Here is a 108,104-nt window from a genome sequence, read left to right on the forward strand (position 1 = left end):
CAGAATCATGGAGGTATGTTAACACAGACCTGAACCCCGCCGACGACATCACACGTGGGAAGACCCTCCTCGAGCTATCCCAGCCTAACCGTTGGAGTCAAGGGCCTGCGTTCCTGTACCAGTCCTCAGATCAATGACCAGTGAACCATTCAGCGAGTAATGAAGGTCATGACGAGTTAAAATCTCAAGCTTTCTGTGGTCACATTTCTATCACCAGCACAGAGGCACCTGATCCTGTTCAATATAATACATGGGATGAACTGCTACAAGCAACCCATCGGTCCTTACATGGGGCGGCGGGTCCTTCCATGTCAGCTGCCGATCGTATTGAAATGGAGACTACGCAGCTGAGAAGGATACAAGCTGACAGCTTCCCCGAGGAATTGAAGGCACTCAAGCGTAGCAACGTGTACATTCGAACAGCCGTTTAAGTGCTCTTAGCCCTGAATACGATCAAATGTTGGGTCTCATTCGAGTTGGTGGTAGACTACGCAGATTGGAGGACATTCCAGAAGACAGTCTTCATCCTGTTGTCCTTAGCCCAGATCACCCGATCACACAGCTCTTGGTGAAGGACTACGACCAGCGTCTACACCATGCTGGCACAGAGAGGGTTTTCGCTGAGATCCGGAGAAATTTCTGGATATTACGTGGGCGACAGGTAATCAGGAAACATCAGAAACATTGTGCTGAGTGTCGTAAATGGCGTAGCACCCCTGTTGCACCAATGATGGCAGACCTGCCGGCTGCTCGGCTCCGGATCAACAAACCTCCGTTCTGGTCCACCGGAGTTGACTGTTTTGGTCCCTATACAGTGAAAGTCGGAAGAAGACATGAGAAACGGCGGGGCATCATATTTAAGTGTCTTACTTCCAGATGTGTTCACCTTGATCTGCTGCCACACATGGAAACAGACTCATTCTTGATGGCTTTGTGTCGATTTATTTCACGACGGGGCAAGCCATATGAGATTCTATGTGACAGAGGGACAAACTTCCGAGGTGGGGAGCGTGAGCTCAAGGAATCTTTGGAAGATCTCGAGCCATCACTGAGACAACAGCTGGTAAGCCAAACTATCACTTTCAAGTTCAATCCTCCTCTCGCTCCTCATTTTGGTGGTGCGTGGGAGAGGGAAGTAAGATCAGTCAAAGCCTCCCTTCAAGTTATTCTGCGGGAGCAAGTTGTATCGGAGGAGGTGTTGTCAAATGTCCTGGTTGAAGTGGAGGGTATACTTAACTCAAAACCACTAGGATACTCCTCTTCTGACTTGGCTGACCCTGATCCTGTAACACCTAACTTGCTGTTGATGGGGCGGCACGACGCATCGCTTCCTCAAGCAGCATACGGCTCAAGTGAACTTCTGGGGCGCCGACATTGGAGGCACAGCCAGGTCTTGGCGGACCAGTTCTGGAGCCAATTCACCCGCAAGTACCTTCCTGACCTTCTGTGACGCCAGAAGTGGAAAACACCAACCGTGGATCTTGCTACGGATCAAGTGGCCATGGTAGTAGATTCTCAGCTTCCTAGAGCATTCTGGCCTATCGGGAAGGTCGTCAAAGTTCACTCCAGTCACGATGGGACAGTTCGTACAGCAGACATTGACATTAAGGGAACAGTCTACACTCGTCCAGTTACCAAGCTGGTACTGCTTCCGGAGATGCCGAATCACCCGGACATCGGAGTCCCCTAACCACAGCAAGGACTTGTACCTTTTTACACATTCAGGAATGAATGTGGGGGCGGCTGTTGTGAATTCCCTGCTGTGAGGGCTGGACAGCGAGCTGCCTCGCTTTGGGACAACTGTGTTGCTGCGCATAAGCAGAGTATTCTTAAAAAGACCGCGGTTGAGGGAAGAAAGTTCGTCCTCGGCCGAGTATTAATGTGCCAGCATTCGCATAAATAACCATACACAAACCACACACTCACATTAATGTCCAGATGCAATCAAAGGCACAACGGATGCAAACAACTGTAAATAAAGTTCATCAAACCAATATAAGTTGCTGTTGTTCGCAGTTATTTTGTCTAAAGGTTGTGCTACCAAGTATTAGGCTGAGGATGCCAATACTTTTATCTGGCCCATTTTTGGAGTTTTGTGTAAAATGATAATGGTTTCTTTTTTTTTTTGCGCTCTCTTGTGTATTTTTTTTTTTTTTTTTTTTTTCATTTCAAGCAAAATAAAAGATATTGCTACCAAAGCATTTGCAATTGTCATTTTCTGGGAGAAATTGAGCATCATCTGACAGGATTACAAGGGTGCCGATACTTTTGGCCAGCACTTTAGCAAGTGACCCAAAATCAAGAGGAAGTGACCCAATACAAATCAGAAGGGACCCAAAATCAGGAGGAAGCAAATTGGGAATGCCTCATGCCATAATTAATACTAATAAACCCAGAAAACCCTACATTCAATAGGAAATGATCCAAAACCAATGGAAAGTAACTCAGAATTGCCCCCAAATCAACCGAAAGTGACCCAGAAATGTCTAAATGTCTTTTGCCCAGAAATGCCTTCAAATTAACTGGAAGTGACCTGAAATGAAAAGGGAGTGACCCAGAATTTCCCAAAATCAATAGAGGGCTAGCCTGTATCAAAAGGAAGTGACCCAAAATCAACAGGAATTTACCCAGTGTCAACAGAAAGTGAGCCAAAATCAAAACGAAGTGACCCCAAATCGAGAGGAAGCGTCTCTGACATACCTCAGAATCAATGAGAAGTGACCTGGAAATGCCCCAAAATCGACAGAAATGGATGCAATGTGAATCGGAAGGGACACAAAATCAAGAGGAAGTGACTCAGAAATGCATCAAAATCAATTGGAAGTGACCTGGAAATGCCATAAAATTAAGGAGATCCCCTCGCAATCTTCATTGATTGACCTTCTCTTGTTTCTAGTTGAACAACACATTACTAAAGTTATGTCTATTGGGTGCCGTTTGTAAAGCAGCACATGCTGAAATTTATAGTGCTGCAGATATCGAGTATTTTAGTAGTCGATTAATCGATGAACTAGTTAGTTTGAATAATCGAATAATCAGATAAGGAACATGAAAAATTAAAATACCTTAGCTGAGCCTTAAATGGTATAAAAATAATTATAAATGAGGACCTATGTATAACAAATGAACAATAGGCTAACTTACATAGCAAAATTCCACTTGCTCAAATGCTATAAAATGCTAAGGGTTTTTTTTTTTTTTTTTTTTTTGCAATGCTCTTAAAAAATGGTTCAGACACATATTCCCACAACAATGGCTAAATATACCAATAAACTAAATTATGAATGCATTAAAAAAAGATAAGCTCAAACAAAAACTTAGCTTATGTTGGTCTTAACAGGGAGCAGCTGGATTCAGCCATGTGAATTGAGGCAGACTAGAAGGCAGTGTATCCATACAAATCAATATAACTAGACGCAAACACTTTCAAAATAAACCATTACAATGCCGTTTTAATTAAACGAATGCTCGAAGCAGGAACATTTAATTAGAATCTTTTCTCTGGTCAAATACTCGAGTTAATCGATTAATCGTTGCGGCACTTGAAAATTACCATATTTGCTCACATTTAGCACCACAAAATGTTTAAAATGTGGTGTGAAAATTTTAGACTTTTTTTTTTTTTGCACATTGCGTATTTATACTTATCACTGGGTTCTGATTCAACTGAGCTGCAAAGCACAAAGCTGAAAATCCATTTTAAAGCAATAAAACTGGCTACTGGAGGGCAGTAGCGCATTTGGTAAGCCAATTCAACGGCAACGAACGGCCGGGCAGCACGGTCGGAGCGCCGGCGGAAGGATGCCAGGCGGCGGAAGACCGAGCAGAACAACCGGGACCACCAGTGCAGCGGAAGATGCCGTTGAGTCCGTGCTGCTCGCCGAGCAGACCCCGAAGAGACTCAAAAAATCCATCTTTATGAGACAGACGGCGATTAGGGAAAAGTTTACCCGGCTGTCGCGGTGACAACCGCATCATCTCTCAGTTAGTTATGTGTAAATAAATTGTTACTTTGCTATCAAAAGCTCTATTTGTCTTGTTGTTTATGTTATTTTGTAAGAGGAAAACATTCAGATGTTTGGGATGTGACTAAAGAAAAAAATAGCTGTGTTAAAGTCAAAGTTATGTTTGAAATGTATGCTTTCACAAAAAGCTCAATTTCTCTGTTTTTTTCATCAGAAATTGGAAAAATGCTCAAACTAGGCTATTTTCTAATGCTGATTTCTGAAGAATGGAAAAAGACTTACTTACTTACTTACTTACTTTTTTCCTGCTGAAAGAAGAGAGTCTAATCTTTCTTTTGGTGGGTTCCATATTTATATAGCAATAGAACAGAATTTTTTGTGGGCCTTGCAAAATGAGTCAAAATCCAGGAAGACGGCCAGGAGCGAAGGGCCTTGCTCTGGTGAAATTGGCTGGGAGTGAATGAGTTAATAAAAAGTATTAGACCTGAATGTTTAAATCCAGAACTAAATATTTAATTTAAGTCTTACATGTAAATCTTCTATATTTAAGATTTACAAATGAGATATATATTTATCTTATTTGTAAATCTTACATTTATATCCTAAAGAAATATCTTAACTCTGCATCTTAAATTTAAATCTTAAATCTAAATCTAAATCTTAAATCTTAAATCTTAAATCTTAAATCTTAAATCTTAAATCTTAAATCTTAAATCTAAATCTAAATCTTAAATACACGATGGTATGAAGAAGTATCTGAACGTTTTGGAATTTCTCACATTTCTGCATAAATCACCATCAAATGTGATCTGATCTTTGTCAAAATCACACGGATGAAAAAAACTGTCTGCTTTAACTAAAACCACCCAAATATTTACAGGTTTTCATATTTTAATGAGGATAGTATGGTGCTAAACGTGAGAAAATGTTGTCTTAATTTTCAGCATGTGCTGATTTACAAACGGCGCCCTATATACATATACAGTACGTCTTCCTGATAAATCGGTTGTCCATGATTCATGAATTTATATGACTCACAGAGTGTTGTGTCCTGTCACGGCAAAGTTGAATCCCGTCTGGTTGATGGTGACCGGCCGTCCGTGAAAAGTAGCCATCGGCGACGGACCCAAAATGTTCTTGTTGAATAATTTAAAAATATCTTAAAGGGAAAAATCGGCAAAAAAGATGAAGTTAGCAAATATTGATGGTGATGGAATCACATTCCATTTCACCCTCAATGTGATAAAAGTGACATCATACTTGCCAGCGTGATGACATTTTGGTAAGTTCCATATCCTCCAATGCTGCAGTGACCGCAACGATAACAAGTTATTTATTAACGAGTTATTAGTCAGGAAAGTGCCACGTCCGCACCTTTTGAGGGCACGTGCACCTAATAACGAAGTGTTCGCTTACCTCCAGGAAACTTGTCGGAATTCAAAAGGAATGGACAGTATGCTGGAGCCATTAGCCCCGATAGCCGTCTAAGATCTCAAATGTTACGTTTTAAAAGAAAATAATAATTTCAAAAAACGAGCTGTCATTGAACTCACCGTTAATGAGTCTCCCAAAGCGGCGATAACTTTGACGTCTGCAGCTTTTACCAGCTCCACTAGCATGCAAGTTTGCCATTGGTTAGTGACCAACAATTGACTAATTTATAAATGAATGGTTTTTGATCATTGATCAATCTCAAAATTGTCTAAATGCTCTTTTTTGTGCGTCTTAATATTTAAGGTTTATTTACTTATTATTCGTTTGTTTTTATTTTTATTCTTTTTTTGTATCAAATTATAAAAATTGCACAAAAAGAAGGGAAACTGTAAATATTCGCATTTATACTTTTTTTTTTATAAAAGAAACAACTATACACAGTATATTTTTATTGATGGCTGATCATAATTTTTAAAATACTAAATATATAAAAATGAAATTATAATGTAATAATTATTTACATATAAAAATTGTATTTAAAAAAAAAAAATATATATATATATATATATATATATAAGGAAAATGCACAAAAAGGGAAAAAACAATATACTGTACCCTTTTTTTTTTGGACAATATGTTTTACTTGATTCTTTCTTCATGTACAAAAAAAAAAAAAAAAAAAAAAAAAAAAATTATTCTATATTTTCCCATATGTTCTCATTTTTATTCATTTTGGAAAAGATGTATAACTTGATCCATTTTTTTTTAATTACATAAAAAGGATTTTTACAAAATACTTATTTAAAAACAAAATTGATTTTATTTTGTTTTATCATTATTTTTAGGATTTTATTAATTTATTTTGTGTTAATATCGAATATGTTGAATAAAATGTTGAGTTTTTTTTTTTTTCGAATTAAAAAAAAACACAAAAGGAAAAAACAAGACTATATTCTAAATTTTATGCATTAAAAAAAAGAAACTTAATTTGATTCACATTCACAAAATAGCGATGTAAAAAAAAACTACATTTTTAAATGATCTATTACTATATACTGTATACATTATAATTCATAAAATTACTATTATTAATAATATTCTATGATTAAAACTTGAGTTGACTTAGTTATATAATAATAAATTATTATACTTATATATACTTATTATAAACTTTTCTCGGCGTTTCTAGTGCACATTTAGAGCCAAAATGCATCCCTCAAAGTTGTAAAGATTTTTTTTTACTCTTTGTAATTTTTTTTACATATGGTTTAAATATTAAGAAAAAAAATAACATAAAAGAAAAAATGAAAAAGTTTTTTTTGAAATATTTAAGTACGTAATATATATAGAATATAAAAATATTTTAATTTTTTTCTAATGAATTGTTTTTGATCAGTTTCAAAAATATATACTTAAATGAAACTTTTTTTTTTCAAATATTCTTTGTAATACTAAATATTCTTTGTAATACTAGTTTTTAATTTTAATTTCTTTAACTACTTAGATACATTTTTTCAATGAGAGAAAACAAAAGAGTATTAAATAGTAGTAAATATCTTTGCAATGAATCCAAGTGAGATATTAGCTAACCTCTGCTTTATGGTGGGAAATTTAGATCATTATCACTTGACATAATTACAAAATCAACTGTTCTCAGTGGTTCCAGTGCACATTTATAGCTAAAATGTTTGCCTAGCGTAATAAAACAGGAAATAACGTGATCATATAATTATGACTGATAACTTGCCGATTAATCCACTCTGAAAATCATTATTTGTGGAAGCTGTGGTCTGACCTGAGGTGGGAACGCTGTCAGAAGGACTTGTGTCTGGACACCCGAAAGGAGGATGGAGACGCGTCGGCAGGAAATCATCCTGTGGCCAAAAACACATCAAAGGAAACCTCTTGCTAGGAATCCCCAATATGGTTTTGAAAGCAAATTTTCAAACCCTTATTATGATAATGAACAGAGGTGGGTCGAGTAGCCCAAAAATTTTACACTAGTGAGAGTAGCATTACTTCAAAATAATATCACTCAAGTAGAAGTACAGATACTCACAGGGTTACGATGTACTCGACTTATGTGATTTCCACTTTGCGACGCCAGAGTCTAGTCCGTCATTTGTCTCTAGTCATTTTTTGTTTGTTTGAGTCGTCTAAACAGTACCTTACTTATACTTTTTTACTAGTACTTGAACATTTTTTTTTTGGACTACTACAGGTAGTCCCCAGGTTACGAACGAGTTCCGTTCCTACGCTGGCGAAGTAACCCAAATTTCCACGTAAGTCGGCACTCAGCATTAACCCTTTAAGTGCCCCTAAATCTCAAAATAACTATCCAAAAGTATTGTATTTTATTTAATGATGGAGGATACACTAACCTCTGGTGGTAATGTTGGGTCTGGCTGGACGGTCTCCTTGTATGACTGAGGAGCAGACACTTCTGACATGGATATAGGAAAGCTGTGCGCTGATTTGGCCCACGTTAGGCTGTAGGTTGTTTCAGCTAATATGTTTGTGTATGCTTGTGTATGCTTTTGTCATTAAGTTCATAGCTACAATTTGTGGAGTTAAGTGTGAGCGATTCGGTATGAGAATTGTAAATACTTTAGCATTCATAGCATTTAAGGTACTTAGGCTAATCTAATCGACTAAATTTACATAATGATTAAACAAGATGGAAGTTTGAACACCTATTGTTTTGTTTCAAGTGTTTTAATGTTAAAACTTGTGTCGTTTTGAACATATGTGTTTAACAGCTTTACAAATTGTCAAAAGTGAAGGGAGTAAAAAGCTTCAAAAACCACAATTGACTTTTATGCGGTCTGTCAAGCTGAACAACTTCTGGTTTAGTCAGGAGAGAACACGTCATATTAATAAAGTAAAATAAGTAGGGGTTAATTTGTGCCGGATCCTGCCGGAACAAGATCCGGCACTTCTTGATTTTGGCCTCCCTGTGTTCCGGGACTTATTTGGGCAGATCTGGCACCTCTCGTGTATAGAAAATAATAATAATATAAAAAGCATTTTTTTAAAAAAGGAGAGGAGTCATTGATGGATTTCTCCACTTTATTGTGGAAACAAAACAAAAAAAACCAATAAACAAAATAACAGCGGACTGCCACCACATTCAACCACTAACTTTTGCTTTTCTTCCGTCTTTCCCTCGCTTCCTAGTACCTCACACCTCTCCAGTGCCAGTGTCTCTTAAACGGACTGTGCATAGTTACGGACATTACAGTATATAATAAAATAATAATATACATAAATTCATCTACTGAACAAATCCCAAGAATTGCATGTGGCTTATAAAACTTTTACGTCATTTGAAAGAGTCAGATATTTGTTGATGCACTGAAAAGCTGGACCAACATATCACACCCAGACATTAAAAAAAAAAAAAACTTTGGAAATTTGCGGCATCTGGGGCGCATCCAGCCAGGATTAAACGGTATTTCAACATGCCAAAAAGACAGTTGCTGTTAGGTTTTGTGTTTGTTTTCTCCTAGTGTGACTTGTCCCTTGATTGCCCATTGATTTCACCTGTTGTACCTGCTCCTAGTGTATCCTCCAACCTGCATCCTCCTGTGCTCACCTGTTCCTCGTTGTGTCGTTACCCCTTGTCTGTGTGTGTATATAAGCTCCCGGTTTCTTTTCACTCCTTGTTGCGTCATTTTTAATGTGCATGTCCACGTTGATGACAGCGTTTTCCCCAGTTCCTCGTCCTGCTTCTAAAGTAAGTAGATTTGTTAGCCTGACTTTTGTTTGTTAAGACTTATTGGATTCCCCGGTCATTTTATTGGTACTTTGTTTTTTGTTGGCATTAATTAAAACATTATTGCGCCGCCTTTTTTGCCTCGCTCCCCTTTTCCTGCGTTTGGGTCCACACACCACCTGCCTGCCCGTTTCCTGACAGTTGCATTTACTGTCTTTTTTTCAAAAAGAAGGGAGATTGTTCAAAACGAGTCAGAAAAGCAACAATCGGTGAAGAAGGCAGCTGCAGCGATTACGCTAACGGGCAGGATCGGGTGCAGCAGGAGGCTAGTGCCGCAGCAGCTAGCCAGGTTCACAGACAGCAAGCCAAGCCGGGGCAGGAGGCCGCTACCATGGCAGCAGCTGGTCAGGTTCAGCGCCACCTGAATTGGAGGCCAGCTACAGCGCCAGCAGTCAGCCAGGTAGACCACCAAAGGCCGGAGCAACAAGCCATTACTCTTATAGGAAATTCGGGTTTGGGCTGCACAATTTGTAAGGTGGTGGGAACTTTGGGGCCAGAGAAGACAGGGGTGATGAAACTCTCAAAAGAATGGGTTTGCGTTATTTATTGTAATCTCAGATTTTTTTGTTTTGTTTTTGTTTTACAAGTTAGACTGTACGTTACTGTAAGGCTAGGTTCATACTAAAGGTCTTAATGCACAAATCCGATTTTTTGTCATATCCGTTTTTTTGGCGTGCCCGTTCAGACTGCCTTTGTCCATTGAGACCATTCAAGTATTACGCATGCGCACTAATTAGCAGTCCGACATGCGCTGAGCAAGAAGACTCGCATGCGCAGAAGCGTCAAAACAAATGACCACACATGCTGGCTGTCATCCGTCATTCCAGGGATATCATATTTTGCTTTTCAAAAAGAGGACACAAATAACAGACATAAAGTAAATAATCCCCGTTTAGGCTTATATTCAAAGTTTATATGGATCGATAGCATGCACGTACTGTTCGTGAATGTCACACACATACGGGCAGTTTGCACCGACTCTCGGTCGTGTAAGCAATGTTGAAATATTGCTCATATAGAGCAGAGAGAAAACCGATCATTCTCAGGCTTATCCTCAACCAATTTGTATTTTTTTATGACTGTTGTCAGGCCAGGCCCTTCCCCAAAAGCCGTGCTCCATGCAAGCTAGGCGCTAATAACGCACAGCTGCACCGCAACTGTAGCGACTCTCTCTTTGAGGACGTAATTGCTGCATGAATTCCAATTTGGGAGACTTGACAGTACATGCCACCGCGCCATTCTAGAAAAATGTGGCCCAGATCGGATTTGAACCACATACGAAAGTGACCTAGATCGGATTTGAAATGGTCCAGTTCTATGCGACTTGTCACGTTCAGACTGTCAAGTTAATGCCTCACTCAAGTTGGTAAAAAACACGAAAAAATCAGATTCATGCATTAGGAATAGTGTGTAGTATGAACGTAGCCCAAGTCTCACCTGTGGTTATGTGGGCAATTGCCCGTGCTGTGTAGAGTATAGCCTAAATAATTGTAAATTGTTGCCATAAGTTTTATACCATGCATATTATCTGAAATTTAGGCTTGTAAGTCCCACAGCATGGCAAGTGGGCATTTGCGTGTTGTTTTCAGCACCATTTTCTACGTATGTTCCAGGACTTGTCCCTGCGCTGTCATATGTACTGTGCGTTCCGGCACCTTCATGATTTACAAATTAAGCACTGCTATTACATGATGTATTAGGCCAAAAAAACACACAAAATTCATGTCATTCAGACTAGAAAAATAAAATGTCTCCTGTCCAAAGAGCATGAATGCCCTCTAGTGGAGAAAACATATTCCTTACCATGAAATTAAAACGATCATATTTCCGATTGTCCGAGGTTGAAATCCGCGCTTGACGGTAGCGCGTTTTGTCAAATAGTTTAATTTATACAGTGCTTTAAAGACGCCACGTGATTGAACAGGCCGGCTTGATCATAGGACTTCTGACTGCAAGTTTGTGTGTGGTCATGTATTGTTACGTCCGGTTGGTATAATGGGTTTCGTGGTTATTGTTGCTGACGTCTCATTGGTGAAATTGGTAGAGACGCTGTTGGCATCTCGGGTAAAAAAAAAAAAAACATTCAAATCTAATATGCACAATCGAGGAAAAATTTAATGATTCTATTGTCTGCCAAAATGGTGAAGTAAAAGTAGCATTTCTTCGCAGATGTATTCAAGTAAAAAGTATGGCGTGTTAAAATTACTCTTAGTTAAGTAGTTACTCATGTAAATGTAAAGGAGTAAGTGTAACGTGTTTCTGCCCACCTCTGATTATAAATCCAAATTTGAAACCCAAACACTCTTAAAAACCTGAGTGAAGCCATCGTGCTCCCAAAACAACAGTTTATTGAGAACTAAAAGTGAATGCCAAATAAAAGGTTTACTTAACCTGGTGAATGTCTTCCTCCTTTGCTGTAAAGCCTGCAAAAGAAACAAAAACAAACATACACTTACGACACTTGTGGGGATTTGATGAATATCATTGTCATGAAATCCGTGAAAACTTGTAGTAATACTAGCACCAACCGTGTACTCCACACCCCATCCAAATTAAGTAAAAAATCCAGACGTCGTAGAACCACATGCTGCTTGTCGAATCAAAAAATATCCAAGTGAAAATTAGCTCCAAAGGTTGATCAGTCAAGAGGTGACCCTTGACTTCCTGAGTGATGAATAGGACAGTTTTACTGTACAGCAGTACTTTTCAAATAGTGGGGCAGAGCCATGCCAGGGGTGGCGTATGTAATTTCGGGGAAACATACTTTTTTTGCTTCACTAGATTGAAGTATACTTGCACACCCACTCTGGGTGGCAGTGAACCAAACAAGAGCACACAGCAAAGACTACAGTAGTAGTGACGGGATAAACAGTTCACTTGAGGGATCAAATCCATTCCAGTTCGTTCAGTATAAGGACTCGTTCAAACAAATCGTTCAACGAATTGTTTGCCCCCCTCATCCCCCCACCCACTTTGGCCCAAATGAATCGTTCGGTTAGTGAATGGGAAGTGACGTTGCCAAACAAATCACCAAACGCTCCTTAGCAATATGGACAAGTTTCCTGAGCGAAACATGGGGGTGCCATCTTGGAAAATGTCTGCTCCGAACAACATGAATTGTTGTTGAAGTAAGCATTGTGATGACAAAGTTAAAACTGCAAAATTAAACCAGAGGAACCCATGGAATCTCAAAGAATGGATTTAACACGACGTAGATGAGACTCCGAGACTTTGTGTGACTTGCTGTGTGTGAACTCCTGGAATAGTCTCCTCGCCATACACCTTAAATGGAAACCAGCTGCAGACAAGAAGTTTAGGATGTGATTTAAACCTAAGGATATACCTAAAGCATGTATGCTTGTTCTTACCACTTCATTGATCATCCGTGGACAAAATTATAACAACCTGTGAGCCTGTGTTGATGTGAGGTGTAGATTGACTTGAGTGACCAAAATGAGGTGAAATTACAAAATAACATTACATTTGCCTATTGCAGAAGAGCTGACACGGATTTTGTTGTTACAAGGAAATACTGCAAGGTATGTACATATAAACAATAATAGTATGTCATTAATTTTTATTGCAGATATTGATTGCAATAAAACATTTGGACAACATGAATCCATTTGTTTTTTTATTTACAACGATTGGTGCATGTGCCAAACAGGTCAATAAATCACAATTTATAACATTATTAGAAAAATATTAACGAAGGTGTTGCATACTAGACTGTTATCAGACAGCAGAGTTCCGGAGCGGCTTAAGGGAGCCTCGCCAAACTTTCACCCGACATTACGGAGATCCTCGGTGGCCTACAGACTTGGTTTCTCCCGCTGTCCTCGGTATTTTCAGCTCCAATAAAGTTGCTCCTTTTAAAAACTCGTTGTTGAATCTCGGGATCGAGCTGACGGTCCGCCGCGAGGAAAGCCACTGTCTCCCAGTCCAGCCTCTCGGCCGCCGCCGGGTAGAATGCACGTAGTCTCGATATATGTCCATCAATGTACAGTAAGTGTTGTTGTGAGGCACATCAAATTGTCATCCCTTGCCTAAGAGCGTTTTCCACCTATTAACAAACGAACAAAAAATTTGTAACGCTTGCATGTATGCGTTGCATAATTGTGCCATCCTACATGTACTGATTAGCAACAGGCTAGAAGCAGATAGCATGTGTTGCAGCCACAGCAGTACCCTAGTTGTAGTTAATAATATTCAATATCAACATAATTACAATCATTATTGTACTAACAATATCAAGGGCAACAAGTCGTTTCATGCGTAGGATTTTAGGTTACATTTTTTTAGCAGTGGACACATAAAAATGCAGGGAGAGGAAGAACATACCATCCATAACACAGCGGCAACATGGCTACAAAACATCCGGTCTTTTTTTTTATCCAGCTCCACTGTTGTTTTGGATGGAGAAAATGTAAAACGTAAGTCGCTAGCAGAAATGCGGAAGTAAAGTGGAAGTACCTTGGAAACTTGTCGATATTAAGACAGAAGGTACTGGACTCATGAAAGAGTAAAAAATTTTAACAACCAACTCCGTTCTCCGCTACACTCCAAATATATATGGCGGAAAACACTTGAAGTTCCACTCTGAGACCCCCAATTTGACCAAATTTCAAAATTGTCCGATATGCATGTGTGATACATCATTGGAAAGCTTAAAATATCAATTTTCTGGGAGAAGAAAAATTTTGAACAGGAGGGCATTAAAAAAAAAAACAAAAAAACAGCAAAACCCTATCTCGAGGTGAGAGCACGCGAGAGCAGAATTACAGACGCCATGACTTTAACGAGATATTATCGCGTACTTACCTTGTTTTGATCCAAAAACTCCATGTAGCATGTCTCACCAAGTGTCAAGACACAGCTGTGAATGGCCACAGCAGGATTTGGGGGGGATTTTATGTGTGAAACATGGTAATATAACAAGAGTCACGATGCAGAAATCGCAGACATCAAGGAGTGGTCGAGATTTTTCTTTTTCATATATTTACCCTTTTAAACTTTTTCTTCAATTTTTCTTTGTTTGGATCGATTATTTATCATCTAACATATCGGAGAAAATGCGACAGTAACAAAAAATATCCAATTAAGCGATAGTTATGAGGTGGATATCCGTGACTTTTTTACAGACACCATTTTTTTTACTGTGACGTCATATGTTTAAAAGTTTAAAATATGCGAGTAAAAAATATTATTTAAGTTTTTTTTTTTTTAACCAAATATTAGACCTCAATTAAGGATTCTAAGCTAAAAATTACAGACATTTTGAATAATAAATATAATTAATTACCTTCTTTTAATGGCTAGGTTGAAAGAAAAGTGGTTGCGCAACATCTGTAAACGGGGCTTTGCACGGTAAAACGGACAAACTAAAAATAGTTTGGGGGCTTTATGCGCCATGAATCTGCTATGGCAGCATATAGACATATTGTTCTATCAAACACAACAGTTGTTTTGGCTTAAAATACAGCAGTTTCTTTTAAAGAAGAGTGAAACTGCTTTCACCATCCCAGTCCTAGATCTTGTCTGTGTTTCCCGCCATATTGACCAGATTTTATTATTTTTGGGGGGCGGGGGGGGGGGGTGTTCAATGTAATTTAACTCCAATCCAGGGATGGCGCTAGTTTATTTTTGCTCTTTAGTTACTGACTGTCACTCACCCACAAAGAAGCGCACGCAACACGACAGGTTTTCCTGTGGTAGCAATTTCTGTGCTAAACACAGTGGACACTTAATTTATTGTTTACGTTTTACTTGGCAAATTTGCTAAATCTATATTGATCTCATCCAACGTGCAGACTGAGCGTCTCTATCTGAAGTCAGAAAGGTCAAGACATGGCAGAAAACACAGGTAAAGGAGCTTGGGAAATAATAGCTTGCTAGCAAGTAAAAGGACTTGCACTAGAATTTAAATTTGGATGTAGTCCTTTAAAAGATGGACTTCGATTCTGTTTGTCAGTGCTACGCTTCGTAAGATATCGTGTATGTGACCAACAGTGTTGATGATTTTTTTATATATCAGAGTTTGATTGTAGTCCTGTGCATCGTTAACCTTTAGCCCGGACGATGCGCCTTCTGACCCTGGCAACGAAATAGAATGTGTTTGACTTCTTGATAAACTATATATCAGGGATCAGTAGAGTCATTTGCACTTTTTTCCCAAAAGAAAAAACTATATTAATGGTCCACCAAATTCTGTTGACATAGACCGTAAGGATCATCGATACTGAGTCCGCTACCCAGCTGTGTGGTATCGCTCGATACCGGTACTGTACAGATACATTTTTTGAAAACGTATACAAAATGTTTTTCCCCTTTTAGCATTATATAACTGCATACTCAATTGAATGTCAAACAATTGCTATCATTGCTTGGGCAAACACTGCTTAAATATATAGTTGCCAAAATTAAAAATGAATAAATAAAAATAAAAGTGAAAATAAAAACGACTATAAATCGAAAAATAAACAAGATTAGAATATTAAAAATAAATGTGGAAATAAATACAAATAAATGTGGAAATAAATGAGTTGGAATCTTTCATTTATTGGTCAATTGACATACAAGTGCAGCAATCGACTGTACACAACCAAGTAAATTAAAAAGTACACAACGGGTAACAAGCTAGTCATAACAAAACCCAATGAGCAGCCACTGCAAGCAAATGCTGATGACAATTAGAGTTTGAGGTTAACATTTGCAGTTAATGCTAGTGATACTAACAACCGGGGCGCTGCCAGGGATTTTGGGCCCAATGAAAAGATATCAGTTTGGGCCCCACCAAAAGTGCTGGGACACACACACACGTTTAGAGTACCAACTACGTAATTTCCTGCATTCTGGTGAATCTTTACACACTAATTTGTGCATTTTCTGCATTAATTTAAGATGAAAATATATTTATGTAAACATACAGCGTATAGAGCAATAATTAATAGACTGATACCATCTATAAGAAATATACTGAAGGTCATCTTTTACAATCTAAATATATTCTTATTAGAAATATTCTCAAAGCAAGTACCATAATGAATGACTTAGAATAAATGTTTTGTTTGAACTTAACTATACTAGAGTCAAGGGCGTAGGTTTGCATAGGGACGGTTGGGACAAAACACTACCAACTTTTAAGCAACCTTATTTATGTTATGTAATGACTTCACTTATATAAGTTATTTACCATTGTCTTCCCATATGTTTTAGTCGTTGTAATTGACCCCACCATTATTAAGTGAATTATTTTTATTATGTTTGGATTTACATGTACATCTTTTCACTTACTCAAATTGCCGGTCCATTTTTTCCTCCTAAACGCACATTTGATTGGCTGATGATTTAACCCTCACACACACCCACATTAGATATTACAGATGTGAGTTTTTTTTTTTTTTTCAGCCAGCAGCAGCCACTGTTAGAAATGAAAAAAGTCATTATTGTTTTGGAAGTGGGGAACACACCATTTAATTACTGTAGGTCCAACCTGCATCAGTGTTAGCATAACATTAAACTGTGTGAACTTGCTAACCTGCAAAACTCAAGTAGGAAGCTGCTTTGAGAGAAGTGTCCTTCTCTTTGTGTTTTCTACTGTTAACCTTAAATAAACTGTGAGAAATGTAGTAACCTCTGCTGGCAACTATGAAACTAGAAAAACGTTAGCAAGAAGCTGCTTAGAGGGAGAGAGGTGCTGCATAAACTCGTACGTAGCTCACACAACACAACATCCACACAACAATCATAATTATGTACATTAAAAAAAAAAGTATTGGTTAAAAAAAAAAGTATTGGGGGGGCGCGAGCTACCCTCACTAGCTTAGTGATTGACTGGTCGATCGTGATCAACGTCATGAGTAGGAGTGGGAACCTCAGGGCACCTAACGATACGATACGATTTGCGATACAAGGCTCAAGACAACGATTATCTCATGATATCACGATACAGTGATTATCAATATATTGGTCAGAAATTTGATACATGATATTCTAAGATACAACTGTTGAAACGAAAAAAAAAAAATTCAAAATAGAAAAAAATAGTCATTTTTTAAAACAGTGTCACCTTTTCAGTGCATCATTGCTGTAAAATATAAATCTACTGCAAATTGTGTACCTGCACATATAGAGGAAACAAACCACAACCACTGATATTTCTTGGAGAGATCATGATGAATGGCACCATTAATTTAAGTTTTACATCTTTTGAAAACATTTTAACAGTGCTGTAGGTGTCAGTCAAAAGTTGAGTTTGGACTGGGGCAATGATAAAATTGGTGGGTCTTCGTAAATGACTTTTGTTGCCAAAAGCGTTGGTTTGAGCACTTCCACCATCTGCTTCAGCATTTGAGATGTCGGACTCAGTCAGTCAGTCACATTCTTCCTCACCTTAAAAACAAAACAAAACAAAAAAATGTTAGCTACTTAATAGCTTTTAAGTTGAAAACACATTTTTTGTGTTGGAAGTATTGAGTGAATTAAAAAAAATATGAATCGAATGTATAGAAATTAAAAATGCAATAATTACCTATTTTTAATATGTAGGCTACATTATTATCATGCACATCACCTTATATATCTTGGAAGCTATTCAAACCATTTTTATAGCTTATTGTATCAAAATGGTAGTAATAGTTTGTGTAGTAAACTAGATGGAAAGTAGTTCTCAAATAATATCAAATCAGTAAATTCATGTAGGCTTGCTCGGTATTCATTTTCATCCAGTTTAGGGTCCTGGTTTATTTTTAAATCATTCTACACCAAATGTCATCAAAATAATACATGTAAATTCAAAAATCAATTATTAGTACGTTGCTAAACTTTCTTACCTCAAGTGATAAAAGCAAAGCAGTGAAGAAATCCGGTGACCACTTCATTCATTCATTATTAATGTCCCATTCTGAGCAAAAAGTGTACATGCAGGTTATGCTGTAATATCATCCCTACCTATGTTCTAGACATGTGCCGGTTACCGGTTTCACGGTTTACCGTGGTGTGAAAACGTCGCGGTTTCAAAACCACTAACATTTTCCGTCATACCTTAGTACGGTATTCGCTATTTTTCATGTGCCAAAATGCAGCCGAAGTGGCTTGGTGCGGCACCGCTCACCCCTTCCCGTTTGTTGCCGTGAGTGTCACTAAACAGCCAGCAAACCCAAAAACAAATCCTCCAAACTAGGCCTGAACGATATTGGAAAAAACTATTGTTGCAATTTTTTTGAGGTTTGCAATATATTGCGATATTATATTGCGATATTATATATATATATTTTTATCTTTTTTAAAGAAATTTTCACTAGATGACTTGAATAGCTGTTTGGAAATACTTTACTTGACACACCGTGACCACAGTGTATTCATATAATACCGTTTCATTTGTGAATGATGAAGATTGCTTTATGAAGGGATCCAGGAAGCCATGTCTGCACAAAATAGATCATTTATTGAACACAATATTTTACACTTCAACAGCAGCAAATACATTAAATGATAAATAAAAGAGCAGGTGCATTAGTCCCCTAAGTTTTTGACAAAATATAACAATAAATAAAAACTTCTGTAAAATAACAACAAAGTTGTAAACATTTGAACAAAAATATTAAATATGACAAATAAAAGAGTTGTTCACAAACTATAACAATAAATAAAAACCTCAGTAAAACAACAAAGTTGTCAACATATTTGAACTTAAATATTAAATCTGACCAATAAAAGTGCAAGTGCATTAGTCCCCTGAGCTGTTTACACAAAATATTACAATATAAAACTGCAAAACGGCAACAAAGTTGTAAAAATATTTAAACAAAAATATTAAGTGTCAAAACTTTATGTGCAGCAGTACTATATATAGTTATTTGAAAAATACGATTTACAATAAATTTAAATATAAAAGAAACAGAAACTCAATTGAACTTGTAAATAATTGACCTGAATAACTGCAAATAACTGATGAATAACAGAACCAAATTTCCTGCCTTCCTGATAGCTGTCACATGAATAAAAAGAAGAAAAGACATTCCTCCAGCTGTGTTATGTATTTGTCTGCATATCGTCCACCTTTCTTGCTCAGCAATTCTCAACTGGGTCTCATAGGTTTTTGGCCAAGACTACTAGTTTATCCACTATTGCAGGCTTGAGACAAGAACGTTGGCACGTAACAATGTTCCCACCTGTACTAAAAAGCCTCTGATGGGAAGGTCTTAGCAGGAATGCATAGATACCTGCGTTTTAAATGGTCCCACATGTTCGACAGATTACTTCTTGTTGATGCAACCATGGCGAGGCATTGTCGACAGGGCTGTTTTTTGTCCCTTATAGTCCTTTTTCTTGCCAAACTACTTCCAAAACTCCTTTTGGAGACGGTCTTGCCTCGTTTCCTTGCTTCAACGTGTTGCTTTCTTGCTTTCACTTTGAGAACGGCCCCTCCTCCCGCCGCTCTGCTGTTCGGCCCCTCCTCTCTCCACTCCGCTGCCGCGGGGGGAGGTGGAGGAGCCGATGACTTGCTGGAGGGAAAGAGAAGCTGTGCGCTCTCCTTCCCTCTCCTTCCTCAAAACAAACGTTTGTGGATTAAAAAAAATGAAATGAAAAAACTATCGCACGTCCTTGCGATGGGACTATTGCGCATGCGCACATCGCGATGGCGATGTTTAAACGATATATCGTTCAGGCCTACTCCAAACACAAGGCGTACTTTTCTTCAATTTATTGAGCTCTCAAATCGTGGTGAAATATACAAATAAATACATTTAAAACGCTGTACAATTGTATTTTTCCACGTGTGATTAGGTTCAACAGGATAGCAGTAGCTCCATTAAAAAGTTCGCCAAAAACAAAACACACATTTTCCTTTCAAATTCAATATACAAACTAACTAAAACTTACAGACGAATGTTAGCCTAGGCGAAACTCGGAGAGCAGCTTCTTTTATGTCTCACAGCCGCTGAGTGAGAGAAAAGCTTGATTGCAGGGGGGAAAGAAAAAGAATCGCGTCAAAGATCGCTAATTGAGAGAGGAGGTCTCACTCCTCACTTTTTTTATTATTATTTTTTTTAGATGAAACCTTTCCTCAACAATATTTACATTTTAACTAATTTATAAAACTAACTTATACATTTTTAACTAACTTATTAACTTATGAATTCTTTGTTCTTTTTAACACAAAGGCATGGCATCATGTAGACTAGAGTTGACACAGTGGCTGAAAATGGCGAAACTTCACTTGAGCTTCCCCCCTCAAAAAAAAGTCATACAGTATATATTTTTAATTTTATTTAGAAGTGTTTTTACTTTTTATAGCAATTATTTTGTTCTTACTCTAATATTGAGCAACTTGAGCTGTGGCTGTGGGTATAGTCTAGGTTCTATTTATTTTAAATTTATATAATATTTGTCATTTTTTGTTTATTTATTTTCACATTATATTCATGTTCCAATTTGCAAATATGTTTTGAAAAAATCCTGTTCAATGGATTTTTTTTTTTTTTTTTTTTAAACCCATACATCTCAAAATTTTGGAGCTATAATTGCAATACCGTGATACCGTGAAACCGCGGTATTTTTGCTCACAGTTATCGTACCGTGAAAATCTCATACCGGCACATGCCTAGTTGAGACCAAACCTACGCCCTTGACTACAGTATACATTACAGTATACAGTATACAACAATTTTAGTATGAAGAGATTGCTAAGATTTGCCTGCTGTACTGATTAAATGTAAGCTAAAAGTGGAGCAAACACTAGCTAGCAAACAATTACAGTATTTCATTATGGAGTAGGCTTAGTAGCCTCCTCTAGAAACTCATGATCTATAGGCTACAGCTCCGAAGCGAGGTCCCTTGTTAACAAACTAAATTCAATTGATGACAAACTAAATTCAATAAATTCTTGACAAACTGGATTCAAGCCAATTTTAAAAAAGAACATTTCCACACCAACTTTCAACATCTGTAGGATACCAAAAAATGCCGTCATGATTTGGAATTCATATTTTTTAATTGGTGCATGTCGCTCATTGAGGCTGGGAAAATCCCGTATTTCTTACGGAGTGAGCTGGGACCTCGCTGCAAAACTAAAGTAACAGGTTAATTTTCAGCACTACACTGACACAAGACCCCACTGTCCTTTGTGAAGTACTTTGTCACATCCTGGTGGCCTTTTCTACCCATCTCCTGTTTTGCTTTCTTTTCTTTCCTCTTTTGAAAATCCGATTTTTGTTTTGAAAACATTTCTGCACTACCGTGCTCTACGCGCTTCGAGTCATTGACTGATATAAATGCGCATAGCTGCTCCCGTTTTGATCGAAGGAAGGGTGGACCAAACCATTTAATGAAAATACAGGGGTTTGGGGCGGGGGGGGGGAGGGGGTGACAATACATATGCTGTCTGGGTGTTTACTTTTTGCGAAAACAAAACAAAACGAAACCCTTCGTTTTATTCCTATTAAAATTATAATGATAAATATTTAAATTTGCAAATGATTTACTAATCTTCTAATTTTCTTTGTGGGCCCCCATCAGGGCATGGGCCCTGAGAATCAGTCTCACTTTTCCCCCCTATACGGCGCCCCTTCTAACCACCATAAGCAAATAGCGTCCAGGTTAGCGTAGTGCTAGCCGGTAGCATTTACTTAGCATTAGCATCCACATAACCAACCAATAGTTGAACATTTCAACACAAGGCACACATAGGATCGCCCCCTAATTTGAAGAACATTTTCTTCTGCATGTTCAGCCAGGCACTTTTATTTATTGATTGATATTTAATTCAATGTACAGTAAAGAAAAAAGGTATTTGGACACCCTGCTATTTTGCAAGTTCTCCCCCTTACAAATTATGGACAAGTCTGAAATTTTCTTCTTAGGTGCATGTCCACTGTGAGAGAGATAATCTAAAAAGAAAATCCGGACATCGCAATCAATGATATTTTTTTTAACAATTTACAACTGACATGATGATACAGCTGCAAATAAGCATTTGAACACCTGTCTATCAGTTACTTTTGACCCTGAAAGACCTGTTAGTCTTCCACTCCATGTATTATACTGAATCAGAGGCACTTGTTTGAGGTCGATAGCTTCATAAAGCCACCTGTCCACCCCATACAATCAGTAAGACTCAAACGTGTAACATAGCCACGACAAAAGAGCTGTCCAAAGACAACAGAGACAAAATTGTACACCGCCACAAGGCTGGAAAGGGCTACAGAGCAATTGCCAAGCAGCTTGGTGAAAAAAGGTCCACTGTTGGAGCAATCATTAGAAAATGGAAGAAGGTAAAGTCAGTCTCAATTGGATTGTAGCCCCATATAAGATATCACCTCGTCGGGTCTCAAGGATCCTAAGGAAGGTGAGGAATCAGCCCAGAACTACACAACAGGAGTTGATAGATGACCTGAAAATAGCTGGGACCACCGTTTCCAAGGTTACTGTTGTTAATACACTAAGACGTCATGGTTTGAAATCATGCATGGCATGGAACGTTCCTCAGCTTTAACCAGCACTCGAATGATGCAGAGCAGTCATGGGAGCAAGTTTTGTGGTCAGCTCCACTAACCGTGTTTGGAGGAAGAAGAATGATGAGTACTATCCCAAGAACACCATCCCTACCGTGAAACATGGGCGTGGTAGCATCATGCTTTGAAGGTGTTTTTCTGCGCATGGGACAGGACGAGTGCACAGTATGAAAGAGAGGATGACTGGGGTCTTGTACTGTGAGATATTGGGGAACCTCCTTCCCTAAGTCAGAGCATTGAAGATGAGTTGTGGCTGGGTCTTCCAACATGACGTTGACCCGAAGCACACAGCCAGGATAACCAAGGAGTGGCTTTGTTAGAAGCCCCTCCCCCGTCCGTCATCCCGCCTTGGGCTGGCTGGGTGGGAGCCTTGGCCCTGGGTTGGCGCCTGCGCACGAGGTGTCTCCGCTCGTCTGCGGGGTTGTCATGTGTTTGGTGGGGCTCGCGTGCGGTTGGATGTGATTGGGCGCGCTCAGGTGGGGGGGGGGGGGGGGGGGGTCCTTGTGCCGGGACTGGCGGTGGGGCGGCGTAGGGTTGGTTGCCAACGGGCTTACACTCATAAGGGATTCACATGATTACTGGGTTCTTGATCACAGAGCTGATTTGTGTACACTCTACCCCTCCCAATCACTTAGCTTATAGACTTCCCCTTCCCCCTTCCCTTCTTTCCCTGGTCAACAGGCCCCCCACATGGTGTCAACCGGAAATACATCTAGCTGATAATAACACCAACATATTAATACTTAGTGTAGGCGTTCAATCAATTTCTTGCTGTTGTTTGGGTTTCTTTTCTTTCTTCTCGTGTTTCTTTTCTTTTGTTCCCCCATAACCCTTTCCTGTTCGCTGCTTTGTCATAATAAACGAGATATGTTGAATGATAACAATGGGAGTAAGTCATACTCTCAATGTGAAACATTAAAACTGTTCAGACCAACCGGGCACTTAGACTCCCATCCTCCGTGTCAAACAGCTGAACAGGACAGGGTTTTAAAAAAAAAAAAAAAAAAAAAAAAAAAAAAAAAAAAAGAATATCAAGTTTCTCGTGTGGCCTTGCCAGTTTCCAGACCTAAACCCAATAGAAAACCTTTGGAGGGACCTCAAACTCCGTGTTTCTTAGCGACAGCCCAGAAATCTCCACACAGATGGAGTGGGCCAAGATCCCTCCTGCAGTGTGTGCAAACCTGGTGGAAAAACTACAGGAAATGTTGGACCCCTTTGATTAAACATTTATCAGGTGTTCTAATACTTATTTGCAACTGTATCACTTTAAGACTGGGAAAATACCATGAAAAGACTGCAAAGACTTCCATTTCACACTTAGAGTGGGATGAAAAAGTATCTGAACCTTTTGGAATTTCTCAAATTTCTGCATAAAATCACCATCAAATTGGATCTGGTCTTTGTCAAAATCACACAGATGAAAAAAAAAAACTTTAACTTTAGCTTTAACTCAAACCACCCAATAGGTTTTCATATTCTAATGAGGATAGTATGCAAACAATGACAGAAGGTGGAAAAATAAGTAAGTGAACCATCAAATTTAATATTTTGTGGGCCCCCTTTTGGCAGCAATAACTTCAACCAGACGCTTCCTGTAGCTGCAGATCAGTCTGGCACATCGATCAGGACTAACCTTGGCCCATTCCTCTCTACAAAACTGCTGTAGTTAAGTCAGATTCCTGTAATGTCTGGCATGAATGGCTGTCTTAAGGTCATGCCACATCATCTCAACGGGTTTCAAGTCTGGACTTCGACTTGGCCACTCCAGAACGTGTATTTTGTTCTTCTGAAACCATTCTGAAGTTGATTTACTTATGTGTTTTGGATCATTGTTTTGTTACAGCATCCATCCTCTTTTTAGCTTCAACTGTCTGACAGACGGCCTCAGGTTTTTTCCTGTGAAACATCTTGATAAGCTTTTGAATTCATTCTTCCATTAATGATTGCAAGTTGTCCAGGCCCTAAGGAAGCAAAACGGCCCCAAATCATGATGCTCCCTACGCCATGTTTTAGGGTGGAGATGAGGTGTTGATGTTGATTTGCCTGGTACACCAGACTCACCGCTGTTCCAGCTATTGAGTCTGGCCATCATTCACGCGGATACAATTTCCAGGGCGGAGCAAGCCACAGCAAACAGACAGCGGAGTGGACCAATCAGCGACGGGCAGACGTGACGTTAGTAAAATGACGAGGGAAGGACGGCGGACTTGCGCGCGGAAGTAAACATACGAAGAGAGCGGAGTTTATTCAACATGGCTAGCACGAGACAAGACTGTTGTCAGTGACTCGTGTCGGTGTTTTTGGTAAATTAAAACTGATTTTACCGTGGATTGGAACATATTCTCGGCTGTCCCGTTCACCATCTGTGTTGTTGTGGCGCGCAAGAGTGACGTTGCTCTTTAAGAACACGTCACGCAAATAAACGAATCTGATTTGTCGATTGATTTTGTACCTGCTCGAGAGGCCGTTAATGGGCTGGTTCCCAGACTATACTCTCAGTGTTTGAAAAATACAGGGAGAACAGTCTGGCAGAGCCAGGCAAGATGTTGATGAGCTGTTCCATGTTTTCTCCAGATATGATGTTGTGTGTTACTCCCAAAAAATCAACTTTGGTTTCATCAGTATACAAAATATTTTGCCAAAACATCTGTGGCGTGTCCAAGTGCCTTTTTGCGAACATTAAACGAGCAACAATGTTTTTTTTAGACAGCAGTGGCTTTCTCCGTGGAGTCCTCCCATGAACACCATTCTTGGCCATTGATTTACATATAGTTGATGTGTGCACAGAAATATTGGACTGTGCCAATGATTTCTGTAAGTCTTAAGCAGTCACTCCAAGGTTCTTTTTGAACCTCTCTGAGTATTCTGCGCTGAACTCGTGGCTTCATCTTTGGTGGACGGCCACTCCTTGAGAGAGACGCAACAGTGCCAAACTCTCTCCATTTCTAGACAACCTCTCTGACTGTCGATTGATGAACATCCAAACGTTTGGAGATGGTCTTTACACAAATCAACAATCCTTGATCGCAGGTCCTCAGACAGCTCGTTTGACCGAGCCATGATGCACAAAAGACAGTGCTTCTCATCAAGAAAATTCTTACCTGGTGTGTGTTTTATAGTGGGCAGGGCAGCTTTAAACTACTCATCAGCGATTGGGCACACACCTGACTTAAAATGTTTGGTAAAAGTTTGTTTTAATGGCTCTTTAAGTCTCCTTATGCAGAGGGTTCACTTACTTATTTTTCCCCCTTCTGTCATTGTTTGCATGCTATCATTAAAATATGAAAACGTATAAATGTTTGGGTGGGTTTAGTTAGAGCAGACACTTTATTTTCATCTGTGTGATTTTGACAAAGATCAGATCACATTTGATGGCGATTTTATGCAGAAATGTGAGAAATTCGAAAAGGTTCAGATACTTTTTCATACCACTGTAACAATCAAATGTGTTGAAGTACACCATACCTCCAATAAGACTTCACAAACACTCTAAAAAACCCTTTCTTGCAGTCTTTAGTCTGAGATGGAGAAAATCCTTACCTGTGAGCCCAGCATCAGTCAAATGCTTTGTGATGCGGGTAAACAAAGCAATATTGATGTCAATTTTTTAATTTATTTATTTATTTGGAGCATATGAATGGATAAAAGACAGTCCAATGATGTATTTGTGTGACTCCTAATGTGAATGTAATCAACATTCATGTAGGTCAAACTGCACTTTTTTTTTTGCACATTTTCATGAACTAATATTCTTTCCCATCAGAACAAAACGAGGCAAAACATGACAACTCATCGTCACCTGCAATGACAGACCAAGAGAAAGAAATGGCAGCCAATGCATATGAGTCCTTTGTGGTGAGTGCTCACTTTCAAATCTTGACAGTAGGGGGGGAACGTCTGGGTACCTCACGATACGATACGATTTGCAATACAAGGCTCACGATAACGATGATCTCACAATAGGGCGATATAACATTTATCAATACATGGGTCAGGAAATAATTCTACAATATTTTACCATAAGTAGTAAAATAAAGAACAAGCTCTTTTCATCCTTTTGCTGTGAATTGAATTGATCACTAGTAGACGTCCAATTCACTGCCATACCTCCCAGTTCAAATGAATTGGACATCTATGGTGGTCAATTAAAACCAATGAATTTGATTTTGGAGCATTTCAGGTCATTTGCTGATGATTTTCAGTACTTTCGCGGGCATTTATTGGTCACTTTCTGTTGATTTTGTGTTGCTGAACCAGTGACACGGGAATGAATAAGCAGTGACTCAATGTCCATTTTTACAAAATAATTGTGTATATATTTTTTCTCAGCTCAACTTGATGTATTTGAGCTGTTATTATTATACTGTACTATATACTATTGCGTGACCATATTAGGCACAAAAAGATGACACAATAACCATTGAATTCATACCAGGACACTTGAAATGTCACCCGTCCAAAGAGCATTCGCATCCCCTAGTGGAGAAAAACATTGATACCTCTGATTGGTATAATTGTGGTTATTGTTGCAGCGTCTCATTGGTGAAACAGACAGCCACAGGTGGGTAGTAACACGTTACATGTTCTCCGTTATATTTACTTGAGTATCGTTTTGAGAAAAATGTATTTCTAAGAGCAGTTTTACTAAACTATACTTTTTACTTGTACTTGAGTAGATTTGTAAAGAAAAAAACGCTACTCTTACTCTGCTACTTTGGGCTACACAAGAGTCGTCACATTTTTCCTCTTTATTCTACATACCTTACCATACCTGAGTATTAGTCGCACCAGCCCAAAAATGCGCAATGAAGAGGAAGAAAAAAAACCATACAAGTCGCATTTTGGGGGGAAATTTAGTTGATAAAATCCAACGCATAAAACAGATATGTCATCTTGAAAGGCAACTTAAAAATAAAATGGAGAACAACATGCTGAGTAAGTGTACAGTATGATAATTTGACATGATGAATGAACAACGAAATGCGAACGTGGCCAGTATGTTAATGTAACATAGCTATTAAGAGTTATTCTGATAACTATAGCATAAAGAACATGCTGAAAAGTTTAACAGTGTCACTCCAAAACACCAAAATAACATATGCAATGATATAATAATGTGTTAATAATTTCACACATAAGTCGCCCCAGAGTATGTCTCACCCCCAGCCAAACTATGAAAAAAAAACTGCGACTTATAGTCCGAAAAATATGGTATAAGATTTATTATGTTTTTTGCCAGCAATGTTAAAGAGTAGCTCTACCAATGTCAACAATGAGACATTGCAACAAGTCTCCCAGTTTTTATTTGGCACTGATTGACCACGGAAAACCGGAGATATGATCCTTTTAATTTTATAATAGTAACTATGAAAGAACTACAGTATTCACTACTCAAACTAGAAACTATTTTCCCCACTAGATGGCAAGGCACTCATGCTCTTTGGACGAATAATGCTTCATTTCCGTCATTTTTTTCATTCAATTATTCTTTTGGTTTTGTTTTGTATTTTTTTGGCTTAATGTGGTCATGTAATGGCTTATTGTACAGTATCATTATAACAACAGTTCATATATACAACTTTGTGCTGAGAAAAAAATACCATCGTTAAAATACAAAATCAAACAAAAATGTAAGCATTTACTCATTACATCTGTATTCTTTTCACCAAATATTTTTTATTTGTAGTTGAGTACATTTTTTGGATGACTGCTTTTACTTCTACTTGAGTAATATTATTTTGAAATAACGCTACTCTTACTTGAGTAAAATTTTTGGCTACTCCACCCACCTCTGCAGATAGCCACTGTCGGAATCTCTGGCAAAAATGAAGTCAGTATCTAGAATAAAGAGGAAATATCTAACAAATTTAGTGTAGCCCAAAGTAGTGGAGTAAGAGTAGCGTTTCTCCACAAATTTACTCAAAGTATTGCATGGTAAAACTACTTTAAGAAGTTATTTTTCTCAAAAGTTACTCAAGTAAAGCAAGTAACGGATTAAATGTAACGCATTACTACGCACCTCTGATGATAACCATAATGTACAAATGAAAATGATAAGTTGCTCCAGTTGCTAGGCATTCATACAATCATGTAAAAAAATAAGACACCCCATTAAACATTGTTCTTTATGAAAAAATATTGACATATCAATGTCTTATCTTTTCATTATCTCTGGAAAAAAATCGATTTAATTGCTGGTAAACAACACAAATTAACATTGTTTTACTCATTAAACCAAATATATCAACAAAAATGCAAATTCTAACTGAGGAAAAAATTAGGACACCCTACCACCTAATAGCTAGTATTACCCTATTTGGCGGGAATAACTTCAGTGAGATGCTTTTTGTAGCCATCTACCAGTCTTTGACATGGGTCTGAAGAAAGTTTGCCCCACTCCTCAACGCAGAATACTTTCAACAGTGAGTGACTGTTGAAGTGAGCGAAAATACCATGGTGAGATCAAAGGAGCTGTCTGAGGCAAATGGTAAATGGTGTTATACTTGTATAGTGCTTTTCCACCTTAAGGCCTTCAGAAAGAAGATTGTAGACCCTTATGAGTCTGGTAAGGGGTTTCAAAAGATCTCAAAAGAATATAAAATCAGCCATTCCACTGTCTGGAAAATAGTCTACAAGTGGACGACATTCAAAACAACTGCCAACATGCCCAGATCTGGCCTTCCACACAAGTTCACCCCGATAGCAGACCGCAAGATGCTAAAAGAAGTCTCCAGAAACCCCAGAATATCATCACGGGACCTACAGCAGGCTCTTGCTACTGTTGATGTGAAAGTGCATGCCTCTACAATCAGAAAGAGACTTCACAAGTTTAAACTTCGTGGGAGGTGTGCAAGGAGGAAACCTTTGCTCTCCAAGAAGAAAATGAAGGCCAGACTGAAGTTTGCCAGAATGTAGACAAAGACCAGGACTTCTGGAAAAATGTTCTTTGGACGGTTGAATCTAAAATTGAATTATTTGGACATGAGAACAGAGGACATGTTTGGAGTACTAGTAAACCCAATACAGAATTCCAGAAAATCAACCTCATACCAACTGTGAAGCATGGAGGTGGAAGTGTCATGGTTTGGGGATGCTTTGCTGCAGCAGGACCTGTTCAGCTCACCATCATAGAATCCACCGTGAATTCTATCGTGTATCAGAGAGTTTTCCAGGAACATGTGAGATCATCTGTGAAAAAAATTTAAGCTAAAGTGAAACCCAGCAAAATGACGATGACCCAAAACATTCCAGTAAATCCACCAAGGACTGGCTGAAAAGGATGAAAGTCCAGGAATGGCCGAGTCAAAGCCCAGATCTTAATCCCACTGAGATTCTGTAGGGCGCTGAACATGCAAGAAAACCCTCAAACATCTCACAGCTGAAAGTATTTTGCGTTGAGGAGTGGGGCAAAAGTTCTTCAGACCGATATCAAAGACTGGTAGATGGTTACAAAAAGCATCTCACTGAAGTTATTTCGGCCAAAAGGGGTGAAATTAGCTATTAGTGGGTAGGGTGTCTTAACTTTTTCCTCAGTTAGAATATGCATTTTTGTTGATATATTTGGTTTAATGAGTAAAACAATGTTATTTTTTGTTTACCTGCAATTAAATCACCCCCAGAGATAAAGAAAATAAAAAAACAAGATCAGACATTGATATGTGAACATTTCTTTATAAAGAACTGAACATTTAATGGGGTGTCCTAATTTTTTTACATGACTGTATTATTCCATGAACCACCAGCCCTATTTGTTCATTGCTTATAAATTAAAAGAAAGAGATACAACAATAATATTTTCATATTGTATGAACAATGGAGGTGATAGTGCCTTTTTTTTATTCACAGGCCGGGAAGTACGACGAGTCTTTGAGACACCTTGAAGCCCTACAAGAGTTGAATAAAGAAGACTACAAGATTGCCTTGAATAAAGCGGTTGTAGAGTTTTACAAAAGTGGTCAGACCACAACAGGAAACCTTAAGCAAAGCTTAATGGCAATGAAAAGTCAGGTAAATGAATGTGGGACACATTTGTTCTTAATTTGTAGCAAAATGTAAAGACTAAAAATCCGTCCATGACAATTATCCAGGTTCACACAGCCACAGAGGATGTTGATGGGCTGGATGATGTTGAAAATAGTTTGTTGTACTACAATCAAGCCATTATCCACTATCATATGCGTCAATATTCAGAAGCCATTTCCATTGGAGAGAAGCTCTATCAATTTTTGGAACCGTTTGGTATGTTGTTGTGATTGATACTTTATCATCTTTGATACTAATAATGTATCTATGAGACTATTTTTGAACACTTCCAGTTTGGCATGGAATCATGCTGTTATTTGTCCTAGAAGAGAAGTTTGCTCAGGCTGTTTGTTTCCTGCTGGTGGATCTGTACCTGCTCACGTACCAACCAGAGAAGGCCCTCCACCTGTTGGCTGTGCTGGATAAGCTATCTGTGCAAGGAAGCAACAAGAACAGCAAAGGAGAGGTAACCAATTTAAAACTGAAAGTCCTACATTTCCGTCTGGTACTTTTCGATTATTACCAATCTTTTCAGCCCAATCACCTTCCATTGGACTGATCAATTGTTCTACCTATTCGCCTTGTCACTAGCATTAACGTTACTAGTTAACTCTAATATTAATGAGCATATTTTAGTTAAATCTGAGAACTGTCAAAAGTATACTATTAGTGTTGAATCCTAGTTTTTGTTTGTTTGTTTTCAGAACAACAAAGACGGCGGGAACCAGAAGGCAGAGTTCTCAGCCATGATTGAAGCAGCTAAATCCAAGATGCACCAGGTACAGTACCTTGCAAAAGTATTCGGCCCCCTTGAATCTTGCAACCTTTCGCCACATTTCAGGCTTCAAACATAAAGATATGAAATTTAATTTTTTTCTCAAGAATCAACAACAAGTGGGACACAATCGTGAAGTGGAACAACATTTATTGGATAATTTAAACTTTTTTAACAAATAAAAAACTGAAAAGTGGGGCGTGCAATATTATTCGGCCCCTTTACTTTCAGTGCAGCAAACTCACTCCAGAAGTTCAGCGAGGATCTCTGAATGATCCAATGTTGTCCTAAATGACCGATGATGATAAATAGAATCCACCTGTGTGTAATCAAGTCTCCGTATAAATGCACCTGCTCTGTGATAGCCTCAGGGTTCTGTTTAAAGTGCAGAGAGCATTATGAAAACCAAGGAACACACCAGGCAGGTCTGAGATACTGTTGTGGAGAAGTTTAAAGCCGGATTTGGATACAAAAAGATTTCCCAAGCTTTAAACATCTCAAGGAGCACTGTGCAAGCCATCATATTGAAATGGAAGGAGCATCAGACCACTGCAAATCTACCAAGACCCGGCCATCCTTCCAAACTTTCTTCTCAAACAAGGAGAAAACTGATCAGAGATGCAGCCAAGAGGCCCGTGATCACTCTGGATGAACTGCAGAGATCTACAGCTGAGGTGGGAGAGTCTGTCCATAGGACAACAATCAGTCGTACACTGCACAAATCTGGCCTTTATGGAAGAGTGGCAAGAAGAAAGCCATTTCTCAAAGATATCCATAAAAAGTCTCGTTTAAAGTTTGCCACAAACCACCTGGGAGACACACCAAACATGTGGAAGAAGGTGCTCTGGTCAGATGAAACCAAAATTGAACTTTTTGGCCACAATGCAAAACGATATGTTTGGCGTAAAAGCAACACAGCTCATCACCCTGAACACACCATCCCCACTGTCAAACATGGTGGTGGCAGCATCATGGTTTGGGCCTGCTTTTCTTCAGCAGGGACAGGGAAAATGGTTAAAATTGACGGGAAGATGGATGCAGCCAAATACAGGAACATTCTGGAAGAAAACCTGTTGGTATCTGCACAAGACCTGAGACTAGGATGGAGATTTATCTTCCAACAGGACAATGATCCAAAACATAAAGCCAAATCTACAATGGAATGGTTCAAAAATAAACGTATCCAGGTGTTAGAATGGCCAAGTCAAAGTCCAATCGAGAATCTGTGGAAAGAGCTGAAGACTGCTGTTCACAAACACTCTCCATCCAACCTCACTGAGTTCGAGCTGTTTTGCAAGGAAGAATGGGCAAGAATGTCAGTCTCTCGATGTGCAAAACTGATAGAAACATACCCCAAGCGACTTGCAGCTGTAATTGGAGCAAAAGGTGGCGCTACAAAGTATTAACGCAAGGGGGCCGAATAATATTGCACGCCCCACTTTTCAGTTTTTTATTTGTTAAAAAAGTTTAAATTATCCAATAAATGTTGTTCCACTTCATGATTGTGTCCCACTTGTTGTTGATTCTTGACAAAAAAATTAAATTTCATATCTTTATGTTTGAAGCCTGAAATGTGGCGAAAGGTTGCAAGATTCAAGGGGGCCGAATACTTTTGCAAGGAACTGTATACCAGAGGAGATTTCACTTGATTGCAGTGTTGTTTTGGCAGCGCTTTTAAATTTCGTTTTAGTCTTACTTCTATGAATGAAAATAGTTATTAGTCTTAGTTATATTTTAGTCATTTCAAAATGTGTTCAACAATTATCGTATTTTCCGCACTACAAGGTGCATCGGAGTATAAGGCCTTTCAATGAATGGCTTATTTTAAAACTGTTTTCATATATAAGGCGCACCTCATTATAAGGCGCAGTAATAGAAGTACTTGTTGTGATTGGGGCTGCGTTATGCATCCACTAGATAAAGCTGTGCTAAAGGGAATGTCCTGACATGATTAACCAATATTTATCCATATATAAGGAGCATCGGATTATAAGGTGCACTGTCGGCTTTTGAGAAAATGGAATGCTTTTAGGTGCGCCTTATCGTGCTGAAAGTACAGTATTGAAAATGTGTTCGTCTGTAAACTTCAAAAGTTTTAGTCCAGGAATAAATACCTAAATAAAAGGTTTCCAACAATTTTGAACGAACATTGACAGACGAGCGCATACTGTAATTGTAGTCTTTACAAGGACTTCAACATCTTTGTGATGATAATAGACACTCAGCAGGATAACAGTACATTATTTTCAAGTAATTAAACTTACCTGGATGCTATGAACTATATGTAAAAAGTTTTCCAAGAGTTTAAGATGACACAATGCTAATGCGAACACTATGCTAACGCCACAAGTGACATTTAGTGTAAAGTATGTAGCTGCTTATATAGGCAAGTCTACTGCTTTAAGATGGTGGCTGTTTACTAACGCCGGCGAGTCTGTCATTTCGCAACTAATTCTCTATACATGTGTTAATGCCGCCAAGTCTGTCATTTCGCATCTACGGTAGTTCTATACACATGTGATGTCTACTGAAGCCCGACGTAATAATACGACTTATTCTCGTATTCCGTCCGTCCGTCCGTCCATCCACCCACCCACTGGGATAAAAGAAAATTTCGACTAAATGTTGCACTAAGCTGACTGATTTTTTTTTTTTTTTTTTAATTTTAGTAAAGTTGAGCCAAACTTTTGAGCGCCACCGCACCGTGTCCATAGTAATTGTAATCAAGTTGCAATGCGCAAACACACGCTTCTTGTGGCTTCTACTGCGTGGTTTTCAGCAGTAATTTTTTTGTGCTCGGCGGTCAGGGCATCGAAACATGGAATCGAAATTTTAAAATTTGGAACGGTTCCGGGAGCATCGTGGTGTTAGAACTGGATCTCATCGATGCGCGATGCCCAAACCTACCCAAAACACATTTTTAGCTTGTCATTGTTGTGAAAAAATTGGTCGTCGACGAAATATTTTCATTATCGTCATCAATCACTAAAACAACACTGCTTGAATGTTTCTATTATCACCACCCTAATGACTCCTATGCTTCCTTTACAGTACAAAGTGAGAGCCTACATTCAGATGAAATCCTCCAAAGCATGTAAAAGGGAAATTAAGTCCGTGATGAACACTGCAGGGAATGTGAGTCTTTTTTTTTTTTTTTTTTTTGGGCACCTCTTTAAATTAACTAGACACTGTATTTATGATGTCACAGGAGTGGTTACTTGGCTATACACCGCTTGTAGCCAAAGGTTTTGGCAATGCCACACATATTCATTTTCACTAAGTCTACTGCCTCGTTTTTTTAATTATGGCTATTTGCGTTTTCTCTAGAATGGTATGAAGAGTGATCAGATGAATTGCAATTAATTGGCAAGGTCCGTCTTTGCCATGGAAATCCCCCTAAAGACATTTCCATTACATTTCAGTCCTGCCACAGAAGGACCAGCTGACATCATGTCAGTGATTCTCTCGTTAACACAGGTGTAAGTGTTAAAGAAGACAAGGTTGGAGATCACTCTGTCATGCTGATTGAGTTAGAATAACAGACTGGAACCTTTAAAAGTAAAGTGGTACTTGAAATCATTGTTCTTCCTTTATTAGCCATGCAAAGAAAAACGTGCCGTAGACTTCATAATGTATTGATGGGACACGAGACAGATAAATAGGGGGCCTGCATTGTTGGCGAGGCCGTCAAAGCTGACAGAGTGGAATCACAGACAAAGAGCTTTTTTTCAAAATTCTTGTGAATAAATGCTTTAATCCCTGAATTCTTTATAGATATGGACGTAAAACATTCTCGATTCTTGGTTAAAAGCACAAAAAAAGTGAAGTTAGCATTTATTTTATGTAAATATGTCGAAGTACAATGCTAGTCTGTTAGTGAATGTAACTGCCTTATGTAAACAGCTTTTCCGGTTTAAATTCTTGTGAATAAATGCTTTAATCCCCGAATTCTTTATACATATGGACGTAAAACAGTCTCGATTCGTGTTTAAAAGCAAAAAAACCGTGCAGTTAGCATTTATTTTACGTAACTATGTCGGAGAATGATGCTAGTCTCTTAGCTCTTTGTTGTGATGGGGGCTGCCACAATGGGTTTTTCCTTTGAAAATTCTTGTGAATAAATGCTTAAATCCTTGAATTCTATATAGATGTGGACGTAAAACAGTCTCAGTTCTTTGTTAATAGCAAAAAAACCTGCAGGTAGCATTTATTTTACGTAAATATTGCGAACTATGATGCTAGTCTGTAAGGAAATTAGCAGCAGCCATATGTAAACAAAGAGCTTTTTCCGTTGAAAATTCTTGTGAATAAAGGCTTAAATCCCTGAATTCTTTATAGATATGGACGTCTCGATTCTTGGTTAAAAGCAAAAAAACGGGCAGTTTGCATTTACTTCATGTAAATATGTCAAAGAATGATGCTAGTCCTTAGCGGTTAAATTTTCCCATTGATTTTTCTCCCATTGATTCAAAATACATGCATGGTACAAAAAATATAATAATTACCTTGAATCCTCGAGCAAATCACTCCTGAGGCATCGAATTTCGACATTTGGGGTAGAGATATCATAAAGATTGTAATATCCAATCGCCCAGCACTTAAACTTTAAACCTGTTCTTGTTGCCGTTTCAGTCTGCACCTTCCTTATTCCTCAAGAGTAACTTTGAATACCTGAGAGGAAACTACCGGAAAGCAGTGAAGCTCCTCAACAGCTCCAACATAGCAGAACACCCCGGGCCAATCAAGACAGGTGAGTCGAATTTGTATTCATCATTCACAATTTAAAAAATAGTTTTTACATGCTATCCATTTGTAACTGTTGGGATGCAAGTTGTGGCATGAATCTGGTGTCTTTTGAATTGTGTCATGTCCCAAAAACAGGTGAATGTGTTCGATGTATGTTCTGGAACAATCTTGGCTGCATTCACTTTGCAATGGGGAAACATAACCTGGGCATTTTCTACTTCAAGAAGGCATTACAAGAAAATGACAACACTTGTGCCCAACTCGGGGATGGTGGTAATGGGCAAGGTGAGTTAAAAAAAATGTTAGTTCAATTTTTATATGTCCTCCCACATTTACTAATAAAATAGTTCATTTTCATTTTAAAATATTTATAATTAGAATTAATGAGCCGTTTATTTGATATAAAAAGGTGTATAACCAGTGGCGGTTCTAGGATTTTCTGAAATGGGGGCAGGAAGGGGCCACAGATAGATTTTCACTTCAATGATTCATGAAATGGCCATAATATCACAATAGTCATTAAAGAAACAATTTTCCTGGAAATACTTCTGAAAAAGGATTTCAATGGTCAAGCAGAGATTTTCCCCTTTTTCAAAGACTACACGTCGCAAATTTCTTTCTATTTTGCTTCCGTGTTGTCATCAGCCAATCACGAGACCAGTCTTTACCCCGTAAACTAAGGCTGTGTCAACTTTGACAAACAGCCTGAATTATGTGTACCATTCAAGCAAAAAAAAAAAATCGTTAACAATCTCGAAGGATTGAAGACAACCACAGAAGCAAAAAAAGGATATGCGTTCTTTTGGCGTTGTTGTGCTACGTTACTTTGCATGTGGATCCATTGACACGTATTTAGTCGGTAAATGAAATTAAAATGGATGGAGCAATTTAATAGTCTTTGTGGATGCTTCTCACTTTGGTCATGGTGCATAAACTAACTTGGACCTTGTATCACGGCTTTTTTAATGGTCATTACTAAATGTTGGCATTATTACATTGAAAACATCTTGAATGAAAATTAAAAATAAGGTATACCTTCTGCAGAGGACTGGTCGCTTGCCACTTAGTTGTTTTCCTGCAGGTTTTCGAATGTGAAGCGGTATTCCGGTAACCAGAAGGGGAGGGCATTTCGTGCTGGTCAGTATTTTGATTTAGTTGCAGTACCATTTTTGGCCATGAATCCTACATTGGGCAGCTGAACAGCTTTTGAGATGCGCATTTTACTCAGTTAAATTGGCCTAAATGCATAATTCGCTGTCTCAAAACTCATATTACCCAATAGAGTTTTGAATTGACCGCATAGTTTTTGGGTTCCTACCATAGCAACACCTTAGCAACTAGAGCTGGGAATCTTTGGGCACCTAACGATTCGATTACGATTCAGAGGCTCCGATTCGATTAAAAAAACGATTATTGATGCACCTCACTCTTTTTTTTTTTTTTTTTTTTTTTTAATGTTTTTTACATTAGTTCCAAAATTGTTCAAAAATACTCAGGCTAAACCAAACTACTATTTCAGTATCAAGTTAACATATAGCAGTAAAAAAATATACAAAAATAACAGAAAAACTCTAGTCCCCATTCTCTATCAGCAGCTTTAAACTACATTCAATTATTTTAATGTTGTGACTCAACCGTTAAAGTTGTTAAAATTGCTCCCGTCATTCCATAATTTCCCTTTTGTCTACTTTCGACATGTGAAAGTTTTAAAACTATTTTAAAGATAGATTCAAATCAATATTTTACCGATTTAGAAGTATTTTAGATAAAAAGTTAATTAGGTTTGCTTGGAAGGTTCGCTACAACAGCCATGCAGGGAAGTGTACTGCTTTAAGATGGCGGCCGTTTACTACGCCCGCATCTAGCTTTTCGTAGCGGTGCTGCTAACGCTACGGAATCTATATTGCATCCAGTCCTATATAAATGATATCTACCGTAACATTATGTGGATGTACTTTGTAGCAGCTTTTCGGCAGCAGTCAGGTATGTTGTTGTGTTTTTTTATCTCGTGGCATGAGTTGAGCTAGAGCCGTGAGTTGAGCATTGGCATTACCTGAGGGGCCGGTTAATGAGAAGCATGATGTTTAGCTACTGTCGCTCCGTTCCGCATTGTCTCGAAGACCGCGCGGCGCGCTGAGTGTGTTGTACTTCTGCTTTACTTGCCATATTTCAATAATTGGAATTTTGATGTTTGTGAATCGTTCTCGAATCTTCCACGGCCGAATCGCGAATAATCTAAGAATCGGAAATTTTGCACACCTCTATTAGCAACGAGGTACGCGCCTCGCTGCCAGATGACGTCATTTCCCCAAGACCCCGCCAACACTCCATACGAATACCACGCTATCCCCGCCATATATTGCAAACATTTTCTGGGTTTTACTCGCGAGATTCGTCATGCCATCTCGATGTCTAGCGATGAATTGCTCACACGAAGGCACAAGATTCTACGAGTGGCCAAAAACAATCCTACTTGAAGTATTTGGACATCTTTTTTGAGTCAAGCGGAAGAACTTCTCCCCGGGTCCTCGATTGCATCTTTGTTTACAACATTTCAGCGACGATGTTAGGATGCACTGGGAAATGGACCCTAAAGCAGACAAAGAGAATAACTGTGCTAGTCTGCAACGTTAATTTAATTTCGCACTAGGCTCGGAGCAGCGCGCGTGCACGCCGGGACGTAGCTGTCAAAAGTTGACGGGTGGTCAATCAGGCGACTGTACAGCTCGGGATCAGGCCCGGGGAATTCTGGGATGGAACAAGAAGTCAAATTAGCCAGGTGTGATACAATATGAGAAATACCTGAATGCTGGACGTTACTGACGGGTATGCCGAAAGTGTTGGTCTGGCAACATGCAGCAACGATTAGCAGACTTATGAAGGCGACTGATTGTGATGAGTCACAGCTGTCATCGTTCCCCTGTCTGGCCTCCAGCCTGCAATCGGGGAGACTAGTCTAGGAGGATACAACGTAAGTAGACCGTTACTGACAATTTGATACATTTATTACTTGATCGCGACCTGTTTTTTTTGTCGTTATTGTCGCTTGCCTGTCAAGACAGCTGACAGGTTGTAAATCATGTCAATTTGATATAATTATTACTAGATCGATATAACTACTAGTCTTTTTTTTGCAATTACTGATAATTATATCACACAACTGAATAATGTTCAGAAAGAAATCACGCTACTACTGTAGATGCCTACCACTCTTTCGTAATGAGCGTTGAGCTCCCAATCGGGGTCATCTGACGCCTCAGGTTGAAACATGCAGGGATAAATTGTAGATCATCTTTCCTGGGAGCCTTTGCCATCGTTAACGTCACGAAAGAGTGATACTGAATGGTTACTTTTGGTGGAAATATCATTGATATCGTTGTTGCTGCTATGCTCGCTGTGGATAGTCTTCTGTTGCGTTGAGGAATTTACGTCACACTTCCGGGTTTGGGAAGGGACTATTAATAGAGTGCACAAAACGAAAAAAAAAAAAAAAAAAGCAAATTATCCTCGCAGTTACGTGTTAAAAATGACATGGTTGTTTTGACGAATTCATCCAAAGTTTATATTGGTAAAATTACACCAAAATCCGAAAAGCTCTTCAGCTGCTCTTTAACATACTCTGCAAACATTATCTCATTCTTTCTCACTTCAGAAAAGAAGAAATTGCTGATTTCCATCCTTTGTGCTAAAATGGGAACAGGGGCACTTCAGGGGCCGTGTAAATTAGAGGTGGGGCCAGTGCCCTTATGGCCCCACCCCTAAAACCGCCACTGCGTATAACAGTATTAAACTAGTATTAAACTAATTATTACTGAAAAGGAAATTTTGTGGAAAGCACAGCTGGAGATGACTTCTTGACAGGTTTTTTTATTCTCTCAAATGAACAAACGATGGTGACACACAATCCTGAAACAATAAAGAAAATGATAAACACGAAGCAAATTTATTAAAAAATAAACAATTAAAATGTAGGCTCCAAGATCCCTTCGAGATGATTCAGTCCCCTTATCCCACAATCATACACTTCTATTATGCATATGTGAGACTAGCCACGTTTACATGCTGACTTTTATTCATACCGATTCAAATCATTCCCAATGGAAATTTCACATCAGCTTCATGTCACTTCATCTATTCCGATCCAGCGTTTACATGTGACTGCCTTTATTCCGAAAGGACGTTTGACAACTGCCGTCTGACATGCGCAGATTAATCAAAACAAAGCGTCACGTTGCAAAACATGGAGATCGATCGTCAGATCAGCTGCTGTTTTAACTTTTCGAGTGGAAACAAAACTTCAGAATGATACGCCGTTCATTTAAAAAGTTGTGTGGGTGCGCTGTGCGTGTGCTTGGAAGCCATGTTGCAAGTGACGTTACTTACGTCACCAAGTGACGTCACCACGTCAGTACGGAGCATGCGCAGAAAGAACGCAACCAGACACCATTCCGCGTCCCTGTTTACATGATATAATTTTACTTCTAATCGGTTTGGGAAAAGGAATATTCCACCCCTGTGAATCGGAATGAAATTCCATTCGGTTTGGGCCTGTTCATTCCGAATGAGGTGTTTATATGGAACACATTTATTCGGTTTGATCAAATATTCCGATTGTAATTGGAATATTTGGCTCCATGTAAACGTGGCAAATGATGCAAGCTCGCAAGTTAACCCTATAAGGCAGGGGTGGGTAAGCCTGTCCTCGAGGGCCGCAGTGGGTCTTAGTTTTTGTTCCAATTGATTCAGAACAAACAGTTTAACCAATATAAGGTTTCAGCGGAACAAGCACCTGACGCCAACCAACTGATTGCACTTGTAAGAAACCAGATAGGTGAAAGGCTGTCCTCATGATGGGTTTGATCAAAACCCGCACCCACTGTTCTGGTGGAAAAGTTTCCTAGCAACCTGCTGCCTCAACAGTTGCCACGTTTACATGGAGCCAAATATTCCAATTACAATCGGAATATTTGTTCAAACCGAATAAATGTGTTCCATATAAACACCTCATTCGGAATGAACAGGCCCAAACCGAATGGAATTTCATTCCGCTTCACAGGGGTGGAATATTCCTTTTCCCAAACCGATTAGAAGTAAAATTATATCATGTAAACAGGGAAGCGGAATGGTGTCTGGTTGCGTTCTTTCTGCACATGCTCCGTACTGACGTGGTGACGTCACTTGGTGACGTAAGTAACGCCACTTGCAACATGGCTTCCAAGCACACGCACAGCGCACCCACACAACTTTTTAAATGAACGGCGTATCATTCTGAAGTTTTGTTTCCACTCGAAAAGTTAAAACAGCAGCTGATCTGACGATCGATCTCCATGTTTTGCAACGTGACGCTTTGTTTTGATTAATCTGCGCATGTCAGACGGCAGTTGTCAAACGTCCTTTCGGAATAAAGGCAGACGCATGTAAACGCTGGATCGGAATAGATGAAGTGACATGTAAACAGCTGATGTGAAATTTCCATTCGGAATGATTTGAATCGGTATGAATAAAAGTCAGCATGTAAACGTGGCTAGTGACACCTTTTAAAAACGAAATTTTGATTCTTGGCGGAAACATATCGATTACCTTTTGGGATTTAAAAAAAAAAAAAGTATCGCGATATTTCACCATTTCGATGTATTGTCAGTTTGTCAATCCCTAAGTATGAATGCTGGACAAAGAGCATGTAAAATTTAATTGGAAAAAATGTAAAATATGACTGATTTGTGTTTTTCAGTAGTGTAAATATATCTTAAACACATTTCTTTTTTTTCTCCTACTTTGTAGCCAAGAAATTCACCGGTATCCCCATGTGTGCTCTACTAGCCAATAAACGTTATGAGCTTCTGTATAACTGCGGTATCCAGCTGCTGCATATCGGCCGACCTCTGGCAGCCTTTGAGTGTCTAATTGAGGCGGTGCAGGTTTACCATTCGAACCCTCGACTGTGGTTGCGGCTTGCAGAATGTTGCATCTCTGCTAATAAAGGGGTATGCCAATTATGTTTCCATAAATTAGCATTGACTTTCCATTTGTTGCCTATATCGGCCGGTGTATTGGTTTTATAATCGGGCTTTTGTTACTGTTTGCTTGCAGGGTTCAGAACAGGAGAGCAAAGGTTTACCTTGTAAAAAAGGTATTGTTCAGTCAATTGTCGGACAGGGATACCATCGCAAGATTGTATTGGCATCCCAGTCCATGCAGAACACTATTTATAGGTCAGTACTCTAGCTTACTATCTCATCTTCCATCATCTAATACAATACGCATTGTTCATTTTACACTTTTCTAAATTGCTCTTTTGTTTGTGTCTGGCAGTGAAGGCCAATCAGCTGCCATCCCGGTAGCCAGTATGGAATTTGCTGCCATTTGCCTAAGGAATTCTTTACTGCTGCTGCCTGAACACCAACAGCTGGATGGCAAGACAGATAACGGCTGCAAGAGCTCATGTCAGTCAGGAAGCACTGAAAGTGGCAGTGAAAATAGTGATGCCTGCAGGTCAGACATGCACACACTTCTTTTTGCAAACTGCAGAATATACAGGATCTGCCATAAGGGTGGGTACCTCACGATACGATACGATTTATGATACAAGGATTCAGATCTTATTTTTCATTGTCAGGATAACACCAAAAGGCTCACGATAACGATCTCCCGATAAGGCGATATAACAACGATTGATACGAGTCAGGAAATCATTCTACAGTATTTTATTATACAAATAATAAACAGAAAAAGCTCTTGACATCCTCATGCTGTAAATTGAATTATCACTGGAGATGTCCAATTCATTTGAAATGGGAGGGATGGCAGCGAACGAGCGAATGCTATTTTCATCCTACTGCTGTTAATTGGAATGAGTTTATCACTAATAGACATCCAATTGTTTCGAACTGGGTGCCATGCCTCTAACTTCAAACGAATTGGGTGTCTGGCAACTAATGTGTTTAATTTTGGGGCATTTCAGGTCATTTACCATTGATTTTCAGTCACTTGCTGTTGATTTTGGAGCATTTATGGGTCACTTTCCTGTTGATTTTGGGTTGCAGAACAGGAATTAACCTAGGAATCTTCTTAAATGAATAGGCAGTGACTCAAAGGCAACAGGAATTGACCTGTAAATGCCCGAAAATCAGAAAGGAAGTGACGCAGAAATGTCCCGAAATTGGAAAGACTGGCTGCGAATGCTCTGGTTTCGAATGAACAAACGTTCATTGCTTCTTCCAGGATTCGCTTCCCGTGGGCGTTATTTTATTTTGACTAAATTCGTGTGATTTCGTATGGGTTTTCCTTGAAGTGTGATAACTAAGTCATTAATGAATATTTTTTCACTTTCAACCACTCAAAAATATATACAGGTATTGGCATCAGACCTATCTACACATATATAGGTTTTATTTTATTTATTTATTTTTAATGCCCCCTATGGACGTTAATAACAGTATTATTCTAATAGCAAAACTATCTATGCCGTATATATATATATATATATTTGTCTAATTTGAATATTTCATATGACATAGTTAGAGGCCCAAATAAGTCCATAGGTCATAGCATCAAGCTTTATTTGCAAGCAAATTCACGTATTGGCCTTTGGCGCCCCCTAGTGACTTTTGGGTGTTAAGCCTCTCAACACACAAATTCCTCTATTTCCATGTTTTTGACTCGCCAAAGAAGTGATTGCATGAGTAGTCATGGAAAATGCATTATAACACATCAGGTTTAGAGCATATCAAAAATTATGAATTATAATGGGAGTCAATGAGCCAGAACATGGCATTATTACAAGAATTTAGTGTGAATCTCCCCAACCTGTTTGCAATAAGTTAGAAATTGCTGCATGGTGCCATTTTGATCTTTACATGTTTTTTACTATCCTGGGGAAATATTAGCTCCCTAGTGTAATTTTTCTAATGCTTTGTCTTTGATGAAACACAGAAAAAAAAAAAAAAAAGCCAGAAAATGGACAAATATCACAGACGAGTTATTAATCAGGATCGTTATCAAGCTCCTGCAGAGATTGCTGATGAACTGATCATTTGATTCAGGTGATTAAAGAAGGAGACATGGAAAATATGCTGGATGGGGGCTCTCGGGGGCTAGACTTGGACACCCCTGAATTAGAGTGACGTTGTAATGGTTTGTTTTCAAAATGTTGAATTTAGTTTTATTGATTTGGGTTGATACACTACCCTCTAGTGGCAACAGTCAATTTGACAAAACTCATCTAACATGGTTGAATCCAGCTGCTCAACATAAGGTATGTTTTTGTTTGAGTTTAATATATTTGTTTATACATCCGTTGTTTAGTTTAGAAGTATATTTAGCAGTTTTTTGTGGGAATATGTGTTTGAACGATTTGTTTAGAGCACAGGTGTCAAACTGATTCCAGAAAGGGCCAAGTGGGTGCAGGTTTGCTTTCCAACTGATGAAGAGGACACCTTTTCACCAATTAGATCTTTTACATGTGTAATCAGTTAAACTTTGTCAGGTGCTGCTTGTTTCAGCAGGAAGTTCATTGGTTAAACTCTGCGCGTTATCGGTTGGAACAAAATCCAGCACCCACTTGGCCCTTTCTGGAGGCGGTTTGACACCTGTGGTTTAGAGCTTTAAAAAAAGAAAAAGGAAAAAAAAGCATTTTATAGCATTTAAGCTAGCGGACTTTTCCTATTCAAGTTAGCCAATTGTTAGTTGTTGTACTTAGATCCTCATTTATTACTTTTTTTATACTATTTGAGCTCAGGTATTTTCAATGTGGTTTTAAATGCATTTATTGCTCTTTCACTATGAAAGTGGAAGAAGAAACACTCAGGAATTTTATTTTTGTGTTACATGTAATGCTGTTTTGAAAGTGCAATGTTAGCAAGCCAAAATAAATGTTATTGCAGGCATAAACACTTGTTTCTTCGTTGTACATCTCCTAAAATTTATTCTGCAACGCATTAAATGTTCGTAATCCGATTACTCGATTATTGGAACTAACTAATCGATGGATTAATCAATTACCTAAATAATCGATAGCTGTAGCCCTAGTTGTATTGATGAATATTGTAGATTTCTTTCTTTATTATTTATTATTTATTTATGTAGTGATCATTGTTGTATCACCATATCGTGAGATAACTGTTATCGTGAGTCTTGTTTCACGCATTGTATCGTGAGCAACCCAGAGGTTCCCACCCCTATTCAGTAGTGCTGCAATAATAGCAGCGATGATTGGTGATTGTGTTTTGACTACAACGGCATGCTTGCTTATGTCCATTGAAAATCGTCATCATTCAAGTGTATTTCCTAGGTTCTAATGAACTTACCTTTTTTTGCAGCGGGAAGGGTCAGGAAGCAGACCGGTTACTCTCTGCAGCGCCATCATCTCCTCTCAGAAAACAGGAAGTGGAAAACCTCAGGTAATTTTACTGACACATCCGTACTTTTCAACTGCTGTACAACCAAACACTAATGTCATGCCATGTTGAATATGTAGGTGCTCCATCTTGGCGTGTAGTGCCTATGTGGCGTTAGCACTAGGAGACAACCTCATGGCTTTAAACCATGCTGAGAAACTGCTTCATCAAAGCAAGGTGTCCGGATCGCTCAAGTGAGTTCTGTTGATTTCTCAACCAACCACTTTGAATCATTTGACCGTCAGCGTGTATCTCTGTTAGGTAGGGGTGGTAACTAGCGCTTAGGCTATCGATTAGTTAGGCAATTGATTATCGAGTACTTAGTTCGAATAATTGAATAATCGGATGACAAACATTTTAGCATCGCCTAAAATGTATTCATTTTAGGCAATGTAAAACAAAGGAAAAAGTGTTTATGCGTGCAATGCCTTATATTTTAACTTGCCAAGGTTGAACTTTCAAAGGAGCATTCAATGCGAAAATAAAATACCTGCACTTAGCCTAAAATTGTATTTAAAAAAAAAATAACAAAATGTGGATCGGAGTGCAACAAAAGAACAATTGGCTAACTGGCATAGCAAAAGCCCGCTAGCTTAAATGCTATAAAATGCTAACATTTTTGTTGACAAAGCTCTTAAATATTTCAAACACATATTCCACAAAAAACTGCTAAATATATTTCTAAACTAAATAACGAATGCATAACAAACATATTAGCTCATAAAAATTTTTACCTTATGTTGGTTTTAACGGGGAACAGCTGGAGTTAGCCATGTTAGATGAGTTATTTATTCTCGTGGGCAGTATATCTATCCAAATCAATAAAACAAAGAACAAACACTTTCAAAACAAACCATTACAACAGCACCCTATTTTAACAAATCCTTGAAGCATCAAAATTCGATTCAAAGCTACAGTATTTTCTAATGGAATTACTCGAGTTTATCGGATAATCATTTCAACACTAAGGGTAACCTGTAGGTGCCTCGAGATAAGAAACAATTAGCAATACAAGGCTCATGAAAACGACGATCTCACGATATGATACAACAATTATCTTTCTAGGATATTCTAATAAACAGAAAAACAAGCTATTGTGATCTTTCTGCTCTGAATTGGAATGAGTTTATCACTAGTAGACTCCCACTCCGTCAGTGGCAGCCAATGTCAGGCACTGAGTTAATTTTAGGGCATTTCACATCATTTCCTGTTGATTTTCGGTCATTTGTTTTTCATTTTGGGGCATTTACGGGTGACTTCCTGTTGATTTTGGGTTAATGAAAAGTGACTCAAGGGCTGCGTTTCAATCGTGGTTTAAATGAGCCCTCGCTCACTTGCCCTAGCCACCGCCCCCCGGGGGAATCCCTGCCGCCATATTAAGGGCCGTTCCAATTCCCAAAACAGCGAGGTGAACTTGGTGAGATGGACCATCAGAGGGCTCAGTGATCGAGTGAAAAACGATGGTCACTCCGGAGCTCCCTGTATCCCACAATGCATTGCAATGGTGCATGGAAAATATCTCCATGCGGTGGTGATAATGAAGCTCAAACACCGTTGGCTGCTGTATATACCAACAAAGAAGAAGAAAATGAATTAAGCTGCCAGCACTGTGTTTGAGTGCCGTACCAAACTGCTTTTCGAATTGTAAAATTCATCATTGCTGTTAAAAAATAAAAATAAAAAAATTAGACTGTATGTGGCAGTTATGGCAGAATGTATGGAATCACAATAGTGCCAAAATTAAAAAAACATGAATGATAAATATAAAGAGAAATAAATGAATAAATAATAATAAAGTAACTTTTTTATTGACTTTCACTTTTGCCATGAAAAAAGGGGATTATTATTATTTTTTTTTCATTTGCCACGTTTACATGGAGCCAAATATTCCATTTACAATCGGAATATTTGTTCAAACCGAATAAATGTGTTCCATATAAACACCTCATTCGGAATGAACAGGCCCAAACCGAATGGAATTTCATTCCGATTCACAGGGGTGGAATATTCCTTTTCCCAAACCGATTAGAAGTAAAATTATATCATGTAAACAGGGAAGCGGAATGGTGTCTGGTTGCGTTCTTTCTGCACATGCTCCGTACTGACGTGGTGACGTCACTTGGTGACGTAAGTAACGTCACTTGCAACATGGCTTCCAAGCACACGCACAGCGCACCCACACAACTTTTTAAATGAACGGCGTATCATTCTGAAGTTTTGTTTCCACTCGAAAAGTTAAAACAGCAGCTGATCTGACGATCGATCTCCATGTTTAGCAACGTGACGCTTTGTTTTGATTAATCTGCGCATGTCAGACGGCAGTTGTCAAACGTCCTTTCGGAATAAAGGCAGACACATGTAAACGCTGGATCGGAATAGATGAAGTGACATGTAAACAGCTGATGTGAAATTTCCATTTGGAATGATTTGAATCGGTATGAATAAAAGTCAGCATGTAAACGTGGCTAGTGTTTCTATTTCGCTTATCTTTTCTATTTTGCTTTTAATGAAAGGAATGGTCTGTCAATCAAATGGCATTGGGAGGGACTTAAACTAAGCTTCAAATAGGTTTAAATGCATTTAAACAACAAATTTGTCTACAAATTATAAGGTATCGACAAATACCGTAAATAAAGAATTGCCCAAATAAAATTTGATACAAAACTAATAATTTGATAATCCCCAGGTACTGACGTATTGCCATCAAGCGCGGAATACGTCTCTGGCTTATTGAAATGAGTTGCCGTGCATTTTGTGCGATGTGGAATAATGGTGCCACCATGGGGTGGCCAGGCCTGGCCACAGCTCCCCCCAATGAATTTGTTGGCCACCCCACGCGCTAGTGTAATGTTAGATTGTAGTAGCTGCAGAACTCAAAAATGTTGACTAGACTATTATGGACTATGCACATTAACACAATATAATAGTGTACAAAATACAATATAACACGATCAACAAAAGTATATCAGTAAGTGTGTCCTTAAGTCAATCTGACAGTTTTCTACTGGCCTGTTTATTACATACATACAACATTGTAAAAACCTGAAATTATGGCTTTTATTTTTTGGTGTGCCACCTCAAGGTTTTAAGTGGCCCCATTTGGCCACCCCGATGAAGAATTTCTGGAGGTGCCACTGATTTGGAATTGGCAGTATAGCGCTACTCCAAAACCTTGTGGTTGTTTCATGATTTTCTTGCCTGTGAGTGAACAAGGGCAGGTGTGTTCATTTACGTCTTTCGCTCCCCCTCCGCCCACTTTCCCTCCGCCCTCCAAGTGGCCTCCGTGTGACGTCATAGCAAGTGCTTAAGGCAAGTGAGCGAGGGCAAATCAAACCGTGATTGGAACGCAGCCCAGAATGTCCCCCCATGAATAGGAAGTGACTCACAATCAACAGGAAGTAAGATGTAAATCCCCTAAAATGAATAGGAATTGAAGTGTAATTGCCCACAAAAGACAGGCTCTGAATGCTCTGGTTTCAGTACCATTGATGGCGCTAGACGTCCATTCCAGTCAAAATGAACTGCAATGGCAGGCTTTTTTTTTTTTTTTTTTTTTTTTTAATTGTGACACCTTTTTAAAATGATATATTGCTTCTAGGTGGTAGCATGTAAATAAATGTTTGGTCTACAGACTATTGCACTATATCAACTTTTCGAGATAGTGTCACACCCCTAATCTCTGCTGTCTGTAGGTTCCTTGGTCACCTCTATGCGGCTGAAGCCCTCATTTCAATGGACAGGATCTCTGATGCTATCACACACCTCAACCCGGAGAACGTCATCGATGTGTCAATCGGGGTGCTGAGCAGTGAGCAAGACCCAGGTGTGTAGTTTTTTTCATTATAAGAGGAAAAAATGTTTTGTTTCTAGTGAGAGTGTTTTTTTTTTCAGCATGAACACTAAAGAACACATTACCTAGTGGTTTTGGTAAATGTGTACAGGTATATTGCTATTACATTAATGTTGGAAAAAGTTTTGAAATCGAATACCTTTCAGACTGGACCTTCAGACCGTAATTTTCAGACTATAAGCCGCTACTTCTACTTTTGAAATGGAGCAGCTTATTTATGGATTTTTTTAGGGCCAAACGAGCTTCATGTTCCACTTCAAAAATTTTTAAAATTACATTTTCTTTTTTTTTTTAAGGTAAATGTTTATGGTTTCTGACTGAGAAACATGAGTGGGAATTGTGGTGTGTGTGGCTCCCTCTGCAGGCCGCTGCATATGATTGCGAACTTAACTGCATGTTAATGCGTGTTTATTTGGTTGATAAATATACACTGCCGGCCAAAAGTATTGGCATACCTGCAATTCTGTCAGATAATAATCAGTTTCTCGCAGAAAATGATTGCAATTAAAAATGCTTTGGTAGTAATATCTTCATTTATTTTGCTTGCAATGAAAAAACACAAAAGAGAATGGGGTAAAAATTAAATCATTATCATTTTACACAAAACTACAAAAATGGACACCCTTTGAAAAATCATGTGATGCTTCTCTAATTTGTGTAAATAACAGCACCTGTTACTTATCTGTGGCATGTAACAGGTGGTGGCAGTAATCAAAACGCACTTGCAGCCAGTTAAAATGGCTTAAAGTTGACTCAACCTCTCTCCTGTTTCCTTGTGTGTACCACATTGAGCATAGAGAAAAGAAAGAAGACCAATGAACTGTCTGAGGACTTGAAAAGCAAAATTGTGAGGAAGCATGGGCAATCTCAAGGCTACAAGTCCATCTCCAAAGACCTGAATGTTCCTGTGTCTACCGTGCGCAGTGTCATCAATAAGTGTAAAGCTCATGGCTCTGTGGCCAACCTTCCTAGATGTGGACGAAAAAAAAAAATTGACGAGAGATTTCAAAGAAAGATTGTGCGGATGGTGGATAAAGAAACTCGACTAATGTCCAAACAACTTCAAGCTTTCCTGCAGTCCGAGGGTACAACAGTGTCAACCCGTACTATCCGTCGGCTCGGCGTCTGAATGAAAAGGGACTCTATGGTAGGATACCCAGGAAGACCCCACTTCTGACCCAGAAACATAAAAAAAGCCAGGTTTAGTTTGCCGAAACTGAGAAATCCAAAAACGTTTTGGAAGAATGTTCTCTGGTCAGATGAGACAAAAGTAGAGCTTTTTGGGAAAATGCATTAACATAGTTTACAGAAAAATAAACGAGCCCTTCAAAGAAAAGAACACTGTCCCCACAGTCAAACATGGCGGAGGTTCACTGACATTTTGGGGTTGCTTTACTACCTCTGGCACTGGACTGCTTGACCGTGTGCATGGCATTATGAAGTCTGAAGACTACCAACAAATTTCGCAGCATAATGTTGGGCTCAGTGTGAGAAAGCTGGGTCTCGCACACTTCAAAAAGCACTGGAAAATGGTTTGAGAAAAAGCACTGGAGGCTTTTAAAGTGGCCAGCAATGAGTCCAGACCTAAATCCAATACAACACCTGTGGAGAGATCTGAAAATGGCAGTTTGGAGAAGGCACCCTTCAAATCTCAGAGATTTAGAGCAGTTGGCCAAAGAAGAATGGTCTAAAATTCCAGCAGAGCATTCTAAGAAAGTCATTGATGGATACCGGAAGCGGTTGTTTGCAGTTATTTCGTCGAAAGGTTGTGCTACCAAGTATTAGGCTGAGGGTGCCAATACTTTTGTCTGGCCCATTTTCAGAGTTTTGTGTAAAATGATTTTTTAATTTTTTTATTTATTTATTTATTTATTTATTTTTGCATTCTCGTCTTTTTTCATGGCAAGCAAAATAAATTAGGATTTAACTACCAAAGCATTTGTAGTTGCAATCATTTTCTGGGAGAAATTGAGCATTATCTGACAGAATTGCAGGGGTGCCAATACTTTCGGCCAGCAGTGTATTTTTGGTTTTTGTAACATCTCTGTATGTAAATATCCCAGATTAAGACATGGGCAAATGTGGCTAATAGTGAGCTGTGGCATACATACAGATTATTTCTTAAATTCTAAGAAATTTGGGCTGTGCGGTTTATAGCCAGGTGCGATCTATGGTGCAGGAGTTAAGGTATATACACAGGGTTTATGCGGGTCATTAAAAGCCATTAAATGGATTTTGTAAAAATTCAGGTCCTAAAAAGCATTAAATATTTCTCATAATACCAAATTTCAATTGCATCTTTTTTCTCTTAGCAGGTTCTGAAAAAGGAGAGGAACCTGTTGAATCTTGTAAGTACATTTTATATGAACCTCTACAATAAAAAATAGGAAAAAATTGAATTGTCGTAGTTTTAAGATTGATAATAAATGGCAAGTTTCGCTGTCATGAGGTGGAAACATTGCATCTTTTGTATAGTCATTTGTTCATTGATCAATAGTATATATATACTAGGGGTGGGAACCTCTGGGTAACCTTCGATACAAATTGTGATACAAGGCACAAGATAACCATGATCACATAAGATGCTGATAAAACAAATATCGATACACGGGTCAGGAAATGATATTTTACAATACAACTAATAAACAGAAAACGATGGAATGGGTTTATCACTAGTAGACGTCAAATCCATTTGAACTGGGAGGGTGGCAGCGTATTCGCGATGCCATCTCTCCCACTTCAAACAGATTGGACCTCTATTGCCGTCTGTGGCAGCAGGCAATGAGTTAATTTTGTGGCATTTCAAGTCATTTCCTGTTAATTTTGGCTCACTTCCTTTTCCGTCTGGGGCATTTATGGGTCACTTCCTGTTGATTTTGAGGCATTTACTAGTCACTTCCTTTTGATTTTGGATTACTGAACATGAAATGACTCGATAATGTCCCAAAATAAATAGGAAGTGACTCAAAATCAACAGGAAGTAAACTGTAAAGGCCCTTAAGTGAACAGGAAATGACCTGTAAATGCCAACAAAAGACTGGCTGTAAGTCCTCGGATTTCTGTGCCATTAACCCCTAATATGTATTCGGGGCTTTTTTATTTTTATTTATTTATTTATTTTTGCCAGCACGATGTGAAGTCGGTCTTAAATTTGATTCATTACGGTCTTAAAAAGGTCTTAAATTTGGCTTGTTGAACCCTGCGGCAACGCTGGGAGTCCAGCTCACGAAAAATGGAGGCAAAAACAAGATTTAAGGTTTTGTTATGTATATTTTGGGGGGGGGGGGGGGGGGGGGGGGGGATAACCAAAATTTGATAGGGGAGGATTCCAGCCGGACACCCGTGATTTGATGCAAATGTACTGTGCAAATATCAAGTGAGAGAGAGATGTTGTCATTGTTATTTATTTGCTGTCTTTTCAGCGAGCAAGCAGGCCCCTCTTTGTTATCCAAGTAGTGTGACTTCAGCTCGAGCCATGATGCTCTTCAACCTGGGAAGCGCGTACTGCTTACGAAGCGAATACGACAAAGCCCGCAAGTGCCTTCAACAGGTAACCAGTCAAGTGACAGATAAAATGTCACTAATTGTATTTTTGAGACATACATAACTCAAGAGCTGTAACTGTTTTTAGTAATCAATGAATATTTTTTGTAATTATTTGATGAGTTGGATTTTTTTTTTTTTTTTTTTTTTAAAGCATTTGTCAATTTCCATTCCTTTATTCGAAAACATGTCGTCTTTCCAAGTTAACCCCTCAAAGCACTGAGCAGAAATTTAAAGAGGGGCTCTAACTCTCCATAGATAGCAATACATTAGAGCTAATATTCCAGTAGATTTGCTAGCTTTGCTTGGTTCTTTTTTTTTCATACAGTGATATGTCTTTAAATCGATATTTCGATTCTTGGCAGAAACCTATCGATAACCTATTGGGATAGGTAAGAAGTATCACGATATCACCATTTCGATATATTGTCACACACTTACTGTAGGTTGTTTAACTCACTCATGTGTAATATACTTTGTTCCAATAAATTAAATTTAAAGTACTTAGACTTTTGTTCTGATTATTTTGTTCAGGCTGCGTCGATGGTGAACACTAAAGAGATTCCACCAGAAGCCATCCTGTTAGCAGTGTACCTAGAACTACAGAATGGTGAGTGAGTGGCCACCTCGAATTTTAAACTATGTTTGCACAGCTTTGGGTGTTTATAGGTCAAAAGGGTCCTCGCAGCTGACTATCTACCGCAAATTTCTCGTTAATCCATGTTGGTATGTTTGTAGGAGATAAAAAAAAAAAGACCCAGAAACGTGTTGTTTTGCATCTTGGAACAAGCTTCACATAATTGACTGTTCAATTGTTCCATATTCTTCATAGTCATTATTAAAGGTGCTGTGAAATACTGCGGCAAGTGACTTTAAAATGACAGCAGACCATATTTTGGACATAAATCCATCCAAAACAGTGACAGAACATGCTTAATTATCAAAATTGGATCTGAAGTAGTGTTCTTTTCTCAGCTGCCTTGGACCCGCCCACTAAAAAAATCTCAAAAAAGAAGATATCACACCCAGCTAGCATGCTATGCAAAGGCTTTCTATTCTTTTTGCCCCTGTGACCGATCTGTCATTCTGTTAGCATGAACTAGCTAGCACTAGAAAGCTAGACATGATCATCAGGTCTGCTTGTGGTGTTACATCCAAAATACAGTGCCTTGCAAAAGTATTCGGCCCCCTTGAACTTGCAACCTTTCGCCACATTTCGGGCTTCAAACATAAAGATATAAAATTTTAATTTTTTGTCAAGAATCAACAACAAGTGGGACACAATCGTGAAGTGGAACAAAATTTATTGGATAATTTAAACTTTTTTAGCAAATAAAAAACTGAAGAGTGGAGCGTGCAATATTATTCGGCCCCCTTGCGTTAATACTTTGTAAGCGCCACCTTTTGCTCCAATTACAGCTGCAAGTCGCTTGGGGTATGTTTCTATCAGTTTTGCACATCGAGAGACTGACATTCTTGCCCATTCTTCCTTGCAAAACAGCTCGAGCTCAGTGAGGTTGGATGGAGAGTGTTTGTGAACAGCAGTCTTCAGCTCTTTCCACAGATTCTCGATTGGATTCAGGTCTGGACTTTGACTTGGCCATTCTAACACCTGGATACGTTTATTTTTGAACCATTCCATTGTAGATTTGGCTTTATGTTTTGGATCATTGTCCTGTTGGAAGATAAATCTCCGTCCCAGTCTCAGGTCTTGTGCAGATACCAACAGGTTTTCTTCCAGAATGTTCCTGTATTTGGCTGCATCCATCTTCCCGTCAATTTTAACCATCTTCCCTGTCCCTGCTGAAGAAACCATGATGCTGCCACCACCATGTTTGACAGTGGGGATGGTGTGTTCAGGGTGATGAGCTGTGTTGCTTTTACGCCAAACATATCGTTTTGCATTGTGGCCAAAAAGTTCAATTTTGGTTTCATCTGACCAGAGCACCTTCTTCCTTATGTTTGGTGTGTCTCCCAGTTGGCTTGTGGCAAACTTTAAACAAGACTTTTTATGGATATCTTTGAGAAATTGCTTTCTTCTTGCCACTCTTCCATAAAGGCCAGATTTGTGCAGTGTACGACTGATTGTTGTCCTATGGACAGACTCTCCCACCTCAGCTGTAGATCTCTGCAGTTCATCCAGAGTGATGATGGGCCTCTTGGCTGCATCTCTGATCAGTTTTCTCCTTGTTTGAGAAGAAAGTTTGGAAGGACGGCCGGGTCTTGGTAGATTTGCAGTGGTCTGATGCTCCTTCCATTTCAATATGATGGCTTGCACAGTGCTCCTTGAGATGTTTAAAGCTTGGGAAGTCTTTTTGTATCCAAATCCGGCTTTAAACTTCTCCACAATAGTATCCCGGACCTGCCTGGTGTGTTCCTTGGGTTTTCATAATGCTCTCTGCACTTTAAACAGAACCCTGAGACTATCACAGAGCAGGTGCATTTATACGGAGACTTGATTACACACAGGTGGATTCTATTTAGCATCATCGGTCCTTTAGGACAACATTGGATCATTCAGAGATCCTCACTGAACTTCTGGAGTGAGTTTGCTGCACTGAAAGTAAAGGGGCCGAATAATATTGCACGCCCCACTTTTCAGTTTTTTATTTGTTAAAAAAGTTGAAATTATCCAATAAATGTTGTTCCACTTCACGATTGTGTCCCACTTGTTGTTGATTCTTGACAAAAAAATTACATTTCATATCTTTATGTTTGAAGCCTGAAATGTGGCAAAGGTTGCAAGATTCAAGGGGGCCGAATACTTTTGCAAGGCACTGTAGCTAAAAATAAGTGGGCGTTGCCTCATGCATTTTATGTGTGGAATAGCTATGAAGTTTTTTTTAGTTTCTGCTGCTATCGTTTTTGAAATATTGAGATATTTAAATTGTGAAAGTGATGACATCATGCAGCCCCCCCATTTAATGCAAATAATTGTGATATCTTAAAAACGATAGCACAAACAAGCGACATGGCTTTTATACACAGTGGTATGAAAAAGTATCTGAACCTTTTGGAATTCGTCACATTTCTGCATAAAATCACCATCAAATGTGATCTGATCTTTGTCAAAATAACACTGATATAAAAACGGTGCTCTAAAACCACCCAAACATTTATAGGTTTTCATATTTTAATGAGGATAGCACGCAAACAATGGCAAAAGGGGGAAAAATAAGTAGGGCTGTCAAACGATTAAAAATTTTAATCGAGTTAATTACAGCTTAAAAATTAATTAATCGTAATTAATCGCAATTAATCGCAATTCAAACCATCTATATGCCATATTTTTCTGTAAATTATATATATATATATTCTGTAAAATAAATTGTTGGAATGGAAAGATAAAACACAAGATGGATATATACATTCAACATACGGTACATAAGGACTGTAGTGGGCATTTCACTCTACTGTCATTTAAATCTGTCTATGCTGTCCTCACTCCGAAGCGTCTACTTTTTCCAAAGCTAGACAGCTAGTGAATGACGCCTTAATAAAGACTTCTTCCTTTTTCATCTGATTTATTAATAAAATGGCCTCAAACCATTGTCCTCTTTAGACCGTCGTAAAACAAAATAAAAGTACACAAGCATTGCATTAGCAACAACGTTAGCTTAGCACGCTATACAGGTTCACTAAACATAAACAAAAAGCGTCTCATACAAAAAATATAACATTTCGCTTACTAACATAATATGTACATTCTTTACAACAACCATACTTACGGACAAATCTTGTCCAAGGATCATATAAGCACAACATTATCAGCCCGAGACGTCGTGCAGCCATCATGAACTGGCAAGAAAATAATAAACCATGTCGCAAAGCGACCACAAGAGTTCGCTGTTGGACAGCAAAAAAAGCTTTGTTGTAAAACTTACCAAAAGGCAGAATACTTTCTGAGCGGGACATGTGCGTTAATTGCGTCAAATATTTTAACGTGATTAATTTAAAAAATGAATTACCGCGCGTTAACGCGATAATTTTGACAGCCCTAAAAATAAGTAAGTGAACTCTCTGCCTAAGGAAAGAGCAATTGAAACCAAAATTTACCAAACAATTTGTCAGGTGTGTGTCCAATCTCTGATGAGTGGTTTAAAGCTGCCCTGCCCACAATAAAACACACACCTGGTAAGAATTGTCTCAATGAGAAACATCGTCTGATGTGCATCATGGCTCGGTCAAGAGAGCTGTCTGAAGACCTGCGATCAAGGATTGTTGATTTGTATAAATCTGGGAAAGGATACAAAACCATCTCTAAAAGTCTGTTCATCAATCGACAGTCAGAGAAACTCTACGAATGGTTAGAGTTTGGCACTGTTGCTTCTCTCCCAAAGGGTGGCCACCTGGAGTGGCCAAGTCAAAGTCCAGACTTGAACCCCAGTGAGATGCTGTGGCATGACCTAAAGACAGCCATTCATGCCAGACATCCCAGGAATCTGACTGAACTACAGTAGTTTTGTAGAGAAGAATAGGCCGAGATTAGTCCCAATCGATGTGTCGGACTGATCTGCAGCTACAGGAAGCGTCTGGTTGAAGTTATTCCTGCCAAAGGGGAGCCACAAAATATTAAATGTGATGGTTCACTTACTTTTTCCCCTTTTGTCATTGTTTGCATACTATCCTCATTAAAATATGAAAACCTATAAATGTTTGGGTGGTTTTAGTTAAAGCATTTTTTTTTTCATCAGTATGATTTTGACAAAGCTCGGATCACATTTGAGAGAAATTCCAAAAGGTTCAGATATTTTTTCATAGCAATTTTTTTCCCTAAGCGGGAGACTCCGTGATCCTAACAAATACAATCTGCATGCTGTGCACAGAGATGGTGAGACCTGCAGCTTTTAGGAGCAGCAGCAGAGTAGATGAATTAATGTCACATCACTCACGTGTCATTGGAGTTAAGTTCATGAAAAAAAAACTTAATTATACAGGTTGATTCGATGCACATATATGCAACTTCAAAAATAAAAGTCGTTAGTTATATGGACTATATGAATCCGCCGGCTTGTTGTATGTCGTCTTCCAAAATTACACTTGGGTGACGGCACTTCAAGTGTTCATTCATGGCCAACGTGCTGCCATTCAAGCTCAGATTTGCAGAGACCCAGATGACAGTCGCATCTTCCTTATTTTCGTTGAAATAAGTCCATGATTTGGAAACTCTGGTCCGCTTTTTTGACTTTGTCGTTTTCCCGCTTGCATCACGAGTGTCCGCCATTCTCAACAATATCCGCATATATATTTTTTTTAACCCGTCATTAACCGCCGACGGGATATTGTGCTCGTTGACGCATTTACGTCATCATTGACGTCGACTAGTTGGGACAGCTCTTGTTTGCTCTATTTCGATTTGAATAAAAAATATAGTGGTACAATATAGACACTTTTCCATAACTTCAGTTAAAGTTTTTTTTTTTTTTTCCCACAGAAAGCTTATTGGAAAACCTTGAAGTTGTTATTTATCATTTTTGAAGTATCCAGTGGGGCCCCACAATACAATCAGCCATTACATGTTAAGTCCACGACCACATATATCGGTACCTGTTTGATATGGGTATTGGATTTTTGGAGTTGGACAATATCGGGATATCGGTTAAAAAGTAATTATCGGACAACTCTACATACAGTATGTGTGTGTGAAACTATCAGAAGTCGGGCATGGGCTTTAAATTAGTTTAAAGTGGCATTAAAAAGCATTCACAGATACCTGTAGAAACCCTGTCATAGATTAACTGCATGCGTTTTTCCAGTGCAGTTCTGAATAAAAATTTCTTTTAAAAATGAGTCACCCATTTTCCATTATTTTCCGCATGTGTTGAGTCTATTGGGGAATAGAAAGAGAATATTGGAAAGTCCAGATGCTGTTGTAGTGTCCAGGTCTATCGAAGACCTCAAAGCTGATCAACTGCATCCATGTCTTTAGGGAATACTCAGCTGGCCTTGCAGATCATCAAACGCAACCAACTGCTACCCACGGCGGTCCAGAGGGTGTCGCCGGATTCCCGAAAGAAAGCCGTCCACCCCATCCAGCCTCCCTCGTCGTTCACACAAGTCCAACGTCCGGCTGTATAACATGCTATCTTTACAAAGATAATATGTGCTGTGTAGTTTTATGTACAACTGAACTGCGTTGCTGTTACTAATTTGTTTGACCTGTATGAAGTTAACCAATATTGTAGACACAACTCTGATTATGATGCAGTACAGTAGCGTGAACTACAACCACAAAATAAATGTATTTTTAAATTAATACCTGGCTGAATAATTGTTTATATTAGGTAAAATGTCATCAAACATATCAGAATACATAATCATGTGCCGTATACTGAAATGATCTCTTCACAATTGCAGGATTCTCAACTCGTATGTATTGTTTTTCACACATTTCAGGCCATGCTTGTACCCCAAAAAATACAACTAGACCATTGTCATAGTGTAAAAATATATATTTTTCCGCAGCCGTCATTTTGAACTAGCGGACATTTGTGTGCGGCCTGGATATGACCCTGTATATCCAACTATTCTGAACAATGTAATTCAAAATTGTTGCTTTTATTTTGATAAGCCAAAGGGATATGCACATGTTCACGTGGGAATCCCTCGCAGGGCGCAGTTGAAACCTAAGTCTGTGTTTTCAACAAGGCTGCTAAATATGATCAAAATCAGGGGTGTCCAAATTATTCCACAAAGGGTCGCAGTGGGTGCTGGATTTCATTCCAACAAAACAAGACTACAGCTTTTCACCAATCTGGTGTCTTACAAGTGTAATCAATGGATTGTAGTCAGGTGCTGCTTGGGCGATTGGAAGGAACAAAACCCAGGAACCACAGCGACTGGAGAAAACCCACGCAGGCCTGGGAAGAACATGCAAACTCAACACAGGAAGGGCGGACCCGGGATTGAATCCACAATCCCAGAGGTGGACGTATCAATCACTGTGCCACCTTCATAATGTGAACGATTTTTAAACAACGTAGAAAAATGCTTTATTAATACTTCATTGTGAATGAGTCCACTCAAATTCACTCACGCTGCCGAGAACCGCCTCTCACTTCCACAATGAGTTGCCACAGCACACTATCGCTAGTGTGTAACGAGCTGAACGATGATGAACACATTTGTGCCTTTGATCGTAGAGCTACCAAGCCTCATCTGCCAGATTAAAGCTACAACCCTTGTCAATCATCCTTACCTTTAAGTACCAAACGCCAGCTGCACTGGTGAGTAGTGCAGCAGTGTGAGAGGCTGTGTTTCTGTACTAGGATGAAGCAGAAAAACGAGTGCGTGTTCAAAAAATAAAAAAGATCCCACGTCCTTGCATCCGCACATCGCAATGGTGATGTTCAAATGATACAGTGGTATGAAAGAGTATTTGAACTTTTTGGAATTTCTCACATTTCTGCATAAAATTGCCATCAAATGTGATCTGATCTTTGTCAGAATCACACAGACGAAAAAACAAGTGTCCGCTTTAACTAAAACCACCCAAACATTTATAGGTTTTCATATTTTAATTTTCTTTTTCTGATGGATGGGCCATGTTTTAAAACCTCGTAGATGTCTACATCACGAAAACATGGAAATTAAGCAAATCAGTGCAGCGCAGTGGCTCCGCCCAGGGGATATGATTTTTGACGGGGGTGACTACATTGGCACGACACCGGCGGGCGTACCTTTATTCAATGGATGACGATCTTGGCGAAAAGCATAGCTGTCCTAAGCAGCCTGATTTAGAATTCTAAAGAATGATAGGAAACAAATAACTCATTTTCAACTTATTATAAATATTCTTGCAAGTTAATTTTATTGCTGGCACTTGTGTTTCGGGGTCATCAACATGTTGTGCCCCCCCCCCCCCCCCCCGCCCCAAAAGTTAAACTCCGCCCATGCTTTGCTTCAGCCGGGGAGCGACAAGCCAAAACTTGCTCGGCATCAGGGGCTGGCCAATCGGTGAAGGCTATCACCCCCGCCGCTGTGTGTAACATGAGTCGGGGTAGTTTTGTGTGTTTTTTTTTTTTTTGTAAAGGAGAGGAAGAGACTTGGAAGAGACTCTCAGTTTGGGTTAGCATGTAGCATAGCTCTCACCCTTCTCTTTTGTTAACACTCGTACCTTGTTTCCGAGTCCCTGCTGGGAAATGACAAGAGCCTGACTAACTCCGGTGACATAAAATACCGTTCAGGAGGTTTAAGAAGTCAGCAGTTTTGACAATTATGCAGTAATTTAGCCCTGTCGTACTGAATAAATGCATTTTAATATTTGATATTCCATTTAGCACAAGACGTATTTCTCGTGACCATACAATTTATTTAGCAATCAGGGAAAAATACTTAGATACAAAGAATATGCTGTAAAAATATTGGGAGTAGAGAGATAAAAACGACATTTTACAGAATGCTCTAGTCATCAGCCTTGTGTTTGTTGTTGTTCTAAATCTTCTTCCTCCTCCTCCAGATACACTCAAACATATATGGCTATATGCCACAGGCTTCCTCTGGATCGACAATATAACTTGAAAGATCCACACTTGAACCAGAATCACTGAAAAACGCTTCCTCCTCCATTGGGCCGAATTCTGAAATCACTGCTCCGCCGGCGTCATCACCCAAAAGACTCATTTCTCGTCATCTGCGCTTTGCAAAATTGTTGTATATATAGTCGAATCGTCTCAAAATATGACTTTCAGTCCAACAATAATGCTATTTAAGATTGTTTTCATGGTGTCACAGGCACTTTAATTTAGCATTTTCTGGTCACTTTCTCATTGACTGCCGTTGACGGCGCTAGACGTCCAATCAATTTTGACTGGGAGGGGCAAATTATTCAGCCCCCCCAGTCAAAATGGAGCGGACGTCTAGCGCTGTCATTGGCACTGGAAGGTGGAACATTCACAGCCAGTGAATCCAAATGAATTGGATTGTCTATCATCATTTTGGGTCTTACACTTATACACTGCTGGCCAAAAGTATTGGCACCCTTGCAATTCTGTCAGATAATGCTCAATTTCTCCCAAAAAATGATTGCAATTACAAATACTTTGGCAATAATATGTTCATTTATTTTGCTTGCAATGAAAAAAGACAATGCAAAAAAAATTATCATTTTACACAAAACTATGGAAATGGGCTGGACAAAAGTATTGGCACCCCCAGTCTAATACTTGGTAGCAAAACTTTTAGACAAAATAACTGCGAACAACCGCTTCCGGTATCCATCAATGAGTTTCTTAAAATGCTCTGCTGGAATTTTAGACCATTCTTCTTTAGCCAAGTGCTTCAGGTCTCTAAGATTTGAAGGGTGCCATTTTCAGATCTCTCCACAGGTGTTCTATGGGATTCAGGTCTGGACTCATTCCTGGCCACTTTACAAGTCTCCAATGCTTTCTCTCAAACCATTTTCTAGTGCTTTTTGAAGTGTGTTTTGGGTCATTGTCCTGCTGGAAGACCCATGACCTCTGAGGGAGACCCAGCTTTCTCATACTGGGCCCAACATTATGCTACAAAATTTGTTGGTAGTCTTCAGACTATATAATGCCATGCACGCGGTCAAGCAGTCCAGTGCCAGAGGAAGCAAAACAACCTCAAAACATCAGTGAACCTCCACCATATTTGACTGTAAACTCTATGTTGATGCCTTTTCCCAAAAAGCTCTACGTTTGTCTCACTGACAAGAGTACATTATAACCAAACATTTTTGGCTTTCTCAGGTAAGTTTTGGCAAACTCCAGAATGGCTTTTTTATGTCCCTGGGTCAGAATTGGGGTCTTCCTGGGTATCCTACCATAGAGTCCCTTTTCATTCAGACGCCGACGGATAGTACGGGTTGACCCTGTTGTACCCTCGGACTGCGGGACAGCTTGAACTTGTTTGGATGTTAGTCGAGTTTTTTTTTTTTTTTTAATCAACCATCCGCACAATCTTTGTTGAAATCCCTTGTCAATTTTTCTTTATTTTCTTTTCTAGAGAGGTTGGCCACAGTGCCATGGGCTTTACACTTATTGCTGACACTGTGCAGGGTAGACACAGTCTTTGGAGATGGACTTGTAGCCTTGAGATTGACCATGTTTCCTCACAATTTTGCTTCTCAAGTCCTCAGACAGTTCTTCTTTCTTCATGCTCAATGTGGTACATGCAAGGACACAGGACAGAGGTTGAGTCAACTTTAATCCATTTTAACTGGCTTCAAGTGTGATTTAGTTATTGCCACCACCTGCTATGTGCCACAGGTAAGTAACAAGTGCTGTTAATTACACAAATTAGAGATACATCACGTGATTTTTCAAAGGGTGCCAGTCCGACCCATTTTTGGAGTTTTGTGTAAAAATGATAATTTCATTTTTTTAAATTCTTTTTTGTCTGTTTTCATTGCAAGCAAAATAAATGAAGATGTTACTACAAATTGAGCATTATCTGACAGAATTGCAGGGGTGCCAATACTTTCGGCCAGCGTTGTAGGTCACTTTCTGTGCATTTTGTGGCACTCTGAGGTCACAACAAATATTATTTACGGGGAGGTTTGTAAAGGACTGAACCGTGTCTATGGGAGCAAATAATAGAAGTGAATCTGATAAGTAGAGTTGACACTAACTAGACAGATGTTACCGGAACACAACCCTTATTACACTACTGGCAAAGTCGTGACTTTTCTGTACTCAAGTAATTCACAATATTCACAGTTAGAATACTGTTATGGTTCCTCTATTTGGTTCCAGTCAGGATAAAATAAAGTGCTTCTTATTGAGTGATTCATCAAATATCAGTACTAACCGATTAATCATTCAAGTTGTTGCGAACTGACTGACCATTCAATGCTAACATGATTGTGTCTTCACAAAGGCTTGTTAAAAACCATGAACAAACTGCTACAAAATATTTGTTGCCTATTCAAAATTGAAATGTGAGCGGTACCAGGTGGATTGACTGAACCTCTTCCAGTTCAACTTTTCCAGTCCCAGGGGATGCAAAGGTCTCCGTCCTGCGTAACCGAGTAGAAATGGGAAACGAAAACATGGAGGCCCAACATGAGGGGTGAACGCAGGTCCAACAACTTTTTACAGCAAAGAATCATCTGGCTACAGGTGACGCTGGGCTCCTTGGAAAGACTCCGAAGAGAAAGACTATGGAGACACAACTTCACCAAGGCGTCCTCTTCTGCCTGCAGCCTGTACACGTAGAAAGAATTAGGGGTCGAGATAGCATAACACTGGACGTCGATGGCAGTTGGGTGTATGCGACTCACAATTTTTTGTGTTGAGTGCGTTGCCTGGCAATGGATGCGTGGCTCTGAAGGAAGGCCTGTAGTTTAGCTGGGTCACAATTGGCGGGGATGATGTATTGCCCCGTCTCATGAAGACTGGGACTAGACCAGCCTCTGTCAATAACACAAAAGACAGATCAGAATGATTCTACTATAGGAAGGAGGCCAGATACAGCGCTAAAATGCTTGGATTGGTATCAGCAAGTACTAACAAATAAAATGCAGTGCAATTTTTCTGACTAAATTTCTAGTCGTACAGGCATTCTGTTAATCGTGGAGAACTGGCTCCACTCATCCATTTTGGACATGGCTATCGATCTAGCAGGCTACTCACACGCGAGAGTAGCTCCCACTCAGTCTACGCAAACAATAGCTAGTGTACAATTCCCAAAGTGGTCAAAAGCAGACCATAAGAGTTTATCAGAGTTGGCCTGCGTACATTCCAGCCAATGCTAACCCTTCCCCTCTTAGGTAATATTCTCAGCCGATAACTGCACTACAATTATACTCGGGTTGCCAACTGTCGCTTGAAAAACGGGATTGTACGCTATTCTGAAACAAAAGTACGCATTCTTTTGAGGGACGCGCTTTGTCCCTTATTATCAAACTCGAAAATAGAGTTTTATTTTTAGAAGGAATGAATACTGGTATAAGGGTTGCAAAGTGTCCCTTTAAAAAGAATTAGGGGTGCACGATATCCATTTTTTGACACCGATACCGATATCAATAACTTCCTGCTCCTCAAGGCCGATACCGATACGATAACCGATTATATATAATTTTTCAATGTACCTGAGTTTTTGAACACCTGTCGGTCAAAAATACTAGTGGTTGATTTAGCATAGATTTGCCTTTGACCAAACCAGAATTTTCATGATGACATGAACATTATTATAATGAACAAAACAAAGACAAAAGAGTTTTGACTTCAAAAAAGTGCCCATATGAATTTTTTTCAAATAAATATAATTTGAGTCAATCAAAATCAATCAGTCAATATCATTGACGATGCGTTCCCCTGAACAATGAGCACTGATCTAAAACAAACATAAACCCAACATGTATTGTGCTTTGTCAGCAGATAAAACATTTGGTGCAACAGGAGAGGAGATTTTTGTCGTCTTGGTCCATGAAACAACTTTCTTAACCTGGCAATTATAGAACAACAAGCCTATCACTAACCAAAAGGCCTCTCATGAACTTGTAAACATAACACTGTAAAATGCAAACATTTGCTAATTGCCATAGTAAGGTTTATAACTCATTGAAGGAAAAATACAGCCTCTAGAACACTAACAAAACTTTGCATACTGGCGAAACAGGAGTGGAAACAAACGCTCACATCCCAATCCGACACCGTGCCAAAAATATTATTAATAGGCCCGATAATATATAATGTTATTGGAGTTATTGGGATGACATCATAATTCCCATTATCGGACCGATAATTATCAGTTTGAAAATTATCGGTGCACCTCTAAAAAGAATCGTTCCGAATTGGGAATTAAAAGTTGCGTTCGATATTGAACCAATACGGAAAATACAGTGCTGGCCAAAAGTATTGGCACCCCTGCAATTCTGTCAGATAATGCTCAATTTCTCCCAGAAAATGAAATTGAATCTTTATCATTTTACACAAAACTCTAAAAATGGTCCAGACAAAAGTATTGGCACCCTTTGAAAAATCATGTGATGCTTCTCTAATTTGTGTAATTAGCAGCGACTGTTACTTACCTCTGGCACATAACAGGTGGTGGCAATAACTAAATCAAACTTGCAGGCAGTTAAAATGGATTAAAGTTGACTGTCCTGTTTCCTTGTGTGTACCACATTGAGCATGGGGAAAAGAAAGAAGACCAAAGAACTGTCTGAGGACTTGAGAAGCAAAATTATGAGGAAGCATGGGCACTCTCAAGATTACAAGTCCATCTCCAAAGACATGAATGTTCCTGTATCTACCATGCGCAGTGTCATCAATAAGTGTAAAGCCCATGGCACTGTGGCTAACCTCCATAGGTGTGGACGGAAAAAAAAAATTGACGAGAGATTTCAACGAAAGATTGTGCGGATGGTGGATAAAGAATCTTGACTAACATCCAAACCAAGTTCAAGCTGTTCTGCAGTCCGATGGTACAACAGTGTCAACCCGTACTATCCGTCGGCACCTGAATAAAAAGGCCTCTATGGTAGGATATTCAGGAAGATCCCACTTCTGACCCAGAGACATTTAAAAGTCAGGCTGGAGTTTGCCAAAACCTACCTGAGAAAGCCAAAAACGTTTTTGAAGAATGTTCTCTTGTCAGATGAGAGAAAAGTAGAGCTTTTTGGGAAAAGGCATCAACATAGAGTTTACAGGACAAAAAACTGGGCCTTCAAAGAAAAGAACACGGTCCCCACAGTCAAACATGGCGGAGGTTCCCTGATGTTTTGGGGTTGCTTTGCTTCCTCTGGCTCTGGACTGCTTGACCATGTGCATGGCATTATGATGTCTGAAGACTACCAACAAATTTTGCATCATAATGTAGGGCGTAGTGTGAGAAAGCTGGGTCTCCCTCAGAGGTCATGGGTCTTCCAGCAGGACAATGACCCAAACAGACTCCAAAAAGCACTACAAAATGGTTTGAGAGAAAGCACTGGAGACTTCTAAAGTGGCCAGCAATGAGTCCAGACCTGAATCCCATAGAACACCTGTGAGAGATCTGAAAATGGCAGTTTGGAGAAGGCACCTTTTAAATCTCAGAGACCTGGAGCAGTTGGCCAAAAAAGAATGGTCTAAAATTCCAGCAGAGCATTGTAAGAAACTCACTGATGGATGTGCTACAAAGTATTAGGTAGAGAGTGCCAATACTTTTGTCCGGCCCATTTTTGGAGTTTTTTTGTGAAATGATAATAATTTTTTTTTCATTTTCTTTCATGTTTTTTCATTGCAATCAAAATACACGAAGATATTACTACCAAAGCATTTGTAATTGCAATCATTTTCTAGGAGAAATTGAGCATTATCTGACAGAATTGCAGGGGTGCCAATACTTTTGGCCAACACTGTATATAAATAGATACATTTCTATGCATTTTAGGAGTTTTGGGGATGTCCCTTTTTTCAGCCTGTATGGCTTTGGGCATGAGGGGGGCATCCCTTATTAGTATTTCTGACAGGTGGCAACCCTAACTGGTATAGTGCTTTATAAGAATATGCAAAGAAATGCATTCCCTCGCCTATGCGGCTTTTTGACCAGTGAGCTGACAGAACAATGACTATATGAAGTCACAATCGGTCACAATGGATTAGACGTCTCACGCTGTCAATGGCAGCCAGTGAGCAAACACATGCACTATTCTACTGGAAGATTTTGGTAGCAACCTTTTAGTTCCTTTTTTTCCGAACAGTGACAGCTTTTTAAAACGATAAATCGAATCTTGATAGTAGCGATCAATAACCTTTCGGGATACAAAGTATCGCAACACATCACCATTTCGAAACATTGACACACCGCTAATATCATGAGAGTCCTTCAAGGTATTGCCCCGAAGTGCAAAACCGAGAATCGGTATCAGGTGCCAACAAAGGTATTAGAACTAGGGGTGTGACAAAATATCGAAATGGTGATATATCGTGATATTTGTATCCCAAAAGGTTATCGATATGCTCCTGCCATGAATCGAGATATCGTTTTAAAGAGGTGTCAATGTCTAAAAAAATAAATAAAAATTAACCAACAAGTTGCTGCCAATATCTTCCACCATAATAGTGTCTCAGTTAACTCTAAGGTAGGCCTGTCGCGATAACAAATTTTAGTGTGCGATAATTATTCTCATAAATTATTGCGATATTATTGCGCCCCCCCAATTTTTTTAAACCAATTTACAATAACACAGTGCGAATACAGTATATATTAATAGATCAAGTACACCCATTTAAACACGATAAATATTTACTCTTAAATTCAAATATACTTTTTAAGAAATCACAACTAAAAACAATAGACCCTGCCTCTTAAGTAAAAAACAACAATATTGATACCGCACAGAAACACAGAATAAATAAAATGTGTTTAAGAAAAAATAAAAATTACACTTAATAACTTAAGCATTTAGGAAAATGAAAACATTTCCCGTCATAGCTTCTGCAATGGTGTTCCATAGGGATGCAACGATACAGTTAAGTCATGGTTCAGTACGAATTTTGATACGGGGGACACGATTTTCGACCCGATTCAATACATTTAATGATCTGTAAAAAAAAGAATAACAATTGTATTTTTTGTTTCTTTTTTTTTTTTTTTGCTAATGAGCAAAAATTAAATTGCCATCATATAAACATGCATTTTAGTGCATAATATTTACGTGCTTACTTCTTACTGATATGAAAAAAATTTGTATAAAAGTGCTGAGAACAATCTTTATTGTTTGTAAAGTGAGGCAGGGCACACCGTTGATTGCTACAGCTCTCTTAACAGCTAGGTTTACTACATGAGCAAGACATCCTATTTATGGTCCGAATCCATCTGTGTCACGTACTGAATTAACAACATTTGCAACATTATCTATAGTCAGTGGTATGGATTGATTTGGCCTTCTTAACCTCATGTGACAAATGACAGTTTAGAATTCATCGATGTAGTATATGGACTACATGTCCCATAATCACTCTGGGCTCACGTAGCCAATGGCATGTACCGTAGCACATCTAGTTTGCCATTTCATGATATCTAGTGTGTGCGCGCAACCGCGCATTAAAAAAGTTAGCAAGCGCCGCTGAAGTCACATCTGCTCATTACTACACAACACCAGCATATGACGGCTTTCATAAACAGGACGAGTTTGAAGCACAGCGCTCTTAATTTCATTCAGCTGTTCGTTGTCAAAGTGAGGTTATTCGTACCAGCCAAGTCGGTAACAATGTTTTGGCGGACTTCGTTGTAAATATCCAGCGTTGTGCCGAAAAATAGCCGCCCCGCGTGAAATGTCACTCTTGACGGGAGCGCCCACACGTCAACAACACCGGCGCGCCATAGATGGTCCACAGTCACTCCGGAGCACTGACGCGGCTGGTATACGTCGAACAATAGGATATAATGAGAACGATTGGCTCTGGCGCTAGTTTTTGCCGGACCTGGAACGAAGATGCATTTTGCGCAGTTGGTAACGAACTTTTAACAGCACGTCCGCCGCACGCGCGCACACACGTGCACACACGTGCACGCGAGGCGATAAATCGCAGCGGAAAAATTACCGCCTTCATTTTTATGTATCGCGCGATAAATGGAATTATTGCACATTGCGACAGGCTTACTCTAAGGCTACACTGATGGTGCTCGACGCCCAATCCATTTAGACTGAGAACGTTTGTTCAAACCAGAGCATTCACAGTCGTTGTGTTCGATTTTCAGGTCATTTACAGGTCACTTATTGTTCATTTTAGGGCATTTACAAGTCATTTCCTGTTGAGTTTGAGTCACTGCCTATTCATTTGGGTGATTCCCAGGTCGCTTCCAGTTCTGCTACTCAAAACAAACAGGAAGTGACCCATAAAATACCCCAAAATCAACAGGAAGTAACTGAAAATCAACAGATAAATGACCTTAAATGGCCCAAAATTACCTCATTACCTGGCATTGGCTGCCACTACCGGCCATAACATGAACATTCGTTCATTCGCTGCCATCCCTCCCACTTCCAACGGATTGAACGTCTACTAGTGATAAACTCAAATTCACAGCAGAAGCTTGTTTTTTTCTGTTTCTTAGTTGTTTGTAGATTATCGTAGAATTATTTTCTGACCAATGTATCGATAATCGTTGTATCACCATATCGTCAGATCATCGTTATCGTGAGCTTTGTATCGCAAATCATACCGTATCGTGAGGTACCAAGAGGTTCCCACTCCTAATTAGAACTTCACTACAAAAAACGAGACCGTATGTTTTTCCATTTCCATAATGAGACCTTCAAAGCATCGGCGAATGCTGTATCGGAATTAATCGGGTGCCAAAAAAATTTGCATCGGATGAATACTACAAAATATGACATTGCTTACTTTTCCAATATCATGCTGAGCCCCTCAAGGCTCCGGGGGTGTAGACAAAGCCTCTGAGATATGAGATTGTTATGGAAGGTGCAAAGTGCGCTGTAGAACTCGGTAATAGGCTCAACCGGTCCCAGCCTCTCGGCGTGAACGACCCGCATCCCGCCCAGGAGTTGACTGATCCTGTCCTCGAGCCACTCCGTCTGCTGCCGCAGGACACGGAAGCTGGGAAGCTGCTCAAACAGCTGGAAGGAACACAAACAGAGCAGCTGAGGAAAGATCTGTATTGAATAAGATGGGAGCACATGCCTTACTTTGGTCCACTGATGATGAACATCTGTAGTTCCCAACATAACGTCCCCGGAGGCGTTCATCCCCGACTGGTCAGCAAACACGACTGTGTGGCCTGGAGTATACAGGGAGACCAGCTTACGAGCGTCCAGTGGGAAATTCTTTTGGATATAGACAAACTTTTTAAAAACAGTCTCAACAAACCGGCCTCAACAAGAATGATGGTACAATTTATAAGTGTTGTTGTCGTCAACGATGACGATAACGAAACTACTATCAACAACAATTTTTTCGTTACGATAATGAGTCCTGGCAGACTGAAACATAATGAGAAGGATGCCAGTTTTCCTCGGACGAGACAAGAACGAGATGTAAATTGGCCATAGTTTTCGTCATAAGTTCACAATGTGTGACATTTTCTTATCCTATGTTTAGTTAGCACGCATCATAGCAGTGTTTGGTCGTGTTACTCATGCGACGTGCTGTGCCCCCGCCCGACACACGCCGTTACTCACTGGCCGGTAAATAAACGTGTGTCTTCTCCAGACTCCAGACTTTTGTGAAACACATGTCAGGTGCTGCTTGGTAAGTTTTGTTTTCTTATCTTGGCAAGATATGCCATGTTGCTTTAACCTTTTTCAAGGTATGTGTTGAGTGATCATCACACACTAAATGTAACTTGTAGCATTAGCATAGTGTTCGCGTTAGCATTTAGCATGATGAGTGTCGTCTTAAAACTCTTGGAAAACTTTTGACATACAGTTCGTGGCATCCAGGTGAGTTTAATTAATTGAAAATAATGTACCGTTTTTCTGCTGAGTGTGTACAGCAGACATGTCCAAAGTGCGTCCCAGGGACCAAATGCGGTCCGTGGTCAAATTTAATCCGGCCCCCAGCCTCTGTCATAAGATCAAAAACGTCTGGCCCGCACACAGACTTAATAAATTGGTCAGCAGTACTGCTACCAGCATATGAAGTAGCTTACACATTAAATGCTGCTTCTCATTTACCCATTAAAGGCAGCAGCACTCTAAGCAACGTTACAGCATGTGACGTTTGACTTCCAATTTTCTAAAATGGCAACAATAAACAACAACAAAAAGTTGACTGCGACAGCCGACGCTTGAAGGATAGGTGGAAATTGGACTAGTTCTTCACTAAAATGCACAACAACTGTGTCCGCCTCATTTGCAAAGAGACAGTCACTGTTTTTAAAGAGTTCAATGTGAGGCGATATTACCAATCAAGACACGCTGACATGTACGACAAGATTACAGGAAAGATACGCCGCGAGAAACTGAAGCAACTTGAAGCTAGTTTAATTTCACAGCAGCAATATCCCGAGAGTCGAACGCCACAAAGGCTAGTTGCGAGATTCTTGAAATTATTAAATAAAAATAATAATAATAAAGCAAATGTGACACACAGAATGGCTTGCCTAAATATATTGTTCTACGTAAAGGACGTCAGCCAAGGTCGGCCCCCCCACATTCTTACCACCCCAAATCTGGCCCTTTATGCAAAAAGTTTGGACACCCCTGGTGTACAGCATTATCATCACGAAAATGGTGATGTCGTAGACTCTACAATTATTTGCTCGTCTGTCAATGTTCATTCCATATTGTTGGAAACCTTTAATTTATTCATTTATTCATGGACTAAAACTTTTAAAGTTCATAGACGAAAACATTTTGAGTAACTGTCGACTAAAACAAGACGAAGACATACACTTTTCAAATGATAAAGTCGAAAATGAAAAGGGCTGCCAAAAACAACACAGATTTACAACTATCTTAGGGATACTACTACAACATTACACAATGTAACCTTCGTGTAGTTTTTACCTTGCAGGTTGAGCATGGCTTCCGGATTCTGCATGGACAATCGATTGAGACTCTGAAGCTGAGCACATCTGTGAGCCACTCCCCAACTGCGCTGCCACCTGACGTTAAAAGCTCATGTTGCATGGGGAACCACACTTAAAGAAGCAATATGTAATATGTGCACTTCAATGACTCATTCAATAGCCCTAATATTTTCATAGACATTAAAGAAACAAGTTTTCAGGAAATACGGTTATCAATAGCGAGTAGGCCTGTCGCGATAACAAATTTTAGTAGGTGAAATATTGTCTCATAAATTATTGCCGATATGCGATATTGTCTTTTTTTTTTTGTAGTGACAGTACATCCTAACAAATCACACATTCAAATGCAATAAATTGTTATTCTTAAATAAAACACTTACTAAATTTAAATTAATATTTTAAAAAAACACATTGCATCACGAATTATTTGAAAGCTAGCTAAGCGCAGAATTTGAAATAGGTGAGAAACCCAATGACGTTTTTGTTCTCTGCCAATTGGAGCCAATGATAAGGGTTTACTAGATTCAAAATGACTGTCCTCTTTTACTGCAAGCGCACGTTAGCAAAATTGATGCCAAATTGAAATGAACGAAAATAATAATAAAAATTATTCATTGCCAATCAGATTTTGTCATTTTAAAGCTATTATTGGTGTAGAATCTAAAAAATGTAACATTAACCCAAAAAATATTTATTTTGAATTGTTTAACGGAAGTAAATTCTCTCAGCCGCACACACGGTATTTTTCACTATTTTAGTCATTCATGTAGTGTCAGTAATAGATTTTTTTTTTTTTTTTTTTTCCGCATCATTTGCAAATGCTGTGAACCAGGGAGTTTTCATATTTAAAGTGTCATCTTTTAACCCTAAGTTTGTGTTTTGGAGATGACTGTCTTTAAAGCAGGCTAAAATGGCTGGATAAAAAGACTCGGGCGTCTAAAGTCGAAATCACGTAAATCGGGTTAGTCGTAACCCAAGGACTACCTGCATTAACAGTTAGATTAAGTATATGGCATGATTCAAATGTCTGCTGTTGTTTTAATATGGTCGGGTTCTGACACTACTTCCAGAACCAACTAATGTTGTAAGTAGAGGTACCACTGTACTGTTTTTTTTTTTAAATCATCTCAATCTGTAAAAGTAATAACGAGTACCTTATGTCAGCCAGGTTAAATTTGTGGCACAGTTTCTCCTTTAGCCGTTTGAGTTCTTCTCTGCGGGGAAGACTATCATTGAGTTTTTTTGTTGCCTCGGACTCATTATTGTGAAGCCACATGCTGGTAAAGAAAGAAAGAAAAAAAAAGACAATTATAATACGTTCATATGAATTGAAGTTTGTGTTAAAATACTGATTGCAAGCAGTCACCATGGGCGCTGGAAGTCACTTACAGCAGGGGGTGCTACGTAGGCCTGTCGCGATAACAAATTTTAGTTTGCGATAATTATTCTCCTAAATTATTGCGATATTATTGCGCCCTCCCCCAATTTTTTTTTTCAAACCAATTTAAAATAACACAATGAGAATACAGTATAATAGATCAAGTACACCCATTTTAACGCGATAAATATTTACTCTAAAATTCAAAAAGACTTTTTAAGAAATCACAACTAAAAACAATAGACTATGCCTCTTCAGTAAAAAACAACAATATTGATACCGCACAGAAACACAGAATAAATAAAATGTGTTTTAAAAAAAAAAAAAAATCCACTTAATAACTTAAGCATTTAGGCAAATGAAAACTTTTCCCGTCATAGCTTCTGCAATGGTTTTCCATAAGGATGCAACGATACAGTTAAGTCATGGTTCGGTACGATTTTTGATACGGGGGACACGATTTTCGATCCGATTCAATACATTTAATGCTCTGTTAAAAAAAAAAAATATATATATATTTTTTGTTTCATTTTTTTGTTGTTGTTGTTTTTTGCTAATGAGCAAAAATTAAATTGCCATCATATAAACATGCATTTTAGTGCATAATATTTATGTGCTTCTTACTGATCTGAAAACATTTTGTATAAAAGTGCTGAGAACAATCTTTTCTGTTTGCAAAGTGAGGCAGGGCACACTGTTGATTGCTACAGCTCTATTAGCAGCTAGGTTTACTACATGAGCAAGACATCCTATTTGTGGTCCGAATCCATCTGTGTCACGTACTGAATTAACAATATTTGCAACATTATCTATAGTCACTGGTGTGGATTGATTTGGCCTTCTTAACCTCCATTCAGTCATGACAGTTTAGAATTCATCGATGTAGTATATGGACTACGTGTCCCATAATCACTCTGGGCTCACGTAGCCAATGGCATGGACGTAGCGTTCTAGTTTGCCATTTCATGATATCTCTAGTGTGTGCGCGCATTAAAAAAGTTAGCAAGCGCCGCTGAAGTCACGTCTGCTCATTACTACACACCAGCATATGACAATCGACTTTCATAAACAGGACGAGTTTGAAGCACAGCGCTCTTATTTTCATTCAGCTGTTCGTTGTCAAAGCGAGGTTGTTCGTTGCAGCCAAGTCGGTAACAATGTTTTGGCGGACTTTGTTTTAAATATCCGGCGTTGTGCCGAAAAATAGCCGCCCCGCGTGAAATGTCACTCCTGACGGGAGCACCCACACGTCAACAACACCGGCGCGCCATAGATGGTCCACAGTCACTCCGGAGGTCTGACGCGGCCGGTATATGTTGAACAATAGGATACAATGGGAACGATTGGCTCCGGCGCTAGTTTTTGCCGGACCTGGAACAAAGATTTTGCATTTTGCGCAGTTGATAACGAGAAATCCGAACTTTTAACAGCACGTCTGCCGCACGCGCGCACGCACGTGCACGCGAGGCGATAAATCGCAGCGGAAAAATTACCGCCTTCATTTGTATTTATCGCGCGATAAATGGAATTATTGCATATTGCGACAGGCTTAGTGCTAAGGATCTTTTTTAGTTTTTCCCATTCAAAAATTTGCCTGGCACGGCCAGACTGTTCTCCCTGTGTTTTTCAAACACTGAGAGTATAGTCTGGGACCCAGCCCATTAACGGCCTCTCGAACAAGTACTAAATCAATCGACAAATCAGATTCGTTTATTTGCGTGACGTGTTCTTAACGAGCAACGTCACTCTTCCGCGTCGGAAGTCGTCTCCACAACAACACAGATGGCGAATAGGAGAGCCAAGAATATGTTTCAATCCACGGTAAAATCAGTTTTAAATTACCAAAAACACATCGACACAAGTCATTGACAACAGTCTGTCTCGCGCTAGCCATGTTGAATAAACTCCGCTCTCCTCCTACGTTTACTTCCGCGCGCAAGTCCCTCGTCCCGCCCTTCGCTCATTGGTCCACTCCACTGTCTGTTTGCTGTGGCTTGCTCCGCCCTGGAAATTTTATCCGCTTAATGGTGGCCAGACTCAATAGCTGGAACAGCGGTGAGTCTGGAGTACCAGGCTATCCAAAAACAACCGTTTCGGTCCAAATTTGTCATGCTTGTGCGTTTTCCCCATATAAGGCATGCACAATGGCAGTACACACGCATGCTGGATAGTTTACATATTACTACTAGGCTACTATAAAGACAGCGTTGTATTTCACCTACAGTGTGCGTTGGGAGTTTTTGTATTGGAAATAGAAGTGCAAATCCCTGCGGCTAGACGGCGCAATGACACACGAACACATTTGAAAACTAAAAGGGCCAATAAGCCTCGGTGTCAGGTGGTGACCATGTTATTTGCAAAAAATACTTTTTCAACATATATATTTAATCCCCAAGGTTAAAGTGCCTATGACAGAAAAAGGCATTTCATATTTCACGCGGTATTTTATGCTCCTGAATGAAATGGACCGCTTGGATGTGCGTGTAAGCGATCATTTTTATTAATTCAATTTTTTTAGCCCGCGCCACTAAAATTAAAAACTTCCTGTTTTGAGGAGGAATGTGAATGTGACGTCACCCGGGTCTGCATTGCTTTATAGCAGGGGTCCCCAAACTACGGCCCGCGGGCCAGATACAGCCCGCCTCCACATTTGGTCCGGCCCCCTGAACAATACCAGAGAGCATTTTGAATATATATATATATATATTTTTTCAATAGTGTTATTTATTTCCTGGGCTTTTTCTGTGAAGAACTCAGAGAGGGTTATTTGCTTATTATCTATTTAATTAATAGTGTTATTATTATATTATATTATATTGTTATTTTTATTTACTTATATTCTGTGAAGAATTCAGAAAGGGTTATTTGATTGTAGCTTTCTGAAAAACAATATTTTTTTTACATTTAGGCGCTCCTCCAATCGTCACACTTTTTCTGTTACAAACTGACCCCCGGCCCTTCATCAGAGAAGGGAAATGTTATGTGGCCCTCACAGGAAAAGGTTTGGGGACCCCTGCTTTATAGCATGCAGATCGACTGTGGATTCAGCTGATTTTGTGGATTAATTTGTTTATTTTTTGCATCTTGCCAGCCAAATGTGCTGCAGGGTTTTGTTTAAAAAAAAAAAAAAAAAAAACACCCCCATTGGCCAAAACAAGTCCGACAACTGTGGGACCATTGGACTTACAAGGAAGTGAGTAAACATCATTTTTGGTATTATGTCAAATACTGGGATCATGGCAGACGTTTTAATACGGAGGTGGCTTGCATTTTGTGGCTGACAATGCTCCTTGTCCACTGAGAATGCCACTAGGCCGAAGACCGGCAGCTTGTTGCACACCCCCTTCGGTCCTCCTCTAAACGGCAGATTAAAAGACTAATTTCTCGTTATCTGTGGTTTGCCAAATTATTGTATATTGTCGAATTGTCTCAAAATATGATTCTAATTCAAATAATGATGCTATTTAAGACCTAATTTATATTGTCATAGGCACTTTAAATACGTATTATTTATTTTGAACAACAACAAAATAAAAAACCAAACGCCCCCCCAACACCTGGGGGTTCTGCAGTACCCTAGCACCATACTTCACACTCGACTGGCAGTCACCAATAAAGAGTTTACCCCCCTACTCCATGTATGTTAAGACAAGAGTCTAAAAAAAGCAAGTGGGAAATAGCAAAGAGCATGTGAGCACTCACAAAGGCGTAATTGATTATTTCTACATTTCTTTGACGATCAAAACATTGAAATGGAGAAACGATGCCCACAAAAAAACAGAATTTGAGAGGGGTCAGTTAAATAAAGTGTCAAAATGATGTCCCCTTGGAGTCTGTATTGTGAAGCGGCAGTTGAGTATTACTAACTTGAGCGTAGGCTCTACTTTGGTGGCCTGCTGCAGTTCCTCCTCAGGGTCTCTGAAGCCAGTGAAGGTATAGTAGCTCTTGTCCCACTTGATGGGTCTGTAGAAAGGAATGGCGGCTTGAGCTGAGCTTTGGGAAGCTTTAGCAAGGGCTTCGAGTTCCTTCATGTGTTCCACGGGCAGACTGCAGGACTTTAACACGTTTGTCACTGTGCTCAGGACATCTTTTGTACGCAGGACAAAGCTCACTGAACGGAACCCTTAAACCAAGTAAGAATGTTTATAGCATCTTCAATAATGCTATTGACAGAGATTGTGTTCAGCATTGTACCTGAGGTCAGGACGGCTTGCCGCGGGTCACCGCTGTCTTTCGTCTCCCTCACGTAAAAAGTCAGCTTCATTGGCTGAACTGAACGTGAGCCAGGTTTTTGGAGATTTTCCAAATAGCCGTTCAACCTCTTCAAAGAATTTTCATTCACCTCCTGCAGAGCACATCAAACCCATAAACATCTTAAAATCAATACTAAAAATATTGCTGGACATATATAAGAGATGTGACCGAAAACTTTAAGCTTAAAATAGCTAAAATTGTATTTTCGGTTTTCGGTTAAAATGCCGAAAGTTCACCACCGAATAGCGTGAACATCTGTCAATCATCGTTAACTTTAATAAGCAACTCCAGTGCACTGCCTGACCAACAAAGAGCAGCATTAGGGGGAGTGAGACTACGTGATCGGCTCGGGACGGTTCATCTGTATTTATTTATTTATTTTTGTCCCCGAAATGCCCCCAAATGACATGATATGATCAAGACATGTCCCTGAAATGTCCCCAAATGACCTGATATGACCAGGACATGTCCCCCAAATGTCCTCAAATGATTAGGACATGTCCCTGAAATGTCCCCAAATGACCTGATATGACCAGGACATGTCCCTCAAATGTCCAAAGATGACCTGATATGACCAGGACATGTGCCCCAATGTCCCCAAATGACCTGATATGAGCGGGACATGTCCCCCAAAATGACCTAAAATGACCAGGACATGTCCCCCAAATGACCTGATAGGACTAGGACATGCTCTCCAAAAGACCTGATATGAGCAGGACATGTCCCCCAAATGACCTGATATGACCAGGATATGTCCCCCAAATGACCTGATATGACCAGGACATGTCCCCCAAATGACCTGATATGACCAGGACATGTCCCCCAAATGTCCCCAAATGACCTGATATGACCAGGACATGTCCCCCAAATGACCTGATACATCCAAGACATGTCTCCCAAATGTCCACAAATGACCTGATATCAACAGTTGATACCAACAGTACTTGTCCCCCAAATCAACAGGAAGTGGCCAGATATCACAAGTACGTGTCCCCCAAATGTCCACAAATGAACCTGGGCGGGGCTAAAATCTGTATATTCACACAGCAAAGCCCTAGAGAAATTTCTCCGGAAATTGCAGTTTATTTTTCAATGGAAAAAAATCTGCGAAGGGCTGAGGGCGCGACATTTGAAGCGCTAAGTAGCGAGGATTCACTGTATTTAAATGATTACGTGTGCAATTGGTGTGGTTTAGTGTAATGCGTTTATAGCATGACCACTTCCAGTTTTTGTCACATTTTTTTCCTGCGACTTCCACACCTCCTCTGCCAGTTGCAGTCTAATCTGGCTTGGAGCGACTTCGCTCGGCTTTGTCGTTGCTAGAACTCTGCCCGCCCACCTGGCTCTAGATCGATTCCACTTGTTGCTCAAGAATGCACGAACATGTCTTATTTTAAGGAATAGGAGAGATTGTAATTGCCTTGTAAAGAGCTTGACTAGTTTCGGAAAGAACAGAATACTTTTTTGTTGCTGTTGTTGTGAACTACAGTTCCACACAAACGTACAACGAGATCTAATTTATCTTACCAATTAGAGGCTTTTCAGGCTAACAACACATGAAAATGTCACACACTGTGAACATATGACAGAAACTATGTAACTTAACTGAGGACTTACCCGCTCCCTGGGATATTGACCAAAGAAGTCAGGATGAACGGCAAAGTAAAAAGGTCTGAGAGCATTGACTGCCTCTGCTCCAGACAGAGCTCTCTGCAGGAAAAAGCGTGTCGCTACATGTTTTCTTTCTAGCCTACAAAAAAAGAAAAAATGTTCAAGAGGAGTTCTTTCAGAGACCCACATGGCAGATACCAGAGCTTGATACCAAATACAGTGGTACCTCAAGATACAAAATGAATTTGTTCCAGAGTGGCTATAGTATTTGTTCCAAGCTCGAAAAAACACCACATTAAATGGGTTATCATTTACTTTGATTGTCTTTATTTGTAATGCTTTGTCACCATCTAGTGGAGCTTAAGTTTAACTAGTTTATTAGGTTCCAGCTCATTCTACAGACGTTATCACGAGACTAATCAAGCTCACTGCAAACACAGTACTAATATTCAAAAGTAGTTACATTATTGCATTGCCGCGAGCAGGAATTATGTATTACAGTATGTATTATCTTTATGATGAACAATTTTTCATAATATGAACCAAAACCTTCGAAAAACCTTTCACAAAATGATTTTTTTTGTGTACTGAAGCTTTTGTATTTCGAGGTACCACTGTACTGTAGTTCTATTTTAGCCTTAGCTCTTTCCACATTTTCATAATTTCTGTCCTTACTGTGGCGCAATCTATGGCAGAGAGCAGGGTTGGTAGTTTTCATTTTTCTCTTATATTCCAATCAACACGGTTTAGAAAATAGTCATTCATTTATTACAGTATCCTTAATGTCTTGTCTAAGATTAGCTTGGATCACCTGTGACAACCATTCCCTGCAGTTCATGTGGCTCTCAAATTAAAATTCACTTTGTGTGTAAGTGTGTTTGTTGTTGTGGTTTGAGAGCCATTAAGTACGGTGGCCCTGAAGTGCAAAACACAACTGCAAATTAATAATAAAAAAAAAAAAAGATGGTGGTGCGTCCACTCTTCCCATCCCTGATGGCCGGTTGATGTGGGCGCGGGTGGCCTGGGGGACCACCTTGGATCCCCATGGGGGGGGGGGGGGGGGGGGGGGGGTGTAACGATGGCTCCTTTGCTGGGCTGGGGGAGGAGAGATGGGATGCGCTGGGTTTTTCGACCCGCTGTCTCCGCCGTATTTGCCTGACATCTGCTACCCTGATATGTACAACTATCTTGTCCACACAAAATCAGCCTATTCTCACGAAAGTTCGAAAAACTTTAAGAGCTTGGAGGCTTATAAATACTTTGTTGCTGGTTGGGTGAAACAGGTTCTCGTCCACGAAAATTCGGCAGGAATCTATCTTGTGCTTGGAAAGGTGAGTTACGAAATTTTCAATTCAAAATCTTTTGTTATTGCTAACATCCACTGTCAAGTCTAATGTATTTCATGTCGTTTGTCAATGGAGTTAGGGCTTTTAATGTTTATATGGTTTAGCGATTGCACTCTCACTACATACATACGTGTATGTTGTCGGCGATTAGCCTAGCAATGATCTTAATTGTGGTTGTCAGCCCAAAACCCTCTAAATATATATTAAATGCATCTTACCAGATATAAAATGACTACTACATAATCTGTGGTAATCGTTTGGAGCCCAGTTTTCTCGTCGAATTGCAGCAGCCCATCTCGCTCTCTTCTCTCCGGGTCTCTCGGAATCCGGTAGAACTTCAAGTCTCTCCGTCTTCTCCGTCTATCTTCTCTGTTATTGCAACCGACCGCCACACACGCCTTCACCATTTTGATTATTAATGTTAACAAGCAGAAAAACACGTCGTAAATAGGAGGAATGTACGTAGCCGTAACAGGTAAACATGATGTGTTGACGGACAATTGGGCGGCACCAGTCAGGAGGAAGGAGTTGTGACGTCACGTGGGTAGGGTCTATAGACTCGCCCACCCACTCCCATTCTTTCCCTAGTCAACAGGCCCCCCTCATGGTGTCAACCGGAAATACATCTAGCTGACGAGAGCACATACATATTCATAGTTAATGTAGGCGTTCAATGTATTTCTTGTTGTTGTTTGTCCTTCGTTTCTTTCCTTTCTTGTGTTTCTTTTCTTTTCTTCTGTTCCCCCATAACCCCTTCCTGTTCACTGCTTTGTCATAATAAACGAGGTATTTTGTATGATCACAATGGGAGTATGTCATACTCTCGATGTGAAACATTAAAACTGTTCAGACCAACCGGACACTTAGACTTCCATTCTCCGTATCAAACAGCTGAACAGGACAAGTTAAAAAAAAAAAAAAAAAATCATTCACAAAAAAATGAATATTTTTAGTCAGCACATATGTATGAAGTAATATTTTACGTCAATATTTCACTTCATACGTATGTGCCGAATATAAATATTAATTTATAGCGGCAGCTACATTCGTGTCTTATTTTCAAATACCACCCAAGAAGCGGAATAACTTCCTAGTTCACTACCTACCCTTAACAGTACATTCTTCCAATCAGCGATGAGTGTACTTTTTGACTTCATTTGTCATTGTGTTTTTTAAGTTGCAGTTTCATTATGTGATTTGCCATTGTGTTTTTGAATTTGCCATTTTGTATTTGATTTGCAGTTGTTTTTGAATTTGCCGTTTTTGATATGCCGTTGTTTTTTAAATTGCCGTTGTGTTTTTTGATTCGCCGTTGTGTTTTTGAATTTGCGGTTGTTTTTTTTAAATTTGCCGTTTTGTTTTTTGATTTGCCATTGTGTTTTTGATTTTGTCATTTTGATTTGCCATTGTGTTTTGCACTTCAGTGCCACCGTAACTAAGAGTTACCTAATGGTGCAGCGCAGGAGGCAGTGGACTGACATAGCTGATGCTGTGCCTCAGACAGATGAACTTTTAGCTCATAATTTCAGCAATGGTTCCATCAGAAGAAACAATGAACTGGTAGGGGGGGAGAGACAAGACATATTTATCATTTCAAACTTCATTTCTAACTATTTTACTATATTTAACCATTTCACCCTTTCAATATGCTTTTTTTTTTTTTTAAACTCATACAGGGACGTCATATAGCCCATTGGCTGCATTTCATTCATTTTAATTTTATAAATTTAGTATTTACTAACATTGTATTAATTATCTATCTATCTATCTATCTATCTTAATTACACCTCCCCTCACAAAAAAACAGACTGATTAAAATTACCATGAATAGTCACTTGCTCTGTCAAGGGTTAAACGTCTTAACAGTCAACTTTTGAATAGCTGTCGACTGTCGTGACTACTGTCCCTGAATGAGTTCATGTGACTAATAACATGCACAACTTGACAGTAACTTGTTTGCATTGCTAGTTCAACTTCAAGTAATGCAAAGTGTTGACATAACTATGACATTGATGTTTTCTGAAACACAGTATCACAGTAACATATACTACATGTCCAACATTTAAGTCATGCCATTGTCATTCCTCTCTTATGCAGAAGTAGAGCATTATGTCTCAAATAAATCAAGGTTCCAGTATCTGATCTTCAATAACATGGCTAGCTGTCAAAACGTTACCACATTTCATTTGTAAAGATGTTATTATGTAGCAAAAACAACATAAATAGTTGTTGTTCAATGGAAAGTTTGGAAACTAACAAGGTGAGTACAGAAGTTTTCCTTGCCTGTCTGGTGTAATGACGGCTGGCTAACTCGTCTCGCTCGCTTGTTAGCCGAATAGCCGTCTGCTTGTTGTTTTCTGTCTTGCATTCGTTTTCTTCTACTGCGAAATGCCCCTCTCTAGTGCCACCACCTGTACTGGAGAAGAACGTCATGCTCTATAGCTCAATGAGGTGATTCTTTAAAAGGCAAAGCTTCCTACATAAAATATTCGTATTTTTTTCCTGTAGCAGAGGAATCCCAGTTCTCCAGTACAAAATATGATTTGGGGAGCGTTAACGTTCACTTTTCGACTCGACGATGGTATTTCCCATTATTGCGACACCACGTGAAGGCAGCATCACTGCTCTTTCGTCGATAAAGCATCATGGGAGTTGTTCTTCCCTGGAAAAACCGACTGCTGTTTTCGTTAACGATGACGAGCTTCTCAGAAATTTTACCCTCTAGTGCCATCACTTGGACTGGAGAAGAATGTATTTTTATTTATCTTTTTGTGGGGATTATTTGCAAAGCAAAGCTCCCCAAATAAAATATTCCAAATGTTTTCCTGTAGCTGAGGAATCCCAGTTTGCAATAAAAAAAAACACGATTTGAAGGGGCGTTCACGTTCACTTTCGACTCGACAATTGGAATTTCCCATAATTACGACACCACGCGAAGGCAGCATAGTTGCCATTTCTGGTTCTTTGTTGTTTTCGTTAACGATGACGAATCACGACAACGAAACATTCCCTTAAAACCACGAGACAATTCGAACGAAACTGGACTGGTGAAGTGATTAATCATGTCAGCCAGGGCGCTTGGTGGTCGGAAACGACGTGACGATATATGGTCTCATTTCCATTACAACGAGAGCCAACGAAGAACAGAATGCACTGTCTCTGTCGGAGACCATGGAGAAATGTGTGGCCACAAACTCGGTGGCAAAAACACCACTAATCTAAAGCGGCACCTGAAAGTTCGTCACCCTGATATTTATTCAAAGGTAAGTTGTAAAAAGTCATTTTCAGGTATAGACATAGCATTTCTTTCAGAAAATGGCGCGTTAGAATGTTAATAACTATTTTCCATATTGTTAATGTAAATGGAGTTCAGGCTTGTTTGCGCTGCTAACGTTAGCATGTTAGATTATTTTACTGGAAGAGCAATTGGGCATATTTTATTACGCAGCACGTGCTTAACCTTGTATTTAGACTGTAGAGCAAAAACGTTGCTTTTCCCCATGTATATAGGTTTCAAAATAACAAATCTCGCTTGACTTGGATTGTGCTTTGCAGCATTATTTCACCATGTGCACAAACAATGACTGACCACCTCTGTTCATCAAGCACGTTGCATTGTGCTGCATGGAATTCATTATCATAACTTGGGGTGGGAACCTCTTGGTAACTCACGATATATGATATACGATACAAAGCTCTCGATAGCGATGAGCTTACAATATGGCGATACAACAATTATTGATACATTGGACAGGAAATCATTCTACAAAACAACAAATAAACAGAAAAAGAAGCTATTTTCGTCCCCTTGATGTGAATTGGAATGAGTTTATCCCTTGTAGACGTCCAATCCGCTTGAGATGAGATCCCTCGCACTTCAAACGAATTGGACGTCTATAGTGGTCAATGGCAACCAATGAGATTAAATTGGGTGCATTTCAGGCCAGTTGTCGTTGATTTTTGGTTACTTCGTTTTGATTTTGGGGCATTTATGGGTCACCTCCGGTTTTGGTGACCTGAAAATGCCCTAAAATAAACGAAAAGGGACCTGTAAGCGCCCCAACGATATTTCGATTCTTGGCAAGCGCATATCGATAACCTTTTGGGATACAAAGTATCACGCTATATCACCATTTCAATATATTGTCACACCCCTATTCATAGCAGTCTGTAACGTAGCCCAAATTTTTTTCTTGTTTGGTAGTTAACTTTTTCAGTGCGGTTGACATCCAATCATGTGCCTGTTTTTCATCCTTTTGCCGTGAATTTCAATCAGTTTGTAGCTGCCCAATCCATTTGAACTGGGAGGATGGCAGCGAATCCTACCACTTTACATGAATCGGACGTCTAGCCCAGTGTTTTTCACCCGGTGTGCTGTAGGGCTGCAGCTATCGAATATTTTAGTAATCGAGTAATCGACTGAAAATTCTATCGATTAATCGAGTAATCGGATAAAACATTTTTTTTTTAGGTAAAGAGCAATTATAAATATAGATGAGATAACAAGACATTTAATCTAATATTGAACCATTTTCAGTCAATCAATGACTTTATTTTCGATGTACATTGTTGAAAACAGCCAACAATTGCGTCTCAAATGTGACTTAAAAAAAAAAAAAAAAACTAATTCACTGCTTTCACTCAAAAAACTTTTAGATCTTATAAAAAATATATATATTTCTTACCTAAAAATGTAATTAAGCTTGATAACACACATCACTTAAAAGTTAGTTTTTCCCACGCGTTTCAATTGAATTTCAGCTTGTGTTAAGCTATAGACCCTACTCACATGACGTCACAACCACGCCTCCGCGCCATATTGTCAGTCTCCTCGTCGTGTTGATGCATTACCGCTACGTAAATTCCTCCTATTATGGCGTGTTTTTGTGCTCGTTAACATTAATAATCAAAATGGTGAAGGCGTGTGTGGCGGTTGGTTGCAATAACAGAGAAGATAGACGGAGAGACTTGAAGTTCTACCGTATGCCGAGAGACCCGGAGAGGAGAGCGAGATGGACTGCTGCAATTCGACGAGAAAACTGGGCTCCAAACAATTACCACGGATTATGTAGTAGTCATTTTATATCTGGTAAGATGCATTTAATATATATTTAGAGGGTTTTGGGCTGACAACCACACTTAAGATCATTGCGAGGCTAATCGCCGACAACATACAGCTTCAAATTCAAGATGCTTATTTCTTCCACCATCATTACGTTTTGAATAATATTTAGCTGGTAGCAAGTGAAAGAAGCTGGCCTCGTCTACGGATCATCAGTTAAACAGGTGTGTCCAAACCTTTTGCAAAGGGGGCCAGATTTGGTGTGGTAAAAATGCGGGGGGCTACCTTGGCTGATTTACATAGAACAATATATTTAAGCAAATTTTAGCAAGCCCTTCTGTGTGTCACATTTGCTTTATTATTTATTTTTATTCATAATTTCAACAGTCTCGTCTTTGTGGCTTTCTCTTTCGACACTCGGACTCTTGCCAAATACTGCTGCTGTGAAAAAATAAACTAGCTTCAAGTTGCTATAATTTCTCGCTGCGTATCTTCCCTGTAATGTTGTCGTACATGTCAGCGTGTCTTGTTTAGTAATATTGCGTCACATTGAACTCTTTGAAAACAGCAACTGTCTCTTTGCAAATGAGGTAGACACAGTTGTTGCGTGTTTAATTGAAGAAATAGTCCAATATCCACCTATCCTTGAAGCGTTGGCCATCGCAGTCAACTTTTTTTTTTTTTTTGATTGTCACCATTTTAGAAATCACACAGGGTAATGTTGCTCAGAGTGATGCTCTTAAAGTTTTTCAAACTTTCGTGAGAATAGGCTGATTTTGTGTGGACAAGATAGTTGTAGATATCAGGGTAGCAGATGTCAGGCAGAGAGGGTGAAGACAGCGGGTCGAAAAATATCGATTTAGGCATCAAATATGGATCTGGCGAATGGATAGACTGAAGCTTTTCCACATAACACCTTTTATGCAACGGATCCAATGAGTTTACAGCGTCTGAAAGCACCGGGGCTGCCATGAATTGCTCTATAAACTGAACGACTAATTGAAACCATTGAGAATAGGGCTAAACAGAGACGGAGAAAATAGCGGCCGGATACAGCGACACGTCATTCTGTGACGTTGGTGAGTAGGGTCTATAAGTTCTAGTTGTTTTAAGTTATTCTAAACTTTAAGTCATGATAGGATTTTGAGTTTTTGCAGTAAAAAATAAATGTTGTGCTGTATTGGAGCACATTAGGCACCATTGCTACTTGGTGTTTTATCCAGCAATGACTACTGAGCTAAAATTGACACTTAGCATTATTAAGTTTTTATTTTTCACCCTAATCACTCTAAGCGCTGTTTTCACAGATTAAATAAAGCCTGTATGTAAGAGTTACCCACGCATCGACAGTAGTCATAATGAATAGAAGCTTAGCCCTCCGCAGGGATAACGTTACGTTAGCGAGTGACAGTAACGTTAATCTTATTTATGAGCGCTGAGAAGTGTACTGCTTTAAGATGGCAGCTGTTTTATTAACGCCGCCTAGTCAGTCATTTCGCATCTAGTCTTACGTACATGTGATATCTATGACACGCATACAGACGCTACCTGCTACCAAGTAGCAACATGCGGGCGTAGTTTTTAGCAACGTCGGCGCAGTTTGTAACGGCTGTCGGTTGCAGTAAGGTATTTTTTTTTATTGCTTCTTCCTCTATACATGTGACGTCAGCGTAGTCCGGGCAAAACGTGATGCTTAGAGCTGGCAAAATTAAACGATTCCTCGAGGTGAATAAAATTACTCTAATCAGTTTTTAAACTCGAGTTACTGGAGTTGCTGGAGTATTCGTTTCAGCTCTAGTGTGCTGTGAGAGATTGTCAGGTGTGCTGCGAGAAATGACCTAATATCGAATTTTATTTTTGCGTCGTCGGGCGGAGTTGCGTAAGGAAGGAGGACTATGTAGAAGGTTTCGGTTGTGTGCAAATAAGCGAGGTATTGCTCATGTCGCGCTCAAGAACTGCTCGGATTTCTAGCCACCTTGCTGTCCGCGACAATGTGGACCCCAGCACGTCTACTGTACATCATTGGATTAGACTCGTCAAGTGTCGATATACAAGAAAGTGTCCTTTCCATATGTGACGACCGTCAATCCTCCCGCTGTGTTTTATTCCAACACATTTTCGAGGACAACAAGGTGGCCGATGGCTAGAAATCCGAGCAGTTCTTGAATGCAACACAAGAAACTCTCCAACAACGCCATGGTGCCAAGCAAGCTTAAACGTCATCTCAACACGAAACACCCGTCGCTTCAAAACCAATTGAAGGACTATTTTGTTTGCCTTTGTGAAAACACAGAAACAGGCAACTTTTTTGAGAAAAACTACAAATGTAATTGAGAAAGCCATTAAAATCTTGTTGCTGAACTTATTGCTAAAAAAAGTCCCACACTGTGGCGGAGAAATTAATACTACCTGCCTGCAAAGTAATTGTCAGCGAGATGGTCGGCCCTGATGCAGTTAAAGACAGTGCTAAAGTCCCCGTCTGATAAGTCTGAGCTTTTCAAGTCTAACTGCGATAAAAACAATAAAAACAGAGAGACTAAGAGCTGTTGAATAAGAGCTTCGTGTGCGTCTTTCTTCAATTCCAGCCAGGTTATCGGCTTTGTGTTCATCTAAACAGGCTCAAGTCACACTCAGTTAGAATAAATATTGAGAAATTATTGGATAAATAAATATACTGTACACAAAGTAAATTTGGGAATATTTTTGGTTTGTGGTGTCCGTGACATTTTTTCCTTTGTAAAAACGTGCGGTGACTCAGAAAAGGTTGAAAAACACTGTTCTAGCCCGTCAATGGCAGCCTATGAATGAATATAAAACAAGAAAAAATACGTAGGCCAGTTACATTGTCTTAAGTTAAATCTTTTTCATGGTCTAGCCCAGTGCTTCTCAATTATTTTATATTACACCCCACTTCAGGAAGAGAAAACACCTCTGCATAACAGTGTGTACTTGACATTAGTGCTGTAACAATTAATCGATTAACTTGAGTAATTTGATTAGAAAAAAGCTTTGAATCAAATTTTTCTGCTTCGAGTATTTGTTTAATTAGAGTGGCATTGTAATGATTTGTTTTGGAAGTGTTTGCATTTAGTTTTATTGATTTGGGTGGATACACTGCCCTCTAGTGGTAACAATATGACACAACTCATTGAACATGGCTGAATCCAGCTGTGCAGCAATAAATAATCGATTTATAATCAAATCCGAGCCTCTGAATTGTAATCGTAATCGAAACGTTAGGTGCCCAAAGATTCCCACCTGTAATATTTACTCTCGGTCCGTTCCTCAATGCATCCCAAAGACCACGCTGACTGTGTTTTATTTCCGCTTTCCCTGGTGTAATTCAATAATCAGAATTTGGATGTTTGTGAACCGTTCTCGAACCTTCTACGGCCGAATGGCGAATAATCTAAGATTCGGAAATTTCGCACGCCTCTAGTCTTTAAGTGATGTTTTTATTGATTTGGCCTCATGTTGTCCGCTGCCAACATTTTTAGTCACAGTAAACATACAAGTCTTTCCTCGTGTCCCACTGTGTTAAAAGTAAAGTCATACGCTACTTACACTTTGTCATATTTCCTCGTCCTTCATATCTCCGTGCTCGTTGCTGTGTGCGCTTGTTTGGTTCAAAAATACTGCGCACACATTGAAAATGAGAGCGTCATTGCCACTCACTGAGTGATGTGCAGTTACTCTTTATTCTAGTATGGCAAAAAGTATGTTCCAGAGGTCACATGCGCCCTCCCAACATCGATTTGTGTCCACTTGGGGGGGTCGCGCCCCACTATTTGAGAAGTACCGTAATTTTCGGACTATAAGCCGATAGTTTTTTCCTTCATTTTGAATCCTGCAGCTTATTTGTTTATTTATTTGGGTTAATGGGTAACACTTTATTTGACAGCGGCGTCATAAGACCGTCATAATTGTGACATGACACTATCATGGGCCTTACTGAATCCTTATTACAGATGTCATTAAGTGTCATCCGGCAAATTATGTCACGAACTCCACTTATGTCCAGCTCGGATATTTTACATCCATTCAAAAGTGAGGTCATTTGCCGGATGACACAAAATGACATCTGTCATAAGCATTCATTAATGCCCATGGCAGCGTCATGCCATAGTTATGATAGTCTTGTGGTGCCACTATCAAATAAAGTGTTACCAAATACCATAACTGGCAATTAATGAAACAACTGGAACAGTAACTGAAGAAATAATTGGCACAGAACTAGTGCTGCAACAATTAATCGATTAACTCGAGTATTCAATTAGACAAAAATATTCGAATTAAATTTCGCTGCTTCGAGTATTCGTTTAATGAAAGTGACGTTGCAATGGTTAATTTTAAGTGTTTGCATTTAGTTTTATTGATTTGGGTGGATACACTGTCTTCTAGTCTGCCTCAATTAACATGTCTGAATCCAGGTGTTCACTTTTAAGACCAACATAAGCTAAATTTGGTTTGAGCTAATGTTTTTTTTTAATGCCTTTGTAATTCATTTTATATGTATCTTTAGTCTATTTTTGTGGGAATATATGTCTGAACCATTTGTTAAGAGCGTTGTAAAAAAGTTTAAACTAGTGGACTTTTGTGATGTAATTTAGCCAATTATTCTTTTATTGTACATAGGTCCTCTTTTATTTTTTTGAACCGTTTGAGGCTCAGCTCAGGTAATTTAATTTTTCATGTGCCTCATCCGATTACTCAAACTAATAGTTTACCAATTAATCGACTATTAAAATAATAGATAGCTGCAGCCCTAAACAGAACATGAACTTTGATTTTTATTTACATCTGTAGTGCCGCAATGCATGCTAGGAGGCATGTTGGACAACAAGTGTTGACAGCAGGTGGCAGCAGAGGTTGACTGTCTCCCCCAAGGGAGCAATGATGGCCAAATGAAGCTTCTTGAACCAAAGAAGCTTTGCAGCCAATTGGTTCAAAGCTTCATGTTGGTTCATTTGGTCTTGTGACAGTCATATGATGCCGCTGTCAAATAAAGTGTTACAGGTTAATATCTTTTTCTGTAAATATCCCATAATACAGTGAGGACAGCTGCGGTTTATAGTCCAGTGCGGCTTATCTATGAACAAATGTCGTTTATGTGTCAGATTTGGTGGGTGGCAGCTTATAGTTAGGTGCGCTTTGTAGTGCAAAAATTACGGTACTGGTCAAGCCAAAATAATGTGTTGAATCAAATAATGTCAGGCATGAAAATCTCTCACCTTTCGGCGAAATTCGCCGTTTTGAAGTCAAAAAGGGCGACCTACGTGAATTGCGTAGATCTGAGGAGAAATTCTTTTTGGGAGGAGGGGGGGGGGGTCGGGAGGTTTTATTTATTATTATTATTATCATCCTGTGATTGATTTAGTACGTAAACTGAGCACTTAAGAACACAGTCAGCAAATCCTTCTAGACGCTTCGCTGACGAGAACCAATCATCGGCCCAAGCTGCGTTCCATTATTCCAAACGCGCGCACGCCATACGTGTACATGGAGTGCTCGGAGAGCCTTTGGTTGGATTGCAAAGCTGCGAAAACAAAAAGCAGGCCTTACCCACACCGGGGCAGACCAGAGCGCAGCATACACACTTGCCTGTATTTGCCAGCAGATTGAATTTGGTGAGTAATGGTTTCAATCGTTTTCACATTTTGCGATATAAAAAAGTTACTGCCATTCGTTGCAGCTTGCGTTGAACACTGCCAGAGCTTGCCAAATCTCCCATGAAAAAAAATAGCTCCCGTTAAATTGGCGTCAAGCTTGTGTATTTAGCGGTAATATAAATGAAGAAACGCACTGTTGAGTCAAATTAAGCGGCTGCTCTCGGATGGAGGGGGCGCCTCGTATCGCTCCCGTTGTTTGCCTGAGACGCGTTATTTTCGGCTGGGACTTGAGCTGACGGCCGGTGTCGGCACAACACCGGCCCGACGAGTGGTGGGAATGACTCTGGCTTCTTAAAGCTTTTCAGAAATACAGGGATCCCTCGTTTTTCGCGGTTAATGGGGACCAGAACCCGCCGCAATAAGTGAAAACCGCGAAGTAGCGCCCCCCCCATTTTTTTGTGCGTGTTCAATGTATTTATTCAGATTTTACATTGGAAAAAAGATACATGTATATAAGACATGTTTTTTCACTTTTTTCACCAAAGTATCATTTATAAATGGTTTTCAAGCACTTCAAAATGTAAGAATTATGATAAGTTTTAAACATGTTACTGCCCCACCGAATTATTTTTAAACAAGAATAAAGTAGTAAGAAAATGCTTGGCTTTATTAAATGCTTCATAGTGAGTCTACTCAAACCCTGTCAGGCTTTGTTAAACGGTGATTGACACATGTGCAAAGTTTTTCTTTTTATATATATTTTTTTGTTTGAAGCAACTTCTTTGAATAATAAAGACACAAATGTCCTAGCCAAAATGTAGCCCAAACACAAAACAACATTACTTCAAAGGAAACATTTGTTTCAATCAAGAAAAATAGTTTTCAAATGCTTTTTTGTCTCAAATTTATTTTTGCAATCAAAAACAATTTTTTTATTGAAGTGACTTTTTTGGGATTAAAAGTATATACTATATTTTGATTGAAGCAACTTTGTTTTTGATAGAAGTAACTTTGTTTTTTGATTGAATAATAAAAACACAAATCTACCTCCATCGTTATTGAGAGAAAGAAATTAAGAAAGCTTTAAAACTAAAAGCTTTTTTTTTTTTTTTTTTTTAAATATTTATATTTCATTACATAGACATGCCTCGTAGGGAAAGGAGATTGAGGGATAAAAAAAGGAGTTGGATGAGGCTGCTAAAGGCAGTGGATACCTCATCAGCTGGGTGAATAGCAGACCTAGTCAGAACAAGTTTGCAAGGATAGTCGGGTATTAAATACAATTATAAACGCAATTACAATGTTATTTTTCTATAAAATTTTATGTCATTGCTTTATTAATCATTAGGTGCTAGAGTTGTTAAGTATGGATTATAATGAGATAATAGTTTTGAGAAAACTGTGCTGTTGGTGGCTCAGTGACCATCTGATGTGGTTTGTTTGTTCTCAGATGAACAAGTTGAGGAAGGAAATTTTGATGCAGAGGTTGAAGGAAGAAAAGAGGCAGACTGACTGAGTCACAGCCAGAAAGTGTTGATGACAGTTATGATTTCTATTCACTGTTGCCCCCTCCCAATTAAAGTATGTCACAGTCGCAGACAATTATTATCTAAAGCTGGTTAAAATTGAAGTTATGTTGTTTAAGGTGTATTAAATACTTGTTCATGTGCCCCTTTTGATCTACGAGCACCTGCCCCTCCACCGGTCTCTGCACGGCCCTGCTGAAACACAGTGTGGGTTGACAGAGCTCAATTTTTGTTGGGGTGTACAATGTACTGGAACATATTTCCTCCACACCCTTCTCACCTTTTTAACCCCTGACCCATTTTCATGCCTGTAATGTATTGTGCACAATAAATTATTATTCGAATGCTCTTGTGTTGAATGTTGAATGTTTTAACGGATTTTTAAATGCACCTCTCCTTTTCCCTCCTCATTCAGATCCCTGAGGTCAAAACACCTATAGAGAACAAGAACAACACGGAACAGTTACCTATTCCAACAGCATTCCAGCATTTCCCCACAGTGTCCAAATACAAGTCAGATTCATTTGAACAACGTGCCAAAGAAAACGCGCTGGCTCTTTGGATTGGGCGTACCGGTCTACCTGCCAGCACAGTTGAGGATGAAGATTTCATCCTAATGATGGAGACCATTGATAAGCGACTCGCCATACCCAAGAGATCAAAAATAAACAACTTAGTTGACCAAATTTATGAGGAGGAAAAACAGAAGTACAAAGAGCGGCTTACATTAGCCCGCAAAATAACTCTCGGGCTGGACATATGGACCAAAAGTGGACTTAAAGCATCCTTTCTAGCAATTAGTGCTTGTTATTTTTGCATTGTTGAAAACAAAGCGCAACACATATTGTTGAGACTGGAGCAAATTGCACATCCACACTCTGCTGAGTGTATAAAAACCTGTGTCGATCGATGCATAGATATCTGGGCAATACCAAAACACAAAATCCTGACAGTCATCACTGATAATGGAAGCAAAACAATTGCAGCCTTCAAAGATAATGAAGAAAGTGATTGTACGAGCTCTGAGGATGAATCTACTGACATGAGTGACCCTGAAGGTATTGAGGTGGCTGAAGTCTCTGGAGAAGACCATGGGTAAATCATTTCAGATTGCTATTAATCATTTCAGTACTTACTAGATGATGATCTCACATTATGGGGATACAACAATTATTCAGAGAATTAGTGCTGCAACAATTAATCGATTAACTCGAGTAATTCGATTAGAAAAAAGCTTCGAATCAAATTATGCTGCTTCGAGGATTTGTTTAGATAGAGTGGCGTTGTTATGGTTTGTTTTGAAAGTGTTGCTTTTAGTTTTATTGATTTGGGTGGATACACTGCCCTCTAGTGGCAACAGTGAAGATGACACAACTCATCTAATATGGCTGAATCCAGCTGCTTCCTAAGGTCAGCATCAGGTTATTAGTATGTTTGTTTATGTATTTGTAATTTAGTGTATTTTAGGCCGGCAGCTATCGATTATTTTAGTAGTCGATTAATCGGTGAAGTAGGTAGTTCGAATAATCGAGTAATCGGATAAGGAACATTAAAAATTAAAATACCTGACCTGAGCCTCAAACGGTATAAAAAAATTAATGAATTAGGATATATGTGCAAAAAAAGAACAATTGACTAAGTCCGCTAGTTAAATCCTATGAAGTTTTTTTTTTACAATGCTCTTAATAATTCAAACACATATTCCCACAAAAAAAAAAAAAAAACCTTAAAACTAAATTACGAATGCATTAAAAAAAAATTAGCTCAAACAAAAACTTATGCTTATGTTGGTCTTAACAGGGAGCAGCTGGATTCAGCCATGTGAAATGAGGCAGACTAGAGGGCAGTGTATCCACCCAAATCAATAAAACTAAATGCAAACACTTTCAAAACAAACCATTACAACGGCACTTTAATTAAACGAATACTCGAGGCAGCAAAACTTAATTTGAATATTTTTTTTCTAATCGAATACTCGAGTTAATCGATTAATCTTTACAGCACTAGTTGATTTAGAAGGTTCTTTGTGGGAAAATGTGTTGAACGATTTGTTTAAAGCATTGTATAATAACAAAAAACGTGAGCAATAAGCATTTAAGCTAGTGGACCTCTGCTATACAAGGGTTAGCCAAATTTTCTTTTGTTGGACTTATTTTTATACCGTTTGAGGCTAAGTTCAGGTATTTTAATTTATTTTTAAATGTATTTATTGCCCTTGTGAAATAACAACACAATTCTGAATAGTTTGAAGAAATACTCAGGTATTTTATTTAATGCTGTTTTCAAAGTGCAATCTTAGCAAGCCAAAATAAATGTTATTGCAGGCATAAACACTTGTTTTATACCTCCTAAATTTTATGCTGCAATGCATTTAATGTTTGTAATATGATTACTCCATTTATTTGAACTTACTAGTTGATAGATTAATCGATTACCTAAATAATCGATGGCTGCAGCCCTACAGGGAATTATTCTCGGATCTACAAAACAATGAATAAACAGGAAAAACAAGCTCTTTTAATTCTTCTGCTGTGAATTGGAATGAGTTTATCACTAGTAGATGTCCAATTAGGCTTGGGCGATATGACAAAAATTATTATCGTGATAAAAATGTTCATATCAGTGGATATCAATAATTATCACATCTTTTTTCATACAAATTTGAAGTCTGATTTTGTTTGGCCCTAAGTTGACAAAACCAGATGCTGCTTTAACCGATCTTCAATATCAGAACTAGAGGTCGACCGATATGGGATTGTCAATAGATGCTAGTTGATAGCTCCAATGACGACATCCTAACCAGTTTTATTATTACAGCTATAGAGAAGACAGGCAGATTGATGTGTCAAGAGGCACCTGTAGGCCAGAATGCGGGCGTTAATAATAAGGGTGGGAGTGACAATATATTGAAATGGTGATATATCGTGATACTTTGCATCCCAAAGGGTTATCGATACGCTCATGCCAAGAATTGAGATATCGTTTTTAAAAAAAAAAAAAAAAAAAAGGAACCAACAAGTTGCACCCAAGATCTTCCACCAAAATAGTGTCTCAGTTAGCTCTATGGCTGCCATTGATGGCGCTTGACGCCCACTCCATTAAGGCTAGGTTCATACCGCAGGTCTTAATCCACAATTCCAATTTTTTGTCATATGTTTTTTGGGCGTGCCTGTTCAGACTGCCTTTGTCCATTTAGCCCAGGGGTGGGCAAACTATTCCACAAAGTAGGGCTGAGCGATATGGCCTTAAGCACGTATCACGATAAATTGAGCAGATTTACCTCGATAACGATAAATGACGATAAATTCACCCAAGCAGACTATTATATAATTTGAAAATCTGAATCAATGCATGAAATACAGATTAACCATTTCTTGTTGATTTATTTACCAGCTTTCAATTTAATATATTTAACAATTGTACATGCAGTCTAAACATTAAGTATACGAAAATTTATTGTAAACAATAAGAATTCAAGTATGAACATTTAAAACAGCTTTTATTGGCTTGAACAATGTACATTGTCAAAATCAATATGCCTGTGCAAACATGTCATTGTAACACAAATTACTTACAGCTTGAACAGTACACTTCAAAAAGACAACTTATTGTTAATGGCTGCTGTGACATAATTACTCAACACAAGTGTTTACTGCAAGGTTTCAGGTTTTTTTTTCCTCAGTGCATTTTTAATACATACACACACATATTAAACCTGCATTGATCTAATGACACATAATTAAGCACATACAGAAAAATAGCTGGGGCCATTAAACAGTTATATTATAATTTTCACTGTTAGATTGTACTTTATGCTGAATGCTTTACCATCACAAAAGCTATCAGAGAAATCAAACACAGACAACAGATACACAATAACGTGATAAACTAATGCTGCATTCCAGAGAAGTGGGAAGTCGGATTTTTCTCACTCGTATGGTACCAGTTCCGATCTCAAAGTGTTCCAAGCAAATGTAAACAACAAAGATGGCTGATCGCGACGAGGTGTTTTTTATTTTAGCCATCCAAAGACATTTTGACCTCCTGCGAACCTGCCTTCCTATTAGCGATCAAATAGTAGAGGAAAAATGACGGCTGCGTTATAGCCCACACTGTAAACGGCCTTTTTTTAGTTACATCCTTTGCTGATCGTCAATATAAAAACATAACACAACAAAGATAATTCACTGTATGAGAAAAAAATACATGGCATCTCAAATAAACTTGATTTACTTCATTATTGTGTTATCATGAGCGCCATTTTGTCCAGTGACGTCAGACTAAAACAACTTGGAAGTCGAGGTAGTTATTTTTTCTCCGACTTCGCGACTTGGGCCTACCAGTTCGAGTGGCGTTCCAATGATATTTTCCTACTCGAAGGTCGGAAAAGTCCGACATCCCACTTTTCCGGAACGCAGCATAATTGCTAGATGCAGTCAGAGACCAATCCACTCATTAAGTTCAACTGTTTTAACTAGTTTAGAGCCGCTATCCGACTCCATCGCGTTCATTTGTAGCGTTAACCGCTAGCGTTAGCCTGTGGCTTGGCTACCAGTAGAAAGCATCCTCTTTGGAAATCGTGAGAGCAAGGGAGGACAACGGGTGAAAGCCCGTCTGGGTGCCGCCAAGAGTCTATTTAATGTCGGGTGAAAGTTTGGCGAAGCTCCCTTAAGCAACACTCCATCACGTTTGCTTGTAGCGTTAGCCGCTAGCGTTAGCTTACTGGGCTCGTTTGTTTGGCTTCCTGATAACCACGTGACTCCATACGTAAGCACACTGTCTGCTTTCTTAAAGGGGAATGAACATAGCTGAACAACACAGAGTCAAAGCGGGATGAAAAGACTTTATTTTCTTGTTTTATTAAATTACCGAATTTACCGTCATGGTCAAAATGACGTCGGTCATCGTAAAAAGATTTCGGTACCGGTAAATTTTCGGTTTACCGCCCTGCTCTACCACAAAGGGCCGCAGTGGGTGCGGGTTTTTGTTCATACCCATCATGAGGACAGCCTTTCACCAATCTGGTTTCTTACAAGTGCAATCAGTTGATTGCAGTCAGGTGCTTCTTGTTTCCACTGAAACCTCATTGGTTAAACTGTCTGTGCTGAATCAGTTGGAACAAAGACCAGGACCCACTGCGGCCCTCGAGGATCGGTTTGCCCACCCCTGATTTAGCCCATTCAAGTATCACAAATGCATACTAATTGGCACTCAGAGATACTTTGTCCAAACTGACCCGCATGCGCAGGAGCATCAAAATAAATGCTGGCTCAACGTCATTCTAATTTCTAGGGTAATCATACTTTGATTTCCAAAAAGAGGACACAATTGACATAATTAATCCCCGTTTTGTCTTATATTCAAAGTTCATATGGATTGATAGCATGCACTTACTGTGCATGCACGATGCACACATATACGGACAGTTTGCCAGACTCTCGGTTGTGTTAGCAATCTTGAAATATTGCTCATTAGGAGCACAGATCTAACCTCCATTTTATTCTTTTTTTTTTTTTTTTTTTTTTCATGACTGTTCTCAAGTTCGCCTCTTCCCTAATTGCCACGTTCAAGCAAGGCGCTAACGCTAATGCACAGGTCCGTTGCTACAGTTGCGCGCTGTCTCTCGTACTCTTTGCTGACATAATTGCTGTATGAATTCCGATTTGGGGGACTTGACAGTTCAGACCGCAACCACATTCTGGAAAAATGTGGCCCAGATTGGATTTTAACCACATATGAAAGTGACCTAGATTGCATTTGAAATGGTCCACTTTTATGCGACCTGTCCCGTTCAGACCGTCAAGTTATTTCAAAATTTTATTTTATGTTTATTTTTTTATTTTATTATTATTATTTTTTTTAACTGTCCTGTTTAGCTGCTTGACACGGAGAATGGAGCTTTAATGTATCACATGGGAGATCATTCAACGTTCCTCGTTTGTTGGGAGAAAGCAGCAAACAGGAAGGGATTATAGGGGAACAAAAGAAAAGAGGGAGAGAGAAACAGAAAAAGCACAAACAACAACAAGAAATACATTAAAAGCCTGCTCTAACTGACTATGAATATGTTGGCGCTATCGTTAGCTAGTTGTAGACCGTCAAGTTAATGCAGTACTTCTCAAATAGTGGGGCGCGCCCCCCCAGGGGGGCGCAGAGCGATGCCAGGGGTGGCGCATGTGACCTCGGGGAACATGCTTTTTTTTTTTTTTTTTTTTTTTGCCATACTAGAATGAAGTGTACTTGCGAATCCACTCAGTGGGTGGCAGTGGCGCTCTCATTTTTAAAGTGCGCGCAGTATTTTTGAAGTAAGCAAGAGCACACAGACGAACGATATGAAGAGCTTTGCGCCGTTTTCGAAAGCTGTTTTCCGGCCGGACTCACGCAGCGACCCACTGTCTTCTCCAGTTCTCACGTGTCCGCCCGAGACGTGCCATTTTCGGCTTGGGATCGTCACGACGACCGCCGTCACCCACGGTTCTCCCTCGGCCGCCGAGAATGCGCTTTTTTCGGGCCTTTTGGCTTTGACATTTAATACAGTGGTAGGTGAGGAAAGACCACTGTTTACTGTGTCTGAAAATGATTATAGCGGACAGCCGGAAGCCAAATCAATTAAGACGCCACTTAAAGACATTAGACCCCAATCTCATTGATATGCCGCTTGGTTGTTTTTCAGTGCCGAATATTGCCAATAATCGTCCCGCTTTGTCAGTGTTATATAAGTAAACCAGTGAGCACTGTTAGCATGCTCAGTGGAAAATAACCCCACGCTATTGCAAACTGGAGGTGATACTGTGAGCGGCGAGCAGCGAAAATAAAAACTGTCTTTTTGTCCAAAGACACTCTTTTTCCCTTCTATTCGGTTTTGTTTTTTCGGTCAAATTTTTTGGCATATTGTCCTCATGAGTTAATGTTTCTAATCAATTTGAATTTGTTATTTACTTATTTTATTTTTCAGTATCAAATGTTAAAAATGTACCTTGAGTATTTTTACAGTTTGGATGTGACTTTTTTTTTTTTTTAATTCAGGCAAATTGATGTGCGTTAAGTCTTTTCTTCTTTACAAACAAAAACAATGTTGATTAAATTATACTTTATAAGTTGATCTCTGTTATTTTCTGTAATAGAAAAAAATGACAATGTGAGGCAGAGGCGTACTTATAATAGTAATATTATAGAGAAATGATACTATTTACAGTGGCGGTAGAGTTTGGGGGGGGCGAAACATTTAGGTCTTCCTTGGGGGGGCGTAACTGAAAATAATTGAGAAGCACTGAGTTAATGCCTGACTCGAGTCGGGAAAAACATGAAAAAATCGGATTTGTGCATTAAGACATGCGGTATGAACATAGCCTAAGACTGGGAAGGACGAACGTTAGTTTGTTCATTCGAAACCAGAGCATTAACAGTCACTCTGATTTTTGGGGCATTTACAGGTCACTTTCTGTTCATTTTAGGGCATTTACAGGTCACTTCCTGTTGAGTTTGGGTCAATGCCTATTCATTACCGGGTCATTTCCTGTTCTGTAACCTAAAATCAACAATGCCCCAAAATCAACAGAAGGTGACCCTGAAATGCCCCCAAATCAAAAGGAAATGACTGAAAATTAACAGTTAATGACCTGAAATCGCCCAAAGTGATCTCTTTGCCTGGCATTGGCTGCCACTGACGACCATAGAAGTGGGAGGGGCCTGTTTGAAGAGGGTTGGGTTCATTCGCTGCCACCCTCCCAGTTCAAATGGATTGGATGACTACGAGTGATAAACTTAGAGCAGAAGGATGAAGATAGTTTGTTTTTCTGTTTATCAGATCCTAGAATGACCAATGTATCGATAATCGTTGTATCGCTGCAACGTGAGATCATCGCTATCGTGAGCTTTGAATCGCAAATCGCATCGTATTGTGAGGTAACAAGAAGTTCCCACAACTAGTTAATAAATTATATATTTCTGTATTGTTCGAACTACACATGGCACCTGAGTATAAGTCGCACCGGCCAAAAAATGCGCGATGAAAAGGAAAAAACATATAAATTGCACCGGAGTATAAGTTGTATTTTTGGGGGGAAATTTATTTGATAGAATCCAGCACCAATAACAGACATGTCATCTTGAAAGGCAATATAAAAAATTGAGAACAACAGACTGAATAGGTGTACGGTATGCTAATATTACATGACGCTAGAAGTTAGATCGGGCCTAAAAAACTCCAGCCCGACCGGACCGCGGGTATTAAAGCCCGACGCGGCACGAGCCCAATCAATTAACTTGATTTGCTTGCCCCAGCCGGAAAAAACCCGAAATTTCATGTTTTATTTGTAGGCACGAGCCCGGGAAAAAAAAAAAAAGAAAAAAAAAGAAATTTCATGTTTTATTTGTGAGGACTAGGAGGAAATGCGGGGACGCGATGCGTGGTTGCGTTTTGTGTGATCACGTTTGTGACGATGCCAGTGCATATATGCATAATGATAACAAATTAAAGCCTGTCTTTTGTAACGAATTCTCCCAGTTAAACAAGACTGTAAGATTGATATTCAATAAACATTTATATCTTTTATATTTGCGTGTCTGTTTTAACAGGCGGATAGTGGATTTAACATTTATAAGTTTTCTCAATGTTTAAATAGTCTACATATTTTCATGATCATTATAATTGCATTTACACAACGAAATAACACTGGAAAAGTTTGTTAAACATGTTTCTCGTATGAGTCCAAAGCGCCACATTCGTTTACATTCAGTGAAGCTGACAGAGGCATCTTCAATAATCATTTTGAATGCTTTCCATATCCCACTCCTACTGCAGTTGTTTGCTTTTCAATTCCCCTGTCTTTCCTTGTCCATATCGAAAAGGAAATATCAGGATGCTCGCGAAGGGCGCATGGGTGCGGGAGGGGAAGATTGAAAAGAAAGCGGGGCTACTGAGTTCACGTGCGCAGGCATGCACAGCGCCCTCTCTGTTTTATCCAAATTATTTATTTTATTTAACATCCATACATCGTTTTAGTATAAATATGTGAATATATATATATTTTTTTTTAAATTAGCGAGAGAGAAGTCGGCCATCTGCACCCTCTGCCAAACTATGAAAAAAAAAAACTGCAATTTATAATCCAAAAAATACGGTATTTCTGTGCGGCCCGGTAACAAATGTGCCACGGTCCCAGTCCTGGCGTATGGGGATACCTTTTGTAGTTCTTTCATCAAACAGCAATTGTTCATTTTTATACAATTTTGTATTGAAGACAATTTGAAATATTTCAAATGATACCTGTGTTTCTGTCTTCTCTCTCCAGGTTTGGAGCCTTAGATATATGTAGCATCCCCTGTGTTGTGCACACACTACAACTCGTGGTGAACATGATTCAGAAAGAGATCAGTATAAACCGACTTCTGAGCAAAGTTCGACAGCTTGTCAAGCTCTTTCACAAGTCGTCCGTCTGTCAATTCTGTCAATTCAAACTGGTCAAAGACTGCCCTACTAGATGGTCTAGCACGTATCTCATGATCTCGCGCCTTCTCCAAATCAAAAACTCAGTTGTTCAGGTCGCGGATGGAATGAACTGGGACTATCTATCGCCAAGTGAGTGGCAGAGGCTAACTGCTCTAAAAGATCTACTCCTTCCGTTTGCCGAGCATACTCAAATGCTCCAGAGCGACACACAGTCTTTATCCTTGGTGTTACCTGCGCTCCTAGACCTCCAGGGTCACCTGTCTGAGTTTCCACACACGCAAGGATCTAACTTCAAGGACCTAGCATGTCTCGCGACAAAGATGAAGGCAAACATGGACAATCTCTTCCGCCGCTTCCTGGATCCCACCTACTCCACGTTTTCACCACTCTGTACTGCTGCGTGCCTCCTTGACCCGACGGTCGCACCTGAAGCACTGCTTGAAAACGATGATGAGCAGATTCAAGTGCTTCTGGAAAAAGCGGAAGATTTCATCGCTCAGTTGGTACCACCAGTACGAGAGGTGGAAGCTGAAGATATCAAGCTTGAGGAGGGAGAAGACGATTCTAAAAGCGAACCGCAGAGAAAACGGCCTAGGTTCAAATACTTAAGAAAATCGAAACGGCCATCCATGTCTATTTTTTTAACATCACGAGTCAGGGAGGAAATTCAACATTTCAAGGATCAGTTGTCACAGGCAACCAACCATGAGACCGGACTTGAATTTTGGGCTACGCAAGAGGATTCTATTTATCCGAGCCTAAAACCCATCGCCTTTGATCTTTTGGCCATGCCAGCGTCAGTATCATTTGCTGAGAGAGCATTTAGTGTAATTGGTGATCTCGGTGAAGTCCGTCAAACTAGAGCAAGAGCCATTTTAGAGAGAAGCGCCTTCCTCAAGCTGAACAAAGTTCGGTAGGCTTATTTTGCTGACACTGAAGGCCAGTGGTGATTGTTTGTTCACATGAATTCAATTTGAACTTTTTCTCACATTGGGCCATTTTATATGGTTTGTAAATGTTTTGTTTTAAATAAACATCATGCATGCTTCCCTGTACCAGTGCACAGCTTGAATTTTATTTTACTGTATTACTTTGTATTGGATTGTTTGGAGAAATAAAACCACTTTTGTGAAAGTAAGTGCACTCATCTGCCACTGTTCATCCGAAAAGGTTGGAAACTAGGAATGTCCCAATCGCATATTTTTACACCTAAGTCAGAGTCATCTGATTTTGTCCTGATCCGATACTAGAGGTGTGCAAAATTTTCGATTCTTAGATTATTCGCGATTCAGCCGTGGAAGATTCGAGAACGATTCACAAACATCCAAATTCCGATTATTGAAATATGCCAAGTAAAGCGGAAGTACAACACACTCAGCGCGCCGCGCGGTCTTCGGGACGGAACGGAGCGAGAGTAGCTAAACATCATGCTTCTCATTACCCGGCCCCTCGGGTAATGCCAATGCTCAACTCACGGCTCTAGCTCAACTCATGCCACGACATAAAAAAACACAACAACATACCTGACTGCTGCCAAAAAGCTGCTACAAAAGTACGTCATCCACATAATGTAATGGTAGATATCATTTATATAGGACTAGATGGACCATTGATTCGGTAGCGTGAACAGCACATCTACAAAAAGCTAGATGCGACCGTTAGTAAACGACCGCCATCTTAAAGCAGTACACTTCCCTGCAAGGCTGTTGTAGCGAACCTTCCAAGCAAACCTAATTAACTTTTTATCTAAAATACTCCTAAATCGGTAAAATATTGACTTGAATCTATCTTTAAAATAGTTTTAAAACTTTCACATGTCGAAAGTAGACAAAAGGGAAATTATGGAATAACGGGACCAATTTTAACAACTTTAACAATTGATTCACAACATTAAATTAATTGAATGTAGTTTAAAGCTGCTGTTACATAATGGGGACTGGAGTTTTTTATTTACTGTTATTTTTGTATATTTGTTTACTGCTATATGTTAACTTGATACTGAAATAGTAGTTTAGTTTAGCCTGAGAGGATTTTTGAACAATTTTGGAACTAATGTACAAAACATTTAATTAAAAAAAAAAAAAAGGAGGGGGGGGGTACATCAATAATCGTTTTATAACCGAATCGGAGCCTCTGAATCGTAATCGAATCGTTAGGTGCCCAAAGATTCCCAGCTCTATCTGATACCCCAAATTTTTTGGGAACAAAAGTTCTAAACATGTTACTGTCCCACCATGTTGCCTTCATAATGTGATTTTTAAGCAAGAAAATCGTTGAAAATGCTTGTCTTTATTTAATGCTTTAGTGCAGTGGTTCTTAACCTTGCTCAAGGTACCGAACCCCAAGAGTTTCACACGTGCATTAACCGAACCCTTAGGAATTAGAAAAATCTTTTTTTTTTTCCAAATTCATCATCGATATATCTAAGCTATCAAGGTAAAACCCAAGGGAATTTCCATTGAAAGTTCTTCTCATTTAGACAGCATGTTTTTAAACATGGTTTTATCATTATGCCTGCAGCATCATCAGAGCACTCAACCAAGAGTAGCCCAATGCACATATCTTAGAATTTTTATGTCTTATTTAATAAAAAAAACCCTACACAAAATGATCGCCAAATTTGTACACAGTCATTACGTTAAGAAAAATATTTTGATTAGTGTTGTCAAATTCATCGCGTTAACGGGCGGTAATTAATTTTTAAAATTAATCACGTTAAAATATTTGACGCATGCACGGAATGACCCGCTCATGCGTTGCCTCAAACAGTTTACAATGACGCCGTTTTAGCACACTGCAAGGGAAAAGGCAGAGAAATGCGAGTGGACACAGACGTTGATTGCACCGCGCCTTTTATTGGCTTAAGCTTTGGCAACTCTTTCACAACAATTATAAGTATTGGGGCGAACGACATGGGGAAGAATGACAGGAGATGATCTTTTCCTTAACACGCTTAATTGAACACAACGCAGATCATACTGTATACCATTTGCAGCCACCACTGACAGTCATGGTTGCCCAACTTCCCATTATGCATTTGGGCGAAACAGTTAACTCGCTACAGTATCATTTAGTGAAAGCACAACAATATTAATATTCATATCTCTCACAGGAGACGATCTTTTTCTTAACACGCTTAATTGAACACAACGCAGAACATACTGTATACCGTTTGCAGCCACCACTGATAGTCATGGTTGCCCAACTTCCCATCATGCATTTGGGCGGAAGAGTTAAGTCGCAACAGTATCATTTAGTGAAAGCACAACAGAAATAATATTCCTATCTCAAAAAAAAAAAAAAAAATTCACAAAAAGAAAAGTGCTCAATTCAAAGTGAACTGGCATTCCCAATCAAAATAGCTATGCAAAATACACATAAAACTTACTCAGACTTTGCCTTGGCTAGATCTCTAATTAATTTAAAACTCGCCATTGACACCTTGTGGTGTATTGCAATCACTGCCTTACGTAGTTAAAGACACTGTGGAAGAACGGCAGGGAGCCCATGTGTAATATAAAATTACTATAACTTGGACTAACATTTATCTTTTAAGAACTACAAGTCTTTCTATCCGTAGATCCCTTTAACAGAAAGAATGTTAATAATGTTAATGCCATCTTGTGGATTTATTGTTATGATAAACAAATACAGTAATTATGTACAGTATTTTGAATGTTTATGTCCGTCGTGTGTCTTATCTTTCCATTCCAACAATAATTTACAGAAAAATATGGCATATTTTAGAGATGGTTTGAATCGTAATTAATTACGATTAATTCATTTATAAGCTGTGATTAACTCGATTACAAATGTTAATCATTTGACAGCCCTAATTTTGATTTGCTTTTCACATTGGAGATTTAAACTCGATTAATTTCACACTTTCTTCATGTCGACATTCTCATTCTAGCGCATCCTTGCCTTACAATACTATTTTCATGGTGCAAAATGTGAAGCAAATGTTTTTGTTTTTTATATGTAAACGCAGTGCACGTTACCTGTAGGTCAGGGGTGCCCAATCCTGGTCCTCGAGAGCCCCTATCCAGCTTGATTTCCATGTTTCCCTCATCTAACACACCTGAATCAACTAATCAGGATCGTTATCAGGCTGCTGCAGAGCTTGCTGATGAGCTGATTATTTGATTCAGGTGTGCTAAAGGCGGGAGACACGGGAAAACAAGCTGGATAGGGGCTCCTTCCACTGACCAAACCAGTTTCTTCTCCCACCAGATAGAGGACTTGCAGTCAAAAGAATTGGAATAAAGCCTGCAAATTGGTGACTAACTAGTGCAAAACCTGGTCTAAAACGCACTTTGCCAAGATTTCAGCATCCAAAAATAGGGCCCTGCTTGTTTTAACCTTCACCGAACCCCTGGGGTTCGATCGAACCCAGGTTAAGAACCACTGCTTTAGTGAGTCCACTCAAATCCACTAATGCTTTGACGCTCACGCTGCAGAGAAAACAGACTTTCACTTACACGATGAGTTGCCACTGCACACTTACGCAAGTTCAATGATGATTGACACATTTATGCCTTTGATCGTGGGGCTACCAAGCTTCTCTGGTAAGATTAAAGCTACAAACCTGTGCATCATTAACTTTAAGTACCAAATGCAAGCTACACTGGATAGTTTGGCTGCACTGCTTAGCAGGAGGGAGGGTAAGAGGCTGTGGTGCTGTACGAACATGAAGCAGAAAAAATATATTTTAAAAATTAAAAACCTGATTCTGATCCTTTGAAAAATGGCTCGATCGGATTGGGACATCCCTATTGGAAACCTTTGAATTTTTACTTACTAAAACCTTTGAATTTTTATTGACCAAAACTTTTTGGTGTATTTTTCAACTAAAACCATTGAAGTTTTTCCAGCAAAATCTTTTGAGTATTCGTTGACGAAAACCAGACTAACATATTTTAAAATACCTAAAATATGACTAATGAGTATTTTCGTCCAAAAGTCAGACAGGCTGCCAAAAACAACACTGGAACTGAAAACTAGTGTATTCATTTCAATAAACACAATAATAAATACATTTATTGATTATTAAATGTCAAAATACATCTGGGGACGCAGGGGTGGTGGTGGTCCCCCTTCTTAAAAAGGGGGACCGGAGGATGTGTTCCAATTATAGTGGGATCACACTCCTCAGCATCCCCGGCAAAGTCTATTCAGGGGCGCCGTAGAAGAGGGTTCATCGGGAAGTCGAATCTCTGATTCAGGAGGAGCAGTGTGTTTTTTGTCCCGGTTGTGAAACAGTGGACCAGCTCTATATCCTTGGCAGGGTCCTCGAGGGTGCATGGGAGTTCACCCAACTGGCCTACATGTGTTTTGTGGATTTGGAGAAGGCCATGTCCCTCGGGTAGTCCTGTGGGGGGTTCTTTCGGAGTACAGGTACCGAG

General features: G+C 39.3%; 3 protein-coding genes across 8 annotated transcripts; 2 read left to right on the plus strand and 1 right to left on the minus strand.

Moving 5' to 3' along the window:
* Positions 1–14,837: 14,837 nt before the first annotated feature.
* On the plus strand, positions 14,838–59,275 carry cnot10 (CCR4-NOT transcription complex, subunit 10). Of its 5 annotated transcripts, none has more exons than XM_057834452.1 (19): positions 14,838–15,037; positions 26,452–26,543; positions 30,534–30,695; positions 30,776–30,926; positions 31,004–31,176; positions 31,415–31,489; positions 34,537–34,620; positions 36,118–36,235; positions 36,367–36,516; positions 42,013–42,215; positions 42,322–42,443; positions 42,544–42,723; positions 45,549–45,629; positions 45,707–45,820; positions 49,319–49,449; positions 51,789–51,824; positions 52,899–53,026; positions 53,554–53,629; positions 58,949–59,275. In XM_057834452.1, the coding sequence occupies exons 1-19, from the start codon at positions 15,022–15,024 to the stop codon at positions 59,095–59,097; spliced, it is 2,241 nt and encodes a 746-aa protein (XP_057690435.1). In that variant the 5' UTR covers positions 14,838–15,021; the 3' UTR covers positions 59,098–59,275. The 5 variants fall into 5 exon arrangements, with proteins under 5 accessions (XP_057690435.1, XP_057690436.1, XP_057690437.1 ...); XM_057834453.1 differs by having other exon boundaries at positions 51,792–51,824; XM_057834454.1 differs by having other exon boundaries at positions 31,037–31,176.
* A 2,034-nt stretch (positions 59,276–61,309) lies between these two features.
* tcaim (T cell activation inhibitor, mitochondrial) lies at positions 61,310–83,574 on the minus strand. 2 transcript variants are annotated; one of them, XM_057835242.1, is made up of 11 exons: positions 83,335–83,574; positions 82,498–82,608; positions 79,712–79,844; positions 78,035–78,185; positions 77,708–77,963; positions 73,617–73,739; positions 72,440–72,537; positions 70,619–70,710; positions 70,317–70,549; positions 64,262–64,393; positions 61,310–64,184 (listed from the first exon to the last, which is right to left on the minus strand). In XM_057835242.1, the coding sequence occupies exons 2-11, from the start codon at positions 82,530–82,532 to the stop codon at positions 63,959–63,961; spliced, it is 1,479 nt and encodes a 492-aa protein (XP_057691225.1). In that variant the 5' UTR covers positions 82,533–82,608; positions 83,335–83,574; the 3' UTR covers positions 61,310–63,958. The 2 variants fall into 2 exon arrangements, with proteins under 2 accessions (XP_057691225.1, XP_057691226.1); XM_057835243.1 differs by having other exon boundaries at positions 83,309–83,574.
* Positions 83,575–84,032: 458 nt separating this feature from the next.
* On the plus strand, positions 84,033–106,735 carry LOC130915459 (zinc finger BED domain-containing protein 4-like). The gene is made up of 3 exons (XM_057835483.1): positions 84,033–84,314; positions 93,664–94,343; positions 102,542–106,735. Exons 1-3 carry the CDS (start codon positions 84,114–84,116, stop codon positions 103,614–103,616), a joined length of 1,956 nt encoding a protein of 651 aa, XP_057691466.1. The 5' UTR covers positions 84,033–84,113; the 3' UTR covers positions 103,617–106,735.
* Positions 106,736–108,104: the final 1,369 nt, after the last annotated feature.

The sequence above is a fragment of the Corythoichthys intestinalis genome, chromosome 4, assembly GCF_030265065.1.
Source record: "Corythoichthys intestinalis isolate RoL2023-P3 chromosome 4, ASM3026506v1, whole genome shotgun sequence".
Lineage (NCBI taxonomy): Eukaryota > Metazoa > Chordata > Actinopteri > Syngnathiformes > Syngnathidae > Corythoichthys > Corythoichthys intestinalis.

Excerpts from the sequence above, each read along its gene's own strand:
- tcaim (XM_057835242.1), bottom strand. The coding sequence starts at position 82,532 with ATGTCAGTCCACTGCCTCCTGCGCTGCACCATTAG. Across the intron at positions 79,845-82,497 it reads CTCCTGCGCTGCACCATTAG|GCTAGAAAGAAAACATGTAG; the intron begins GTAACTCTTAGT and ends CTTTTTTTGTAG. Across the intron at positions 77,964-78,034 it reads GCAAGCCGTCCTGACCTCAG|GGTTCCGTTCAGTGAGCTTT; the intron begins GTACAATGCTGA and ends ACTTGGTTTAAG.
- cnot10 (XM_057834452.1), top strand. Across the intron at positions 30,927-31,003 it reads TCAATTTTTGGAACCGTTTG|TTTGGCATGGAATCATGCTG; the intron begins GTATGTTGTTGT and ends GAACACTTCCAG. Across the intron at positions 53,630-58,948 it reads GTACCTAGAACTACAGAATG|GGAATACTCAGCTGGCCTTG; the intron begins GTGAGTGAGTGG and ends CCATGTCTTTAG.
- LOC130915459 (XM_057835483.1), top strand. The coding sequence starts at position 84,114 with ATGTCAGCCAGGGCGCTTGGTGGTCGGAAACGACGTGACGATATATGG. Across the intron at positions 84,315-93,663 it reads ACCCTGATATTTATTCAAAG|ATCCCTGAGGTCAAAACACC; the intron begins GTAAGTTGTAAA and ends CTCCTCATTCAG. Across the intron at positions 94,344-102,541 it reads GTCTCTGGAGAAGACCATGG|GTTTGGAGCCTTAGATATAT; the intron begins GTAAATCATTTC and ends TTCTCTCTCCAG.